The sequence below is a fragment of the Cupressus sempervirens genome, chromosome 7 (genome assembly GCF_028749045.1).
Source record: "Cupressus sempervirens isolate cs-2001-9-10 chromosome 7, ASM2874904v1, whole genome shotgun sequence".
In the NCBI taxonomy this organism is placed as follows: Eukaryota; Viridiplantae; Streptophyta; class Pinopsida; order Cupressales; family Cupressaceae; genus Cupressus; species Cupressus sempervirens.
Window position 1 is genome coordinate 745,753,347 of NC_143124.1, and position 144,179 is coordinate 745,897,525.

Here is a 144,179-nt window from a genome sequence, read left to right on the forward strand (position 1 = left end):
CAGGGTTGATATTTTATCAACTTCAACAATTACAAAATAAAATAAAGACGTGTCTCTTTGTCAAAAGGCATGATCATTTGGACTATATAAATATATATTAGAATTTGAAATGAAAAATGAGGTGTAGATAAGAGCAGAGCAGATGAGAAGTGAGGTGTGGTGATTAAGAAAGAAAAATAGGAAGATCATTGAAAATATAGAATATTAATAAAAGAAGCACATATAAAATAATATATATGGAAGATGTAAGAGTGAAGAAAGATAATGTGTAGAGGATGTGCAAGTGATAGATGATAATAAATATCAAATTTGTCAATTTGATCATTGTAAATTGCAGAACTATAAGAATGTGTATTTCAATTATAGGAAAATATAGTGTAATTATTCTATGACAGATTTTGTCACTACAATGAGAAACGATTAAATAAGGGAATATATTTAAATTTGAGGAGCAAAACAAAAACATCCATCATCAGTTGAGTAAGCAACATTGTTAAGGTGGAAAAGAAGTTTGTGTGCAATGGGTGGGTACTCACAAGTATAGCAGCGGGGAGTTGGTGCTTCTAGTAGTTTTGAACCTGTGAAGTGTGGGAGTTGGAGCTTCCACTAACTCAGTGCTCATAAACATAGGATTTGGAGTCTCTAATAGGTTGTAGCTTACAAATCTTTGTAAAAGAACAAGTTTGCATATAAATCAATTTTTTCTCTTAGTTTTCTCCCATATTGTGTTTCCATATAAATCTTGTGTTAGTGTTCATGTGCATAATTGTTAATTTCAACATTAAAAGTTACAAAAATAATTGTTTGGATAAAAAGTTATAAATTGGTCACTATAATCGTGTGCTCTTTAAGTGGTATCAGATTCAATTCCTTCTATAAAGCCTAACCACTTGAAGGTAGATCCTCTAAGTACACATGGGGAAAAAGAAAGGAAATGCAAAGAAGACTATTAACAATGCACCAACTCCTAGAGATGAAGTAATGCATAATGAAATCCTTAAAGAGGAAATCAACTCTTTATTCAATGATGATTGCATCAACATCATAGAATCAAATACATTTGGGAATATGGAAGCTAACATATGTGATGAGATGGCACTTGGAATACACATGGAAATAAGAAAATGATAATGAATCAAATACAAAGGAAGTCTCGGATGATGGAAAATTCAATGAAGGAACCACAACATATACAAAAGTTGAAGAAGAGGTTTTTAACGAAGAGGGGGAGGTTGATTTCATGGAAGAACTCGACTATGCTTACAAGAAAAATGTAAAACAAAAATCACAAATCCAAGAATTATATGAAGCCCAAACAAAATCAAACAAGGTAATTTAAATTTTGAAAGAACAATTAGAAGAAGCCAAGCGAGTTCCAAATGAGATGATGAGAAAGTTAAATGCTAAAGAAGCAGACTGTACCAAATTAGAGGAAGCCACAATAGTGAAAAATGATTTAGAGAAAACCACTATCAAATTGAATACCAATCTTAAATTTGAAAAGAGCTCTGAAATTATGAAAATATAATTGAAAATCAAAGACCATTCACAAGAAAGAAGGGAGTAGGATATGAATGAGAGGAAAACAAACAAGATCATCCAAAGGCTTTGTTAAGGAAGGTGATCATGCCAAAGATTCATCCTCAAAATTCAAAGAAATTGAACTTTAAAAGGGTTATGGAAAGGAAGGATATAACCCTGGCTTGTATGGATATTGTTACTCATGCAATTATTTTGGTCATAGAGCAAGATAAGGCAAAAAATGTGATGAACACTTTCATGGATCGAGAAGCAGAAATCAATGTGGGTACTTAGCACAATATTGCAAATATTGGTACATGAAATCACTTGAAGGGTACAAGAGAAGTTATATGAAAAACAAACAAAAAGGACATATGTTTGTATGGAGGAAGAAACTTGACGAAGACAAACAAAACATTGAAAACTCATGGACTTCAAGGCAAAATAATCAAAATGGAAGAACTACTAAGGTTTGGAGAAAGAAGATAACTAATTGAGAAAAGGAAGAAACATTGCAAGTGCAACTTTCAATTTAGATACCTCCTAGTTTCAGAGGAGATGCATGAACCTAAGGGGAGATACAAAGTAGAGTATTCATTAAACCCTTAAGGAAAGTGTGAGATGTTTCAAAATCGGTTGATTATGAAGATGGATTGCATTGATGTCAAAGAAAGATAAATTAATGGCAACACTAGAGCATGATAGTTTTTATTTATATATTAATATGCATTTGATGATTGGTTTGTAGATGAAAGTTTGTTAACTATCCCTTTGTCATTGATGTCAAAGGGGTGGAGAAAGAGGACAAGGAGATTTCGAAGATTTGTTATTGCCATCAATGAAAAAGAGGAAGATTGATGGAATTATTGTCATTGATGTCAAAGGCGTGAAGAAGAATCGTCATTGATGGTTATACGAATGTTAAATATATTATGATGATATGATACAATATTTACTTCATTGTGCATTTGTAACACGAAAAGAAACATCATATATATATGAAAAGATGTATATAAAGAAATAGGGGAAATGAATATTGCCAAAGGAATGCAGATACAATAAATATTAAGATCCACTATACAATAAGAACATATTTTTATCAAAGAATAAGCACTAGAGTATGCGACAAGTGACAAGAAGTAAAACGATGTGCAGAATCTGCGGTAAAAGTTATTCAAAGAAAACTGTGAATAGATAAAGACCACTCTGGTCCACGTGATCGGAGGATGGATATAATACAATATGGAGCATTAAAAAAACAACAATAAAGATAGTATAGAGATAAAAAACTAGTTCAACATTCAAATCAATATCTCATGGAATCAAAAACTGATGTGTGTAAGTAATAACTAAACAACTAACAAGCGTTAAACCAATAAGTCAAACTCAGCACTGGAAGGCAGCTATAACAGTCGACAACGATATTTAGACATGCTACAGAGTTTGAGAAAAAGACAAGTCAAAATTTTCATTTAGATTACCAGCAAATATAAATGATGAGACATGAGTATTATTGCCTCTACACGAAGAATAAGGAATCATACCAGTCAACTTTGAGCCATGCAAAACCAAACATGACCCTAGAAGAGGGAAACGAGATATATATCTATTGCATATGTATCTGAATTAGGGAAATACATATCACAGGAGTGTTGGGAGAGACCAAAACACGTCAACCATTGAAGAGGAACCATGGTGGCATCGAATATAATAACAATGACTACTATAAAATGAAATAAAACATCGAACCAAGGCAAGAAACATTATCTACGAGCAGCGATGTTGATTTGAGCAAGCCAACATAAATCTAGACAATGATAAATGTATAGACGACCGCCAAACACAGTGTGAACCTCTCAAGCATCGTCTGTTATGAGAAATAATAGTATTTGAAGACTTGTATACCACAATAAATAAATAAACAATGGTAAGACTGAGAAAACACAGATGAATAGCGATGTGAATATCTAAAGTTAGTTTGAAGGTGGAAGATAAATAATGTTCAAGCAATGCTCAATATTCATCCACCGTGCAAGCGGATATGTTTGGAGTAAATCACACATCATATAGTTCTCAAAACGATATATTTATCAACCTTTTAAAATAATTGACTTGCATATCAACGAAGTTGAGATCTGAAGCGAAGTATAGTCTTGGATGATGGAAAAGACTTGTTTTTAGTGATTATCTTTAAAATGGAGTTTTTCGACACAAGGATAGTCATCGTATGATTATCTGGCAAACCAAAAATGAATTCCATCTACTGTTTAATTATAAATTATTACACCTGAAGAGCTATGGTTATCGACGTTGAGGATTAATTGCTTAGAAGGCCACGCTTGTTATTATTTATTACAAAATAAAACTAGTATAGATATCTTAAAGAAATCAATCTAAAGAAATGTCAATAGATATTCACTACAAGATTATTAAAATTTAATTTGCAACACCCAAAACTATTTATATTTCCTTTATCTCTTTTTTTTTTGCCCTAACTTAAGCTTCTTATTTTAATTTCAAAAAAAATGATATATATCTCTAAAGATTATAATTTTAACAAATATTTTATGTGGTGTTAATTAAATTATTTTTAAAAGTATTTCTATTTATAATAAAATTTAAAATTTTGACGTGTAGATGGTTGCCAAATTTAATCTAGAAAGATTAAAGTTAACATTAACACACTCACACCATCTCACTCTACTCTTTCTATCATCGTAGAATGCCTATGGGCACTAATAAAGACATTTCTTTGTCAAAAGTATATAAATATATATTGAAATTTGAAATGAAAAATGAGGTGTAGATAAGAGCATAGCAGATGAGAAGAGAGGTATGGTGATTTAGAAAGAAAAGTAGGAAGATCATTGAATATGTGTGTGTGCACGCACGTGTGCTAATATAAAATAAATAAAAGCATATCAATAAAAGAAGCACATATAAAATAATATATATAGATGTAAGAGTGAAGAAAGTTCATGTGTAGAGGATGTGCAACTGAAGGATGATAATAAATATCAGATTTATCAATTTGATAATTGTAAATTGCATAACTATAAGAATGTGTATTTCACATAAATGAAAATATATTGTGATTATCCTATGACAGATTTGGTGACTACAATGACAAACGATTGAAGAAGGGAATATATATAGATTTGTAGAGCAAAATAAAAAGATTTATCGTTAGTTAAGCAACATTGTTGAGATGGAAAAAAAAATTGTGTGCAGTGGGTGCATGCTCACAAGTACATCTGTGGAGAATTGATGCTTTCAATAGGTCAAGGCCTGCGAAGTGTGGGAGTTGGAGCTTCTAGAGAGTCAATGCTCATAAGCATAGGAGTTGGAGCTTCTAGTAGGTTGTAGCCTACAAATATTTGTAAGAGAACAAGTTTATATATAAAGCAATTATTTGTTCTCATTTTCTCCCACATCGGGTTTCCTCGTCAATCTTGTTTCATAATAGAAACATGGTGTTTGTAAACCTATACAAGGAGACTACTCTCCTCTGTCCTATACAACATCGATTTACCATAGCAGCTCTAACTTCAGCAGATACCAAAAACTGATCAGACAGATGCATTTTCTTAACAGACATCCACAATTGTGAGCACAGGTAATTGGAGTAGAATTCATTCCTACAGTACAGTTACCATCTCCTCTGTATGAGCATGAATATATCCTGTCACATGCATACCATCCCAAAAACTATTCAGCAGAAACTCGGCAGAAAACTGCCTCCCCATAACTAAATACTGCAAGTCCTGAACTAATTTTTTTTATATGTGAAACCAGCACTAATGCCAGTTACAGTCAAAAAATACAAAAAAGTGTTCACTGGAAGGTAATGGATGGGTAGTGGGCAAACTGTCATAAAAGAGCAGTTATATTAGTTTTTCACATGCTTTATCGGGATGATCATTGAAGCAGGCAAGACAGTTTTGCCCAACATATTAACGTTTAAGATTGGAAGTAAAAAAAGAAGTCACTTAAATTACTTGCTACATCAATACATATACTTCAGGCACTTGGTGATAACCCTTGACCAAACATTTCTATGCAATGCTGAAACAAATTGATGCTACTTTTTCTTACATACTAGAGTCCACTCTTCCTTACAAATATTATGGCTCTACTCATCAATTGAACAATTGCATCATCAGTCAAAATTTGTCCTCTTCATCCTCTCCATGTAAGACAATAAAATTGCAAAATTCTCCATGTAAGTACATACATTTCTAGAGCTTCATATACATAACAAAATTATTTCAACTCAGATTTGCTTCAAGTAAAATGTTACGAAATAATCACAACTCAGATCTATCTTCACAAGAATGAACCTCAGCACCCTCACCTAAAACCATCCTATGAATGAACCTCATTAGCTTGCAAGTCAAAGAGCAATTTTCGGTCGCCGTCTTAATGGTGCACAATGATTCAAATGTGTGCCTGAGATGTGCACCTGCAACCTTTTCCTGCATTGTTAAAACACCTCTCAGAGTGTCTCATCCTTGAAAACTTCAAAGAAAGAAAAACCAGAATAGAATCCAACTATGCATTCATGCACATACTCGCAAACACTAAGGAAAGACTTGAGTCTTACCTTGAAAACTTCAAATGGGCAAAAGTCAGTTCCATTGCAAACCTGAATTTCAATAATCAGGCATATCACAAAATGTTAAATCTCCTGAATCAATCAGCGACAAACTATCAAATGAAAAAAATTATGAAAAAGTGTTCCTTCAAAATCTCAATTCAATTTATTGATAAATTCAAATGAAAACAAACAAAATTAGTTGCAAAGTAACAAATGAATACATATGATCGTGCATGAGCACATATACAGTCTATCAATATATTTTACGAGCCCAAGCTTGCTTTTCTATATACTTTCTATACAAAGAAATATTAGCATAGTAGCATTACACTACCAGAGCTCACCGATTAACCCAAAATAAACACCACCCATCTTCTTTGCCTTGCCATTTCCTAAGTTTTTCAAAAAGTGATTCCGAAATTTTTCATATGTATTTCTTCTTTTTTGTCTTTTCTTTATATGTTTAAAAGTTAGAAAATTAAAAGCGTGAGAGGATTGAAAAGTTTTAGTTTAGGGTTAGGCAATTGAAAAACCTATTTAAATTCTTTTGTATAATCTACTTAAATTGTATACCTGAACAATCACTCAAAAAGGACATGACACCACATAGGCAAACAATATAAGTCCCCAAAGTAAGCCCAAAATAAAATGTATATTACGCAAGGGACTACATATTAGACAAACAAAGTGGACAATATACGGGAAAAAGAAAAGGCCAATTTAAAGAAAAGCTCACTGAGGCTCCAAAAGGTGAATATCAAATTCAAAACATCAGAAATCAGATTCACCCAATAAACATGTCAAGTGAAAATAAATATACTTATAATGTTATTATTTTGTTTTCTAATTTTTTAGTTAAGATTGATAATAAATGTTTGTATTTATGCAATAGTAGCATTACACTCCAAAAGGTTGCAAATAATACAAAGCATTACAAGCTTTACAATACACTATACAGATTATAAAATGGCCAATAGTGGCATTTTGTAATGGTTCTGTTGTGTTGTTCTATCTGTTGGATTTTAACCCAGAAATCATATAAACAGCAATAACCAATAACCAAAAAAGATGCAACAGACACAGAAATTTCCTGGGAAAACCCTTTAAGAATGAAGGGAAAAACCCAGCCACACACAGTCAAAAGATCTTTTTTATTGATAATGAAATTCAAATTGTACAATGCCTTTCACTAGATGCAATATCTATATAATATAAAGAGAGACTCTTCACATTCCAACTGAAGGTTTCTTTAATTTCCAAAACATAACTCTTTAATTCAAATACAACTCTTCGTATTTTCATGCCTCAATGCATGTTGAATGACACTTCTTTATATTTAATATTACAATTTAATCATAAGTGTCATCTTCAGCTGAAGGTGACCATAATGATAATAACGTCCATATTTCTAGAGATAAAGATCTCTATTGTAGCAACAATCTCCAACGCTCCCTCTTAGCCAAAGAGAGATCTTTAGTTGAACAGTCACACAAGGCTGCAACAATGTCTATGATAAAATCTAATCACATAGATCCCATAAAATTCATGGAATTACTCAACATGAAAACCTTGCAAGAAACATAACCAGCTTTCATCATGATGCTGTCATGGAATCTCTCATCATGACAATAAGAGAACCCGTTGTTAATAATCATGGACCTACTAAACATGATAGTCCCATCAATTTATCATAATCATGGAATCACTCAACATGGAAACCTGCAAAAAGAAACACATTCAACTTTCATCATGGACTTGCTCAACATGATGGTGTCATGGAATCTCTCAACATAACAAACATGCAAGAATCAAAATCAGATTTCAGAAAGGACTCTCAAACGTGATGTTGTAATGGAAACATAGTAAGGTTTACAGCCACCATTTTCTCACAGACTCTCTCAACGTGATACACTCATGGACTTTCTCAACATTACTTCCAACTCCCATCACGACATATCTCAACATGATGACATCATGGACTCACTCTACATGATGCGCACTATGAATCTCTCATAACTAAAAGAGTTATCAGGTTGTCCTTACTACTTATTATTAATTTCACATGAATAATAACTCATAAAACCATTGATGAAACTCTTTTCCACCAAAAGTCTCAAAAATCTATAATACCATAACATTAACATTATGTATAAAAATGATGGAGATTCCATAAACACTCCCTCTCAACAAGAAACAACCATAATAAGATAGTTGATGTTTCATCCCTCTGAGAATGAACATCTCCCTCTAGAAAAAATATCTCCCCATGATTAATATCAACATCAATCTTTAATTAGCTGATAACATCAACAAAAATTAATAACCATATTATATAATACAGATTCATGATCAATATTCAAAATAAATATGTATCTTCTTTGCACATGTAGAAATTCATCAATGATGCAGGAAGCAACAATAATAGGCTCCTTGATAAAGAACACCTCCAATTTCTCCATCAAACCCATTTTTATTTTTCCGAGGATCTTGAATGTGGAGCCTGGGCAAGAATAGGGTGCTCTACTTCTCTCTTGATGACATGAAAACATGATCATGCAAGAAATGAGAAATAGTCCCCCAGCTATCCCAACCGTCTATATTGTAGTCATAGTAAGAGTTGATTCGATTTCCCCAAGCCTGCAGATTTGACTTTTTCCTTCTTTGAAACCAAAAATAAATAAATAAAAAATACTCCCAAGCTCTTCCTATATCTACCATATTAAGATCAAATCACTCCAGCTTCACAAAAACGATCATTCTATCTCATGAAATCACACTCTCTCACATACAGTAAATCTGAAACTTCATGATACAAAAAAATGATACACGCTATTCTGAAAAACATCACTAGCCTCTTCTGTGTACATGAGAATTTATGTGTCGACGCTTGTGTATGCAGTTGTCAACTCGTTACACAAATCTTTCGAAAAAAAGAATGGATGTTGGCCCCACTTGATAAATGCAGCCCCGACTTTCTCCAAATTTTTGTGAATGATAAATCTGAAATAATTCCACAGAATTGAAGGTAACTCCGGTGAATATGGATTTCCATGTGTCCTTACTACTATATCATGCAAGATTCGGGTTGAGAAACCATGTCTTTCTTTCTCAATGGATCCATAAGCAAAGTACCTTGCCATAGAAAAAACTCATAGCTTGAGCCCTCTTCTCATCTTAAGATTATACAACGGATGGGTGAAAACAGATACAAGAAGAAAAATTCACCACACAAAAATGGTGAGCACGTGTATGCAACAATTAGTCTAAGATTAATGACACAAGATTGGAGTTGCTAAGACATACATCAATTCGCACATCAAGAAAAAATGTTCTCACCTCCTCAAACAGAATGCTATCACTGCAAATGCACAGGTTGTTTACCGTACAAGGTAAACAGGTACTTATCACATTAATAGATAAGAATGTAACACAAAACAAATACTTTATTCATAAAAGCACATATGCAATTCCAATTACCATGAAGATTCATAAGCCATTCAAGCGATGTACATATACTTCCCAAAGGGCTAACTCAATCGTCACATGACCTTTCGGATACCAATTCAACCCATCCACTACAATATGGTTTTAACCAACAACATCATCCCCCCCAAAAAGTAAAGTCGTCTCCAAACAACAAAATTGAGACAACTTATACATCAAAACTCAACATATGACTCAACCACTAATTACATCAAGATTCAAACAACTAAGAAGAAGAGGAATGCGTCCCTAGTGTGGTAGACGTCCCCTGTGCTCTACACTCGTTCAGTTGTGCTCGTAGCTCACACACTTGCTTGGTCTATATTCCCAAATCTGCTTAGGCTTGCATCTGAATCTCCAAGGTTGATTGCATTATCTTGGCAATCTCTCCAAGCCCTGCCTCCTTTTCTGCTAACTCCTACTGTAGCTGACTCTTCTCCTGCCTAACCTCATTTAGTTGAGCCATAAATGCTATCCTCTCAACTCCTAAGCTGCTCTTCCTGACTCTCGAGCTACTCTCTCTGCAGTTAGGTTCGCCTTCACTACTGTTAACCCGGTAGCTGACTCCTCCCGAGCCCTCTCTGCCACTACCTAGTCTACCTAGCTTCTCTGAAGAGCATAATAAGAATCACGATATATTTGGACTACCTCACAAGTCAGAGTCTCTATGTGGCTCTCCGCAATCGACTCTCTGGTGGTGGCCCAATCCTAGTGCATCTTTGAAGTCTCTACTCTAGGTCACCCACGTTCCTCAAAGTAGACCGAAAAGGCAACTGAACGCCCTACTCTCATGAAGGATATGACGTGCTCCGACCCCTGTACCACTGAATCCAAAGCACGTTTCTGCACAGAGATCACCACTTGGCAAGCCCGAGTCACCATGTCAACCAAAAATGTCTCAACATCCTCTCCCATCGATATCTCCGGCCCCACTGTAGGTTGTTGGGTACCCATAGTCATCTTCACTGCTTCTATCATTCGCTCTACAATGCTATCCGTCGAGGAGTGTGGTATCTCATCAATCTGCATTGGGCGACTCCCCTCCACCTGTATTTGTGTGCCAGGAGAGCCTCCTTTCGAGGCTACTTCTCTCGCAAGTGAAAGAATGCATGATGGTCGTAGTGTTGGTTCGCAGTTAAACCTCGTACTCAAGTATGTGCTCAATTTTTGAGATTTGTTTGCCCTGCTCTGCTCCTCTGCTACTAGCATTGCTAACAACGCTGCATCTACTGTGACCACTACGTCTGAGCCTACTACATCTAAGTGAACCCTAGGTGTCCTCAAACCCTCACCTATTTCTGCTTGTATAGGTACCTCCATCACTTCCTCATGTGTCTCTACCTCATCATCAAGTACAACTATGGTTGTATGTGTCTCAAACCCTATCTCTAGTGGACCTACGGTTGTAGCTGGCAAAGCCTCTCGATTGACTGAAGGCTTGGCAACTCCTGAAGGTGTTGTTGTTGGGACTGATGGTCGAGGTGTTGGACGTGCTACTAGTCTGGCTACTATGATGACCAGAGTCATAACCAAAGGCTGCCTAAACTGTCCAAATCCAAGAATGCAAACGCTTGCAGGAACCAAGTGCGAGTGAGATGTAGCTGCAAGGGACCTAGGAAATAATAGTGGCGGTGTTGTAATAACCTCGACGTCCTCATCATCCTCCTCATCCTCCACTTCCTCCTCTGAGTCATCAGTGTCTTCGAAGGATGTGTCCTACCTCCCGCTATCAATGTTCCTGTGCTTTGAGCTCTCTACCTCCAGCTGCAACCTCTTCTATCTGATGGCCTTTTGCCCTCCTAGAGTATTAAGGTGCTTCCACTACATGATCGGAGGCTCCCCTGGTTCTGTGGGGCCTGGCTTGATCTCCAATCTATCATTAGGTATTATTTGTGTTGTAGCATCGAGAAATAGACCGATGGCGTAGTGTGGCATGTAAAATGTTTTATGTTGCAGTGTCATGAACTCATTCGTGTGCTTAGCCAATAAAGATGCCCAGTCATATACTGTGCCATTCATGATGTCATTCATTATGGTCACTTGTAGAAATGAGATGTCTGATGCCCTACTCAATCCGATGAGTACTTTTTACTAGGTCCATCAAACAATGCCAATGTCCTTCCTACACATCGAATTTCTTCAATCCCCTTCCCTTTGAAAAATCCATTAAGGCTTCACTTTCTGCCTCAAGTCGTTTCCCACACACTAGTTTTACTAGCTACGCCTTGACTTCCCAACTCAATTTCTTTGGCTTATTATTGATTTTCCTTCCTCCCTACGCATGACCTGGTATGTCGAACATCCTGGTGAAGTCTGCGGCTCTAAAAGATATTACGAGATTCTGTCCCAAGTACGGAAATGAACTCCTTCACAAAAATCAATCATAGGCTTCTAACATGGTGCGGAGAAAACCCTCGAAGTCGCGAATGTAGAACACCAATATCCACAGTGCCCATTCCACCTATGCCCTCTGTATGCTTTCCTTCGCAAAGTGGTCATTTGGGGCTTCCTGACACCACTTCCTACACTCTAACCCGTTCAAACCCTCGAACACCACATTCTAAGGTGTGAGGTGCGTAGTTGCAGCCAGTTGTGCCCTTGCCTTCTTTTTGCCTGTACTTCTTGCAATACGCACTCCCGATGGTAAAGCCTGTACATTCTTGTTCATTGTGCTACTTGCTGAATCTTCTTCTAATTTCTTCATCCACACTCTCTTCCCGACTAAATGCATAACTGTCACCTCTTTTGTCTTTTGCTTGTTGAAACGGTTGCAATGGTGAAAACAGTTTCACAACTATTGTCTCCCAATCCTTTGCGTGAGTCCATTCGTGCAGTGATGATTCGTGATGTCACAAGTTCACTCCTCATAGTATCATTCTTGTTGAGTTTGGTGCTCATCCCTTCAGTCTTGTGGCCATATTTGATTCGATTTGGTTGCTTCATCACCTACTTTGTTTTTTGAATTTGGTTGAAGAACGTGATAGATACTTCTACTTGGCATATTGTTCTTCTCTTGCTACTGCGAGTTCTAATACTAGCTCTCAAGCTCGTTGTTGGTATGCTCAGGCATCTTTTCTATTGAGCTCGATTGTGATTGATATTGACCGTCTCCCTCCTTATCATTTCTCATTGAATTGCCCTGCTCATCTCCTCCCCTCTCGACAAGAGTTAAATGAGCATGTTAGACTTGATATCTATAGGCAGTATATTATCAAAACTTAGATTAACCCTCCTAGTGTTTTACATTCGAGGATGTTCTTCTATGCGAAGCACTTTCTGGAGATCAGTGATGGGATTATTATTTGTCCTAGTGACCTATCTCGACGGTGTTGTCATGCCCTGTGTATCTCTTTGAGGTCTTTCATAGTTGGTTCTCACCATCTTCGGGCTCAAACCGACCATCATATTGACAAAGGAGAATGGATCTGTAAGCTGTGTACTTTAGCAAAGGTCGAGACGGAGACTATTTTTTGTTGCCCTATCTTTTATGAGATCAAAGGGAGCTTTTATAGTTTGTTTCAAGATTGTTTTTCTCTTTCAGCTTTTTTCAATTATTGTGACCAGCAATGTCTCGCGCTCCATCTTCAAGACGTCACTCTACTCCATGATAGTAGTTTACAATCACTACTTCCTCACCGACATACCGCTAATCAACTTATTGCTACCTTCTTCGCACCCTTATCTCCTTTACGGGGTGTGAAAAGGTCATCCAGTTCTACTAGTCATTCCAAATCTGTCAAACCTGCAACGGTTTCTTACATCAACGACACTCCTCCACAAGTTCACAGAGACAATTCAGGGCTCCCGTCCACTCGCAGTTTTAACCTTCTGTGACTGATTTCTTTTCACCAAGGAAGGACTCCTAGTCTTTGCCTTGGTCTCTCTCTTCTTGTTTATTGTTGTTCACTTTTCTTGGACATCATTTGGTGCTCCTACTGTTGTCAGTTGTTTGGTTGTAAATTCTCAATCCCATAGACCTTTCGTGGTCTTTTGTTGGACATTCATATTTTTATCTTATCTTATTTACTCTCTCAATCAACCGTGATGTCTTTTACTTGTGTTGTGCATGGCGGTATGGCCTAGTGTTCTTTATAAGCTCCCTTTTCGTGGTCATACGGTAGTTTGTACTCTCTTCCTTTGCCTGGGCGTTATGGTGTTATGCTCTCTTCTATTTACCTTTGTTAGTCAGTACTCTCCTTTGTACTTGCTCTCCTCTAACTCTGGTTGTACGACCTCTGTGGATTAACTTGTATTGTGATGTACGGTCATACGGAATATAAGGCACCTTAATGCTACCAGTTCATAATACTACTACCGTATGATATGATTAGGCAGTACAGTAGCATTATTCCCTATAAGGTCATACTGTGGATATTTTGATCTCTCCTCCTTCCATGTTATACGGCAATAATTGTTTATGTAGAGTCTGCAAGGTGTTTTTCCATTAGGTCGTACAATAGTGAGATTCAACTATTTGACTTCCCTCTTTTGGCCGTACGATATCACGTACTTTCCTCCTCTACGGTACACTGTACGATATCCTTGTACTGCATCAGTTCAATTTCATTGGCTCAGTTTGGTTGTACAGTGCTGGATGTGCAATGTGTCATGCTCTGCTTGGCCGTATGATAGATTCATTTTTATTTTCTACTTGGTTGTACAGTATATGTATTATATTTATCTCCTAGGGTTGTACGGTATATATCTTTATCTCATTCTGTGCCAAACTTGTCTCTTCACGCCTCTTCAGTGTTTTTCTCCTTCCCATATAGTGTTCTCTTTCTTCCTGCTCTCTTTTTCATCTACTTATTATAATTATTATTCTTATATATATATATATATATATATATATATATATATATATATATATATATATATATATATATATATATATATATATATATATATATATATATATATATATATATATATATATATATATATATATATATTACTATTATTTATTATAATTTTATATTGCCTTTGAGTTATTCATTCAGAGAAGTCTTCTTTTCTCACGCAACCTTTCTTTCATCGTAGATTTTTTATTTTGACCCATGTACTACATCCGTCACCTCCTTTCTGTCGAGCGTCCATAGCTTTATTGTGTCGTTATCGCCCACTTCACGAATTTTATATGGCTCGACCCACTTCACCTTACATTCGCCTAGTTTGATCTCGTTATGTCCATTGTACTTCAATACTAGTTGACCCGGTTGAAACTTGTTTAGTTTTAAGTGTTTGTTGTGCCATACCTTGCACCTGCACTGTGAAACTTTGATAGCCCATTGCGCTTGTAATCGTCATTCATCAAGTTTATTCAGGTTGTGCAATCGTTCCCTCAAGCTTTCCATATCTCCCAACTTGTTTTCGATTGCTATTCGCAAACTTGGTACCATGAACTCTGTTGGTACTACGGCTTCTTGACCATACATCAATTGGAACGGAGTGTGTTCTATGGTGACTTTGTACAAGGTACAATATGCCCACAATGCAAATGGCAGCTTTTCCTCCCAATCCTCACCTTTAACTACGCAGGACTTGTAGATTACTGCAACCAAGATTTTGTATGCAACTTTCGCTTGTTAGTTTTCTCTAGGATAGTACAGGCTCGAGAGAGAATGGTATATTTTGAATTTTGTGGTCAATAGCCAAATGATGCGATTGACAAAATGTCCCTCATGGCCACTTGTTAACTATAGCAGGATTTCATACCTTGTGATAATTTGCTCGTAGATGAATCTCACAATGCTCACTGCAAAATTGTCTGGTAGGGCCCGTACCTCTACCCACTTGGTAAGGTACTATGTTGCTACCACAATGTACCTGCATCTTCGGGTTTTACTCACCTTGAGGGGTCCAACAAAGTCCAACCCCCAACATTCAAATAGTTCATGTGCGTGTGAAGGGTTCAGAGGCATGAAAACCCTCTTCAGTGGTTTTCGGGCACTCTGACATGTATCGCATACAACCACCCACTCCCTGGCGTCGTTGTGCACAGTTGGCCACCATAATCCTACCAGAAGTATCTTCTGCGTAGTTGTATCTAGCCCCATATGTCCCCCTACGAGTCCTTCATGTGCTTCCTTTAATACCTTTAGGATTTCTTCCTCTAGAATGCATCGCCGTAGAATCTGGTTGGGTCCCATCTTATACAGCAATCCGTTAATCAACTAGAACATCCAACTTCTCAGCACCAATTTTCGCCTTTCACTTGGCAGCATTTCCCAAGGAAATTACCCCGTTGAAAGATATTCCCTGATACTCGCGTACTAGGATCGTAGTACGACAATCTGGAATAGTTGTGCGTCGCAAAAATCGTTATTGACTCCCTCCGGTGGTTCTCCTGATTTGATCCTTAATAAATGATCTGCGCTTACATGGCTCTTCCCAAGTTGTACTACAATTTTAAATGTAAACTCGTGCAACAATAAGTACCATCTACTTATCCGTCCTTGGATGATCGGTTTGTTCATGAGATATAACAGCAATTGATGATCTACATAAAATATGAATGGAGTTGTCAGTAGATAATGTCTAAGCTTCTACACGACATACACCATTCCGAGAGCCTCCCGCTCCGTTATATTATAATTCTTCTTTGCTTTGGACAATAGTCTACTTGCAAAGTACACTAGATGGTCCAATTCATGATCGCCTGTCCGTGCCAATGTTGATCGCCTGTTCATGAACTCCTTGTCCCAATTTGGGTAAGCCAAGATAGGTGTTATGGCTAAGCATGTTTTCAATCCCTCAAAGGCTTCATTTTGATCTGTTTCCCATTTGTAGGGTTCTACCTTGCATGTTAGTTTGTCAAGCAGGTAAGATATTTTCAAAAAGTTCTTAATGAACCTTCGCTAGTATCCTATGTCCCAAAAATGATTTTACCTCGGTCACATTTGTCGAAGGTGGCATTTCCAAGATTACCCGGACTTTATCAAGATCTGTCTTTAATCTTGCTTTGCACACAATGTGTCCCAATAGCTTCCCCTGCAGTACCATAAATCTGCACTTCTTCTGGTTTAGTGCCAGTCTTGCTCGTCTACACCTTTCCATGCACTCTCTTAGTGCGATCAGATGCTTGTCTTTCGCACTGAAAATTGACAAATTGTCCAAAAATGCTTTGAAGTTTCTGACTGAAATCTTATCGAAGATGTGCAAGATAATTCTTTGAAACGTTGCCGGAACATTGCATAGGTCGAACAACATTTTGTTGTAGGCATATACCCCATCTTCTACTATGAAAGTTGTTTTAAGCCTATCTTCTTTTGTGATGGATATCTGGTTGTATCCAGAAAATCCATCCATGAATGAATAAATCTCATGCTCCGCAACTTCTTCCAAAATACTGTCAGTGAACAGTATCAGGAACGGGTCCTTAACCGTTACTGCATTCAAGCTTTGAAAGTCCACACATATCCTTATCTGAGTGGTGTCTTTCTTCAGAGATATCACAATCAGTGATACCCACTCACTCGTCTATATCCTAAAAATAATACATACTTCAAGCATTTGGTTGATCTCATCAGTGTGCAGCATAGTTTATGTTCATCCGGTACAGCCACTTCCAAACAGGTACTGCTCCTTCTATCAGTGGTATACGCATAATTCTGGTGGTACCCCTTTCAAGTCCTTATACATCCACGCAAACACATCCTTAGGGTAGCTGATGTCTAAAAAATAATCTTTAATGTATAGCTGATGTCTACAAAATTGGTTCCACTTTGTAGTATGTATACTTATATTTTTTTGTTCTTAAATTTCAAGGCAAAATGCTAAAAGTGCAAGAAGATAGGATATTTAAGTTTAAAGTTAAGACTACATTCAAAAAAAAAAATTTACTTCAAATAGATTTTTCTTTTAGTTAAAATTTTAATACTAAAGAAGATTTTCCTTTTAAGTCATATATTGACATGTTAGAGCATGGATCATACATGTTGCATGTTTTTGCATTACATAATTGTGCACATCCTCATGCATAATCTCATGCACAATGAACACCTGTCTGCACATGCATGCTTAGCTTACAATCACTTAGGGAAGCTTTACTTGAGTCTACCTAAGTCTACCTAAGCTTAGTTTCCTATTTAGATTTTCATTATTATTAGATCTATTACTTTCTAAACAAGCAATTCATCATGCATTGTAAATTTTAACTCATCTAAACTGTAATCCCAATATCTTTTTGTACAATCAATATAGAATTCTCATGTTCTGCTGAGGAAATTATATTGCTTGATTTCTCCTTGTTACACTAATGTGCTTGTAGACGATTCTTGGTTTTTGGGTTGAAATTATCAACTCCCACATCGTATCAAAGCAGATCTGATAACTTCGTGTCCATATTTTAGGAGCTACCCTTTGAGAATTTTAGGAGCACCTTGGATTTAATTTGGCTATACCATTCTGTTTAGAATGAGCAAAAACATAAATATTGACTGCATGTTTGCCAAACCCTGAGAAGTTGGAAAACATATGTTTTTCACAGAAAAGTTCTTACATCAACATCTGTGCCACTTTTTTTGAAATTACTTGACAAAATAATTCTTTAAGGGTGGGTGGGGGAGGGACCCACTCCTTCCCATGCAGCCATCTCACATGTGTACCACCTAACCAACATTTGCCTTCCCATGCAGCCACCTCACATGTGTACCACCTAACCAACATTTGCCTTCCCATGCAGGCATCACACCATACCTCATGCAGCAGCATACTATTTGGGGTGCCAAGCTAAAGCTGAAATTTGACTATGGGTTTAAGAACTCGTAATCCTAGCAGAAATTTTTCCCATTCACATGCATCTTTTTGGGAAGGTATACTCCAACAGATAAGAATATTCCAATAGGGAACTACCTTTTTCCAGTGCTTATTTTTTCCACTGACAAAAATATTCTTGGAATATTCCCTGTGATGACATCAGCAGGTACCAAGATTCCCCTTTCTTTGTTTTTTTAATTTTCAACCTATTCTGGTAAATTGGGTATAACTTTTGCATACAGCATCAAAAATGGGCAAACGAGATATCATTGGAAACCTAGTTCCAAGCACTATCTAGAAGTGGTGGCCTCATAATCAGATTCAACTCCATTGTTTAGCTACACTCAGCCTAAATCAGATCTTCAGTTTTAGCTCCCGAACTCATAACTTTTCACCATCTCCAATTTTTGTGATTTTGTGGCACTGAAAAGGTGATTTAGAGCTCTTCATATCTATACATGCACTTTTCCATATTTTTCCAGCATACATTTTATTCAGATTTCTGTGTTTTCATTATCTGATCAATTACTTGGACATTTTGGCACCTAGAATGGATATTTTCTTTTGAGAGGGCTTTATTTGATCTGATCTATATCTACTGAAATTTTTGAAATCTGAATCGTGGGTCTTTTTGTTCATCCTTTTGTTATCAACCTGGCAAAGTGCACTTACGAGCCTTCGCAACATGGCAACCTGACACATCTTAGTTGGCTTGATTTTTTGCCTTTATTTTTATAGACTCAAGGCAAATATGCTTGTAGGGTCAATAATGACCATATTGCAGGAGTGCTTGATTCTAGTCTTGATGATAAAACTGTGTTCTTTAACTGGACACTTTGGGCTCAGCTTTGGAAGATCTATGGAGACCATCACATTTCTCCATTTCCAAATGATACTGCCCCAGATTGTCTTACTCCTCTTGCAAATGCAGATTATATACCCTACGATTGGAGTACTTTAGATATGCTGGAGTATACCACAAGTCGTGCTTGTCTCTCAATCTACACTCCTAATATTGGGACATCATCTAAATACTCATCTTTTGTTGTTAGTAATGACCTTGGCATTGGCTCATGCATGGTCCCAATTAATTTAATTCAACAGGTTTGAGAGCTCCCTTCTAATTTGAACATTGTGACATAACTTCTTGTCAATTATTCGAAGGTTATTTGTTGAGTCATACGTTAAAAACATTGTGGGTGTTATTGAGAATCTTTATTTCCCCTTTTGATTACAAATTGTGCATTCATGTCATCTGATCTTTAGTGCCTTTAAGGACTGTTCAACAAGTATCTTCATAGTTGTTTGGATTTTCTTAGATTGATTTGGCATCTTTTGACTCAAACATGTGTAGAGTTGAGCAGTCCCCCATGGCAAACATCATGAGATCAATCCTTCCATCTTTCATGGAGCTGCTTCTACCTTGGAAATGGATATGTTTCTTCCCAATGGGAGGAACATTGTTCGTCGCTTTTGGATCATCTTTAGCATTCATCATTTATCATTCCCTTACAACATTGGAGCTTCCTCACTACGAGGAGGATACAATGTCTCGCATTTTCTCTCCCACAAAGGGATTCATTGTACTTATGTGTTTGATTTCATTCTTGTCACGTGATCTCTCTCACATTGCTTTTTCTCTCTTTTGGAGTGGAGTTTTCTTCCATTGGACTGTCCTCCCTTTCCTCCATATCTGAGAGTTGCACTAGTTTATACATGGGTACCTAATCAAGCCTTGTTGTTAGGACTGATTTAATGCATTGTTGGGGGGATAGTAGATCATACATAGTTCTTCCATCATGCATATTTGCATGCTATTGCAATACATAATTGTGCACATACTCGTGCTATAATATACCACCCCAAATCTGACCTAAATACAGCCCTTAATTACCAATTCAATTACAAGGCAATTTGTCAAATAATTATGATGCAATGTCAAATAAGTAATTGCTGAAGTTCCCACTGTGGACTGTAAGTTTGTACAACAACATCCAAAGTCATATTTGAGAATAAGTGACAAGGATTGAGATGTGACTAATTTCCCAAATTGATATCAGAATTGCATTCATGGCTGAAATTTCAAGGGAGAAATGCTAACAATCTAACCTCTTTATGATGTAGCAGAAATTAAGCCATCTGAATATGCTGTCTGAAAAATGAACTTCAGCACTTGTCTTCAATTGTGTTTCCATTGAAAGCAGATGAAGCGGATGCTAAAAGGCACTAGACTCTTAGCTGTCCTAGGGTCTTCCTTACTTTTGAGTCTAAACTACCAACATGCATACCTCAAATCCCAACTATCATGAATATCATTGGCAAGCAGAGATAGTTTATACCATGCATGTTCAAGAGATATGGATATCTAGGCACAAGCAAATAATATAGGAATATTCGACAGCTCCCATCAAGCCCAAAAAGCAAATCAGAAAGGTCTTTCCAAAACAATGATGTCGAAGCCCAACAACATACATGGTGACCCCCTCAGCATCACACAATCGCATCAATACAATACAAAAAGTCTATACTAGCATAAGCTACGGACACTAATATTTAGCTATCCACTAGAGAATGATAGCGACACTCTGGATTCTTGGTTGACAACAATGTTTTCCATTCACGAAAATATATTTCTTCCAATGTTTTGCTAGAGTATTATAAAGCCTTGTGTGTGTGAGAGAGAGAGAGAGAGAGAAAGAGAGAGAGTGTGTGTATATATATATTTACAATAGTCTTCGCACAAATACTAAATCGAGCCTTAGACAATTTCAAATAATTATGGGATACCAATAAAGCTTTGCTCAAGTAATCCAATGATTAAATCATTAACATTATTTTTCTTGCTTCCATAAAATAGATATTAAGCTTGTCAATGAAGCCCAAATAATTTCTTCATGCCAATAATTCCGTCCAAAGTACTAAATACATTTTCTTATATATTTCGATATATTTCTCACTACAACAAATGTATTTTCAGCAATTCTTAAACATTCGCAATATCCATCAAAGCACAACAGTAACATGGATTAAATAATATTTTATTAAGAATGGTATATATCCTTTGAATATAATATCAGAGAGACCTTGCAAATAGTATTCAGAAATATATAAAGCGTTCAGAATACATTATTTTATTTAGCTCAGATCTACAAATGACTTTCATTACTGCAAATGTGTCTCTGATGAAAACTCCACAATTTGCTCTATAGTGACCACTGCGCTTTGATCTCCTCCATGGAGAAGAAGCAAGATTTCATCCAACACTTCAATCAATATGCTAAAGGTTTGTATCCTTGGAGATTGAGTTAATGCAAATGCATTAGACAATTCATCAAATTGAAATAACATTTGAACATATGAAATCCATTGCAAACCAATCCTTTTATAACAATCACTGAGCCTTGTAGAACTTTCCACATCAAGTAGTTTCTTCAGTAAGTTGGAGGACTTTATTAATTAAAGTGACTTTATAATATAATTTTATTTTAGTCACGTTTTAATTAAGTTAATTATAAGAAACTCATGCTTTTAATTTTTATTTATTTGGATAACTTCAGAATTATTAAATTTAATTTATTTATCTCACCAAAACTTGGGAACATTGCATTCCTCCCTTCTTGGAGAGATTGCTTGCCCACAAGCAATCCACACTTGCACACAGAAACCAAAAGCCTAGGTCCCACATCAACCTCAAGAACTCTGCTCCAACTATTTATTGTGCTACTCAAACAATAACAACACTAAGCCAAAAGTTGGGAAGCAATCCATCAAAATCCAATAAAAACAATGCATCAACCATGACAACAACCAGATTCCAAACCATCCTACGTACATAATCAATCAAGTCAATCTACCATTTGCTGCTATTATAAAGAAAAACATCATCCATCCACCTCAGAACATCACTCCAACTAAAAATACAAGTGCCTCTAATGGCAAAGGATGATGGGAGCTTATCATTATTCCAACCTCTACCAAGGATAGGATGGTACAAATCCTCCAACTCCTCCAACCAGCTATTGTAAGTAAATGCCACCCAACACGAGGAACAATGATCATACATACCTCATTCCCTGAAAAGATAATAGCTCCATATGCATTTTGTGGAAGTAGCATATCAATAATTGCTCCAAGAGTTTCTTCATGCTCAAACAAATCTAAAGCAACTAGGCCACCATTCATGGGTAATCCATCAAGCTTTTCAAAAAGTAGGTTCTACCTAGTGAGCCTCTGGAAGAGAACTCGTCAAACTCATCATGTATGACCAAAGGCTCAACCAATTTTGCATTATGGTTGTCCTCATCTTCATTTAAAAACATGACATTAGTGGATGGTCCATTAAGCATGGGCTCCACTATCCCATTTTCATCTACGATATGAACCTTCAATGGGCTCTCTAAAAAATGTGCTTGTTGCCTCCCATGATTCCTATGACTTAATTGTTTCTTGATATGTTGTGGGTGTTGTTTGGCTTGGGTAGCCAACAACCTATCTTTCCTTTGCCCTCCTTAGCCAATAATCTCATCCATAATCATGCACATGCATGCTTAGCTTAAGATCACTTAAGGGAACTTTAATTGAGCCTAATTTATCATAATTTAGTCTAGTTGGGCTCTAGTTGAGCTTTAGGTCATTTTTTGGTTTTTGTCTATTATTAGGGCTATTGCTTGTTATTAAAGCAATTTGTTATGCATTATAATCAATCACAATTGTAATCCCACTATCTTCTTGTGCAATCAATAAAAATTTCTCAAGTTGTGTTCAACAAATTATCTTAATTGATTTCTCTTTGTGACGTGGTGTGCTTGCAAATAATTATTGGGTTATGGGTTGAAATCATCATCAACTCCTACATGACAAGGGCTTCAATTTCAAAAAAAAACTAGGTCATCCCTAAAATAGACAGTTGTAGTCAATGAAAATATCAGCTTCCTACTATTTTAGGACTAGCCAATTAATTTGTACAGAAGTTAGAACCTATTAGGTTAAAGTAAAATAGTTTTGTTTTCTAAATCATTTTTTTAATAAAGGGAATTTTCAATGCATTATGTTTATTAACATTATAATATTTTTTACCTCTTTCTACAATCGTTAACATAGCAAAATCATTTTTTTTATCATTTTTAGTGATACTACTTTTAGTTTCTCAAGTTTTACTTAGTTTAAACCACAATAAAAGAATTTCATTCACACTTTTGCCACACCATATAAATGGCATGTAAATGTGATGCTACGATGGTTACTAATTAACCTTTGTATAAGATATTATCCTACGTTCCACAACATTTCAAGAAGGGGGACAAGGGGGAGTAGGGGATGCGTTTTGAGACGTTTCCTAAAGGGCCAAAAATAGGTACAACAATATACAAGTTTTTAAAATATATATTCAAAAGATATTGAGATATGATAGATAAAGAGAGATATGTCAATAATTATTATTGATACTAGGACAATATGCAAATAGATTAAGGATTCACGAGTTACAATAGTAGTATAACAACATAAATGATAATAACAACATTATAATAATAGCCTCAACCATCAAAACCATGGTCTATCAATATAAATGTCTCAAATATGTATCCAAAAGTTTCAAACAAAATATAATAGGACACAACCACAAACTATGAAACTAAGCCTCGTTCTAGCTATCAATATCCAAAAGCTCAGAATCATTTGAGGCACTAATGGTAGCATTGGATCATCCTATGATAGCCAATCTTGGTTGCACCTCCTTCTCGTTAATTTGTGTAACATCTTCAAGATCAATATCCCATCATGTTGTTGGTGTCTATTGATACTTTGTAGAATGTCAGTCCCGAAGTCTCAAAACACTATGAGCTGCAACAATCTTTTCAGCTCATTTTGAAGTAGGTGTATTTCTCTTGATTTTGTCAATGAAGCCATAGGTGGACCAATTCCTCTTTGCAACAAATGAACTAGCAATCTTTGAGAGTCATCGAATAGCCAAATGTTTGCCCATGCCAAACTTCATTTGAATTTTATCATCCATGGACATGAATTCAAATCTTCTAGGCCCCCCACTTTGCCACTTCAAAAAAAGTTACTTTTAAAAAGTAATTTTTTGTCTTTCAATGTCAAAAAACATCCAAATGTGAAGGGGACACTTTTCCATTTTGAAGACAGATAGGGGATGTTTCAGGCATCCCCTCGGTATTCTAGGACAGCTAGCCATTCCCAAATGCTAAGGGTCATTTCCTGCAATGTTTTGAAATTAGGGGCAGTTGGGGGATGTTTCCTTTTTGTCCCACCATCCCCAAAACATTTCAGGGATAGGGACAAGTCCCCCTAGGGACTAGAAACACATGCCCATGTAACATAGCTATTAACCTATTGACTTTTAAACAGGTTATGACTGACTTGTCTACTTTTTGCACATAGCATAAGAACACGTGTTCTTTCTATGTGGTTTCAAAATATCCAATAAAAACCTCATGCTCCATAATAAATGACAAGTTCAAAAGCTAAATGATCTAAAAGACACTTGTCACGCAAAAAATGTCAAGAAGCAAAGGAGGCAAAGGTATCCAAATTCTAAAACCATGTTAAATTCAATAAATGAATTCACACAAAGGATTCTCTAGAGACATCAAACCCATATGAATAGAATCTTGTCGATTTGATGGGAGAGTAGTATAATGCTTCTAAATAATAAATCCAAACTCAAACTGAATTGTTTTGGTCAACTGGGAAGAATAACTTAAAGCTAACTCAATTTTACTGTGAGTTAAACTCCCTTGTTCCAAGTTGATTGAGATTTAAACCTAAAAATCTATTTCATATTAACTTATATTGAGCAGTGAACTAGGATGCTAACTAAGACTGAACTTTCCACTACATGAGGTAAATTTTGAATTTTCTATATTATGTATTGCTTATATGCATAAAATGACATAATCAGTCTTAAGCTACCTAGCTAAACTAAAGTAAACTTAAATAGTGAAAAACAAAATTATTTGTACATCAAAAAGACCTAGAATTGCAAATTTGGTATGACTTGCAAGATAACATTATTGGACATGTTTTAATGAGTTAAAGGTGATGTACTAAAGAAAAACTCTGTGAAGATCCAGTAATATAAAGATACAAGTAAAATTTATGGGAAGGGAAAAACTTCTTGGAAAAAGTTTATAATAGAGTCAGTTTCCAGTATATCAATTCCAATTAAAGCAGAGAGCCTGCAAAAAAAGTAAAGATTTAGAGAATCTCACCGGAATAGAAGCTGGTTTTTCATTATGTAAAATTTGAACAAAAAATCTGTTATCCTGTTCCCCTGTGGAGGTGACCTTTTCAAACATCACATTCTTAGCAGGGCATTTATATAGGACAAGCATGTTATTTGCTGCAAAAGGTGCCACTGTACTGCCTCTCCATCTCCGTTGTTGAGGAGGTTTAGGGGGTGGCTCTAAAGGTTGCTCAGTTTGTATCTTGTAAATATCTGATAAAGAAAAACTTTTAGGTAAGTAAGGATTACATGCTGAAAAAAGGGGGAAAAGGAGATGCAAATGAGATTATAATTTACATAATTAATAGATGAAAGCATGCAAATATTTTCTTTTAAAAGTATCAAAGACTAAACTCACCAGAGGCTTCAAGAAATAGACCAAGAAGGCAGGTAAAAGGTATGATTGTCTCAGCATGCGCAAACCGTAACCGAGCCTTCTCTACAGAACCTTTTCTATGAGGACCTGAAATATAAAGTAGGGAGACAATAGATATCTATTAACACATAACAATGGAAATTTCAATGAAAAAATATTGATATGAGGCTACTTAACTCATCATTGGAATACATTTATGTTATCCAACATGACTGAAAAGGTGGAGTTGCAGACAAGAAATGTGAAACAAAATGGTAGTATATGCCATCACTATCTAAAACTAATTGGAGTACTAATAACAAAATATGTGAAAAATGACAAGATAATATCATCCACATTTTGTTTACTTCTAAGAGAGTAAAAGAAAAGAGTTCCCTTTCTGAATAAGAACCTACTTTATGCAAAGAGCAGGGCATTATATGAGACCTTGGAATGAAGTATTGATCCTAAAATAAATATCTATTCAAAGTATCTATTTGGATTTAGAGTGCAGACTTTTTGAAGAAGAAACTGTATTTCAAAAGTGGTAATAAATTAAGACTGTATACACGGAAAATTTAAAAAGCAACATGTATCTATGATCAGTAATTGCAAATTATGTGATCAAATGAAAATAGCAAACCCCATCTAAATGACTGCACTCTTAACATCTGAATCTAGGGAGAGATAGCACAAGATTGATCATGAGAACATCCCTTTAAAATATTTTGCCTGTACCCACATACTGGGTTCTCGTTAGATACCCATGCCCCGTACACATAGCAGCAACTTAGCTTGAAAGTACTTTGCAAGGACTTACAAGAAAAGCGATCAACAGCAGCATTTTTCTTGAATTTCCAACGAATGACACACTGAAATGTATAAAATTATGAAGCAGTGGTTTTGTCTTTATGGCATCACTTTGCAACTACTGAAGTTTATTAATTTAAATTTGTTTCTGCTGAATGTTAGGTAGGAACTTAAATAACAAGATTCTAATTGTAGATTTTGCTTCTCTGGTACAAAGCAAGAGACACTGCGAGTGATTAACAGGATTGCATCTCTCTTCAGAATTACAAAATTATCATCTTCTTAACTCAACACTATGGGCAACAAGAGAAAAAGAAAATCAAATGATAAACCCTTCTTTTGGCGCACTGTTCTTGCAACCATCAATAGGCACTATGAATGATCAGAAATAAGAAAACACTTTTGTCTACAAATTTTGCCATGAAACATGTAAAACAAATTTTTTTTGTAAATATGGAATGCATTACAACATAAGGATACCTGCGTGTGCCAGTATAACTTGCTCCATGGACTTAACAACATTTTGTAGCAAAGGTACCCCCATACGGTAATTTAACGATTCTCCATATCCTTTAAGATGATGCAGCTCAGTATCATCAGCCCACTCAAGCAGTTCCACCTGTATACAATATTTGGTTTATGATCAGTAATTCACTCTAAGTGCATTACAATGTACTTTTACAAAAGGTCACAAAAGTTGGCCAAAGTTATTTTGTATATCATAACCATTTTCATCTGTACTAATCCTTTCTAAACCAAGCTCATGTAACCAGATTTATTTCATGATAAAAACCCATTCACAAATTTAGAAAAAGACCATTGGCATAAGTGTTCAGCCTGACTATGAAATCATGCATCAAGATAAATAGTTAATTCTACTCTTCATGTGTCTTTTAGGCAAAAAGGAAGCAGTATATTTATTAGACAGCAATAGCCAAGGCAGCCACTGATGGGGAAAATAGACAAAAACAAATGCAAATTAATGTTGAGGAGTGGTATAGGCAGTTAATATAAGCATAGATTTCAATATAAATGTTTATTTTTGCTTCATATCATGGGGATCTATAGGATCACACATTCAAGAAAAGAATAAGGTAAGATCAGGAAAGATTTTAGGACCTTAAAATACAAAAACAGAAATGAAATAGGCACAAATATGATTAAATTGTCATACCATTGATAGTCAATGTATAGATGAAACTCTGTACTATGCTTACTCAGGTGCAGGGAGCATGAGGAAATGTTAAGCATTAGAACCTGATCCAGAGAAATACATGGGGTTCCTAAAGGACATATACAACAGAGAAAGAAAACACAAAGATGCCATTCACATGTGACATCAATACACACTGAATTGGCCCAACAATCACTATCGTCGGGTGGGTATTGAGCTCAAAACCTGAAAAATAATCCTCATGAATGTTGCCCTTCATGCAAAATGCAGCAACCTGGGAAGATGCACGGTGGGGCTACTTCTTCAGATGTAGTGCCTGATATGGTTTGTGACTGATTCCATGAATCTCACTGCTTTGCTTTTTCCAAAGCTTTAAATCTCACTACTATCATGTCTAGATTTTCATCTCTAGGAATAAATCTTGCAAACCAACTCCTCCTTGAGCATTATTTGGCCTAACCTAAATCTAAAGTTAATCCACATGCTAAGCTTTCAGTTGCCAGTAGAAGACATGTCATTGCACAGCCTAGATGGAAGCCAGCCCCTTTCTTCCCCTAAAATAACTTTTTGAATCTTATGCTGACAAGCTAGCATGTGCACTTTCTATAGAACTGGCAAAGACCAAAATTTACAACATTTTGGATATTCCCACATTAATCACTTTTAGATCTTAAATGTACATCATTCATCATTATTCTGGTGTACATCAGTCACTTTTAAATCATTGGACTCCACCAGAAATCTCATATCCAACTCCACACTAGGCCATGCTTCATTCTTATCAAGAGTTTGTCAAAAAGCTGATTACTCGCTTTGACTGGAAAGACATAGAAGTCTATTACAATAAATTGGCACAGCTCAATCAATCTGGATTCTTACATTAATGAATTCCAAAAAAATCCATAACGGTCCCTGATATGCCACTAGAAAAGGGTAACAATGCTCTTCGTTGAAGACCTACCTGACAAATTAAAAGGTTTGGTTAAGGCTCATAGGCTTAGTTCATTAAATGATACATTAGGTTAACCATGAATTAGAAGTTACACCTTCCTACCAGTCACAAAGGAAAGATTTCACTCCTTGGAAATCTGATAAGAAAAGTTCAAATCAGCAAAGAACATAAGTTTCAATTAGCAAAGAAACATACCTTCCAAAATTGGGCGAGAGACACAAAATGAATTATGAAGAAGAAAATTATGTTTCGCTTGCAAAGAACCCAGGGAACATGGTCACTCCTGTCTTGGAAAAGGAATGGTGCATTTGAAAGAAGTTCATTTGGATGATGAGAAACAGAATGAGCAAGAAGACAGCACTGATGAGGATGTTGCACAAGAGGAAGATTTTTCCATGCTCGCGGAAATTGCAAACCCCACCCGCCCGGAATTTGGACTTTGGAAGATTTTTTCGTGCTCGCGGAAATTGCAAACCCCACCTGCCCAAAATTTGGCACTTGGGAGATTTTCCCACGCTCGCGGAAATCACAAAACCCCACCTGCCGGGAATTTGGCACTTGGGAGATTTTTTCACCCTCGCAGAAATTGCAAACCCCACCAGCCCGGAATTTGGCACTTGGGAGATTTTTCCGCCCTCGTGGAAATTGCAAACCCCACCAGCCCGAAATTTGGCACTTGGGAGATTTTTCCGCCCTCGCGGAAATTGCAAAACCCCACCACCCAAAATTTGGCACTTGGGAGATTTTTTTCGCCCTCGCGGAAATTTTATAAAACCCCACCCACCCGGAATTTGGCACTTGGGAGATTTTTCTGCCCTCGCGGAAATTGCTAACCCCACTCGCCGAGAATTCGGCACTTGGGAGATTTTTTTCACCCTCACGGAAATTTTACAAAACCCCACCCGCCCGAAATTTGGCACTTGGGAGATTTTTTTGCCCTTGCGGAAATTGCAAACCCCACCCGCCAAGAATTTGGCACTTGGGAGATTTTTTTCGCCCTCACGGAAATTTTACAAAACCCCACCTGCCCGAAATTTGGCACTTGGGAGATTTTTTATGTGCTCGTGGAAATTGCAAACCCCACCCGCCTAGAATTTGGCACTTGGGAGCGGAAATTGCAAACCCCACCCACCCGAAATTTGGCACTTGGGAGATTTTTCCGCCCTCACGGAAATGTTTACAAAACTCCACCCGCCCGGAATTTGGCACTTGGGAGATTTTTCCGCCCTGGCGGAAATTACAAACCCCACCCGCCGAGAATTTTGCACTTGGGAGATTTGTCCACCCTAGCGGAAATTACAAACCCCACCCACCGAGAATTTGGCACCTGGGAGATTTTTACGCCCTCACGGAAATTGCAAACCCCACCCGCTCGGAATTTGGCACTTGGAAGATTTTCCCGCCCTCGCGCTAATTACAAACCCCAACCGCATGGTTCAGTAAGGATAGAGAAACTCCTCACATTCCCACATTATCTGGAGTAGCTCACAGTCGTCCTTTCTAGCTGAAAACAGTCCTTAAAGGACAAAGTATGGTATATTTAATGGACAGTGGAGCTACACACAATTTTATAGATAAAGGATTGTTGAGCAAGCGTGGACTACACGCTGAGGAATTTCCTGGATTCAGTGTTATTGTTGTAGATGGATTTTCGTTAAGTTACAACTGAGTTGTGCTACAGTTGGGCATACAGATGGGTGAGTATACATTGAAAAGTTTCTATGTACTTGGGTTGAGTAATGTAGATGCTATTTTAGGAGCACAGTGGTTGGACTCACTTGAACGTGATGTATAGAACTTCAAACAAATTCATTGGAATTCATTGTTAATGGAAAGAAAACAATACTTAAGGCTACCACTGATGCTGGGCCACAAGTGATTTCCACAAAAAGGATGGAGGCTCTTTTTAGACATGATAATGTGGAATAAGCAGTTCAGTGTTTCATTACACTATCACCTATCATATGTCAACTGGCATGTCTACAATCAGGGCCTTGTATGGATACAACATTTTATCATTCATAGACTAGGCATTTGATAACATCGAGCATGCCCAAAATCAACAGAATATGTAAGAAGACAAGCATAGAGTGGAGAAAACATTTCAGGTTGAGAACTTGGTTTTCTTACACCTACAACCATACAAGTCTTCATTGAAGAGTAGTGTTGCAGAAAAATTAAAGCCATTTTTTTTTGGGCCCTACAAAATCCTTAGGAAGATGGCTGAAGTTGCTTATGAATTGGATCTTTCCTAAGGAAGTAAGATTCACAACATTTTTCATGTTTCTTGCTTGAAGAAAGCATTGGATCAACACACAGTTGCATCTCCGGAGCTACCACTGTTGAATGAAGAAGGGAAATTGGTATTGGTACCTGAGGGCATTGCCGATTGGAGGGAGAAGAAGTTAAGAAATAAAATGGTATGAGAGTATCTGATTAAATGGAAGGGTTTACCGTGGGAAGGTGAAGAGATTCTGCAACATCCTAGTTTACGACTGCTAGAGGACCAGCAATCCCATTAATTTTTGCCAATTGACTGAGCATAAAAATAAAGAGGATTTGGAATAATTAAATAAAAGGCCAAAAAGCTAAAGTCCCTAAAAATACTCTTTTAATTATTCATTGGGCCCACACCTTAAGTTCCTATTTTTCAGTCATGAGTTGTGGGGCAACTATTATGTTGCTTCCTTACCGAGGCAGATTGAGTTTTTCAGCAATTGCCATCAATTAGGTTTCAAAGTTGGAAGAAAGCATTGAGTGACTAAAGTCTTTAAGAAGATATCGCATGATATAAAGTATTCATTCTTTACATCTTTGATATTGTATTTTCTCTGCAAGAAGTCGAGCTTCTCTGCCTTTTATGATGCATCCCTTGGAAGTTCAAGCTTGGACAAAACCCCAAGACAATCTTGGACAGATAGCATCCATTTTGATCACAGTAACAGGATCATTAAATTCAGATTCAGAAGGTAGAAGCGGTTCAGTTAAATACTGGAGTAGGTTGACCTGATTTTTCACGCTAAAGGTTGAATCTTATCTCCTAGTAAAAAATGCAGCCTTCAAATGGAATCGTAGTTCCTAATTCCTGCCTTCGGAATCACATGCACAGACTCAAATCAAGCAGCTTTTTTATGGCAGATTCTCAGATTTTGGAGCTAATATTTTCGAAATTATACAGCAGCATATTATTTATTCACCTCTTCCTAATCAAGTAAAAGTGGAGGTCAGATTGTTCCTAGTTTCTTACAAGTCAATTGCATGTCTCAAATAATACGTTTATCCGTATTTCTTTATTCAAAAATCTCATAAGATAAACTATGTTCTGGTTTTAATTTCTATCTGATTCTAGAATTTAGTAGAAATAAAATAGAAAGGATGTTTCACTTTGAATTCTTTGCAAGTAGATATTGAAGTTGCAAAATCCCTAGAATAGGCAAAAATTGTAAAAAATTGCAAAAAACCTAAGTTACCAGTTTGGGTTCAAGGACGGGTGCGGTTAAGAAAATCCGGTACGTGGATGCATGAAGAAGAAACTTAAGGGTTTAGGTGCAAATGGGTATGTGTGTGTATATATGTCTATGCATTATATTTAGTATTTACAAAAAAAGTTAAAGAAATCTACAAGACTGTAAAACTAAACCATTTCAAAATATGATACTTGATCATTGCAAATGCCAAATTGTAAATACTTGAACATTGAGGTTTTGAATATTGAATTACAAATTAGAAACTAGAATACTCAATAACCTAATAGTAACAAATTTCTTAGTTCAGTGGGATAGTTGTCCCAGGTAGTCTTAGTTCAGTCATAATTTTCTAAGTCTCTAAGTCTTAGAGATGAGTTTGCACAACCTAGGCTCACTAGATAGTCAAGTCAATTAGGGATATGAGTGAGAGCTAGGCCAAGCTAGTCAAGGATGTGTTGTTGGAATCAAGAGTTTTGTAATAAAATGAATTAGAATCTTTGGAAAATCCTTGTTCCAATATCAAATTAATCTTGGAAAGTGATGAAAAGCTGTCCAAGAAAACATTGATGGAGGCGTGTTGATTCCTGAAATTTGGCTTACTCTAGAATTTTTTAGAATCTCCTAAAATATAATTCTTCCATTATAACTCCTATGAATCTAGAACCACTCGCAAACATCCTAACACTATACTAATATGTTATATTTTATATAATATTTTTGCCCTCCAAATAGTGAGTTTGTAGTTTTAAAAACTCTGACCCAGTCATCAGTGGTTGACAGGGGCACCTAGGTTGGTGTTGAGTGTGCACATGTTGCATGCCCAACAATGTGGATACACCAAGGTGCATACGTGTGCACAACTTGGAGCACCTATAGTGTTAAGCGTGCACCATGTGGGCACCTAGCACATACCCAAAGACATACTTGTGCCGACTATATACCTGAACCCACACAAGGCTTGTGGGTACAAACCAATAATGTAACAAAGAAAACCTTACCAATCTAAAAAGAAAGTTGCAGAAGCCACAAGTTTTGTTCTTACGAAATAGCTGGAAATAACAAAAGACTACAATCAATGTGAAATAAACTCATCAGCCTAAAAAAGCCCTTCATCTCCACAAAACCTTAGCCTAATCAGCCTTAACGGGTTAAAAACCCTAGCCCAACCCTTGTGCTGGGAAGAGAAGTAGCAACAACAAATACAATTTGCAAATGCAAATGAGATTGTTACTTAAAAATCCCATCGGGCTTAAAAACCCTACACAACAAAATATCACCTCAAAAACACTAGACTTTTTTCTTCAAAAAGGTATCAAAAACCTTCAGAAACATTGTGTGAGAAAAAACCTCAACACAATGAATAGGTGCCCAAAAAAAACACTCCGCCTATGATTCTTAGGAAATAAAAAACCTTAAAGTTCTTATAAAAACACTCTAATTTTGTATAAAATCTTCTACCTCTCTCAACGTTGGACGAATGCGCTTTGCATCTCCTTAGGCTCTTTCGAGGTGGGCTCTCATCGGCTTCATATTTAGACAAATCATCAGATTGGTAGAGACTGGATCTATCGACTTTGTGACATAGGGGAGGCTGAGACAGAGAGTTTTGAGTTGAGAATTTTGAGTTGACAAAGCTAATTCCTTAATTTCAAGTTGAGAATTTTGATTATTAGGGAGATCATATGGGATAAAATATTAATATAGAAAGGGTTACGCAATTTAGTAGAAAGTGACGAATACATCAAAAAAAAAATGATAAGGAAAGAAAAGCGGAAAAGGGAAGCTCAAATCATCAAATAATTAGGAATTGTAAGACATCAAAGAAAGCGAGGAGAACCTTAGAAAGCTCATATTGACGTACTAATTAGGTACAGGTTACAGAGTAAAATTCCCAAGAATGAATTTTGAGAATTTAAGAAGGTAATAAAAAGTTGAAGATCATTTATTACTCTTTACCTGCTTGTGAAAAACTTGTTTGGAATAAGGGTGTGACTCAGAATTGGGATCTAATTCTTGAGTGCAATATTGCTGCATATCTTGCCAAAAATCTCTTCGGATGAGGCAGCTTCTACATATGACATGACAAGTGAAAGTTGTATTATAACTCATTATGGTTCAAATGGAATTAAACCAATTGTGGACTATGATGCTTCTCGTGAAGAACAATATGAAGATTATTGAATATCGATTGTAATGTTCATTGTGTATTGATATTTGACAAGTCAATGAATCGTGAATTTACGAGAGTTTTTCTTTTTGCAAATTATGAAGTATTTGAATATTTTGTTTTATTGGCAATAACGAATGTCATAGTTATTATGTCACGTACCCATTATTAGGGAAAGGAAATGCACTACCAATATAACCAAACTTTGAACCCATACCAAGGCTAGCAATTTAAAATATAAGCATTGTTACAAAAATCCAAACAATAGCCCAAACACATCCTCCAAATCCAATAATACATCATAAATTTGAAAGAAAATTAACAAAGTCAATTTGCAGAAAGTAGTAAAGATGGTGACTTCGATAATTATTCATATTATTCAAATATTGAGAAAGGAAGTCAAGTTTGAAGAAGCAATTGCAAGAAAGAATGGATCAGAACAGTGGAAAAAGAGACAATATTAAAAGAAATTGAACTTGAAAGCTAGTAAAGCAACCCAAAGGCAAAGAAGTAATAGGAACAATAAGGGGTCTACTAGACAAACTACAAGAGTGATGATGCCATTGAAAATACAAAGTTCGTTTGTCACAAAAGGATATGCTGAAATTATGTTATAGATTATGAAAAAGTTAAATTGAAACAAACACCAAGAATTGTAAATATGTAAAAGAAAAAATGAGCCTAGACTATTTTATATATGTCTATATGTTGATGATTTAATCCATGCAAGAATGTTAAATAGCATGAAGAATTAATGATGAAAGAGTTGAGACTACTAATTAAGGACTTATACAATATTTTCTTAGCATGGGTGCATGCTAATCTCATGGTAGATATTTATTCATATTATAAACATTAAAGAGCCTAAAATACATATTAAGTAGAAAGTAATGTAACAATCTATGTTTGTTTGTATGTTGGTGACTTAATCTATGCGAGAAGTTCAAACGAAATGAATAAAAAATTCACTAGGCAAAGATGAAAATTTTTGAGATTGCTGACTTGAGTATACAATATCTTCTTGGTGTCAAGGTATGCTAATCTCATGGTAAGATCTTTATTTGTCAAGCTAGGTATGTGCAGGATATGTTGAGGTAAAAAATGCTACATTGTAAAGGGAGCTAATGCACCAACTGCTCTTGGAGAAAATTTGGTGAAAGGAAATGCAATATAGAAGTATTGTTCAGAGATTAATGTATTTGATAGCTACAAGACCAAAAATCATGTTTGCAATATCATCAGTTTCAAGATATATGAGTGACTAACAAAAAGACATTTACAAGCCACAAAAAGAATATCAAGGTATGTTAAAGGAACAAAAGATCATGGAATCCATTATAATTCAGCTGAAGATCCAAATTTGTTAGACATCAAGCACATAAAGCTATTCTTTAATAAAATAGAAGTAGATTGATTGACTGAAGTTTAAGGAAGTAGGATAGAGTTACAAATACAGAGTATGTTGCAAGAGCAACACCACGTACATAGTACATGCGTATGTATGTACACACATACATAGATATGTACATACGTACATACATACTGTTAGTGAACAATTTTTCCTTCTCTTAAAATCCTAATCAATCACAAACTCTATCCCCTTAATTAGGAAAAGCAAACACACTAACAATTGAGCTTCTTTCTTAGCAAGCTCTTTGCATGTACAAGGTGCAGCTTCCTTACCTAAAAGATTATTCAATTAAATTTTATTATAAAAGAATGTTTTAAATGGCACATTTAACCAGAAAGCATAAGGCATTAACATTCAGTTTATCAATATGAAAAGAATGTGCAAATCAAAGAACTATCCACTACCGCTATAATAACAAGCCACAAGACTGAATATCATAATGATTGTAAAATCAACTCACACAATGACTTCTCCCTGTCACTTTGGATAGAAATACAATGAAATAAGAATTACCTTCACATATCATTCATTCCCACATGAAAATGAATTGCATGCATTTATGATACACAAGATCCAATATTCAGATAATGTCTTAATAGATCCAAGGCAAAAAAATTCAAAATATGCCTTTTGAAACCACAGAGAGTTGACTCTCTCATAGCCTTGAAAATATCCTTAAAAATCCTCGCACGACCAAGATTCAGTTTTCATAACTGACTCATGTAGGAGTCAAAAAACTACCTAGCTGCTTTAAACATGACATAAAACAAAACTATATCAAACTAAAGCAACCTTATTAGCTATTAAGTCCTCTATTTCTTATCTAGCTGCCAGCTGGAGCAGAGGTGTTGGTTTTTTGTTCCTAATCCGCAGCAAGACCTCCACCTGACTCTTTTCATTCTTTGTTCACAGCCATAAATCCAATTAGCTCCTTTTGTTGTGGAACTCCTATGTGTTCAAGCCGTAACTTCCATATCTCTTTCACCTTACAAATATATTCCAATTTTCTCTCGTGGGCCTCGAGATAATCTCTACATATGATTAACATTGAGTCGACCCTAGAGATAGTGGTGAAATCCTTGCTAGAGATTTCCTTGATCTCTTTCATGATCTTCATTTTATCTTGAAAAGAGGCTATTATTTTTTTGGCTCCCCAATCACGCTTTTCTTCATTTTCCATCAATCTGATATCAATACATTCGATATCGTTATCCAAGATTTCTGAGGCATTCTATTTCCTTGAGTAGCTCTAATGATTCATCCAAACCTTGTTTGATGACGACATTCCTCCATTCAAGGTTAGACCTAGCTACAAACAGGAGATGATTCTCAATACCAACAGTAGTTTTTTTAGTCGAGAACTTCACCACACCATAAGCCTATACTTCACTAATTTGTATGATGTACTCATCCCATTTGACCTTTTCTACATCCCAAGCATTGAGTTCAAATTCTAATGCACCAATTACCTTATCTACTTGCAGCTTAGTCTCAGTAAAACTTGTGATATAATTTACACCGTTAACCATTACCAAATCAATCCAATCATTGAACATCCTAGCTATTGCGTTGTCTCTTTTCATTTGATCTAGGAATTTCTAGTTAGCGGGGGAGGTAAAATCCACCACTGAGGTGGCATTTGGTAGAGCTAGGGCATCTGGATTTTGTCATCAACCTCATAGACTGCTTCATCTACCATTTATCCTTCCAGCCCTTCCATATTTTAGCAATTTTCTGTTTGTTGGCATTGAAAATATTCATATCAGCTACCCTTTTGCTAATCCAAGGTCGGTCCTTCAACAACATAATCCTGAGGTGTGATTTCATCTCGGCCTTTAGGATTAGCCGGCTTGTACACATCAGCAATCTAATGCACAGTTTTTTCATCCAGTTCAAGCATGGCTTCTACCTTTGGCTTCTTATTTTTAGGTGTCTTTCCCATATATTTGCTAACCATATCTTCCACAGGGACAGTTACAAGTACAATGTTACATTTCTTATTGATAGAAAGATCAAACCACTTTGGGTATTGGGATAACCTTTGATTTGCAAGGTTTGAAAGTCTGCATATTTCAATTAACATATACGTATCCAAGTAATACATAAGCAACTTCAACGGTTCACCCTGGAACCCACCAACCCTCAAATACGTGAACTTAGAAAATTGTATGAAGAAGCTACCATAAAATTGTAATTATTGAATGGCTTCTTCAGAGAGTCTCTTGCTTTCTTTTCCCGGTAACTCAAAAACAATTCTTGCAAGGAACGTGTCTTGTAGCCTTCTAAAAATTTATGTACTCTTCTTCTTTTGCTATAGAGGGTAATAATCATAAATGCCCATGTTTTCAGACAAAATCTGATGTGGCAACCCATCCCATTCTCTAGAACAAGCTAAAATGTAGAACAAATAGGAGGACAAGTAGTGGTTCCAAAAACTTACGAAAGTTCTTCGTGAAGCATGTTTGCGATAATTTCTACCCAATCAATATACTTGTCTTCATTTAGGATGGTTTGGATGAAGAAGTACATCCAATTATCCCATAAGAATGCATGTTGGTTTCCTTTCACCCTATTCAGCAAAATAATGATATCCTTTACTTCTGGGATCATATGTTCTTTGGTTATGGGACATGGTAGGCAGGAACCTCCTTTCTTAGGTTTTAATAGCCAATTCTTTACAATGGTACTATTGAAATCCTTGGTATTGGTAGTGAATTGGGATTAAGAAAGGTTTATAGTCCAATTTTCATAGACCTCTTTCGGTGGAATTCTAAGAGCACCCGTGACAGTAATATAATTCACGTAAACAAGATTTCACCATTATGGGTTCTAATACATCTTTATGTGGTGTCATACTTGTCTCAGTACTCAAGAACTAGCTCTAGACATAATGTGGCTTCCGGAAAACCACCAACCTATATTGAACCACTCATGACCACTCTGTTTGCGATAGACTCTAGTTGAGCATTTTCAAACCTTGCGATCACTTTCTCAATATTTCATCTACTAGTGCGGTGTCCCCTAGTTCTGGAAGGAAACTCGGTAAAGGTACAGGTTTCTTCTTTTTAGGCATTTTAGGGCGGGAAAAGGCCATGAGAATATTTGCAGAGTTCAAACTTGTAATTCACATAAGGGTACAGAGAGGAAAAACCAAAAAAGTTTCTAATTGGAGAAAAGAGAAAAATGAAAACAAGAAATTCAAGAAAGAGTTTCAGACTTGCTCGTGCTTTGGCTTTCGAGAAAACCACTGAGAAGAAATGCTACTTCACCACCTTTTCTTTTTCACTCCGGGAAAGACTGCAGGCAATTTATCGCAAACAAGCAATCATGGCTATTTAAAAGAAAAGGGTTTTATTTAAAATCAGGCCTAAGTGGCATGGTACTTTGAATAATAGGGGAAAGTACTGATTTGACAGCATGTCATAATCTTTAATGAATAGTTTAATCTCTTGCTCGTAGCAAATCTGTCCCACCACCACCTTTTCTAATTGTCATTAAATGCATGTCCTTACATCTTTTGCAGGAGCTATTCCAATCTCTCACATCACCATGTGTCTATCAACGGTTTTATCTATCTTGGAAATTGTAAACCTTGAACCACGAAGTTTAGGTTTGAAGATTCAACTTCCCTCGGCATAAAAATATAGGAGGGAGTATTCCGGAGACTAATACTTGAGTATACACACTTAATGAACCATGAACTCTGAACCATGAAAATGAAGTTCAAGGTTCAAGTTCAGTGCGGAACATTACCATCCAATACGCCTTAATGAAAATAAATGAGGTGACCTGCCTATAAGATTATACACGACTCAAGATGAACTTTGAACCTTGAACTTCGCAGTTTGACAGTTCAAGTTCATAAGGCAGCTGAGGTAACTGCATGGTGCAACATGAAAAGCAATAACAAGGGAGGACTGAATAATCTTTGGTTGACCTTGAACTTTGAACTTCGAACTGATGAGGCTCAAGTTCAAGGTTCAAGGACTAAGTGGAGACTTAGCGTTTTGAAAATTTAGGCAAAATTTGACAAGACCAAACATAGGTAACACATACATACTTATGTATGTACATACGTACTTGTATAAATGCATGCATACCTACATATGTACACATGCATGCATACATCCATACATGCATCCATGCATACATATATACATAGATATATATATGCAGCAGCAAATACGTTCATACACCACTATGTTAATGGGAAAGCAAAATAGCAAAATACATTAGCAATATATTAACATTTTAGTCCAAATGACAAAAAAATCCATCCTTTCTGGTATTTTAGTGGTCTGTTTTAGGGTCGGAAGATGGAATTGACCAAATTAGACAAAACAATAACCTTAAAAAGTCAAAAAAATGTCAATTTTTTACCCAAAGTCGGTCTGGGTTCTGCCACTAGGTTTCAAATTCACTTGAAATTCTGACCAGGTTCTGCAGACAGACTTTGGAGCGAATTTGGTCCCCTGCGGCAAAGTTTGCAGTAAATTTGTCAAAACTTTGAATTTGCTGTGAATCAAACCCAAGTTTGGGCCTACCAGAGGTGAATCTGGTGACTTAGATATTTGATGTTAGTGGTGGAAAAATACAATTAAATAAGAATCTATTATTTCATGTAAGAAACAGAACACATAATTGAACCACCATTACATAAGAGTTAGTACAAGACAAGAAAGTTGAAATTCGGTTTTAGATGTCAGAAGAATAATTGGTAAACATCTTGAGGAAAGGATGCAGGTAGACATTCAAATTGAAGACAAAGTTGCAAATGCAAGGATTTATCAGCAGAACACAAGTTACAGAAAAGCAAAAAAAAAAAGACACCAAACATAGCAGTAAAGGTGATTGTTAAAAAGTATAAACGTTCCCCTGCAATGTGTCCCACCCAAGAAAACCCAGATACCCTGTATGGGGGCATTTCTGAGACTTGGGGACTTGGGGGAAACATCCCCCCGGAACCACCAGCTCTGCCACTTTCGCCACCTCTGTCAGGGATGTTGCCAGATCACTTGCCATATGGCACATACCATTACATACTAATTACAACCTTTATCTTCAAAAAATTAGTTTAACATTTATGGGGCACTTTCAGAGGTTATAATGTAGATTTTGCCTTGAAGATTTCAATTCGCCTCAATCTATATATCAGTGCTGCCACCACACCACTGCCCACCACCATCCCCTTGCCATCTCCAACTTAGGCCCTTGGTCCTCTCGTCCCTAAAACCTGGCTCCACATCCCCCCATCAGAAAACTTTGTGGAACTATGAAAATTAAGCAACAAGATAGAGTTGGAAAAACAAAACAGATATGTCCTTTTAAAAGCAAAGCAGTGTTCAAAGTAGTCATCCATTGTTAGAAGAAGGGTGATTAGATGAAGATCGTTATTAGGATATATGGTGAGAAGATTTCGTGAGAGAGTAAGACGAAGAAGAAAGTTTAGTCTTTTGAAAGCTCCATTTTATGATGAAGTGAAGTAGGAGATAAATGTTATTTTGATTTCATTTAAGAAAAATAATTGTTCCTAATTAAATTAAAAAGCTTTTAGATCTTGTGGACAAAATTTACAGTTTAAAGTTTTATTTGTTTCTTGAGGTTTTAGTGCTACTGTTCCATACGAAACTTCCCAACATGTTACACATTCGGAATAACATAACATTACTTTTATATATATCTATGTGTGTGTGTATAGCATTCCTTTGTAAACCTTCCATTTGATGCATGTGAGGATAACCAACACAAACTCATATTTGGTTCTTAATTAGAAATAGATATATTGAGCTTTAATACTCATGACCAACTAAGAAAATAAAACACTTCAACAATTTCTAAAATCCCAGCACTGAGGTATATCAGTTTCTGATGCCATAACACATACTTGTAAGCTGCAATATCCCTTCAACCAGGGCACAATACAAAAGAAGCCTAATGTCCTCCAAACAAAGAAACCCACATGCCAAAAAATCATGTTAGAATAGCCTCACCTCAGTTTGGCTGAAAAGTCCACAAGCTTGATCAGTTTTGTCCATTAAGGCAGCTTCCTACATTCAAAACGACAGTATGCATATTGAATCACTTGAAATAATGACTGATGACAAGAATCCATTTCCCTTGTTTATACGAACTAAACACAATCAAATTCTACAGTATTAAAAGAATGCTGGTCTGCACAAAATAAATAGACAAGGGGGAAACTCAAAAAATGAGATATTACTTGCTTGCAAAGAAACCAAAGGGAGGCCACATCCTCTTTTGTAAAATTCAAGTTGTAGTGCTTCACCAATGAAGTTGAAACCTCTGCATAAACATCAACTAGTAAAGCCTCTATTGCAGGCTTACGCATCTTCTTAAAGTCCTGCAATATGTTACACCACTTCTTAAGCACACAAAATAAATTAGGTTTGAGCAACCATTCCCACCAAAGAATAAAATTAATAAGCTGATGGGAAAAAAGATGATAGCAATCCAGCCTGATAGAAGAAACACCAAATACAATCTAGGAGAAAAAATAGGCTCTTGCAGGATAAAGGTCCTGGCTTTAAAAGTTGATAAAAAGGAATTGCAAAACCCATACATAATTTGAAGACAAATCTTATGCATCAATTTTTCACACAAGAATCTATGTTTGAATTTTCTCCCCTGCTTTTGACCTAACATGTTTATCTTTAGTTTACCTTTTTCCATAATTATGATATAGGTCATTTAATATTGACTACTAATGTACCCAACAAAAAGTGCAACATTAGCTGTTATCCCTAGTTCAAATTCAAAGCTTCTTAAAAAACTGTAGAGATAAAATGATTTACATTGACTGGTAATTATGATAGGGAAAATCTTTCCAAAAAAAGGCAAGGAAAAAGAGCACTTGACAGTGGACACTGCATAAATATCTTTGTTCTATCATATCCAAGGATTTACTACTTCTAACTGCAAAAGGAACATATAAAGAACAGCATGCATTTGAAATGATCGTAAACTTTATTAAAGAAAAAACCACTAAAAATGCTATGATTCTGAATGACTATATTTTACCTTGTAAGTTTGGCATGTATCATGAAAACGCAAATGTATATCATTTGCTCGACTCTCACTTGTAACTGCAAATGCTCGTTGCTGACCTGGTCCTAGAGCTCCTTTTCCAGCAAAGAGACCCATGCCAAATGCCACTGCACTAGCCGAGGCTCGGGGTACCTACAGCTTATAAAATGTGCTTATACAAAAAAATTATAACTTGAGGAAATATCACTATGCTCAAAGTGTTGTAAGCAACATGTACTCAAGAACATCATCTATGTAATAATGTAACAGCTCCTTTTTGTCAAATATGATGGTATATCAAACAATCTGAGAAATCAAAGAGTATAAAATTTAAGTTCAAATAGCAACCTTCAGATATAGTTTGTTGTTGAGAAATGTGTAGTACATTTTGGATAAGAAATTAATAATTCGTAAATAAGTGATCCATCTTTGAGCGTTGTGCCACAATATGGTTAGTGCAGTAATTTCCTAAATAGCTGTCATTTGTAACATTGCAAATGCATCTAATGTGGAAGGCACAATGAGGAAATACATTTAATTTCAAAGGTCATTTAATATGCATTTGGCATGGGGCCACATAAGACAAGCCATCTTGGGAACTTGGGAACGAATTTGAGTTTATCATGGATGTCACAATAACTCTTGGGTGTAACAAGTCAAACTCAAGCATCCACCTTGGGAAGTATCACTTGGGTTCATTGACTAGAAAATTTAGTAAGGTTTCCATAGTAAATTTTCATATTGCTCTTGCCTATAGAAAGAGAACTTGGGATGGAGCTTGTATGGTGATTGTGAGTGAAGCTTGGTGTATGGAGAAGATAGTGGCCAAATTGCTTTATCATCTTGCCCTTTCATAGTCCAAATTCTCCCATTAACCATACAGTGCCTCAAGGGGTCCTTTGGTCCATTGCTTGTAAACTACGAAAACTATTGCTTTTTTACACTAAATCTTGCCATTTTCTTTTTTCTTTTATTTCATCAAAACCCGAGTACCCAAAATCTTCTTGCTAAAACTTTGATTTAGATTTTGAATGCTTCTCTCACACTTTCAACCACATACAAATCATCAACTCTTTTGTCAACTTGAACACCCTTGACTCCACTTCGTCTCAGTCAACTGACAACTTTTCAATGCCTCAAAGGTTACTCTTGTATCGTTTTTGAGGAACCTTACTTCGTCTCCCAACTTCCCTCGTCTACATAAGGTTGTCTTAACCTTTCAACTTGACTACGTTCTTGGGAAAGGATCCAACTTTGAAATCGTATAGTTGGTTTTTCCTTGAGAGTTTCTTGTAATCTTCTCCTTCTTTCCATTTTCTCAATGATCATTAAGATCACTCGATCTCATGTTTGTGACCTTGAAGCCTCTTGCCACCTTTATTAGTATCTAAGGGTATGAATCACTCAAATCTAACCAGATTCCTAATGAGGCAATGACACCACATATTTACTCCTATTTATCACACTTTTCAAAGACAATCATTTAGATATAGTAGAAAAGTACGAGTATCTAGGGATCAACTTAAACAACAAACTTGAGAAACATGTAGATAAAATAAGATATGATAATAATATTAATGTCCAACAAAAAACCAAAGAGGTTTACGGGACTGAGGATACAAACAAAAGAGCTAGCAGCCGCAGGATCACCAAAAGGTGACAGAAAAGAAACAACAAAACAAGAAACAAGACCAAACACCAAGTAAGGACTAAGAATCCTTCCTGGGTACAAAGTAATCAGTCATAGAAGGATATAACCATGGACGATAGATCGTCACTGAGATCCGCTGGAGGAGTGCTGCTATCTAGAAAGACCGGTTCAATGTCTGACCGATCTAGAAGGAGTAATGTTGGAAGACCTTTTCATGCCCTATGACTGAGATAAGGGGGAGAAAAAGGCGGTGATGAGCTGATCTAAAGTGTGGTTTTGAGATGTGGCTGACTAAAGGGTATGCTCACGAAGCTGGGTGGCCTCCCGAAGATAAAGTGCACGACACCACTGATCCTCATAGCTGAGGAACTCGGACAGAGAGAAACAATCTCTGAAAAGACAATAGTATCTCCCCCTAATCTCATAGTAGATAGGGCAACGAAATAAGAAATGAGTCTCTGTCTCAACCTCAGCCAATGTACACAATCTCCAAACACGATCCTCTCTGTCCAAATGGTGATCAATGTGGACCTGAAGATGATGATAACCAACTTTGAAGGACCCCAAGGAGAATCAAAGAGCGTGAAACCAACGCCGATAGAGATACCTAGGACGCACAATAATACCATTCTGAATCTCAAGAAAATGCTTTGCATAAAATGCCATCTTAGGGTGTAATCCACCAGGAGGATTAGACCAAGTACTGATAATATACTACCTATAAATATCCTATCTAACATACTCATTCAACACCTGCCGAAAGGGGAGGAGATGAGTAGGAGCATCCAGTGAGAACTGGTATGGAGGAAGTCAATCAATATCAATCCAGATCGAACCCAACAAAGAGGTGGCCAGAGCATACCAACAGCGAGATCTCGTGCTAGTATTGGATCCCGTAATCTGAACCGAAGACCAATATGCCAAATGAGAGTATCTATGATGGTCAACATCAGAACCCATGAAACCACAAAGCTAATGAAGAAACCAGATCAAGTCAAAAATGGTCGCAAGTCTGAAAGGATGAGCACCAAACTCGGCTAGGGCAATACTGTGAGGGGTGAATCTATGACATCTAATGATGTGTCGTAAAAACGACGTCTGAACACGCTCAATAGAAACCCAATCCGAAGCAAGAAGAGAAGGTCCCCAAACCACTGAACCATAAAGAACAGTCGATCTAACCAAGGAGTCTAAAAGGGAAAACTTGGACAAAATGTCCTGAAAATGATGTCTAAAGCACTGTCGCTCAATCATGACTAGAGACCCCATTCCCTTACTAATTTTGGATTGAATAGTCGATCTCAAACTGAAGCGAGGTCCCAAAAACTTAACTCCGAGATACATATATGAAGAAGTGATCTCAACCTCTTGTCCCTAGAAAAAGAAATGAAGATGAGAGGTCTTTAAGCAATTAAAGATCATAACCTAAGTCTTAGCCAAATTGACCACAAGTTGATGCTGAGTCTTAGCCAAAAAGAATTCATGGAGGTTGGAAAGTGCTATATTCCTTAAAAAATAGATGCAAGAATGCAGGTTATGGGATTGGAAATCCAAGAAGGTGTTTTTTTTGTAATGCCCTCTAACCCTAACATGTAATTTGGAGTACTAAGGGATGTAATTAGAGTACTAGGTTTATCTTGAAGGTATATTTTCATCTAAGTGCTTGAGTGTAAATATTGTCTTGTAATCTAGCTGACAGTGGTATATGTAAGCTTGTAAGATACCTCTACCAAGTGGAGAGATACTAAAAGATCGTGCTTGATAAAATATTTCTAATTAGGGCATCGAATATTACTTGGCAAAAAAAATATCTATTGTGATCTGTGATAATCCCCTATCTACATGACGATCTTCTTGTAAAATCTATTTTGATGATAATATCTATTGTGTTTGGATTTGGATGAATCTTGCGATTTGATTATTATCAATGAAATGAATATCAACTAGATAATACCCTTTTATTATTTTGGAACATCTTAATCATTTAGTATGTAAGTTAATAACGATCAGTTTCTTTGATTAGTGCATATATTTGATTATGATTTTGGTCTAACCCTTCTAACCCATCATGTTATATATATATATATATATATATATATATATATATATATATATATATAAATAATTTATTTTTTATTTTTTTTAGCTTGGCATGTTTTCCGGATGAAGGCAAGCTATCGTAGTCACTCATGCGGGAGATCTACGCAATGTCACAATCCTCGCTACTTGTTTTCATATATATGTGTGAGTGTGTGTGTGTATTTTTTGATTGTCTCAGTGATGCAAATTTGCAAGTACTAGGCATCAACTCCACCTAGCTACATAGGTTTGAGCATACCTTTAAAATCTTCAAAAGTTGTTGTTGTGGAGGCAATGTCAAGGTCCCCTCAAGTAACTCCTTTTGGCATAGGTTTTCTTTTTAACTAGTTGTCTTTCTTTTCTTAGACTTGGTGACTTTACACTTTTATTATTTCCGTTGTACGATTTGATTAATCATTTGATTTATTTCTACTCCATGGGATGATTCTCAGATGATCTTTGCTATGTTATGTTTGAGGGTTTCATGTTTTGTCTAGAGTTTGGCTTGGATGACCTTGTTTGATGTTTTAGTTTCTCTATGTGTTTTATAGTTAAGTGTTATGGCTTCTTTGGATGATTAGGTATATTTTGAGGCATGTGATTTTATTCTATTTGAGTGTTATATAATATAGTAAGTATAAATACATAATAATATTCATGAGGTGATTTATTACTTCATAATCATATAGATGTATGTCAAATACATCTATCTATCTATATATATGGGTACATACACATGCATGTGTATACATATAATTTATATGTGATTATATTTGCATGATTATGGACATTGCTTATAGTGTATATTTTGGAGCTAAGGTAAAGTATACAATTGTTAATAAATAAATATTACTTAATGTGAGGTATGATATGCATAATTACTTGTTATTAATAATATGAATACGTTACATATTATTCATATCTTCCATGCTACATATTATACATATATATATATATATATATATATATATATATATATATATATAAGTATTCATTATAGTTATATTTATGTACTATATAGTTGTGAGTTTATAATTATGTTATGTTACTTAATTATGCCCTTTAGTTAAGAGTTAATTGGGGGTTGGTTACCTTTGGGAAATCTATTTATATGGATTATTTTTCTTTATTTTGCAGGGAGAGGGAGCTGAAACCTTGGGGAGAGCTTCATTGTAGTTTTCATGGATGTTTTTGGAGAAAAAAAGTAAGATTTGTGAGGAAGGGATTTAGAGCATAATTCCTGAAGGATTCATGAGTTTCTTCATTTTGGGGGTGAGAGTCAAATATGAGAGTTTGAAGTATTGAGAGGGGCATGTCTTGCTATGTAATTAGTTCTTCTTCCATGAATATCAGATTGGTCTTCCTCTCTATGTCCCATTCCTCCTTCGGTTGAATCTTCGTAGGACGTCAGGCATGGATTGGATTTCTTGATTGCATTATTTATCTTATATGGATCTATTTATATGTTCTCATTATATATGATATATTTACTTTCCATTCCTAGAGTTATTTAAAAGTTTTGAACTCTTTTTGTGAAAATTATTGTGTGTTTTCCTAGGGTTTATAGCAACTTGTTTTTGGAGATTAGTTATTTGAACAGTTTAAATTGAGACTAAGGTTCTTCTTGGTCTATTTTATGGAAGGGAAATTTAGAGATCACAAATGAGTATCTCTCAGATTTTATTTTTAGGGTCGAATTAATGCCCTAATCTGCACATTTTGTCAAACTTAATTTGTCTATTTTGGGTTTCAATTTTTCAGTCAAGTTTATCTGAATGGTACGAATTGTAAACATGTAAAGCTTTGAATTTGATATCAGAGATGGCCCTATATCTTATCTTTTTGTCACTGGTTTGATGGATTTTGTTATGTTTTGTGAAAGTTACAACCATTTTTATGAAGATGGGTTTGAACCCTAACTAGAGTTCTCTATTTTAGAACATAAGCCATAACTTTCATCCCCGCCGATGGATCTTCATATAAATTTAAAGGAAAGTATACAGAGATGTTTACTTAATTCTCATTGAATTTATTGGCTTGATTATATGTTTTGTGAAAGATATGGGTTATTGTCCGCTGATGGTTTTTCTTGGCATTTAACCATTGTTTCAAATAAACCATTTTTTAAAGTTGTCGAGTGTTAGAGAGTTATAGATTACCAGAGGCTTTTAAGGTCTTATTTTTTATTCATTTGAGCCTTCAATATACTTAATATGGTTATGATATCATATATAGATCATTTTGATTCATTCTCATGAGTTTTGAAGGCTAGATTAGGACTGGGATTGTCCAATGCACTATGGGCAACTAGAGGTTTCCTAAACCCAATCAACTGATGCTCTAATGTTATTGTGGAATGTTTTGTCATTATTATGTATTTTCAAATGATTTAATGAGTTTTTCTTAAGAGTAGGGTAAATTAGGTGCCCTAGGTGAGTGGTTCACCATAGGTGCTAGGACCTAGAAGTGGTTGCTAGAGGATCCTATGAAGTAGAAGACCAAGGCCCTAAGTAAGCTGGCTTCTACATGTGAGCTCGGTAATCAAGTGAAAACATTAATAATAAACTAGATATTGGGGGGACAAAGATAAGATGGTTAAGAGGTTGCATATGCCATGTTAGAGTATTGGGATCATATGTCATTTTGTAGAAGTTTTGGGTGTGGCAGGGAGACAATGGCTTAGGAGGTTGATCCTAACATTTGAGGGATATGCGATGACACTCACCTAGTTAGTATCCTTAGATCCCTCACTCTTGACATTGTTTCCTTTGGTAGTCCTTTTTGCTTTCTTTCTTTTTTGTTATAACCTTGTTGTGCTTTATTTTGGGAAGGCATCTACCATCTTAGGAATATCCTAGCTGTCACCTATTATGTGGACTTTGGTTTCTATCTCCTAGCTCAAGGGAGTGGGCCATTTTGCTTCCACGTGGTTGGGTGGTTAATTGTATTGAGGTACTATTCGTGGTCTCGTGGATAATCCTTAATCATGTTCATGTAAATATAATCTCCTAAATGAAGTCGTAAGAATATGGCATAATGATGTAAATTGGTGTAATTCAGTTTTACAACAATGCAATAGGGAATAGGGATAACTTCAAGAAACCTCTCCCAAGAAAAATATGTAAAATGTTGGCAAATTCAACATTAAATGTGCACGAAAAGTTTCTAATCGAGGGCAATTTTTTTGTTCGAGGCAAGGGAGAAAATTGTTTTCTATTGGTGAAATTTTCCTTTCTGTATCAAAATTTAATAATAATTGTGGCGAATTAACTTTTATTATTTGGTATGCAAATAAATGTAAGCGATTTTTTTTGTTGGTCATAAACATTTTTGTAATGTAAGAGGCGAATTAATTGTTTCATATAGCGTAAAATATTAATATACTTGGCTAATCTGTTAGTTGCTACAGAGAGATTATTTAATTTTTTGGTGAATTTATAGTGTCACAGGTGGTCCATGGCCCACATGTCCATTAAGATTCAATTAATAATGTGTCCTTTTTTATTGCCAACTTGGTCGTCATCACTTTTTATGTTATCATTTTTATGGTGAAAGGAATTGATCTAGACCGTTGATGTAAGATAGATCAATGGCCTCAACTCTATTTTGGGCCTAATTTTAAACGTCATAACATAAAGTCTAATTCTTCCCAAAATTAGGACACGTATCCCAAAGCCCAAAATATAGAATAGTTGGCTAAATGAGGGTAGTTGGAGACACACGTCGATAAAATGGTAGGTGATGCTCAACCCCAAGGAAAATATTATTTTATTCTAAGGGCGAAATACCATTGTCCAAAAAGAAAACATTAGGGAAAGGTTGGCGAAAGTTTTTAAATAACTATGTCCTAAATCTAGATTGCATTGGCAATTGGATCGAGATTTGGGATCAATCATGAGTAAACTAATGAGTGATTAGCCTAGTATTTGGACCCAAATTATTTAATATCTCGGCAACGTGGTTGACCCCATATGTAGATTTTATTCACCAAATTGTGATTTCCCAAAGAGGCAGAATAGCCAATTGGCGAAGATTCACCACTAAAACAATCATTGATAGAGAAAGGGTATCTCTAACAGAAAGGAAAGGGAAAAGTGAACATATTGTATTGTTTTAAAGCATTTAAAAGATGTTATTTCCATAATAGTATTTGTTTAAGTACCTTTTATATTGATGGATAAAGGGCAAATGAACCTAGGAATAGTTGTGCTATATTTTATGTAAGTGAATGATAGAAAGGAAAGAAAATATCATCTTTTAACTAAATTTTCAAGGTAAGTACTACAAATGATAACTTGTAGAAATAAGACTTTTAATCAACGGGTAGTTATGATGCAATGGATGGAAACACTAACTTGGTTATATTGAGCAATGAATGGTTTATGTTTACTTAATGCATTTGAAATGAATGTAGAGTAATAAGAGAATGCATTCATCTCTACCTTAATGTCTAAATAAAACTAATATTAAGTGTAGACTAGTAGAGGTTATGAATTCAGTGATTAGTTTTCAAGTTGTGGTTTGATTTGATAATTCAAATAATAATAGTCAATTTACTTAGGTTTAAATAAGACATGAACTTGAAATGATTGTAGATTAATAAGGATCAAAATTCAATGTATATCTTTACAAATGTAAATATGTTTGATGATGTTTCTTTAGTAGCGATGTTAGGGAACCTATAAGGACTTAGATTGTTAGTAATCTCACACTTGAGTTTTGTAAACAAGTGTTTGTTTCTGTCTAGAAATGATGCATATCTCATCGATAAAAAAATTACTTTCACTTTTAGTACTTTGATGGCTCATTCTCTCTGCTTCCTTGGCGGGCCGTTACATTTTAAGTGTGTTGGTTACTCTGGTGATTCTTGTACTAATGTGAGATTCGGGGCAGCAATATGTCAGATCAAAGATGGAGGCAAGTAGAGACCGTCCCAAAATATTTAATCATCAACAACCTCAAAATTAAAATTGTTGTCTCCTATGAAATCTTATTGGTGAAAACAGAAATATTTCCTTTAGAGTCTTTGGAAATGGTTTGGTTGTTAAGCTATCTAAAAAAAACTCAAGATATGGAAAAACATTGTTGGCCTAAATTGATCATGGAGGAAAGACTAGACAGAAGAAAGAACATGTGGATGAAGCAAAACATCAAATGGATACAAAAATGAAATGTTAATATGCATGAATGTCCAAATAACTGTTAAGGATTAGATCTAAGATAAAGATCTGACTTACAGACAAAACTGATTTTAATTACTATTCAAGCAATTCTGAAATTGTATAAATTCCACACTGTATATACAGTGAGAATTTCTTAATAAATTTACAGTCCTAAAAATATCTGATTATGTGTGTGTGTGTAGCCGACTACAAATACTCAAATGCTAGTTGTGATTGATTGTTTCTCTGCAGTGATCAGACATGATATAAATATATAAGAGGCCATCCTTTACGTAGAGTCATGACCCTACGTGGAAGTTGACTTAACATATTAATCATGCCTCTCCGCTAATTCCAGTAGTTTAGACTTTAACAATGCAAATGATATTATATCATGTCCGACGGTAATATACCAACCTATAATATCGAGTGGTAATGTGATGACATGCTGCTACAGACATGAAATGATTCAATGGTAATAACCAAACAAAGACACCGTTTTAGACAAGGGATCAATCGGTGATAGCAGTATAAACAACACTTAAGTCTTGATCAATTCTGATTTGTGTTTAGGAGATGAGCAGTAACTTTAATTAAGCAGATATGATTATATGCATGTGTGATTATATCAATCAGAATTATATCTGACTGATGTTACATCTTCAACACTCCCTTGGAGGATATAACCAACACAACCATATCATTATATGGCAATCAGAATTCGTAGTATCATTTAAGAGATATACATCAATCTCATTTTCTCTTGTCATGAGTATTAGAATCAACACAAAGATGCCTATCAATAAGAATATCACATTATATCATATCCTAGAAGGACATGAGTTATCTGATTTCTGGCACACTCTGGGACAATAACTGAATGTAGTCTTATTAGATAACAACCTTGCTCTTAGGAGAAATAACCTAGTCTCCATCACGACTAGTATCACAATCTTTGGCATACTTCGGGACATCAACTTAATGTAGTCTATCATGATATATTAATTGTCATGATCTCTGACACATTTTGGGACAACAATTTAATGTAGTCTATCATGACTATAGATCAAGGGCTCAGAAACAACAAATGTAGTATCATGATCTCTGGCACATATGGGACATCAACTTAATGTAGTCTATCATGGCACGTTTTGTTATCATGATCTCGGCACATTCTAGGCCAACTTAATATAGTTTATCATGGTAACTGGTCAAGCTATTGCTAAGATCGTTACCTTACAATAGCAATCTTACAAATATATCATATTAACACAGGGACACGTCCCTGCCTTTTTGGGGGCCGCACCCGAGATGGGGTGCACCCAAGACGGGGGGTGTTCACTGCCCCCACATCCCCAGCGACACCAACAAATCAGCGGCGGGAGGGGGACATCCCTGCGTCCCCTTTAGGGATGTGGGGAACAGGGATGCGTCTCTCGACCCAGCTAGGGACGACCCATTGTCCCCTACTTTTTGTCATCAAAAAGTGCAAAAAACAAAAATTTAAAAGGTTTGTAATAACATTTTTTAATGTTTGCTAACCCAAGGATATGTCGTGCCCATCTAGAAGAGGAAATCCCATTAAATCTCTTTGTTTTCTCATTTCTATTCATTCCATGGTTTTCTAATTTTTGCAATAGCAGCAAGAAGAAGAGTGAAGAGCTCATAGAAGGGTAATTATTTGAGTGAAGAGAGTGTGTAGAAGGCAAAAAGTAGTAAGATGGAGCAAGAAGAATAGGAGAAGCAATATTTTTCCGCTTGTTCAAGAGATTTGTGAAGCAAAAAGTAGGGTTTTTCATGGTTTTTTAATGTTATTTTCTGACTTTTCAAGTCAAGATCATTGTTTTTTGTTCCTAGTGTGTAGCTTTTAGTTCTTAGTTGAATTCCATTCTAGATTTTAGTAGATGTTTCTTGTTGCATTTCCAAATTTTTGTTTCTTAAATTTTACCTTAAAAAATAGTGATTTTGAAGAAGGGCATAGACTGAAAGCATGTATTTATTTTATAGTTTTTTCATTTTGTGAAATGCACTATGAAAATGAGCTCCCAAGGTCATGACTCGAGTGGGTCAAACCACAGTGATGGATTTAAAGGCCCATTCTCATAGCAACCAAGAAGATTATAACCATGAGGCTGAGCATAATGAAGAGAATGAAGAAACAGATTCAGAATCAACAAATAATTGACCACACGATCAACTAGCTACAGATTGCCCATCCACTCTTTTGGCAAAGTGGGCTAGGGGTAGTTGTGACTCTAAATCTCCTCTCAGACAGTTTGCAACAAGGATAACTGCGCAAACAGCTACAGGTGGTGGTACAAGGAAGTGGAAATGTAACATTTGTACGACAGAATGGTTTGGGAGCATCACTAGAGTAAATGCACATTTCCTCTTTTGGACAAGAAAGAGTTGGGTACATGCAATTTTTTTATGAAATCGAATATTTGCATTGCAAAATTGAGTTCACTAATCATTGAGGTGTTCCGGATGACTTGGGCATTGAGGTACCTACCACCTTGACTAGTAGGCAACAGGTTCAGAGTCTTTAGCAGGCTTATGAGGAGGGGTAGCCAGGTTTTTCTACTCCTAGTTCTAGGGGTAGACCAAAGCAAATACCTATGGCTACATCATTTGCAAGGGCACCTTCAGATCCTTCTTCTACATCTAGTGCTATGCCTGAAGGACAGTCCAGCAAGGGGAAATGAAAGGTGTCATCTAAAAGTAATCTCATTGCTGATTTATTTGATAACTGCCTGAGAGATGAGATAGAGAAGGCCATTGGTAGATTTCTTTTTTCCAAAAACAAACTTCTTCATGTGACATGGTCTTCTTATTATAAGGAGATAATGTAGTTGGTGGCAAGGGGAGGAGTACCGTCATTTGTGGCACCAGGTGAGCACAAATTGCAAAATACAATATTGGATTAAAAATATTCCAAGATTGTTTCAGAGAAGGATAACTTGAGGCCTGTTTAGAGTATGGTTGCAACATCATCGTGGATGGGTGGACGAACAGTAGGAACTCTTCACTCATCAATATCATCATTACATGCACAGAAGGGCCATTTTTACTCAGGGCTATTGATTGTTCGGGGCATCGAAAGGATGCTGATTTTCAGATTCATCTACTTCGGGATGCTATTGGGGAGGTTGGGCCACAAAATGTGGTCCAAGTAGTGACAGATGCGGCACTTGTGTGTAGAGCTATAGGGAGACTTGTTGAGACAGGTTACAGACATATTTGGTGAACTCCATGTTGTGTGCATACCATGAACAATGCACTAAAGGACATGGGAAAGATTCCCTGGATTAAGGGAGTAGTTAGCAATGCTAGAGATGTGCATATGTTTATCAGCAATCACCACACATCACATGCCCTTTTTGGGAGTTTTGCAAGGAAGGAGTTCTTGAAACCAGCTGAGACCCAATATGCATCCTACTTCATTCTTTTAGAGAGAATGATTGAGTTGCAGGAGCCATTGCAACTCATGGTTATGACGAATGAGTGGAATAGGTAGGATGAGTCGAGGACAGAGCAAGGGCTGAGAGTGAAGGAGATAGTGAAGAGCGATGTATCTTGCAGTGATGCAGAACACATTGTCTCTTTCATCACTTCAATTTTCCAGGTCATCAAATATGGGAATGCGGATGCAGCTACTCTTGGAGAGGTGTACAAGTGCATTGATGCTATGCTTGGCCAAATGAGGACAGTTGTGCGAGAAAGGGACCTGAGTTTAGCATTTTACACTGCGCACATTCGGCTTATTATTCAGCATATGGGACAGCCTAAACACTTCCTTACATATGGTTGCTTATGCATTGAATCCAAAGTGGTACATGCCTAGGCCTGGGAGAGTTACACCACTGAATGATGATGAGATAATCTATTATCAATTTCTAATTTAGTACACATGCACTTGAAAGTTAAAAGTTAGTACACTTGCATGTACCAATATTTAATTTATTAACTTACTAATTTTAAAATTTGAATTTCAGGTGAAGGAAGGATTCTTCAACTGCATTGATAGGATGTATGACATTGAGATAGCAGGGAAGGTTCGCACTGAGTGGACCAAATTTGCTACTCTTAGAGCCTATCCAGCTAGAGCAAAGGCCGACATAAAAACAATGGTAGAAGAGGATCCTATTTTGTGGTGGAATTGTCATGGACCCAAATCAACAACTACCACACTAGCCATCAATCTCCTATCTCATGTTTCATGTTCTTCAACTTTAGAACCTTTACTTTTCACTTTTAAATTTCAATTTCACTTTTACTTTAGTCTTTTATTCATGAATTTCAATTTTAGTTTTCTGATTCTCATACTAGTTATGATGTTATCTTCGGTATCTCATTCTTCAGCTTCTAAGAGGAACTAGTCTACTTATAGCTTCATCCAGTCTCTTAAGAGGAATAGACTTACCTCTGAGAAAGCAGAGAAGCTAGTGGTTGTACATTGTGCCTTATGTATCAAAGATCACAAGACACATGTACAACGAGAGCCCTGTAGCACGATGGGATGTAGAGCCAGAGGAGCCCTCACAAGTTGATGAGGATGCAGATACTTTTGATGCGAGTTTGGCTGGTATTCCTCTCACGGTTCTTACCCTTGAAGAGGTCAAGAGTTCGGAGGATGAGTTTATTGAGCCTAAGCCTCAGGTTGACATGGATGATTAGAGGCCTCAGACAACTCTCTATTACATTTTGGTGGCCCTTGGGCCTTTAGTACTTGTCGTTTTGTCTTTTGATTTTGTAGTTTGTACTTGAGACTTATATATTATCATATTTGTCATATGAAGTTTGAATCATTGAACATTGAACATTGTGATCATATCATGGTTGTTGATATTTTATGTAATTAAGTTTATGATGCCATTGAATGATTGATGAGATAATGATGCTCATACTTTGATGCCATTTGAATCTTCAATCTTTGATTATTTTAATTTAAGTTATTTGATACAAGTTAGAACTTAGAACTTAGATCTCTTTCATTGTTCATTGTACATTGGACATTGTAAAACTAAAATAGCAATAGCAGTCTTGATGAACTTATACTCCATATTTATGTCTTCTATTGTTACACATCTTTTCATAATTAGTATTTTAAGTATCATATGTATAGTATATACTATATAAACCTCGTCCCCCCCTCCCTCCCCCGTCCCAAAAACTTGTGCCCCCATCCCCCAGGCTAGTGTAACTATGAAATATATCAAATGAAAGATCGTCGCCTTTCATGACATAGTCCTCATATGCAACACTGTAAGTCTTTTAACATTTAAAATATAAATGAATATATATTAAATCTAAAAATGACTTAGACTCAATCTCAGGAATTACAATTACATTTTAGTGATTCCAAGTTCACCTCTAAAGTACTACACTTTCAACTTTGCAAGAGGTTTAGTAAATATGTCAACATTTTTCTCTTCAGTGTTGATATATACGAACTTGATGGCATTCCTATCTACCAATATCTCTGATGTAGTTGTAGGGAATTTCTATGTGTTTGGATCTGTTATGGAAAACTGGATTTTCTGACAGTTTAATGCAGCTTTGATTATCATAGTGTGTAACAATAGGATTCAAGAACTTCCCAAATAGTCCAAACAGTAACTTTCTTAACCATACTCTTCCCAAGCTTCCTATTGAACCAAGATATCTTAGCAGACCTGAAGCTTAAACAACATCCTGCAGTACTTTTATAATAAATGGAACTATCAACCCAGTCCAAATCTGAATACCCTTGAAGTTGAATTTCAACATTGTCATATTTTAGACCAAGTCCAAAGGTTCCACGTATCTTAGAATGTGTTTGGCTGCCATAAGATGAATTTTCTTAGGTTCACACATGAATTGACTCAATGCATTTGTTGCACAACAAATATCAAGAGTATTCCCCAAATACATTAAAGATCCAATTATCTATCTATAGTAAGTGAAATCTGTAGGCTCAGATTCAAATGCATCATTTTTAAGTTTATGAAGATTTGCCTCTATCGGTGTGGATAATGGTTTACAGTCCATCATCCCAAATTTGGTCAAGATGTCAATAGTATATTTTCCTTGATTTACGAAAATGTAGTTCTCCTTTTCTCATACTACTAGACCCAAAAAATGGTGCAGAAGACTAAAATTTTTCATATCAAATTCAGCCACAAGATCCTGTTTGCGTTTTATAATGAGATTATCTTCCCCTATTATCAATAAGTCATCAACATAGAGAACAAGTATTAACATGTCACCCTCTGATATTTTGAAGTACATATTAGGATATGCTTCATTTTTGGAATTTCCTAGTTTGGTAAGGTAATTGTCTATCCTTTCATACCATACTTTGGGGGCTTGCTTAAGGCCGTAGGGAGCTTTCTTTAGTTTACACACACAGGAATTTTTGTCACTAGTGGAAAATCCTTCTGCCTGTTCTAGATATACTTCTTCATCAATAACACCATTTAGAAAGGCAGCATTTACATCCAATTGATGTATCTTCCATCCTTTGGATACTACAATAGCAATAATGGTTCTCATAGAGTTATATCAAGCAACAGGAGAAAATGTCTCTTCATAGTCAATTCCATCCTTTTGAAAAAAAAAACCCTGGCAACAAATCTGACTTTGTGTTTTTCAATACTATCATCTGGTGCATGTTTGATTTTGAATAATCATTTTGAGAAGAGAACTGGTTTGTCCTTAGTTCTAGGTATGATATCCCAAACATCATTTTTTAATATAGATCGGTATTCCTCAATCATAGGTATGATATCCCAAAAATCATTTTTCTAATATAGATTGGTATTTCTCAATCATCGCATATTTCCAAGCTTGACATATTAAGGCCTCTTCAACAGTTGACAGTTTAGATTTGATGAGTTCAGTTATAAAAGCAACATAGCATGAATGACTTCTTGTTTTCTTACTTTCTCTAAAACTTTTCTCTGATATTACGTTATTTTCTTCAATCATCTTCCTTGCCCATAGAGGCCTTTTCTTGTTACTAGGGATTTCAACATTTTCAGTATTAGATGATAAGGGTTCATAATCTTCTGAACAATTCTCCTTTGAGTCTCAATTGTACGGTTTCATCTAATCTTTAGTTGGTTTCTCATTTGATTCTTCAATGCTTTTAAAAAGTTTATATGCAACTTCTTCAAATTTAACATCTTTGCTGATTTCAATAGTTCTTTGTCCTAGAATATAAACTCTATAACCTTTAGAGAGTTCACTATACCCAACAAATATGTCATTCTTCCCAAAGGAATCTAGTTTGGACCTCTTTCCTTTAGGGACGTGAATATACACAGCACAGCGAAAACTTCTCAAGTGACTTAAATCAGGTTTGTTTCATGTAAAGGCTTCTTCAAAAGTTATATTTTCTAAAATTGAATGAGGACATTTATTCTGAATGTATACTGTCGTATTTGAGGCTTCAACCCAAAATAAGATGTGAAGATTTTGATCATGCATCATGGCTTTAGCAGATTCAATGATGATTTTATTTTTAATTTCTGCGACTCCATTCTATTGTGGATTATAAGGTATTGTATACTCCCTCTTAATCCCAACAAAAGTGCAGAATACTTTAAAGTTTTCATAAATTTATTCACCCCCATTGTCAAATTTAAGAGTCTTGATTTTCTTCCCAATTTGATTTTCCACTAAGCCCTTAAATTCTTTGAATTTCGATAGTACTTCATTTGATTCTTTCTGCTTTAGAAAATAAATCCAAGTTCTCCTAGAGTAGTCATCAATCACATAATACAAAAATCCCCCTAATGAGGGTATTGACATTAGACCACACAAATCAGTGTGGATAAGTTCTAGTACAATTTTTGATTTATGTTCACTATGTGAAAAGATCATTTGGAGTTCTTTCCTAGGGTGCATCCTTTGCAGATTCAAATATGATCAGATTTTAGATGAGGTTAACCTGTCACAATTTTTTCTATGGAGGCTAGGGCACGAAAATGGAGGTGACCTAACCTTCTATGCCAAATTTCATTAGTATTGAAAACTTCATGATTTAATGTAAGATTTTGAACATTATAGAGTTTATACAAACTTCCATTTCTAAACTCTATAGAGATTGCATTTTTTATGTTGGGATTTTTAGACCGGGATAGTACTTTATCTTCCTAAAGGTGACACGATATCCTCGATCTGCTAGGCCAGAAATGGAGACAAGACTTCTTTTGATGCTAAGTACAAATAGAACATCTTTTAATTGCAACGTAACTTCGGTTTTTAATTGAATGGAGCAAGTCCCTTTTTAATTGAATGGAGCAAGTCCCAATTCCTTTCACTGGATAGGTGGAATTATCACCTATTGTGACCTCTTCAGTTAAGTGTCCAAAAAGTTTCAACCAGATCTCTGAATCTAGTTATGCGTCGAGATGCTCCGCTATCAATTATCCATGTATTCTTGTTTGAGTTCAATTCACTTGATAAGGATAAGAAGAATAGTGGATTTTTTGCTTCCTTGACTTCAACTATTAAGGCTTGTGTTTTATTCCTTTCGAGGCAATTTCTATGAGTGTGTCCAAACTTGTCACACTTGTAGCATTGAATTTCAAACAAATCTCTATTTTTTTAGTTTTGATTATTCTTCCCTCTTTTCCGTTTGAAATTTCTTTTCAGTCCTTTATTGTTTGTGTTTGCATTAAGGGCTTGAATTTGTCCCTCTTTATTCGGATTGTTCCCTCTCGTAATTAGTCTTGATTCTTCTTGAGTATAGTCATTCTTAAGACGATCAAATTTTTATAAAGTAGGACATGCACTAATACCTTGAATAAAAGATTCCCAAGTTCTTGGTAACCCTTTAATAGCTATTAGGGATAATTCTAGATTGTCTACATTATTTCCAATGGTTGAATGTTTATCTTTCAATTTTGAAATTTTCATAAAATAAAATGTAATTGATTCTCCTTTTTTCATCTTGATATATAGAAGTTGTTTTAAGGTAAGCAATATGCTTGTATTATTGATCTCATAAGTATTTTGAATAGTCATGAACATATCATAAGCAATTGTTATTTTTGATATGGTTGGAAGAATATGATCCTTAACAACATCAATTATAATTTTCATGGCCTTATTATTATGTCTTTTCCAAATTGTTTTATCTGGATCATTATCCGACATTGATTTATTTTCTTCTACATATGATTCTAGTTCAAGTTCTCGAAGAGTTATCGTAATTCAAATTCTCCATGATACAAAATTCCAAGGCTCCTTCGAGTTTGTCCTTGAGTCTGATAGTGTTCACCATGATTGCACTTTTGAATGGATGTAAGTCTGAAAATTTAATTGTAATATCACTGTCTTTAATCGATCTCTATCAGTTAGGCTCTGATACCATGTTAAGGAAATTGAATCTGAGATAGAGACCTAATGACTTACAGATAATACTGATTTTAGTTATTGTTCAAGTAATTCTGAAATTGTATAAATTCCACCTATATATATAATGAGAATTTTTTAATAAAATTATAGTCCTCAAAATATCTGATATATATATATATAAGAATGACCAACTTCAGATACTCAAATGCCAGTTGTGATTTACTGTTTCTCTGCAGCAATCAGACATTATATAGATATAGAAAAGGCTGGCCTTTACATAGAGTCATGACTCTAAGTAGCTTGGGCCACATAGGGTCATGACCCTATGTGGAAGTTGACTTAAAATATTAATCATGCCTCTCCGCTAATCCTAATTGTTAGACTTTAACAATGCAAACAATATCATATCATGCCTAACAGTAATATACCAACCTATAATATCAAGTGGCAATGTCATGACATGTCGCTACAAACATGAAATGATTTGGTGATAATAACCAAACAAAGACATTGTTTCAAACAAGGGATCAATCGGTGATAGTAAAATAAACAACACTTGGTCAATTCTGATTTGTGTTTAGGAGATGAGCAGTAAATATAATTAAGCAGATAAATATATATATAGATATACATATATGTGTGTGTATGTGTGTGAGATTATATCAATCAGAAATATATCTAAGTGATGCTACTATTACGATAATAGATAATCGTCTATTATTAGTTAATGGTAATTTATTGTATATATTTAGTTAGCTTTAGTTAGCTGTAGCTTTTTTAGCTTTCTTTCAGCTAGAATAGAATGTTTCTATTCTTTACGATCGTTTCCTAAGGAAACACTGTTCCATTCTTTTGTATATAATGACCTCTCGATCTCTGTTAGTAACAAGCATTTTACCAATTACTTTGTAATATGGTATCAGAGCCAATACTTCAATTTTTTTCAAAAATTTTATAACTTCTTTCAAAATTATTTCCGACCTTTTTCTCTACAACCTGCCTAGGGTTTCTACCTTGAGAAATTATTTTTGAATGTCATTTAAGGTTTCATTTTTTTGAGGAAATCATCTGTGCACACTCGGATCTTGGCTAGCTAGGTTTTTTGGCTCAGTGACTGCAAAATCGCGACATCAAAGGCAACGAATCACGGCAAAAAATCAAGCCCAATCTGCACACAATCTTGGTCTGCATGCAATCTAATCTCATCTCCACAAAATTGCGTTGAACACCCATGTTTTTGGTGATCTCCATGAACACATTGAGTTTGCTCATGCTCAGATCCCAAAAATCACGATATTTTGTGACAATTTTTTTTTAAAACGGGTTTGTCTCATATTTTTTACATCTGAGCCTACATGTTCATGCCATATCATGAGTTCTTCACAACTCAACAATCGTCTTTATTCACAAGTTCTCTGAAAAAACAAAAAAAAGTCGTTCTCTGTCTGCAAAATACCATTTTTCTGCAATTTCGACCATTCATGGCCGTCAGCTAGGGTTTTGCTCGAAACTCTAAATTTTGAGCTCGAAAATTTATTTCGATTACAGATTTTTGGTGGGTTTTTTGAGAACTCAAGTGGGTTGTCGTCATATTTTTTGGGTGCCTCAATTTTTGTGCCAACGGATCCAAAAAACGACAACATATTCCTTTTGGGTTTTTCGAGCTCTCTTTTGGATCACTCTCCAATTTTTTTGGGTCTTCCATTTTCTTGCCTCTAAGAAGGTGCCTTCACAAATTTTCATGTTTTTCATTGAAAAACGTGCCATGGCATCTCTAACAAACATTCTAGTCGAGCACAACTCCAAATTCAATGGTCGAAATTATGGCACTTGGAAGCAGCGGATCATTGCAATTTATGAATATTGGAACACCAATCAACTTGTTTTGGGTGTTACAAAGCATCTGACTGCTCATAGTCCTAATCAATATACATAGGATCTGAATAATCGAGAGGCAGTGATGCTTCTCAAATTATCCATAGCTAATAATCAGCTTTCTTAGATTCCATCTGGAAAGACAATTGCTAAGATCTGGACACATATCAAAGGTCTTCATGAGGCTTTTGACAAAAGCAGAACTTTCTTTTTGAAGAACACTTTGTTTTCTACTGTCACGGATGAGCGAACCTCGCTCCAGGCACAGCTAAATAGGATTCAAGAAATCCATGATCAATTGCTTGCCATTGGTCGCAAGATGGAGGAAGAGGACATTGTGGTTATCACTCTTTGGAGTTTACCAAAGTCCTATGAGCATTTTATCAAAACTCTCAACATCACGTCTTCTAGTGTTCATCTAAAGTTCATTGATCTCTACACACTTCTGCTTCAGCAAGATCGGTGGAAACAACAGTTCAATAGCAGCTCCACCTCCACCTCCACAAAGCAATCCTTTGTTGCTAAATCCTTTCAGAAGGATAAAGGCAAGTTTCAGCAGAAGTCTTCTACTCCAACATCAAATGGTTCCCAAAAGAAGAACATTCAATGCAACTATCACCACAAGTTTGGGCACACGAAAGTTGAATGTTGGAGACGCTTAGCCACACAATCTAAGCAATCAAGTTTGCAGCCCAAAGCGAACAGTGCAAAGCACTCTGAGCAAATGAAATTTGCATTTATGCCTTCATGGCCAAAAGACCTAAAGATCATGTCAAGTCATTTGCCTCGCACATTGATTCAGGTGCCTCTCGTCACTTCACCCACTGTAGAGACTGGTTCATTGATTACCAGCCTTACACAGATTCTGTTATTTTTGGTGGCGGAGAAGAGTACAGCATTGTCGGTAAAGGCAACATTCAAATTCATTCTGCTCGGAGGAATCTCATTTTGCCCGATGTGTACTATGTTCCAGGAATGGAACTAAATCTACTCTTAGTCAATCAGTTACTGTGACATTCTCCACAGTTGGATGTCACCTTTAGTTCACATCAGTGCACCATCACTAATCGAGCGACTCGGTCTACTGTTGCATGGGGTCTTGAGGAACATGGTCTTTTCAAACTTACTGAATCTAGTAATTCTCAAGACTTAGCTATGGCTGCTTGGCGGTCTTCTGTTAGCACACTTTGGCATTATCTCTCACAACTTGCTCAAGATGAACTTGTTCTTGGATTGCCAGAGATTCAAACTCAACAACTTGGAGTTTGTGATGCATGTCAAGCTGGGAAGCAACATCGCACATCTTTCACTAGTGGGGATTCATGGCGAGCTTCTCAGGTACTTCAACTTGTTCATGTCGATATATGCGGCCCTATGGCCACTCCTATTCTTGGGTCTAGCTATTTTCTATTGTTTGTTGATAATTTCAGTAGAAAAATGTGGGTGTATTTCGTTAAAAAGAAATCAGATGCATTTCCTGTATTTCAAAAGTTTAAACCTTTAGTTGAAAAAGAGTTTGGGGAGTCTATTATTACTCTTAGATCAAACAATGGCAGGGAATTTTGTTCTAATGCTTTCTCTATCTTCCCCCTATATTTTAAGGTAAGGGCCCTAAACAGATTATTCGAGAGAATAGTAGGGCCTGGGCATGCATAATTTGCCTGTAGGGCATTCTGGAAAATGATGAATATTCGCTCCGAGGTTATTTTCCTTCTGACTTGGATACTCATGACATCAAACACTAGTTAACAACACCCCACACACAACAAAAAATAGTGTAATTGAATGTTGAAATAGAACAATCACCAAAATGGCTCGATCCATGCTCCAACACAGACATGTTCCAAAGAAGTTTTGGGTAGAAGCAGTTAACACTACAGTTTATCTGTTTAATTGGTCACCCACAATGGCAGTCAAAGGTAAAACTCCGGAACAGGCCTAGTCAGGTCGTAAGCCCAGAATCAATCACCTGAAAGTTTTTGGCTCCCTCACTTTTGTTTGGATCCCTAATGCGTCATGCACCAAGTTGGATGCCAAGAGTCAAAAACTCATACTTGTTGGATACAGTAGTCTTCACAAAGCCAACCGCCTAATCAATGTTGAGACATCTCGTCTCATCTACAGTCATGATGTAGTCTTTGATGAGCAGCGAGGACCTTTCATGCCTGTTTCTCCTGATCCTAACCCAACAGACCAGCCTATGAAGGCTCATGATTTTGGAGTTAGGCTTCCATTAGGTCCACCTAATAGGAGGGCTCCAGTAGCTCCTGCGGCTCCAGTTATACCAGTAATCCCTGTACAAACACCTCCAGCTTCTCCTGCAACATCGCCTCGCTTTGTAGATGCTTCACCTGAGTTTGATCCAGATTCTTCTGATGAGGAACCTGATCATCAAGCATCTCCTAATACTAATGTTGGTCACTCTCCTATCCGGCACTCTCCTATCCGGCCTAAGTGGTGGGCTATGACACTTGCTAATCTTCGTGATGATGAGCTCATTGATGGGAGAACTGCTCGAAAAAAGAGCAAACGTACAGAGTCTGTCAACTTTGCTCTCTCATGACCAACACTCACAGTGTGTTTGAACCTCAAACATATTCCAAGGCTAAAAGAATTCCATAGTGGGAATAGTCCATGACATCTGAACACCAAAGCCTGTTGAAGAACAACCCTTGGGTCCTTTCTGATCTTGCACCAAGGAAGAAACCCATTGGCTGCAAATGGGTTTACAAAATCAAATACAAATCGGATGGTACTTTGGATAAGTACAAAGCTCGTTTAGTTGCGAAAGGCTTTTCTTAGCGTCAGGGCATTGATTAAGAGATCTTTTCTCCTACTACAAAGATGAGCACCATCCGATTAGTCCTAGCCATGGTAGCACAATTTGGTTGGAAGGTCCATCAAATGGACGTCAAGAGTGCTTTCCTAAACGGTGATCTCCATGAAGAGGTCAACATGAAGCAACATCCTGATTTCAAGGTTGTTGGTAAAGACCATCAAGTTCTCAAGTTGGTAAAAGCTCTATATGGCTTGGAGCAAGCCCCTCAGGCATGGTACATAAAAATTGATAAGTACCTCAGTTATCAAGGCTTCAAGAAAAGTTCTTCAAATTCAAATCTGTACATCAAGACTACTGATAGTGACATCATCCTTCTGGTTATTTATGTGGATTATTTGATCATCATGGGCAATTCAGCATCTTTGAATCAAGGAATCAAACAGAAATTATGCCAGTCTTTTGATATGACTGACCTTGGGCTCATGCATTATTGCCTAGGTGTTGAGGTTTGGCAACAATCTTCTGGTATATTCATCTCTCAGTCTAAATATGTCAGGGCCTTGTTAGACAAATTATGTATGCAGGATTGCAAGCCTGCATCTACACCTATGGAGAAAGATCTCAAGTTATCCGCAAAGTATGATTCTCCTTTCATTGATGATACTACATATAGGCAACTAGTAGGCCGCCTCATCTACCTTTCTACTACTAGGCATGATATCAACTTCAAAGTCAGCTATATCTCACACTTTATGACAACTCCTAAGGCTGGTCATTGGATGGCAGCAAAGCGTGTGCTTCATTATGTGAAGGGCACTTCAAATTATGGACTTTTGTACTCTTGAAGTTCTAATCCTAGACTCAGTGGGTTCACAGATTCAAATTGGGCAAGTTCTGTAGACGATAAAAAATCAACTTCTGGATATGTGTTCAATTTGGGATCCGATGCAATCACATGGACCAGTAAGACGCAACAGGCAGTTTCTCTCTCCTCTACAGAGGCCAAATATAGAGGGACTATCAAGGCAAGATGTGAAGTTGTTTGGCTTCGCCGAATGCTAGGGGATATGCAAATGTCACCAATAGGACCGACTACTCTGTTTGTTGATAACAAAGGCATTATCTAGTTAGCCCGAAATCTAATATTCCATGAACAAACCAAGCATGTGGATGTTCACTATCACTACATACGACCGTTGGTTGAAGACGAAAAAATAGATTTGCAGTATATTCCTACCACAAATTAGACTACAAACATTCTCACCAAGCCTCTTGGTCTTGATAAGTTTGTCAAATTAAGAGGACAGCTTGGTGCTATAGATAGATTAACCATTAAGGGAAAGGTATTACGATAATAGATAATCATTTATTATTACTGAATGGTAAACTAGTGTATATATTTAGTTAGCTTTAGTTAGTTGTACTTTTTTAGCTTTCTTTCAGCTAGAATAGAATGTTTCTATTCTTTGCGACCGTTTCCTAAGGAAACATCATTCCATTCTTTTGTATATAATGACCTCTCGGTCTCTGTTAATAACAAGCAAGTATTTTACCAATTACTTCATAATAGCTACATCTTCAACAATAACAATGAAGAATATGAAAGTTTGAGAGAGATACACATTGTGTCATATGGTCAAAATAGAATGGGCACAAAAAAGAATTTAACTCCACGAGAGATTGTGAGGAGAAAGCATACATAGGAGCAAATATTAAATGGAGAGTAAAAATGCTTATAGTGTAGCTTCGAACAAGTTCTCATCATTTGAGGTGTGAAACAAATAGATGGATGATACCTGAGGAAAAAAGGGAGACAAGAGTATGTTTATTTTGCAACATGGGAGTGATAGAGACAGAGTGGCATTTTATCATGGGAAGCCCAATGGACTATGACATCTGCTCCAATTATGAGGATATTTTAAAAGTGGACAAATTAGGTACTTTATTTGAAGAAACATGGCTAGACAAGACAAAAAATTCAGTTATCAAAATTCATTGTCGGAGAGAGCTTAAAATGGTCTAAAGTTTTGGCACCCTATTCTGGGATGCATGTTATTTTAGAGGGTTCCATAGGTTGCTTTGACCTCACAGACATTATTAAAATCATTTGTTCATTCATAATACAAACACATGAATTAATAATAAAGATTACAATGCATAATAGATACACGGGTAAATTATGTTTTTATTCTAACATAAAATTATTAAATAAGATCACTAGAGATAGTCAACCAAGGATCAAAATTTATGTGACTAGATTAGTTTGCTTTGATGGTACAAAGTATGTTTAGAGCACCTGAGGGTTGCCAAGAGGACCACAATCGTCAATCAACCGATGCTTATAACTACCCATTGCTTAAAACTACTCCATGCCAATGAACACTTAATATGAGCAATTAATACAGAGTCAAATACAAATACTATTAAACTTTAGACATTGTACACTGACTACAAATATCAAATATAGCATTCGCAGTGTTTTCACTAGCCTTAATTCCACTCAAATACATTAGTGGAGATGATGGAGCTGCATAACCACTCATTGTTGATGGTCAAATATCAAAGCCAAGAGCCTTAGATAGGTTTGCATTCTTATGCTCTAGAATGCATAGTTTTTCACAAAGTAGAGGAGCTCCATTTGAGGGAAAACTTTCTTGGTAAATATGTGTTCTTGAGATCATAGCAAGCAGATAGATTATTTATGAAGGAACCCACTTCGATAACAATTGACCAGCACACACCTATACATAAAAGTTGGCTAGGGGGTAAGAGTGAATTAGCATAAAGCTATCAAATTAGATCTAACAACTAGGAAATACAAGATTTACATGGAAACCCTTTAGGAGAAAAACACAAAGGACTACTTGGATCTATTGTCCAAATCTTTAAAAAATTGAAGATCTCTTACAAATCTTTGTAAAAACCAACCCATTGGAGACACTAAGCACAAACTTAGCAAGAGACGCCAACCTCTTTTATTGAGGCATAACCTGCAAATAAAATAAAAATTTGCCTTTTTGAATATTGCTTCTTCAATAGATGACTATCATTTGAATTTCCTTTGAGAAATCTGCTTGCAACTTCTTCACACATATTCTCTTCTTCAAATATTTGCTTGACTTGATATGATATCACAAAACATGTATTGTTTTCTTTTCCTTTTTCCATGCATCTTCTTTTATACCCTCCTTATAACTCTTCACCCAAGAGGGGTGATCCATCAAAAGTGGTTGGTCATATTTGCAAATAATTAAATTTATTTAATTCCCCCCAGAGGTGTGACCACACCAACATGGTTGACCCATTTCAAGCCGCCTCAACTACATTAAATCAAATATTCAAAGTCAAAGTGAGGCAATTTTATTAATTCAACAACATATTATTATTGTAAAGTCGACTAAATTTTAAGATCCTTGGTGATCTTAATGATTTCATTCGAAAGATGTGATTGGCAGCCTTTGGCCTTCACACATGTTAAGGCATACAAATTCCTTCTTTGACAACTCCAAAATGATGGCACTAATTTGCTCTCCTCTCCTTTGACATCAATGACCAGAATATTTTCAACTTCCATTTGAAAGGTTCTTGGTCCCTCCGGAAAAATGGTCTTTGACTAAATATTGGAGCATAGATTTTAATCCAATGAAAGATAACATCAATAAGTTCAAAGCCTGGGTTAGATTGCTGGGCTGTCATTGGAATATTGGGACGAAAAGATATCTACTACATAACCCAGGAATGCATCCCCGCCCGAAAAGCCCAAAAAGTTTCCAAGACAAGGGCATCCCCGAGACGAGGAGACAGGTATGGGACATCCCCCCGTCGTCCCCAGATTGGCAGAAATAGCAAGAGTCTGGGAGAAAAAAATAGGACGACAAGTCGTCCCTTGTATGGAAAGGGGACGTCCAGACATCCCCCGATTCTATCGAGGACGGCTGACCATCCCCAATTTTCGCAAAGAAAAAAGAAAAAAAAAAAACCAAAAAACATAATCTTTTATATTGTAACTTGGTTATCCAAGTCGGCCCCACCCCTCTAAATGCCCTAAAAGGTTTTAAAAGACCACATTATGGTTGTTTTGTCATTTGTTTGGTTTTGCTTGTGAAGTTGGAGCGTGTTGCATCTAGTTGGGGTTTTCATTTTGCAAGAAGAGGAGGCGATTTTTTTGCTTCCAAGCGCTTGAGCAGGGGTTTGAACTTACTCTATTGTGCACCAAGTATGAAACTTTTTGTGCTTCCATTTTCCATTTTTTAAATAGATTTGCAGCTTGAAACGTCTGACTTTTTTAATTCCTTTTCACTATTTCAATTCATATTTCCATTGCATAGTGTTGTGAGGTTTTCACACCATTGCCCCAAATTTTTTGGGGAGCCCATTTTTCAGGCAAGCCTTGGCAATTTTCGTGGGTTTTTGGAATTTTTTGGTTGCCTTGGCAAAATTTTGGAGTTGTCCAAAGGTTTTTGAATTGACGATTTTACACCTTGGATGCCTTCAAGCCAAGAAGGGATTTGGTTTGTTTTCACCCAGTGCTAAACTTGATTTTTTGGAACATGTAATTTTGTCCTTAGGCCAAACAAAATTCAACAACATTTTTTTTCAATGGTTAAAATAATATCTGACAAGACAAATTTGCAAATTTTGGACTAGATGGCTTTTTGAAAATTTGGTATTAATTGTACAAGCTTGAGCATTTTCAAAATGAATTTGTTAGATTTAGTCGTTTTGGAAAATCTTAATTTTTTGGTGAAAAGAAATGTTGACAGTGAAATTGGATTTAGAGTTCGAATTTCGATTGCCATGAAAAGTATTTATTTTGTTAAAAATTTGAAATTGCATTGCAAGATTGAAATTGGATTAAATTGCAAAATCTCACTTGGTTGAAATTTTGCCTAGAGGATTTTAGAAATATTAAAAAAATTTGGTAATTTTGAATTGAAAATCAATTTTGTCTTGCTAGATTTGATTTTAATAATATTTCAATCACCAAAGCATTGTTAAATGAAAATTTTGACATCTCCTAGGCTTACCTTGTTTCTATTTACAAATTTGGATCAAATAGGCAATTAAATGGGCCAATTTCACTATAGGGCTAAGTAATTTTAAAGTTACATTTAAATCTAGCCATTAATTAAGGAACTAACTTAATTTTGTTTCCCTCCAGGCAGGTCAGCCCACTCTGGAGGCAAAAAAATTGGTATAAGAGGGGCTTCCCCACTCTTATTTCCACATTCATTCTTTCCACCTCCTCTTGCAAGTTGGAGTGATTTTCTTCTAGGGAGCGAATTTCCAGCTAAGACAATTTTTGGGGTCTGATTTTTCCATTGATTGGCAGCGATTTTTCCCTTCAAGTTGGGCAATTTCTGCCCTAGGGCGATTTCGAGGAGCAGACCCGAATTTTGGCAAGTTGGGCGATTTCTGCCCTAGGTCGAGTTTGTGAGGGAAAGGCCTGATTTTTGTGAGATTGGCAGCGACTTTGAAGTCTGATTTTCCATTTTTGGCAGTGTTTTCTTCTTCAGCTTTGGCGATTTTATTTGGTAAAGAGGCAAGGCAATTTAAAATCTGAATTTTGACAATTTTGGGCAAATTTGGAGAACCGAAATTCTGGTTTAGAGCAGATTTTTCTACCCTAGGGTAGTGATTTCCTTCAAATTAGGTGATTTTGGCAAAAGGGTCAAAATTCAATGGCATGAGCAAATTTTGCAAACAATTCATTAGCTAGGGCATCATATTTTAGAGGAGGATTGAAATTTCCGAGATCCGATCTGCACTTGAAGAGGCCCGATTATTGGTAAAGGTAGATTTAAGGTAAAATTCTCATTCATTTTTAGAGGTCAAGATTGGTTTTAAAGGCGGATTCTATTCCTTGTTCTTGCTTGGTTTGTTTCCCTTATCTTCTTCTCGCACTTTTCATCCACCACTTCATCATTTTCATTGATAAGCTGAAGTTGGGAGATATAAGTGTAGATTTCATGATAGGACACTTGGAGAGGCAGAAATAAGCTAGACCACCCTAGGATTGAAGTTTGGAGATTGATAAGTGTAGTCCATCCTAAGGTAACGAGGAGGCAAAAATAAGTGGTAGTCCCATCCCTGAGAAAGAAGTTTGGAGATTGATAAGTGCAGTCCATATCATTTAAAACAAAGGGGCAGAAATAAGTGTTTAGGATGGTAGATGTTAGTGCACCCAAAAACCCAAAGGGAACAAATACCAAAAAAGACAAGGAAGACGTGATGCCTAAGACCACTTTCATCTCACAAGTGAGGTGAAAAAGTGATACCAATATCGACACGATGAACATAATACAGTTGAAGGATAGATTGAAAGAAGGACAATCCCCCATGTCGAAGAAGATCTACAAGAGCGGAATTGTACATGCAGCGGCTTTCCCTCCTACCTTGCCTTGTCCAGAATTAGTAGTGGAATGTGCATCCCTGTTTGATATTGTGCCCAAGTCCATCATTTTTGATAAAGGGAAGAGAGTGTTGGCTAACATCAGCGGACAAGTGGTCGAAGAAGTATTCAATATTCCCTAGCATAAAGGCATGAAAGTGGTAATGATGGATCAAACAACCAAGTTCTTTCTGAGTAACCAGGAGGCCTACTTCATTCATCTAAAGAAGAATTAGTTACACGAAGGCAAGAAGGGAGTCACAGAGTCGTCAAAGCTCACCAAGTCAGATTTCAAACCGAAGTACAATGATCTGATTATGCTTCTCGATTGAATCATGGGCATGGCTCAAGGTATGCAATTTGAGAACTGAATGTACTACTTTATTGATGAAATTGAAAATGGAAAGAGAAAAATTTATTGGGCTAGAATTATAAGTGAAAATTTAAACTTGCAACTTAGGACAGTGCAAAATCAAAAGCAATTCTACATGGGATAGAATTATATTAGAAGACCATTTGATGCAAGCCCAAGTGGCAAATTCTCCTTCTAGGGTAGGATAGGTGTCTAATTCTAATTGGCTACCATTTTGGTGTCTTTTCTCATTGGTTGCCACAATTTTCTTTGTTTATTTGTCCATTGATGAGGTGGCATCTTCTCATTGGCCGTTGGGGTGGCAACCATAATTAGGGTTTTTGGGATTCGATCTGGATCATTGATTTTGCCTCTTATATAAAGCCATTTGCTCTCATTTGTAAAGGGTTGAAGAAAATTGTCGCTTAAGATAATACCAAAATTACATCTCTTTATCATTGTTGTGACTTGTATGGTGATTAAGAACACTTAGTATTATTGCATGGTTTCTACTTCCAATAGTTAGAGTTAAATTTCATTGAAGTTGTTAAAGTAAATTTTATTTCAAGAAAGTTGTTAAGATTAAGAGTAGATGGATAGTTGTATGGTGATATTAGTAGATGATTGATAGGGATCTATAAAATAAGCCACTAGCATCCTAGCGGCTGGTTAGGAAGCCTTGCGGCATAGTAATCTAGTCTTTTTTCCCTTGAATCATTGCATCTATGGACATAGAGCCGCTAGTAAGCTTTCATCAGATTTGATCCGCGTCCATTTGCTAATCTTTCCATTCATAAGGGTAGAAGTAAATCAAACGAATAGTTCAGTAGTTGGAGTTCATTTAAGAAGAAAGTTAGAAAAGGAGAAGCATCATTGACAGACATACCCTCCAACATCATCACCATCAACACCATTTGACACTAGTATACATTGCAAAGCTAGATTCATCACCATCACAGCACAAGTCCAACATCTTCAAATGAATAGCGTAAGCCCGACTACGTGATTAACCAGCAAATCACATTAATATAACTAAGTTAGTATCCACAGGTGTAAGGTACCTTGGGGTTTTTCTCATGTTCTTCATGGGTATTTACTTTTCAAGAGAGGGATTTAGTGTTTGATATTTTGTATCAAGTATTCAATTGCTATATATTATGGAGTGGTACAAAACTGACATCAACACATATTTAAATCTCAAAAAAAAGCAAAATAAGCAGCATTGGAAGTACTAGTAGTGGTGATGAGGAGGAAAATGTGGTTCGGGATGATATTGCTATATCATGTAGCCCATTACACTTATTTTAAACAAATGGTGAAAGATATATTGAATGTGAATCCCTCATTTGTACCCTCCGATGAGCATAGGCTACGAACCACCATCCTAGATGAAGAGTACTCTAGAGTTGCTTTGTTGTTTGAAGATATGAAACGTATTTGGTTTAGGTCGAGCTACTCTATTGTGATGGATGACATCGGTCCACTCATCAATATCATTATCACATCCCCTACTGGCTCTTTTTTTTTTGAAAGCCATAGATTGCTCAAGAAATAAGAAGGATATATAATTTCAGATCAACATTTTGAGAGATGCCATAAAGGAGGTTGGGTCGACTAGTGTAGTACCGATTATCACAAATTCTGCACCTATGTGCAAATCAATCGATTTGATGATAGAAGGTGCTTATAGGCACATCTTTTACACCCCTTGTTGTTTTCATGTATTGAACAATGCATTGAAGGACATAGAGAAGATTGAATGGGTGAAACAGGCTGTGTAAGAAGCTAGAGAAGCACAAATGTTTATATGCAAACACTACACTTCACTTGCTCTATTCAAGTCCTCTAAGAAGGAGTTCCTTAAACCAGCTGAGACAAGGTATGTCAATTTTAATTATAGTTTACTTTTAGTTTTCTTTAAGTTTATTTTTATTTATAATTGTTACAAACTTACATGTGATGGATTTAACTTTTTAATCATTAATATTTAACTTTATTTTAATTTATTATTGTCTCTCTAAGTATTGCACATACTTCATCTTGATGGAGAGGATGATTGAGGTGTATGAGGCCCTCCAATTGATGGTGATGAATCCAAAGTGGGGACGATGGTCCAATTCTAAGTCCTCTAAATGAAAAGCAGTGAAGCAAAGGATCCTTGACGAGAGTTGGTGGTCCACAATGAGGTAAGTTGCTAATTTTTAAATTTATGTTAGTCTTTTGCTTGTTGATTTTCATACTAACTTAAAAAAATTTAATTTCTAATTCTGATTTTAATTTTTGTTTGCATCTTGCACATATATTAGCTCTTTCATAGCACCCATCGTAGATGTCATTAGATATGTTGATACTGAAACTCCTAGTTTGGGAGAGATATATGAGACTATTGATAGCATGTTGGGGAAGATGAAAAGAATTGTGATGCAGAGGTGGATCATAATGAATACCCCGCTTCATATGGCAACCTTTGCTCTAAATCCCAAATGGTATGCAGAGTTGCGTGAAAGGGGCCTCCGATGTGATGATCCTGAGGTATTGGATGGCTTCACAAGAGCCATTGATAAGATGTATTTAGCTCAAGAGGCCTCTACTCTTCGTGCACAATTCCTTGACTTCGCCAACCTTCATGTCCCAAACTTGGGTAAGCCACAAGCAAGGTTGGATGGAGTGGTTTCGACACAAAGAGATCCTATTGGATGGTGGATCTGGCATGGGAGAGATACATCTAAGTTAAAAGCACTTTCCACTGACCTCACTGCACTGATTGCTAGGTCCTCAACTGCAGCTGCAGAGAGGAACTGGTCCACATATTCATTTACCCACTTTGTCAAGAGGAACAGACTTACCTCTAAATGAGCAAAGAAGCTAGTGGCAGTGCGTCATGCTCTTTGACTTGCGGATCGTCAAACTCCAAAGTATAGGCAAACACCAACTTTGCAGTGGGATGTTGAGCCTGAGGTTGTGAACCGAATAGATGAGGATGAGACAACACCGAGATTGGTTGGGATTCCATTAGATGAGACTATGCTTCCTGTGGAGATTAATAGTGAGGACTCTAATTTTAATGCCATGGTGGCAAAGGCAGAATATGAGCAGTAGTCTACTTCATTTTTCTATATTTTGTTTTCTATGTTGAACTTGAACATGATGATGAAACTTTATGGCAGCCCTCTAGCCTTTGGGCATATTTAAATTTTCAGATTTTTATGATGATAAATATTTTTGTTCACATATTGATATTGATATGCATATTGACAATTGAGTACTGAAATTAGTTATTATTGATGAGCGCACGATTATACTAAGATAGGGGAGGGGGGTGAATCAGTATAATAATAACTTTGCCAATTTAAAACTTTTATCCAAACAATAACTTCAAATAGTGAAATAGACAATCATGCACATGAACACAATACACAATGACTTACATGGAAACCCAATGCAGGAGAAAACCACGGCAAATGAATGCTTTCAATATAAATTGTTCTTTTACAACGATTTGTAGGCTCCAACCCCTATGTTTATGAGCTTCGACTCACTGGAAGCTCCAACTCCCACTCTTCGCAGGCTTCGACCTACAGGAAACACCAACCCCCACTACTTGTCTTTGTGAGCACCAACCCACTACACACAAACTTCTTTCCTCCTTGATATTGTTGCTTACTTCAACTAATGATGGACAACTCAATCAGTCCTTTATATACTCCTCTTTTTACCTTTGCTTCAAATTTGTATATCCTTTTTATCTGTATGTTCTCCTATGTCTGCATATTTATTTCATAAATATATCTTTCATATCCTCTTTAAACTGTATGACATAACTTGTACTTGCAATATACTTCTTTTATTTCATAAATCCAAGATACATATCAGATTAATAAATCTGCCTGTATATGTACTCTGCCTTTTCTTTACTCATATATTTTCTATATTTGTTCTACTTTATTCTCCATACATCCTTAATTATGTTCTTTTTCAGTATAAGCTCACTTCACACTTTTTCTTTTTGAAACATTTATTATTTATATTCTATACAATATGAGACGTGACTTTTATAATTAAAGGTCATGTCTTTTCTTTCCTAAAAAATGTTTGCAAACTAAACTTACTTTATTTTAATTATATTTAATCAATGATCCTGTACACGCCTATTGCCCAATATGATATTATTTTCATCGCTCTATATGCTCCATATTCTTTGACGGCACATGGTCTGCACAAAGATATTTTGATTATTTGTGACATATTTCAAATGCTCAAAGATATCTCCTTTATTATTGGAAGTCATCATAGTTATTATTGCCATAAAGTTTTGACCTTCGCACTTATCAGACTCCAGATCGTTTCTCTTCTCATGAGTGCACATATATTTCCAGTCCTAGCACCATTGAGGACTTCCTATTGTCTTATCACTGACGCTGAACACACAGAAACAATATCCATCTACGGTATCTACAGAAGAATGCTATCGTTTCTTAAAACTGTATCAAGTAAGGATCGCAGGATTGTGTGGTTTGGATTTATCTTTGTTTGATTGTCTCAAAAAACCCATACCTTGATTATGTTTATATATGCTCTGTGTATATTTTTCATTTGAATGCTGACTGGATATTGTAATGGATATCGTCTATTCTTTTCAAAGAACCACCACTGCTCTGTAATTTTCACATGATGAGGAATTCTCTGTTGTACTGTCAATTCCCTTTGAGAATTCCCAATGGCTCCGCTGATATGATCTATTTGTCCGTTTCTATGATTGGTCTCTGACATGGAGAATTTTGACATTGTCTTCGATTCATATTGTATGTTTCATGGTATGTATAAATTGCTCAAACACAGTAAATATTTGATCTCTTCCTTTTAAGAAACATACGCTGTTGTTCTGTATGCTTATTGGTTTGCATAGATTTTGCTTTGGCAGTGTCACATAACCTTCAATCACCTTCAACTCTTCGAAGTCTCCAACATCAACATGAAGCACTTATCTTGCACACCTCTTATGAGAAAAACTGATGACATCTCAGGCATTTAGCAAATAGGCTCCCAATTGTATATTCTCCTCAATTGCTGCTTACCTATCATACTGATGTGGTTCTTAAGAAAGCATATGAATGGGTAAAAAGACAAAGTCTCAGCTTCTTGGTTTGAATAGGCAATCCGACAATCTCTTCCCCATATGTCTATGTTCATTCTTTCCAATTTAATCGCTGCTTAGTCATTAGTTGATCTTTATAATATGCAGTATACCTTTCATCTTCTTCTATTGCTCTTCAATACAACAAACTACTTTGCTTTTCAAGGAGTGACATGGCATGAATATTTCTTTTGATCTTATAAATCATTGTGTATAAAACATAAACTAGTCGCTGAAGCTGTTAGTACTATGTAGTCATCACCGCTGCCATTCTGGAAATTGTGTTTGATCTGCATAAAGAATGTTTTCAAACCTCTCTATATATTACACTACTTGCTTTTAATTCAGATCCTTTTCATACATGTCATAATGTCTTTTATATCTTTTGTTTACTCTTCTCTATAATATGTGATCATTAGTTCTCTCTTCACACAGATTGTTTTTAGCTTTTATCAGCTTTATATTACTACGTTTGACATTGAAGGTGTTTACTCTTAGAATTTGTCCATCTTTGAAATACTTTGACATAAATGACTATACTTCTTCAACAATCTCTACCTTCGACATCAATGACAATATTTCCATCAATTATTTCCTAGATGGCATTCAAATGGTGTATGTTAACATTGTTAAGGTTATATAATGTTTAAATGACATGCTTTGTGCTTAGTTTCATATGAATGACATGTATACTTGCAAATTTCAGTGTATATTATAAAATTTCCCTACATATACACATATATTTTGTAATTTCAGTGTGCCCATAAAAAATATTATTTTCCAATTGTGCCATATACTATGTAATTTGATTTTTTTTAATTTGACATAAATTTCCCCAACTTTAATTGAAAAAAAAAACTTCATTAATGCAACTTTAAAAAAAAAAAATTGTATGAACAAAAACCTACACCAAATGAGAAAGACAAATGAAATGTTTTTATTCTATTTCACTGACCTATATTTTTGGGTTGTCTTCTAATGCAACTCTAATACTTTTGCATACTGTAAAGTGTTAAATTAACTTATAATTAGTTATGTGGCATTTATGCCTCTATATTGCTTTTGAAGTAAATAAAATCTCCTCTAATAATTTGGAAAACTGTGCTAAATAAGTTTGTGTTTTTTATTAATGTCATATCCAGTTATATCCATATTGAGGGTATTAAAAATAGCCATATCCATATCTGATATTGTATCCATAAGCCTCGAATGAAATTGAGCATTCCACCAAAGAAGCTTGATGACATTCAGTAGTAGAAACTAGACTTAATCTGCAAATACACAAGAGACCACAGTTTTCTTCCAAGAAGCAGCTTTATAGAGCTTGCCTGGCACTACTCATTAATATTTGTTGAATATTCTTTCCTTCAGCATATTAAAGCACTCCAAATAATTGCAACAACTTTTGTTACTCAAAGAAATATTTTCTTTCCACACGTACACCTGCGATTCCTCTCCTAATTGGTATAAAAACCATGTATTAAACATATGTGAATAAATTCCACATTTACTTACTTGAAAGAGAAAAACCTTACCTGGGTTGCAGTTATTGGATAGACATCAGGATGATAATCTTCATTAAACAGTTCTGGAAATCTTTCTCTAATCCTCTTTCCCAACTGATACAACTCTTCTTCACCTTCGGGTGTTAATTGTCCATTTGTTTTCCTGCCTTTCCAAGGAGATTGCCACCCACTTAGCCAAGATGGTAGTTGCTTTGACTCGTAGGCATCTCCGACAGCTGTGTGCCCTGCAGATTTTAAAAGCATCTCCAGACGCTCAGAAAACAGCTCTAGCTCGTTTGCTCTCTTCTTTGTAGGTGCACGTGTTCCATGCCTCGCCTGTGGTTACAACCTCAATTTAAGTGGAATGAAAAACCACAACATAAAACATAAACGATAACTTATCTATATTTCAATAATGCACTTACAATTGGGTGTCCTTGACCTTCAACAGGAATGGAAACTAGCTAACTACATTGTACGATAAAATTTAAGATCTTAAATTGGTTTTGGTTTCTGAGGGATTTCATCAATGTTTGTATTCAGTCATCTCACGATGACCAGTTTCAATTGTTTTTTAAAAACAAACACGACTAAAAGTTGGTTTTTCCTATTCCCCTAGACAGATTGCAAGTAAAGAAATCAAAGGCAAAATTTAAACCATTATTTTCCAAGGTTGATTAGTCATTGCATGTGACCAAATGAAATCTAGCATAATTCTCATATATTATAGCTTCTTCCTGACAAAGAGAAGGATTCACTGGTGTATACTCCTGTAGTCTACTTATTAACCTACTAGGATGCCTTATTCAAAATAATTTTAAATCTCATATTATGTTGAATTAAACCACTTGTTCTTCATCAAATACATTGACCATCTTCAGACCTTAAGTATTCATCCAAACCTTTAAGAATAGTAGCCATAACATATTTTGTCAAATACTTAACAAATATATTTCTTTTCACGATGTGCTTCAAAGATAGGCTTTTTCTCCCACTAATCACACATATCTATATATCCCCTATATAGAAAATTAATAAATAAAACAAGAGAGCCACAATATTAAGGGATTCTTAACATGTTAATCTCAAATCTTACTTTTATATCAAAATTGTAATAGCTACCATAGCTATAATAACCCATATGAACTCCATAAATGCTTGTAACATGAGATCTTTCAGTTGACGAGAGGTTAACAGTCTCTGCTATACATCTCACTTTTATTTCTCAGATCTGAATAACAATTCTTTTGCAAAATAGTTATAAGTATGACCACTAGTGATAATCACTTTAAACCCAATATGCACTCAAACATTTGATCTTTAAATTTTAGTAGGCCTCGCAGTCATTAATAGTCAGCTTAGTAGAATGTAATGTTCCCATCATAAAATAAATAATTAATCAAACCTTTGTGTATGGGCCAATTGATTTAGTATATCATAGACCCATTTTTATTTAATTGTTTCCGTAGGTGTGGCCGTCAACTATCTTTGTAAACCCTCGGAAAGTTTCTCTGAAGGGTATTTAAGCACGGCATGTAAGTAGTAGTTGGTACGCGTTTTGGATTATTTCTTCTATTGCAAAATCCTGTTGGAGTTCTGGAGTATTCACCATTTTGGAAGTGAAAGATCTTCCCTACTTGATCATACGGTTTTGGTGGGATTCAACCCTCACCCTATTCCTATTTCTCCCTATTACTTCACTCAAGTCTTGCAAATCCGCACCCATTTTTATTTGCAGTAACAAATACTGTTGGTAGAACTTCTTCCATTTTGTTGGCATCTCTTGTTTTTGCAAATTTGGATTACTTGTCTAATATTGTTGGTCACTTAGAATCATATACGCATTATATCAAACTCACTAACTAGGACACCGTACCATACGGCCTCCTGCGAGTTCACGCACCCTGCACACTATCATTGCGGCGACATCCTTGCATCACTGTACATACCATACGGTCACCGTACGGCCAATCTTAACCTCATCCTAAACACCATATGGCCTGTACCAATAGCTCACAGCACTATAAAACCTGTAACACCGTACAGCTTGCAGTAACCTGCTACACCGAAACAAAATCTTTTCAGCCATTGAACACATAACCGGAAGACCAGGGAGTCGTCGGGAACATTACATAGAAATCCTTTGATCCTTAAGCTTTTAGATCCCTAATAAAGTAGATGAAGAATTTTTTTAAATCACTGAACCATTTTTGACTCTGGACATCTAACAAAACCAGTCCTAGATAAAGTGTTGCCTTGCATTTTTACCTCCACAATCAACACATCAAAAACAATTCCTTATCCATAAACTAACAAATATCAAACAAACTTTAGTTAATTGTCAATGTTTTGAATACCAATGTCCATCTTAAATGATGCACTTGATTTCCATATTGAGGCTTACAATCTATGACTCAGATAATTGGGTTTTCAAGATAACTGACAAATATTCTGCCAAGCTTCACCATTCTATTAAGTAATCATCAATTTGTTGTCCTCGGTAATGGTGTCATAATTTAGCACACTTGCATCACTTAGTTACACAAAGTGTGGAGTCCTTTTTATAAGATCGAACCCTACTATCAACATACTCGGTCTGAAATATCACTGGTAAACCCTCTCTTAAATAATTTGCTAATCTTAAGACAAATAATAATTGCTATAGAATGCACATCAGTCATCAAACCCAGAGCACCACAATAGATCAATCCATTTGTATAGATGAAAGTTTGAAAAGCCTAGAGGTATACAAATGATTGATTCATTTGAGAAGCTTATTGTTCATTTTCTCTACTACAATCTGGATTATATGAAAGTGTCTCACTTTAGAGGCACACTAGATGACGCCCAATATCTGGCAATAGATCTTTTCCTTCCTCAGATTGAGGCAGTTGTATGATGTATATCTTTCAATAGTGACATGTATATGTGAGCACCCCACTCTGGTTACTCCCTTGCACAGGTATATGTCCAACCAATTGCTCACAAGGATTGTCTAGGTCATCTTGTTTGATGAGCGAATGATGTCTCGTTTGCACCTCTAGCTAATGTGTTATTCGTAGCCGAAATCTCCTCATATACACAATGACAAATCACAATGTGAGATTCGCCCTGTCAGTTGATGACAAGTGAGTGGCAGCCTTAATGCCTCAGTAGATTGGCATCTTCGGTATATGTTGTGCCATTCTACCTTGCTAGAAAACATAGCCTACAAATCTCACTTTAGCCTACTCACGGGGATTTGTCCCTAAGCTCAACTGCTCAGTTGAAACTTCAGAAGTAATTTGAAAATCTCATTTGTTCGTGCTGAAAGGAAACGAACTAATAAGAAAATAACTTTTTCTTTTAGCCTAAAGGGAAATAATTCAAGTATGGATTTTCCAATGATCTAATCCCTTGATGGGAATGTTCAAAAGGGGACATGACAATTTTCAAGGAATCTCCTTACTTTGCTCCCTCTTCTCAAGCTTCTACCTTCTCAGAAGTAGTGCTCTCTCCAATGAAGGATGAATCCCTTTCACGTACTCCCCTCAAATTGTGGATGTTGTGTCTCTCAAAAGAAAGATTTTGGGAGATCCTCTAGTTCCTTTGATTTCGATCTAGTCCATTTGGTTGAACTACACCAAGTAGATGTCCCTGCTTGTAACTAGATGAATTTTAATCGCATTCACTTCATTTGTCTCCAAAGGGTCCTTCGGCGTGGGTCATGTTTGTGTTCTTGGAAACCTTCAGATTATGTAACAACCCCACTCTAGTTTTGGCAAACATTTCAAGAAAATTTGAAACTGCATTGATAGAACCCGAGCCAACTTTCGACCAAAAAATGAATTTTTTGACTTGTTTAAAGTTTTTGGTCTAATTTAGTCTATTGGTTCCTCCATCCCTAAAATAGGCCACTAAAAAGGACAAAAAGGATGTTTTATGTCATTTGGACTAAAATGTTAATATATATGGTGGTGTGCATTGTTATGTTACCTTACTATTAGCATAGTGGTGTATGAATTTATTTGTTGTTGCTTTACATACATACATACATATATATATAATAGATATGTTTTAGTGTGAATGAACACAAAACGAATTCAAACCCACCTCAAAAAAAATTGAACGAATATCGAACCTGAATCTCAAACCCAAATCCAAACTCGAATCCGAACCAGCAAGTTAGAATATTTCATAAACTACACTAATAAAGTGACTATTATTATTTCCTTTTAATTTTCGCTAAGTCACTTTATCAAATTAATTAAAATAGAGATACCCTAAAATGCACTTTATTGGATAGCTTATATTTATTTATTTATTTTATTACCTAATGCCCTGAAATCAGCCTACAGGTTACTCCCAGTACTTCACAGGAAGTATTACAAATTACTTGGGTAAGAATTAGCTTCCCTCCCTTGCAAGTTTGGCATTGCATCCTTGGCTTCTCATGCTCTTTTGATGTTGGCCCATCTTGCAAAGCATTGAACAATAGTTTCAAACAACAAAATCCTCTTTGACAAAGAAATATTTCAACCAGATGATTATCAAATCTCATAACAATAAGGGCTTGGTCCAGATTTCTGTAAAATCTACTAGGGATTGGTTCTCTTAAGGGACATGTTATTGTTTTCTTGTTTGGCCTTAATGATGGTGGTTTCATTGCTTTTCTTCTTTTGCGTTGCAAGGTTACAGCATAGTTTGTTCAGTCTGCCGTGGATACAGAATCTTTGTTTGTTCTCTGTTAGCTGTCTTCCTTCCCATGTTAGGACCTCAACAATTCCCTCACTACATTATCAAAAACATAGTATTACTTTCAAATCAACAAGATGTTTTTCTATAGTAAAGTTTATATACAATATAAAATAAATAAATGTATATTACACAATAAACAGGAGACAAAAAAATTCACATCCACAAGCTAAAATTCAGATTAGGAACTTCAATGCAAGAATTTTGATAAATCCCAAATTCATCTACCAAAGTGAAATCTCGGTCTGTACCCTTAACTGTCTTTTATATCCACCCAGCTTTCATTCTCAGAGGCTACAAATGATGCAAAGATTACCTTGAAATAATTGTGTGCATTGCAAAGTAGTTGAAAGTCATATCTGATCAAATTTTATTTTATAGTTTTTACCAGAATAATATCTGAAATTCCAACAATTTTTTGGCACTTCGAATTGAAATGATGGAATTTTCAATTTCAGGGAAAATTAGTAAATAACACTCACAATCTGAATCTCTAGATCCTGCCCAAGGAAATATAATAGTAAAAATATTGGCAGTACTATAAAAGAGTGTTAATATGTTACTCGAAGTGGCCGTTAGTAAATTGAAAAAGATAAAACACTCATATTTATAATTCTATGATGACATGTTTGAAGACATTTTACTAAGGGCATATGAGGTCTTACTCATTGATTATATTTATGCACATCCTCTATAAATAATGTATACCTTTAAAGCTGGTGAAAACTTTATCATTACATGTTTTGAACACGTCAGAAGAACCAGTGGGATTTCAATATGTGTTTGTGTTTAAAGCCATTACTGTTGATTCAATGTTGCATAACTTTTTTGAAGTTAATAATTTTGGATAGCCCAAGCAATTCAAAATGCAGTCATGTTGAAACCTCCAATCCAATAATGACATTCTCCATTTTAGTTTGGATTTTACTTTTCCTCTTGGTATTTGAATCAGAAGAAACTTTCTATTATACATAGTTGCCAACAAACCTCAAAATAATATGCCAGTAATATGGTGTAAGACAATGATTCTCTACTTGTGAAATGTATAGACATGCAATTTGAAATATGGTATTCCTTTCAGTACCACAGAATGCAAAATCTATAAAATTAGACTTCTAGTTTTGTATCTAACACAAATCAAAGACCATAAAGTATATGTATTAGAAATGTTTTCAATCCTCAAAAAGGCCATAAATTATAATATTGCCAATATTCTATACAAAAATCATCCCTGGAAAAACAATGAAAAAGTCATAATTTAATATAACAAAAAGCATTAAGCATGATACACATTCCAAGAAAATAAACAATGCATACCACAAGATTTAAGTGAACTGGAGTACACCCAATGGGAGGAGTATTAGGAGTTGGATAAGCATCAGTGGTTGCTTCTTTTCCATGAACATACCTGCACCAACCCTAAAATTATGATTTGCTTCTGTAAACATTCACAAATAAAAGCACAGGAATATGCATGATACAAATATTCATCATTTTCCAGTATATGTAGGAAAAATGGATTAGCCTAGGTTGAGATAAATGAAAACGAATGTCCTCAAACCAAAACACAATAATGAAACAATGGACTAAATAGAAGAACAATCCAAACCAACAATATATATATCATATCAAATGACACAAACTTTAATTGGAGTCTAGCAGTATGATTGACAAAAGAGAGTTTGGAACAAGACATACAAGAAGAGCCAATTTTCATTAGCTTAAATTAGCAAATGGTCAAGTAAAGCCCATTGGTATAGAAAAACAAAAGAATAATTGACTATTCTATAATTATGGGCAACAAAGAAAAGTAATGTATATAGAAATAACACAAGTTTCAAAGCTTAAATTTCATTTGCTTTGTAATGTATATTAAAAATTAATGTATATTGTACTGATTAAAAAAAGTTGATGTATATTGAACAAATAAGTCATTTAATGTTTGCCGAATTTCAGCCAGGAAGATAAAAATTTGGCGAACCTAAAAGTAAACCTTAAAATTTATTCAAATTCGCAGAAAAAATCATATGGAACAAGGCTTGGATTTTTCAATTAAAATGTTCTTTTTTAAAACAAATCTCAGAGTGGAAACTTTGGATGTTTATAAATTTGCACTGTTTTTTCTTTGATTTCCATTCATCGGTAGTATTTGTTTCGTAGATCACTGACAGTTTGCTTGGCTGCAGGAAATGGAGATGCACAGAGGCAGACTAGGCGTCCTTATCACCATTTGTGCAGTCAAACAAAGTGTGGCACCACCTAGAGAAATCACTATCTATCAGCTACTATCAACCCACTGCTTAATATTGAGCCCACTGCTTTTGTATTAGGTTACATTCTTCAGGTTGCAATTGCTTTTATTTAATATTTACTAACCATGGAGCTGAAATTCAAGTCAGAAGAGAGCGAAGCGATGCTTCATGGAGTTACTAATGGAGCTCCTAGATGTTTAAGCAAATAAGACAGAAAAATCTCTCAAGAAAAGGCAAGTTTCTTGGATAGTTTGTTGCCTAAATGACATCTAAAGATTATTCTACAAAACAAAGATCTTGTCATGTTGATATCCAATCTATCTTGGATAAGCATAGTTTGGTATTTAATGATTATGTAATATCTTTATTTTTAGACCCTACTAATTTGTGAGCATTGGCAAGTTTCGAGGTTTTCCAAACGATTTCAGACCAACTTATAGCACTCTTGGAGGGCTCAGCTTAGGGTTTTCTTGGCATCCGATAATGATTTGGAACCAGTCTTTATACTAAGTGCTCGTCTTGGCACCAGTCTTTCTAATTTCTTTTGAGTTTTTTGCATCACTTATTGGATACACTTCTACTAACAGTCAGTGCTCATTTCAGCACCCAGCATCATTCTTCACATCAATTATGTCTCGACATGTTTGATTTCAGTTTCCACTGCCTTGGCGAGGCTTTCTGCAATTACTGTTGCAATTATTCAAATTTGCAATTAAGGTTTTAAGTGATGTCTTAATATTCACGTTAAGGTTTACACTCTATAAACTGGTTTAATACCTCAAAAGTGGACGCCTATGTGAGATGAGGGACGTTGCACATGAAATGTGAATAATATTTCAAAGAGATCTTTTTTTAGTGGAAAACTGGTTTTTTCAAAAAAAAACCCAAAAAATGCTTTCCTGAAAAATATTGAAAAAGCAAAATAAAATGTTTATCCAATGGAGTATCAAAAAGCAAAAAACTCTTTTCCCAAAAAGTGTTTTTTCCAGGAAAAAAAACAACAAAAAAGAAACACTTCTTCCAAAACTAGCTCATTTGATTATTCAAGTTTGCACACATAACAGAATGCAGGATGCCGCTGGATTTATGTAGTTCTTCCAAAATTGATTGAGGACAAAACCCCTCATCAAAACACTAGTTTTGGTGCCAAAAGATCCTCCCTAGCTGGAAGAGTGATTTTACAAATGAATCACAAGTGTTTTCAACAAATTTGGGATCTGGTGTTTCAGAAAAAGAAGATTTTGTAGTTAACGAGTTGTAGATTTTTGGGGTTTGTTTTACAATTCGCAGTGATTAAAAATGATTTCCAATGTGATTTGAAGATACATCTTCATGGCCATTAAGTTTCTTTGGGTTTTTGACGATGCCCTAGCCTGGTTAATCCATTTTAATTTGCTGGGTTAGCTGATAAGAAGGTCTGAAATTCAGAGGAAGCTTTGAGAATGATGATTTCTATCATTGGTTGTCTCATTGGCAGAGATTCAGCAGCCCTCACTAGGTTTCCAGTGCTATAATTTCTATTTACAGTGAAAATGCACAATTTTAGGCCTTATCAGCTCCTGGCACCCTCCAAAACTACAACATGCTCAGAAAATTATGAAAGACCTGGTCACTTTCAGAATGCCGTGCTGGGTGCGTTTGGTGACCATTGTGCCAACAATTGGTAATTTTGATGTGACCCTTCAATGTTTGCTGCAGCTGGGCAGTGCCTCGTGTGGGTGGATTAATGCTCTTCTGCAAACAGGTACAGCAGACCTGCAAGTAACAGTTTGACTCCATTTTGAGGCATTCTTCACATGGTTAAGTTCAATGGTGAGCATAAGTAAAGAAATAGGAGGTGTTAGTCTAATTCCTGCTTGGCTTCTGCTAGTCTAATTAACTGCTTGGCTTCACGATGAAAGATTATCTATCAAATAGTACTGTAAAAGCTCATGTGTGAAAGCTGGTCATTTTTATCAGACATTATAACAGCCACGCACATTTGTTAAATGCATATTGGTGCCATGTTTTCATTGCAATGAGTTTTCAAAAAATAATTGAGGGTGTTTTAGGAGATTTGCATCCAATACTACCTTTATGATAGATGGTTCCAACATATAATAAAGTTGGAATCTAATTCCAAGCTTCTGATGAATACACTCTACCACTTTCCATGGAGGTACAAACGAAAACACATGAAACTTTTGGGATTGTTCATACCAGCCCCAATTCTAGACCTTTTACTTCATTAATCGTTCTCATTAAGAAAAAAGATAACAGGTATATTGTGACAGATGGCCTTATTCTCTATGAGAACAATTTTGTCAATTCCAAAGTCCAAAATAAAGGAAAAGAGTTTAACAGCTTTGCACAATACATCTCTATCAAGGCATTCAAGACATTACAAAACTTCTACATAGACTAAGGAAAGATTTTCTTGAAATGGGATTATGGAAAATGTTCAGGCATACCAAAAAATGAATTGTTTGTAAATAGAACAGAGGTGAGCACAGTTTTCGTGATAGATTATTACAAACTCTGTCTACTCCTAATAAAAACTGAGAAAGCATATCTCTTTTTGAGGATAGGCTAACAAAATACGCACATTTCCTTACTATCTTATTAAATATTAAGCCTCCCCAAGTGGCAAATTAATTTTTCAAGAAAATATTTAGGCTGCATGAATTGCGTAAAAATATTGTAAATAATAGAAACAGGAGACTCCTCGTTGATTTTTGGAAGGATTCATTTTATTTGACAAACACAAAACTCACCCCAAGCAACAATTATCATTCTCAAGCTGATGATCAAATAGAAATGGTGAACAAAAGTATGAGGTCCCACACTACGATATTGCCTCAAATCTGTCTTGGGTTATCAATTTTCCATGTTTGACAATTTGTCAAACACTTTGCATGCAAACTCTGATACCACTGTAAGAACCCTAACCAGTTCTTACACTGACAAACCCTGGATTCCTTTCTATTTCTTGTTTGATCTCTGCAAAGTTTAAACCACCTTTTTGGTTTTGGAACATATAATTTTAATGATTTTTGACCAAATTAGAATTACAAATATCAATGCCACAGAGACTAATTCAAACTTTTTTATTCACTAGCAACCCCTTTTCTTCCACCAAAGAAATGTCTGCAAGGCAATATAATTGCAGAAATTAGTTTTAAAACTTATAATGAACCTGTAGAAGCAATGTATATTCAAATTGGCATTCAAGATTGAAGTTGCAGCCTTCCTAGATAATGTCGAATCTTCAATGTTGATGCTGGAATTGAACTTGCTCGCTACTTTTGATGAAATTGGGCCCTCAACAAGTAAGCTCGGGCTCTCCAAATGATATCGCAGCACCTGTAGAGACTAACACTGCCTTCAAACTCAGATCACAGCCTACAATCAATGGCTGCAGACAACAGATGTAGTGCGGCTGCTTAATCTTCCAAACACTGACCTCTAATGGCAGCTATTTACAAAAAAAACTCCCTCTAAACTCTGTGGATTATTATTGAGATTAAGCATTGAACCTCTTCTCTCAAATCGATCACTATATAAGTGTAATGATGGCTTTGATTTAAACCATCCTCAAGCACAATTCACAGGCATTGATTTACCAATTCAAAGTGCATCTAGATAGAATTCACAATTCTATCAGATAAGGAAACTTGAAAACCCTTGGTTCTCAACAACACAAACTCGCAATTATCAAAAATGCTCAATTGAATGGTTTTCCCTTCGCATTGAATGTATTTATAACTTTCAATCTCAATCGTCCAATAGCTTCTTGAATTCTCTTTAAATGACATAAATCCAACTTAGGCATTTAAACATATTTGCTTTTGTTGCCATGATATGAATATAATAATTTTTTTTATTTCCCTCCATTTGGTGCACAACAAATAAATAATATAAAGTAGATTTTATTAATCACTTATATCTCCCTTTAAATTGATACTTTACATTATTCCACATGTACACTTTATAATTTGACTTAATGATCATTAAATAACCCCTTTAAAAATAAAGTCAAATAACATTTAATGATGTGCACTTCTAGATAATTATTAATTAAGTATTACTTTATTAATAATTAGCATGTCATAGGCAAAAGCCTACAACGCAATAGTAACTTGCAAGCCTCTCATGTGGGAGGTCTTGGGTTCGAATCTACCTCTGCTTAACATATAATAATAATTAATCTAGGCTTCGGCCGTTTACCAATAAAAAAATAATAATAATAATTAGCATGTCATAACTCCAAAGATATTTTGGGTCCATCTATATCAACTAGTGATTTACTATAATTAGTAACTACCTAATAATCCTAAGTTACCGATTCGGATGTGGATTCTGGAAGTGGATATGGGATGCGGGGATTTTTTTTGCGGATGCGGATGCGGGAGGAAATTTTCTTTTTTAAAATATATATATATATATATATATATATATATATATATATATATATATATATATATATATATATATATATATATATTTAAATATATATATATATGCAAAGAAATGCAAGAAATATACAAAAAAAAAAAATCATTTGATAGTATGACTATGACTCTATGATACTTAACCCTTTATCAAAATTCAAGATATTTCAAAATTCATATAATATATCAATATGTGCTTGTCCAACATTAGAGTTTAGTCTTAGACAATAAGTTCAAATAGGTCATGTTCAAGATTCCAACAAAATAAAAACATAGTTAATGATTGAAGATTCAATCAACTTGCATTAGAGTCTGACTCTAAATCATAGGGACTCGCAAGAAAATCCACATTCTCATCATCATCTCCAACTGCAGAAAGATCATTTGAACCAAACATAGTTCCACTTATGCTAGATGAACCACATGCCACACTATCATCATCACCATCTCCGACTATAATAAGATCATGAGGTGTTGCATCCAAATCTACACACTCAAGGGCTACATCCCAAAGCTTTGTTGCCCCTTACTTGTAATGATCATTCTTACGTGACAAAAGACACAAGTTGGTGTGGACAAAGACCAAGCCCTCAGCTTTCTTGGAGCCCAACCAGTTGTGCTTCACTAAATGGATAAAGGAGTATGTACTCCAATTCCTTTCAGCAATAGAAGAACTAGCAACCTGGATAGTTGTCACAAAACATACAAATGAAAAGCAAATTAATTTTAAAGAATGTGTGAAACACTAAATTCTAGATTGCAAGTGTAAACATAATAGTTTTAAACAAATTTACAAAATAAAATAAAAAACTTACTTGTGATAGGACCTTGATTGCAAGAGGTTGAAGATGCTTGAAAAGTTGACCATATATGTACTACCATGTGATAGCTCCCATTCTATTTTGGTCCTTTAGTGCAAATGGAGAATGCCTCAACCCCGAAGCAAACAACCCAAATTCTTCCCTCACTTTTTCATGCATTTCTTCCAGTGGGAAGAGTCTTGTAAGAGCTTTGTGGCACCCCTCAGCAACCTCCTCATCTACAAATGGTGCAACTCTACCTGGCATACCAACTACCTCCTTACTATAGTACCTAGGAGATAAGGCATATGAAAGGAGGTCCAATGGGGTAGTCATCTTATTCCAGCGATGGTGGATAATTGCTTGCACTTGTTTGCATAAGGTTTCACATTATGTGGGGTCACTCTCATGTGCTTGTATAGAATGTTTTACCTTCTCAATTATGGTGTCCATGCCATCATACACATCCCCCAAGCAAGGTGTATTTGTATCAGCAAAACGAAACATAGTCACGATGGGCTCGGTGAAATCTAATACATATGCCTCACAAGCCCAACAACTCTCATTCAAGATCAAATCCCTGATCCTTTGTGCTCTTTCTAAATTTGATATCTTCCATATGCCCCATTGATTACCGATGACCATTTGGCCCAATGTAGCTTTTACCTTGAGGAGTCGTCTCATAACAATTGTATGAGATGCAAAACGAGTCTCAGCAACCTAAGCAAGTTAACAATATGTCAATTGACAATATAATTATAATTTTTAATTTTTAACTAAAATACAAATCCACGAAACTTAGTAATTTTAAAAAATCAATTTACCTTCAGCAACTCCAATTTGGAGTATGTTCTAAAAATGGATTGTGACATGTGGTGGTTGGTCACAAACATCTATATGTCCTCCCCCTATTGATATATTTTTTTTACCCAATCTATTTGAGTGTCAATCCTCTGCATGATCAAGGTAAGGGAGTAAACAATGCATGGAGTCCAAAAAATATGCTCATACTGACTCTCAACTAAAGCACCCGCACCCCTACAATTTTTGGCATTGTCTATGACCACCTGTACTATATTCTCACTACCCACCATCTTGATGGCCTCAATGAGGATTCTAGAAATGAATTCGGAATCCTTCACTTGCCCCTTACAATCAATTACCTTCAAAAACATTGCCCCTTTGGGGGAAACTGCAATCACATTAACCAGTGGTCAGTTTCTTGTATCCTTCCAACCATCTGACACAATAGTTAGACCCGAAGTTTTCCAAGATTTTTTGATTGGTTGAAGGTCTTTCTCTATATGTGTCTTCTCTTGTTACAATGGAGTTGTACGCACCTTTTCATACCTCGGGCTTGTGTAGTCAGCTGGTGATTCTTTGATTGCTGCCACCATTTCCTTCCAATATGGCGATCTCACCAAGTTGAAAGGAAGCCCATTCACATAGAGGCAACATGCAATACTTCATCAGCGCGGTCTCTTGACTCCATTTTAAATGCGGTGTACAATGGGCCTCTTTTGCGGGTTGAAATTAGGACATCAAACATAATTCTTCATTTACCTTGTTCTTTGCCTTTAATCTTTTATTTGTACTTATAACTATTTGATTCACCGGGTGATATTCTTGCAACATATCTAGGTCTTCCTTGCTCTGTTCTGACTTTTTCTCTAAGTTCTAATATAGATTCTTCTCTTGGTTCTTCTGCTTGCAAGTCATTGTCAGTTTCATAAAATAATTCATTATGATTGTTAGGTCTTTGATTAGTATTCTCATCTAAATCATAATCAAGTATCCTTTTTGTATTTTGTACTTCTCATCAACTTTCACATTAGCACTTTCAAAAATAGTATTCAATCTCTTATTAAAACAATATAAGTCTTGCTTTTCAAAGAATATCCAAGAAATATACCTTCATCACTTCTAGCATCAAACTTCCCAATATCATCTTCTCTTTTTGATGCAACATTTACTTCCAAAGATTCTATTGTATTTCACACTGATGTATGTCCAAACCAAAGTTCATAAGGTGTTTTACTAGTTCCTTGTATGATCCGAACTCTATTCATTGTATATATTGTGGTGTTTACTGCTTCTCTCCAAAAGTTATGTGACAAGTTACCTTCAAGCATCATATCTCTAGTTGCTTCTCTGATTGATTTGTTCCTCCTTTTTGCTATACAATTATGTTATGGTGTTTTTGTTAGAAAGTAAAGTCCACCAAGATAACTAGGGGGGTGGTGAATCAATTATGTACTTAAAAAAACTCTCAACATATTTATTAATTCTGAAGCATGTAAACAATAGATGCAACAACCATAAAAAGATAACCATGCACAATAACACCAGATATGTTAATTAGGGATACACTTCATCAAAGTGAAAACCCTAGTGAGAATGATGCCCACAAGATAATGTACTTATATAAAAGGTCCTTGTGAAAGGATGGACTCTGTTGAGAGCCAATGAAACACAATCACTATATATGAGTCCCTGTTAGGAGACTTTGAATCCTTGTTAGAAGATTCCAACTCTGTTAGGTGTTGTGCCAACCCTGTTAGGAGTTGAAAAGAGAGCAACTGAACCCACTGTTCATATTGCCTCAAACTATCTTTGCCAAACAATCTTCAAGATAATCTACCCAAGTTCTGAACTAACTAAACAGCAACTTCTTTGCCAATACAATTCCTTTGAAGCTCACAATACATCCTCAACATCAATCTCTACTTTGATCAAATACTAAAATATGCATCCAAGTTCGCATTACCAAACATCACAATGCATATGATCTCACTGATCTACACTACCACAAGGAAATGATCGTTCCTTTATACCAAGTCCTAAAATGAGTATTGAGTCAGCCTTGAGGCAGGACATCATTAAGATATTACAATACATGATACATTACAATCAAGTTCTTTGCATAGTGATTTTATGAATAGTCGGCTCATAGAAACAAACAAGCTAAACAAACTTCATAAGTTGGCTCAAACTGCAAATCTGATTTCGCCATCTGGAACATAGCATCTTGAATATGTCTTTGACAATCCTCTAAACACGTTGAACACAATTCCATCTAAGTCAAAAGATGAAGTTAAACTCTCTCTGAAAGCTACCTCCAAAAAAATCACATAACTCTGTCATAGCTGCATATCTCTTTCTATGCACTTAATTGTAGAATCTATACACATCTAAATATGTCTAAGAGCATACATCCCAACTCATTGACCATGACCGTTGACCATGCCAAATGCATCTGGCTATGCAACTCTAGAAATATTCATAGAATGAGGTGTATGTTGACATCAATGACAAACATTGTCATGAATGCAACACATAAGCACTAAATTATGTCTCCAGCAATGCTAACATACTCCCTCATAGGAATACCATCAGCATTCATGCTACAAATCTCCACTTTTGGTATTGATGGCAACATAGATGAAAAATATCTAAGTACCATGAATACCAAATATATTTCTTCCTCGTCTACCTTTACTCCCTCATTCATGTTGCTCATGAATGTAAACATATAGCTCAATCTCAGATACATACATAATTAATATGCACAAGGAAGGTGTTTGTCTCCCCCATACATAAACTAACCTCATCAATGCATTACTCTCCCCATAAGGAATAATCTTTCTTCTATCAAGAATGTATCAAGATAATGTTTTTCATGTACTAATCTCTCCCCCATTGACATGAATGACAAAGGTATCATTATGTCAATTCTCTAAGTTCAATCATTTCCAAAACAATCTATTCAAGCTCAATTATCCAAAGACACTGTTTAAATACCACTACCAAGAGTCCTTGATGACTTGGCTTAAACACAAATACTCTCTCATAGGAGAAGAATCAAGCATCCAATCCAAATAGAAGAAATATAGTGCTTTGTTACAAACTAGACTGATGCAATCTCTGCATCAACTACTCTGAAGTAGGTTGGGGCGTAACCCCAAGCATAACTCTCAAATACTCAAATGTGTCCTTTGCTAAAGGTTTTGTAAATATGTTTGTTATCTACTCCTTTGTGCTAACATATTCTAATCTGATCTCGTTCTCTACAACCTTCTCTCTCAAAAAGTCATGCTTAATAGATATATGCTTTGTCTTTGAATGTAAAACTGAATTCTTTGACATAATGTACTTGTGTTATCACAATGTATGATAATAGACTTAGTAATCTCAACTCCAATGTCCTTGAGCATCTACTTCATCGAAATAATCTAATTACAATTATTAGTTGTTGCTACATACTCTATGAAATGCAATCCTATTTTTTGTTTAGCTAAGAAACCAATCTTCCTCCCAAGAAGAATGCAGCATCACTAGTGCTCTTTCTGTCATCTACACTTCCTACCCAATCAGCACCAGTGTATGCACACAATAAGAATTCATGTAATCTATCATACCACAAACCATAATCCGGATTTCCTTTCAAATATTTGAAAATTATGGTCACTGTTGCATGGTGTGTCTCTTTAGGATCTGCTTCAAATCTCGCCACAACTTTAACTGCATTTGCTATATCAAGTCTTATATGTGTCAAATACTGAAATCCACTAATCATATATCTGTACTTTGTTTGTTCTACCCTAGGAGATTCATCTTTGCTAGATAACTACATCTTCTTACCATAGGTTTCCCAACAAGTTTATAAATCTCTAATCCAAATCTCTTCAAAAAAACTATAAGATACTTAGCTTGTGATATAAAAACTCCATCTTTGTTTTGTACAATCTGCAATCCTAACAAGTATTTCATCTCTCCAATCATACTCATCTCAATTCCTTCTTCATTTCTACTGAAAATGTCTTGCTAGCTTCATCATTAGCTCCAAAAATAATGTCATCCACAAATTCTACAACAATCAGCAAACCATCTTCATTCTTTCTCAAATACAAATTACTATCAGCATTACCTTTCACATATCCCAAATTTGTCAAATTTTTATCCAATCTTGCATACCAAGCTAGATCTAGGTGCTTGTTTCACTCCATATAGTGCCTTGTTTAATCTGTAAACCATATATTTTTCATTTGTCAAGGGAAAACCATCAAGTTGTTCAATCTATACCTCTTCTTCAAGTTCTCCATTCAAAAAAACTGATTTAACATCCTTTTGATAAACTTTGAAGTACTTGTTAGTTGCATATGCCAAAAAACATTCTTATTGCTTCTAATCTAGCAATAGGTGCAAAAGTTTCTTCAAAATCAATTCCTTCTTGCTGTGAATATCCTTTATGCGCTAGTCATGCTTTGTTTCTCACAACTTCACCTTGTTCATTCATCTTGTTTCTAATACTCATTTAGTTTCAATAACATTCTTATCTTTAGGTCAAAGAACCAACTCCCAAGTCTTGTTCTTTTCAATCTGCTATAATTACTCTTCCATAGCTTTTATCTAGTAGTCATCTTTACAACCTTCATCAACATTCTTAGGCTCAACCTTCATCAGCATTTTATCCAATAGCTTCTTCTTGAATCAAAGCATTTCTGCTACTACTTCCTATCTTCTTAATAGAAAGTGTACATTCAAAGGCTCTATGTCCTTCTTGTCCACATTTAAAACAAGTAACCCTTTAACCAATATCTATCTTCCCTTTTACCAATATTGTTATTCCTAGAGTAACCAGAATAATTACCTCTCGTGTAGTTACCTCTTTCTCTGCTAGCATTATCTTCTTTCTATTCAAATTTTCCTTTGTCATTAGATACATTATCAAATCTGCTACTTTCTCCACAAGATCTTCCTCTGCTAAAATCTCAACCTCTTGTCCTCTCTCCATGTTCTTGTTTCTTTGCCAATTTTCCTTCCGCTTTCAAGGCATACAAGTATGCTTCTTCAACACTTTCCATTTTCACAAAACTAATCTCATCTTGTACTGAAGTTCTCAAACTATTCAAGTATCTAGCAATCTTTTCAACATCATCATCAACATGTCCGGATCTAATGTCCAACTTATAGAATTCCTCCATATAATCTTTCACAATCATGTCTTTTTGTCTCAAATTATGCATTCTTCTCAACAAATTAACTTGATAATCAGCAGGAAGGAATTTCTTTTTCAACTTACCAACCATTTTCACCCTTGATCTGTTCTTTTCCTCTCCTTCATCTATCAATTTGCAAGTGTTCCCACCAAAGAGAAGCATGTCCCTTCAACTTTGTAGCTGCTCTAGCCAAAGCCTTAAAAAGTCTTTCCTCATCTTGTTCTTCCTTAGATTCAAGATTCGGTACTATTGCTACTTCTTCATCACTAGCATCATCAAGATGTACTCCTCTTCTCTAAGTTGTCTCAACAGCTTCAAGTCTAGCTGCAATTTGTTTCCATGTGCCCATCATAACATTGTCTACATTTCCTCTACTGCGAACCATTTTTGACAATAGTTCTTGCAATAATTGTAACCCTCTGCAAGTTATAGGTCAAAAACCAGATCTGCCCCCTCTAACCAATCCAATCAAGGTTCTCCACAATCCCAAGACTTTGCAAGGAAAGAAACCTTCACTTTGATACCACTTGACATAAAGCAGAAGGGTGAAAAGGCACCCTCAAGCTACTACCCTCGCTGGAGTTGCACACAGAAGCCAACAATGTTGAAGAAACCACAAGAAGTATATATTAAATTCAATGCAAATAGAATGAGACAATCTTCTTATAACATGCTAGGCATAAAGTCTTCTTGGTTGCAGGCATAAACATTCAAATTACAATCGGGCTTAAATAACCAAATTTATTTATTCTTCCTTCTATCCAATAACGTCTGTGGGGGCAAAGATAGGTCCACACCTGATCCAAGAAGAGATCCCCAACATCGAGGAAAGCCTTGATATCACAAGCAACCTTGCAAAAACCAAACCCACACATTACTTGCTATGCCAGGAAAAAAGCATGCCTCAAGCAAAGATAAGGATAAATCCCGCATATGATTGAATTAATTTCCACGAACATAGGATAAGGATCCATGATAGGCCTTCATTAAGATTCCAATTGTGCGGAAGGAAAGAAGCCAAATGGCAAGGGCCATTCTACGAACAGCAAACAAGAACAATAAACAAGAAATCTTTTTGGATGATGCAAGATTGCCAAAGAACCCAAGATGCTCCTGCATCACAGTATGTGTTCGGTGTTGTCATTGATGTCAACTTGCTTCATGCATTAATGTCAACCCAATGCAATGAGGTATGAGAAGTGAAGAGTAATTGAAGTATATTATGTGAAGTTTGATATGCAAGAAAGAGTATATGAAGTCTGATATATAGGGAAGAGTATTTGAAGTCTAATACACAGGAAAGTGTACTTGAAGTGCTCTATTATATGTTTACACGGCCTTCCTTGGTAGATCTTGCATGTATGGTTGATTAAGGTTTGGAAGCATTGCTATTGCATTTAATCAAAATTTAAGAAGTAAGAGTTTGTTGATATACTAATAGAAACCTAAAAGTTATTTTTACCCAACTCATTGCTCGAAATATATCAGTAGAATAATTTTATAATTTTATACACAGATTTAACATGAAGCATCTAAAAATGATTTTCTGTCACCCATAAAACATTATTTAATTCAGGCCAGATAGATAATTACAAACTCTAGTTCTGGGCACCATCAATGATTCCTTTATTTCTTGCTAATGTTTTGCTGATGAAGACGGCCATATCATGATTTGCTTCAGCAATAGGATGTCTTTTGACAATGATCAGATTCTGAAAGCTTATCCTTTGACATCAATTACAACTCAACAGTTACAACTTGCTATAGAATTCTCTCACATATGTATTTTTCTTTGGCTTCATCAAGCCTTGCAGGCAATATTTTCTTTTCATCTTGTGCCCCTGAGGACCTTGAGATTATCACATCCCTCAATATTTCAGTTTTGGTGATTGCTCTTATTTCAAGAAGCACTAAGAATAAGAAGATGCACTATTTTATTTGTCTCTATCTACTTTGGCTCTTGTAACAATGGAAACACCAAAGCATGGATTTGACTATGGTGAATCCCCAGATATCCCCCAAACACTTTCCCTCTTCTTCAAGCCTGCACGTATTTCATGGGCATTCAATGGTATGGAGGTTTGCAAGTTCTTTATTGTTATTTGTAGATTCATTTTTATTATATATCTGAATGATACAAATCCTGTTATTTAGTTTATTTCTACATATTCTTTGTGCAGTATTTGTTGGTGCAGATTTGTTTCTGGTCTTGCAATTTAGGTAAATTGCTTAGCTAGGATTTCCCACTTTTTGGGCATCTTTCTACTCAGACTTTGTACAAGATGACAGCGCTACATATGGATGTCCACATGACATGCTGGTGTCCTTAGCCAAGAGCTATAAATTTCAACTACAGGTTCCTCAACATCTATAATTCTTATTTCTGCACTTAAAAAGTTATTTTTAGTTTATTGTCTTGGTGTATTTTGACCAGTCTTATTTTCACTGAGCATTTTAATTTATAAGTGTTTGATTGTTATCCAAGTGTAACTAGTGAGAACAAATTCAAAGGAACTTAGTTTCCTTTCATTAGAAACCATTTTCATCCATGACAGAATTTAAACAAATTAAAAACATCAGTAAAAATTGAGCACCAGCAAACCAACATGCCGTAAGAGGATGGTTTCATAAACTTAAATGATAAAATGGTAAATTAATCAGTTTCCATAAACCGGGTCATGATTGACTGAGAATAATAGCTTTACCAGAAATAAAATTTGCATAAGCAAAGCTGGCCAATCTGCTATAAAGAAATGGTTTCACATATATAAATGATAAAATGGCAATCAATCTCCTTGGATTGGGTTGTCATTCAATGAGAACAAGCTAGTCTAGTAGCTAAAAAATAAACTCTCACAAACAGATATTTTGAGAACAACAAATTAGACAGAAAATCAAGAAGATAAAGCATCTTCAAGATCAAATGCTTTAGATGTATCTAATCAAGGTATTAGAAATATGAAATCAAATATAAATCATCTATCCTTCATAACCTCTATCTTGTTGCTAGCATGCATATTATGTCACCAAATATCTGAAACTTATAGTTCTTCAATATCTAGAGCAAAACTCTAAATATAAATTACTTCCATTAAAATTTTAAGCCATGACAATAGCATAAATTAACAATTACAAATCTTTACATCGTACGAAATTTGATATTAAATGCCTAGATAATGAAGACTTGATCACCTTACCAGCTGAGCCACTTTTAAGGCAATGCCCAAATTGATGTTTCAATTAAAAATTCCTTTGTTGAATACCATCATCAAAAAGATAGCTAGATATTTCAATTAAATTGCCTCAAATTAATAAATGCATCCTGTTTTAGTAAAGATAGTTTCCACTAATGCAAAATACACGGGAAACGAGTCATGTTTTGTATTTTACAGAGCAAAATGTGTCTTGCATACAGGGCATCCAGTTTTGGCTTGTACTCATGATTTGGCAGCTGCAATGGCCTCTGCAAGGTGGACATTTAGCATATTTTTGTTACGCTGCAACTTATTTTTATGTCCAATTAGCATCATAATCATTACAAGCAGCATGCCTCATGCATATTGGACAACAATTTTTGTTGTGATTTGGCAGCTGCAATGACCTCAGCAAGGTGGACATTTTAGCATAGTTTTGTTATGCCGTAACTCAATTTTATGTCCAGTCAGCATCATGATTACTACTTATCTAGATTTAAATATTTGGTAACAAAGTAATGAAAAAACTGCTGCAAATCTGGCAACCTAATAACCTCCTGTCCCCTTCCAATAAGATTATTCCTGCAGTAGTTGTGAGGTATTTCATATGTAGACTGTAATGACCCTTTCCAATAGGCCATTAAAAAAAACCCTAAATTTAATACACTGCTGAAAGTATATTGCTGAATAAAAGAAATAATAGGGCCAATGTATTCATTCAATGAAAACCAAATGTTTTTACAAATGATATGGCAATTTTCAGCACCAAAACATTATGACATGGTACATTACAGAGAAACCCTAACTGGCGGTATACAATTGAGAACTTGTTGCAACTACAGATTGAAATGAAGAACCTGGATTGATCAAATGGTGGAGACTAAATGCTGAAGATAATATGATGAAAGTGCAACTCCACTTGAAACTCCAAACCAGCAATTAAGCACAAGTGAAAGGACTGAAATATCCTTCCCACAACTGCAATAATTCAGGTGATCTTTCACACCCTCAAAATTGCGTACCAATTGAGAGTTTTCGTTCTCAATGGCCAATTGTGACTACTTGTAGAAACCCTAGGCTCTACAACACACATAAGCAAAAATCAATAATAAATCTCAATGATAGGCAATGAGCCCTTAATGCCTATTTATTCTTTTTTTCTCGATAGGTCGGCCTCCTTTTTAATTTTTTCTCCGCTTCTTCCAGCAACCTCTAGAAGATTGTTTTATTTAATGACTTTATAAAATATATCACTTTATTAAGTTAATAATTAACTCCTCCAAAAATAGGGACATTACAGGTCCGCCCCTCCTAAAATTGCTTGGCCTCAAGCAATCTTAATGCTGGATGCTACAAAATCACTTCTCCCTCCCAAGTAGCATCTTCAACAAGTAAATTTTTCCACTTAACTAGATACTCTCTGATTACTCTCCTGCGAAGCTGCTTCTCTCTACTATCCAAAATGGATTTTGGCACTAAGATCAATTTCCCCTCAACATCCAAGGGAGGTAATACTGCAGAAGGCATCACATTCTGACCCAACACCTTTTTGAGGCGTGATACATGAAACACATTGTGCACTCTACTATCTGTGGGAAGCTCCAACTCATAAGCCACCTCACCCATTCACTAATGATCCTGAATGGTCCATAATAGCGTGGCTTAAGTTTCTCTGCACCACTCTTCTTGAGAGTGGACTGCTTATATGGCTGCAACATGAGGTAAACCATATCATTTACCTCAAAACTACGCTTAGTCCTCTTCTTGTCTGCATACTACTTTTGCTGGTCCTGAGCTCTAGCAATGTTGTCTCTTAAAGTAGCAACTATATCCTTACTTTCTTGTAATAGTTCACCTGCACGGGGTACTCGACTATCTCCCAACAACAAATCTAAGAAACTAGGTGCCTCATAACCATAAAGTGCCATGAAGGGTGTCATTTGTATAGTCATATGATATGTAGTATTGTAACAATACTCACAGAGATATATCCATCTGACCCAAGCTCGCTGTTGATCTACCACATAATTCCTCAAATACCCTTCCACCCATTTGTTTACAATCTCCATTTGACCATCGGTATGTGGGTGATAACTGGTGCTGGGTGTAAGCTCAGTGCCACACAACCAAAATATCTCTTGCCAAAAGTGACTCATGAAGCGGCTGTCCCTGTCACTCACAATGCTCCAAGGCAAACCGTGTAATCTAAAAATCTCCCTGAAGAAGACCTCTGCCACCTGAGTTGCTAAGTATGTAGTAGCAATAGGGAAGAAGTGAGCATATTTTGTCAGCCTATCCACCACCACATAGATACAATCGCACCCCTGGGCCCTGGGCAAGCCCGTAATAAAATCCATAGAGATGCACTGTCACTTTCTGTCAAGAATAGGAAGTGGCTGTAGGAGCCCTGCTGGATAAGTGTGCTCTTGTTTGTTCTGCTGGCAAACATGACACTCTCGCACATATTGCAAAACATCAGCCTTAAGTCCCTTAGTGAACCGTTCCCGTACTAACCTGTAAGTCTTGAAATACCCAGGATGGCCTGTTGTAGGTGAATTATGGAATGCTCTCAAAATCAATTGCTTCACTTTCGATCCTGGGACTAAGTAAATCCTATTCTTGTAAATGATCAAATTATCTATGAGAGTGTATCTAGTGTCGATTGTTGTTCCCTCCACTATAGCAGAGGCCCACGTGTCTTTGGCATATTCTGCTACAATCAAGTGTCGCCAATCCTCTGATATCTAAATCATAGAAGTGAGGTGTGGCCTACGGGATAAAGCATCTGCAACAATATTCTGTGTCCCCTTAACATATGTGATATCAAAATCATATGCCTATAACTTACTCACTCACTTCTGCTGACGATCATTCAGGCCCCGCTGTCCCAAAAAGTGCCTCAAACTATTATGATCAGTTTTAATACAAAATTTGCTGCCCACAAGATACTGTCTGAATTTGGCCAAGGCATGCATGATGGCCAACATCTCCTTATCATATATGCTGAATGATCTCTCAGCCCCTCTAAGTTTCCTACTCTCATAAGCTATAGGATGCTTGTCCTGCATGAGTACAGCACCAACTCCCTCTCCAGAAGCATCACATTGAAGCTCAAATGGCTTCGTGAAATCAGGCAATGCTAATACTGGGCATGTAGTCATTATTTCCTTGAACCGCATAAAACAATCCTGTGCCTCCCGAGTCCACACAAATGCCCCTTTCTTCAGCAAATCTGTCATGGGCGCTGCATGTCGTGAGTAGTCAGTAACAAAACTACAATAGAATCCACATAGACCAAGGAACCCTCTTAACTGTGTAAGGTTCTCTGGTGGTGGCCAATCAACAATATCACGAATCTTTTCAGGATCCATTCGCACTCCTTCTACACTAATGATGTGTCCAAGATACAACAATTTTGTCATCCCCAAATCACATTTGGACTCCTTGGCATACAAGGAATCGCTCTGTAAAATGCTCAATACTGTCTCCAAGTGCTCTAAATGTTCCTGCCATGTCCTGCTATAGATCAAAATATCACCAAAGAACACTAGCACAAATTTCCTCAACTGATGGTGGAAGACCTTGTTCATAGTGGACTGAAAAGTGGCAGGTGCATTAGTCAAACCAAAAGGCATGACCACAAACTCAAAGTGCCCACAATGACATCTGAAAGCAGTTTTTTCAATATCCTGCTCTCGAACTCTGATCTGGTGATAGCCTGATCTCAAATCAATTTTTGTGAAATAACAAGCCCCATGCAATTCGTCTATTAGCTCATCGATGCGTGGGATGGGATACTTGTTCTTTATAGTTCTCTTATTCAGCACCCTATAATCAATACACATTCGTAGAGTTCCATCCTTCTTTTTTACCAAAACAACAGAAGATGCAAAAGGTGACTTACTTGGTCTGATGTGTCCCATCGCTAGCAACTCCTTGATGGTCCTCTCGATCTCATCTTTGAGTCGTTTTGGGTGCCGGTATGGTGTGATCATGACAGACTTAGCACCTTCCTCCAGCTCAATAATGTGCTCAATACCTCTATCTGGTGGCCTGCCTGGTGGAATCTCACTGAATGCCTTCCCATACTTGATTCTCAATTTTTGAATATCTGGATGATATTCAGTCTTATGTTGCTCCCCCTGGGTAGGCATCAAGGCGCATAGTGCTGCCCACTCTATATTATTATGCTTGGCTAATCTCTCCAACCGCCTAAATGAGATAGTCCTGACATCACCATTACGGATAGCCTTCAGCACATGAGTCCTACCATCCACCACGAATCGTATCTCCATATCCTCCAATCTCAGGGTAACCTCCTTCAAAGAATGTAGCCATTGCATCCCAAGTACTATGTCCATGTCACCCATGTTGACCACATGATAGTCCGCCTTAAACTCATAGTTGTTCAGGCGCAAAGGTAGATCTTGCACCATCATATCACAACGAAGAGTATATCCATCGGCTACCTTAACTCTTAGTCCCTCGAACTCCTCAATAATGAGTCCACGCCTCTCCACAAATCGTGCATCAATGAAATTATGCGTGGCACCTGTATCCAATAGAGTAATAACCTTCTGTCTTGCCAAGACTCCTCGAAATCTGTAAGATCCCTCTCTTTGAATACTAGACAAACATGCCTCCTGTAAATGTATCTCTGGAGCCTTTTTTTTCTCAGCACTATCTACCTCTTGTTCACCCTCTGCCTCATCAAGATCCTCATCATGTTGCTCTGAGTTGTCTGAATTTGAACCCTCGTAATAAGCCCACATCACTCAGTTAGCCTTCCCCTTAGGCCTCATAGGACAATCATGACCAAACTCATAGGGACCTTTGCAAAAGAAGCATAGCTTTTTCCTGTGCAGGTCATTAAGTGTTTCCTTATCCCAAGGTGTAGCTAGTTTGTCTTTTGAGTCACTAACCTTCTCTTTACCCTTGCTGAATTCCCCTTTGTTATCTCTAAATGATGAAGAACCCTTTCAACTAAACCGGTTTGCTGGAGCTGCAAGTTCCATACTGCGGGCTTTCTTCATGGCTTCCTGTAATGTAGGAGGATCAAAGGCCTTTACCCACCCCTTGAGTGGTTCAGTTAATCCCTCTGTGAATAAAATGACTAGCCTCCTTTCTGAAATGTTAGGCACCATCACTGCAAACTTCTGGAAGTCGTTGATAAATTGTTCTAAGCCTCCTAACTGTCTCAACTGGGCTAACTCCCGGAAATAAACTTCAGGATTTTTTTTTATCAAACCTTTCTATCAATCTATCCACAAACTCCTGATAAGTGGTTACCTGATTGTGTTGCAATGTGATCATGCCATGTGTCCACCAATCATGTGCTGCCCCATCTAAGTGTAAAGTGGCATACTTGTGTGCTTCAAATTTTGTCATAGTCTTCAGAGATAGGAAAGTATCCACCTTATGAATCCAAGCACGAGCAGTCATTTTTCCACTGCCATCAAATGTGGGTAATACCAACTTGTTGGTGACCTGTTGCAACTCATTGTGTTTATCTACTTGCTTCTGTCTGGCAGCTCTATAGTTCAGGTACCTATCAAATGTCCATCCATCCTGTACATATTCTGGTAATGAATCCCACTCATTCCTCGCTTGTCGGAGTTCATCTACAATAACTCTAAGCCATAGCATCAGGTGTGCGTGCTGGAGTTTCTTCTCTGAATGTAGGATGTGTGGGTCTGTCAGTTGTTGCAGACCGTGTCCTATGTTGTGATCCTGCTATGCTCCTGTAATCTTGGTCATTATTATGATTATTTCTCCTATTTTCCCCAATCAAATGTTGCATCATAACCATCATTGCCTGTGTACTTGCCTCTATTGATTGTAGAAGCCTCTCCTCTTGCTATAAAGTCTCATCATCTCGCAAACTTCTAGATGGGCTTTGAGAATGTCTCTCAGCCATATTCTCAGTTATGTTGGTTCTTTTGTAAACTAAATTAAAACCAAATGTTTTTACAAATGATATGGCAATTTTCAACACCAAAACATTATGACATGGCACATTACAGAGAAACCCTAACTGGTTGTATACAATTGAGAACTTGTTGCAACTACAGATTGAAATGAAGACCCTGGATTGATCAAATGATGAAAGTTGGTATTATGCTGAAGATAATATGATGAAAGTGCAACTCCACTTGAAACTTCAAACCAGCAATTAAGCACAAGTGAAAGGACTGAAATATCCTTCCCACAGCTGCAATAATTCAGGTGATCTTTCACACCCTCAAAATTGCGTACCAATTGAGAGTTTTCGTTCTCAATGGCCAATTGTGACTACTTGCAGAAACCTTAGGCTCCACAACGCACATAAGCAAAAATCAATAATAAATCTCGATGATAGGCAATGAGCCCTCAATGCCTATTTATTCTTTTTTTCTCGATAGGTCGGCCTCCTTTTTAATTTTTTCTCCGCTTCTTCCAGCAACCTCTAGAAGATTGTTTTATTTAATGACTTTATAAAATATATCACTTTATTAAGTTAATAATTAACTCCTCCAAAAATAGGGACATTACATAGACCTGTTATTAAGTTTCTTTTTCTTTGCTGTTTTCTTCTTCTATTATAATAGTCTTCTTCCTTTTAGGTTTTTATAATTTCAAATTTTTGGCATTCACTTTCAACCATTTGGAAGTCGTTTGCAGTATACCAAAACCATCAACTTCCTCTGAACATTTTAAAATGTGGGCAATTTCTGGACCTTTTCCACAACAGTCTTCCGCTCCAGAAAACATTGAAAGTAACATTGCTTTCAAGAGTGCAATTGCCCGGTTACAAATGAAATACCAAACAATTTGACTGGGGGAACACCTCAAACCACTTCCACCAAAATCTAATTAAATCATTATCAGTAGAGGGTTTTCACTAATCTGGTAATGGCATAGTGTGATGGTTAATTCATGACATTGAGGTTCTTGCCACCAAGATTCAAACTCCTATTGGGCTGTTATTGCCAAGGCTTCATGTCAGGGATGAAGTTCCAGTCCATGGCATTACCAGTTCAGAGCTCCAATCAAAAGTGTTTACCCTTAAGAAGAAAGGAAAAAAGATTTGCACAAACTCGCCCATTTAAAACTATTTGATTGCAAATATTTTCCCCCGATGCAACATCTGACCTCTAAATTCTCGTGGGGTTATATTGCATGGTGGGAACAAATTTGCAACTGGGATGAAGCTGGAACCTGCATTGTGTATGCCAATATTAAACTTATGTGATGTCGATATGCATGAATTAACAGTTCACCCCTGAAGCATAGTAGACCAGATGGATAAAAAAGAAAAGCATCGAAAACATACTGATTTGTAATTGCAATTCATAAAGTGTTCATAAGAGACTAGATTGGGATCGACAACCTGACCAACAGTCAAAACCCTAACTATTATTTTAACAAGTCTGTTGTACTTAGTAAATAAACATAAAATCAGAACCTATAATCAGCTATAATATGCCTTCGTTCCCTTCAACATAAATAGATTCCACTATACACTTTGAGGAGGGCTCCCATGTCACGCATTACTTAATGTGCTCTTCATTTACTTCCAATCTGCCCTGTATTCTATTAACAAAGCCTATGATAGGTACTTGAAGAAAATGTTTTTCATTTCCAAAACCTGCGTTGGATGTTATGGATTTCAGAATAGAGCTACAAATATCAATGACTTAGTACTTTTTTCCTCTATTTTCCAAAACCAACCTGGTGATCCACCGTTAACGACAACTATTAGCCTTTATAAAAACTTGAGGAAATTAATTTGTGCAATCAAACCCATTAGACTGGATAAAATTTCAAACAGAAATGAAAAGAAACATTTAAACAATTGGAGGACGGAAAAAATACCTCGAACTTGTGCCGAGATGGTGGCGAACGTCGAACTCAACACCTACGGCGACTGCAAATAAAAGAGTTATGGCGAAGCCCACTGCAAGTTTCATTCCCCCGATTTCCATCTCTTAGAATACCAAAGTTGATTGAGTCTGAGCACTAAATTGAATGCCAAACTCAGGCGTTCAATGGAAGTAAGGATGAGAGCATTTAAAAAACTAAAAATTTAAAAAAGGAGGTAAAGGAATCTGAAGAGGAACGGTATTTTGAATTTAGACAACTACTGGTTTAAGAGGTGGCATTTCACGATATAAGTTTACAAGCCTTTGGTTATTTCCGTCGGATATTTTTTTGATAAAATTCCATACGCCAGAAACAATAAGGAAAAATTTGTTAGGGAAGGATGAAGAAAAGAAGTTTGCCGACTAATGCAAGGTATATTACTTTTCCTTTTCCATTTTCTTTTCCTTTTTATTATTATTATAATTATAATTTATTTGTTGTTTTTCTTACATATGATATGCTGTCCTGCGAGACATGGTCTGCGCACCAATTTGGTACTTTACACGTCCCCTCATTAATATCTAAGCCAAATATCTGATAACGAGCACTTTGGGATAGTTATAATTAGAATTTAAACATGAAAATTAAAATTATTATGTTACTATATTTAACTATATAAGAAGTTGTGTTTTTATATAAAAAATTCAATTTATTTTTCATATTTAAATTCTATTTATAACTATTACAAGAAGTGCTTGTTATGAGATATTTAGCTTAGATATTAAAAATACATTTTTTTTATAATTAAATATAGTAAAATAATAATATTAATAAATATGTGTCAAAATTATAGCCTCTTCTTATTATGATAATGGAGAATGGTAGACATTAGTAAGTAGAAAGGTCAAATGCATAGCAAAACATAGAGGCCTCACCTAGCTATCCTATTCGGAGCGTGAAGGATCTAAGAGAGTTTCATTTTGGGGTAGGAATTCTTCTATAAAACAATACATATCAAAATAGCCATATGCAAAGAAATATGGAAGGGAAGACTATTCAAGTTGGAAATTCATAATTTTTTTGAGGATGTGATTAAAAGAAAATGGAAAGAAAAATAAGGAAGTGAGTGCTACTTTGAAAAAATAAAAAACCCCTCAGAATATCATAAACAAATACTTGAGGAATTTATGGGTGATTTTGTTAACATCCTATGATCTAACATTTACTACTAGAGAAAATGGTATAAATATAGGCATACCAAAAGGGTAAATCAAAATATTTGCAATATTGACACAAGTTGAAGTCCATGAGAAGTCCTTGATCAAGAAGGAGAAAGAAAACAAGATAATTACTAGTGTAGTTGAGGTATTCAAGAAAATTATGCCAAATGAACAAATAGTTACCCATCCAATCAACTAGAGGAGTTGATGAACAACTTTGATAATCAATTTTAGAACTTAGAGAAGTGTACAAAGGATAAGGCACAAAAGGAATTTAGAGTCAAAAGGTGTGTGCATGTATATAAACTAATTTCTAAATACATACCCACATTAGATGCAAGTAGAGATCAAATTAATAAGTTTATATATGATGGTACTCATATTTTAAAAGCTTGTATCAATCCATTTGATAAGTACTAGAGCTTGATAGATTGATCAAGGAAAGTAACAATGAATTAGCAAGTAGAGAAAAGCACTTTGGTTTATAATTTGATGTATCAAAGGGATTTGACTTTGATCTCATTGATGAGATAGTAAAATTGCATGACAAGATTGAATCTTTGGATGTAGAGAAGAGGAGAGTATATGTGAGATTTTTTGACTTTAGGAATCTCATTGTTCCTAAGTTCGATGTTCTTCAAAGGAGCTTAGAGGAAGCCACTACCTTTAGTAAGTCTCCACCACCGTTGAATATTATAGATGTAGAAGAGACAACTTATGTATTGTGTGGTGTGATTCAAATTTTGGTCAACATAATGAAGACTTTGATTGTGGATATTAGCTTATTAAGGAGCACTTAATTAGATGTATTTAAGATGTTGTAAGTATCTCTTTATCAAAATTATATACATGTACATACAAACAATATAGGATTTTTGTAGGCATTTTTAATTTATTTTTCACATTTTTCATTATTCTCAAACTAGGTTCTAAGGGGGAGAAAATTGTTGAGGAATGTGCATATTTTGAATGGACACTGCCATTTTTCACTAAGTGTTTTCATCAATGCCAAAGGGGGAGATTGTTGGCAAGACTAATTAGTAGAGCATGGCATGTTGTCATCAATGGTAACTACTATTCTTTTATCTTTACCATTTTGGAGATCAAATGATTTACCAAAATTTTTACATTTGGAGAACTATTAGTTTATCAAAAGCAGTATTCAGTTAATCAGATAAACCAATTCGATATGAACATATTTTGAGGAAATAGAGCATGTGATTATAAAGCATGGAACTAGATGCATGATTATGTCTAATATGATCATCACAAGGTCTAAAGTAATTGCATCACGGTGATGTTTACTTCTAGGAGATCATTTTTTTATTGCAAAGCAGATATGTGATATATGGTTAACTATTATGATGCATACATGCAAATTATGTAGTTATAGATTGTGTTTGATGCACATATTGTGTCAGAGCTGCATTAGAACTATTCAAGAACAAAAGATTTACCAACCAGTTTGATAAAGGAGAGTAAGTCCAATCTCATTTCTTAATTTGATCAATGATCTATTATATATATGAATGGCAATCTCAAGGCAAGTGCCTAAATGAAAGTGAATTTCTAAGCTTTTATTTTAGACTTATTTCTTTAACAAGGCACTTATTACTACAATAGTGAGATAAATGTGGGTATCACCCCCAATAGAGGTTTTCTTGAAAACAAATATGGTGTAATGAGTTATTTGATGATCTTTGTGTTATGTGTTAGTTTTGTTGAAAACTACAATTGGATCAAGTGTTATGATGTCATTGATGTCAAACCTGTTGGAGAGACATTTACTAATAGTGTAGAGTGTCATATCTATTGATTGGTGAAGAGGATTTGAAAAGAGAGATAATTAGATGAACTATTGGAGTTGATGATTGATGAGGAGTAAGTGTGATGGAATTACAATGGACATTTGATTAGTTAGTCTCTAACAAGATAATGTTTTGTTTATTAATTATATAAATTAAGGAAGACAATTGAGATGAAGTATAGAAGTATACAGTTGAAACAAGTCAAGAGGCATGAGCATTGTCGAGTAATAGTTTTACAAGGTCAATGAAGGCTAATGAAGTAGAAGATTAACTTACTTAAAGTTAGTCAAGCAAACAATAATAGTCAAGTGTTAGTTATGACCAAGAAAGATGAAGAAGAAAATACATTGGCGACTGAGCGATGTGAAGACTAAGCAAGTCAATAGAAGTCAAGCTACACAGTTTTGATTGAGCAAAAGAACATAGTGATGACTGAGTGTTAGCAAATTGATATTTTGTGAAAGAGTCAAGTTTGAGGCCCACATAATTGAATTTTTAGATTAGTCAAAATGTGTGGATGATAAGAATTGATGAGCTAGCATATTTAATGCATGAATTATGTGTGTTATGTGATCAAAGGCAAATATTTAAAGAAGAAGTTTCTAGAAGTGTCAAGAAAGAAGTAGAAGGTCAAAATGTTGATTAGATTCAATGAATGTAACCAAACCCTAAGATCTATGGTGATGGTTAAGCAACAAAAGATCAAAGCTACCTATATAAGGAGGCATGAGAGATGTTTTTGAATGTTGGTTTGTTGTTGATTAGTGATTTTGTGGAGAACTTGTAAAGAATAGAGTAGCGGAGAAAAAGTGATAAGATTGGTGAAGTATGATTGCTTGAAGGGTTGCCAAGAATATCAAAGAAGGAGATGATAATGAAGTCTAGTCAATAAACCAACAAATGAACCGAATGGAGATTTTAATGTGCAAAGTGAGCTATATCTTTACAGATCAAACCTACTATTACTTTCTAACCATTGTGGTAGTTTAAATCCTTTAATCAAGGTTGACCTAACAATCATTTTGTAAATCCTTTAATCAAGGTGACATTCTAATGAGATGTTTTAAAGTCCTCTCACCATGCCACTCCTACTAGGGAGATTAAATGCTTTAATAGGGTCATACCTAAAAATGTGTTTTGTAACCTTTAACAGGGTTGGCTCTTAACTGAGCTCACTTCAAAAGAGTGAAAAGTGGTAGCATGTTACTTGGTGGATTTTCTCAAATTGGGTTTCCATGTTGAATCGTGGTGTCATATACGTGTAAATGTTGTTTATGTGATTCATGTTATTTAATGATATTTTATTTACTATTAGTCGGCATGTTATTGTTGACCCTATCACAAGACATATTATCAATTAGTGATAAACCACTTAAGTTATCCAGGAAGGTTGGTTAATACTACAACCAAAATTTCCATCATACAAAATGTCAGTATAGCCCGAGCAAATCAAGGATATTGCTATGCCCTTAATATTGGTGTATATAGGGTTATGAATAGTCAACTTGTGGCTATCTTAATCATTAATTAAGTCACGTTATCATTATTATATTATTATTTAGGTAGGTAGGTTGGCCTAGGTGTTATATAGGGTTGTGTATATTCAACCTAAGCATAATTAGGTATATATATAGGAGGTTGTGAGTCTTATTTCAAGATCATATTGTGAAGTGTGTTCTCATTGGAGATATTTAGAGGTTTTCCCCTCAAATTGGCCTATTAATCTTAGTTATTATCAATTATTTGTAGAATATTTCATATGATCTCTTCCATTGTGCAAGATATTTCTTTACAAGTGGTATCAGAGCATGATCTTGGCACGATAGAGGCAAGTTTTTTTTCTCAACATTTGAGGCAATTTTGGGAAGAGCATAAGTCTCAGATTTTAGTGAATTTTTAAAATATTTCTAAAGGGTTTTTGAAGACCATATTAAAGAAGCTATAGTCCAATTTTTAGAGGATTTGGAGCAAATTTGAGGAAATTATTGTAGAATTACTATTTCTACATAATTTATTGAGATCTACATATCTCTCACATCCTGTTGAATTGGAGTATAACTTGTATTGGATTTTTGAATACATAGTAGAGGAGCCTAAATTTTAAATCTTGGAGAAATTTAAGCAAAAATAAGCAAGTAATTGCAAAATTAGGAAAATTTGCTCTCAAGGCAACAAATTTTGCAAATTTTTTGGATTTTTTTTTAGTAAGGTTATCTTGGCCCTAGTAAGTTACAGTAAAAATAAATAAATAAATTTAGAGAATTTACATTTCATTAGTGTGATTTATTTCAAAAATATTGGTTTCCATCCTAACAGGACCTCCAACAAGAGGCAAAAAAAATGCTACCACACTGGGAAAATCCTCTGATAAGGATTGGGAAACAATAGAGGATAGTAATCCAAATGAGGAAATAAGTAAGTTCAAGGTAGAGGTTATGAGGGATATGTGTGACCTACAAGGAGATATATCAGATATACGAAGCATGTTAAGCACCTATATGAATGAACCAAGGAAGGAGTTCTCAAGCAATCAAGGTAAAACCTTCATGTTGATTAATAATGACACAAATTTTCATACTCCTATGGGATCTAGGAATTTTTTTCAAAGGTGGATATGTGCAAGTTTGATGGAAAGAATCCTCTAACATGGATAAACCAAATGGAGATTTTTTTTTGAAGTACATCAAACCCCATATGGATAAAAGGTCAGAATGGCTTCCTTATATATAGAATCAGATTACTTCATTTGGTATCATTGGCTTTGTACCCATAAGAGGAAAAAGGGTCTCACCATATCATGGTCAATTTTTATAGAAGAACTCTAAGCACAATATAGCAATAGTGTAACAGACAACTTCTTTAGCTAGCTTGCTAAGCTTCAACAAACAGGATCAATTAAGGATTATATTCAAAAAATCCAAAATCTATCCATAAGAGTGGATATAATTATAGAGGAGAACCTGAATGATTTATTCTTTGGCGGTCTCAATGATCACATTCAACATGAGGTACACATGTTTAGTCCTAGCTTAGTAAATGAGTCTTTTATATTGGCACACAGGATAGAGGAGAAGTTCTTGATTCCTAGAAAGAAAGGGGCTAATGTGACAAGAGAAAAAGGATATTCAACACCTTCTCTTCCTCAACCTACTATGTTGACTCCACAACAAATTGAGGAGAAAAGAGCAAAAGGGTTGTGTTTCAATTGTGATAGCAAATATAGTCGAGGACATAAATGTAGTGAAAATAAATTGTTCTATATTGAAGGTCCAAGTGAGGAAGAAGAGGATGAACCCATAGTAGAGGAGGATAGGGATTTAGGTAAGGAATCAAGTGATTCTTAGCCAATCATTTCTTGTCATGCACTTTCAGGTTTCAACACACCACAAACTCTCAAGGTAGTGGGTTTCTTAAAGAAGTAGAAAGTAAGGTTGTTGATTGACTCAGGTAGTACTCATAATTTCATCAACAAAAAGTTGGTAACTCTTCTAAATTGTTTTATATATCTAGCCCTAGAGTTTCAGGTTTTGATTGCAGATGGGGTAAAGTTAGTTATTTATAAGGGGAGTGTTGTAGAATCAAATTATCCATGGGAGATTATCAACTTGACACCCCGATGTATGTGATATCCATGGGTGCGACATATATTGTTTAGGGAATACAATAGCTTACTACATTGGGAATAATTGAGATGAATTTCCAAGAACTATTCATGAGATTTCAATAAAAAGGAAAGGTAGTGGAGCTAAAGGGTTTGAAGGAAAAATCCCCATAGATGGTAAGCTCTCATCAAATGTAAAAGTTGCTTAAGAAAGGAGTGGATGGATTTGTAGCCCATCTATGTTCATAAGAAGTATCTCAATCTAATGCTCTTACTAATCCAAATTTATAAGCAATAATTGATCGTGACTCAATGATTCTCGAAGATATGTCTAAAGGACTTCCTTTTAAGAGGGATCATGACCATGCTATACAACTAGTTCCAGGAAGCCAACCACCAAACATCAGGCCTTATAGGTACCCACACATAAAAAGAATGAGATAGAAAAAAATGTTGAGACAATGCTAGAGGCAAGAATTATCAGGCATAGCCAAAGTGCTTACTCCTCACCTATGGTGACAGTGCATAAGAAGGATGAAACTTGGTTCATGTGTCCAAATAATAGAGTGCTCAAAAAGTACACCATTATAGATAAGTTTCATATTCCAATCATTGATGATTTGTTAGATGAATTAAATGGAGCTATGTATTTTACCAAGTTAGATCTTAGATTAGGTTATCACCAAATTTGGATTAAGGATGAAGATATTTAGAAGAAAACATTTTGAATTCATGAGGGTCATTATGAATTTTTAGTGATGCCATTCGGTCTTACCAATGCACCATCTACATTCCAAAGTTTGATGAATTCTATTTTTAAGAAGCTCTTGAGAAAGTTCGTGTTAGTGTTCTTTGATGATAAATGGATTTATAACAAGAGTTGGGAAGAACATTTGCATCATGTAGATCAAGCATTACAATTACTTGAAGATCATCAACTCTACGTTAAGCCATCCAAGTGTTCTTTTGGTCTTAAGGAGGTGGAGTATTTGGGATACATAGTTTCACATGAAGGAGTATAGGTGGACCTTAACAAAATTAAGGCTATCATGGAATGGCCTATTCCAAACACCTTTAAGAAGTTGAGGGGTTTCTTGGGATTGACATGGTACTATAGAATATTTGTGAAGAATTATGGTTGTATTGGATCATCCCTCACCACTCTATTGAAGAAGGATTATTTTCATTGGAATGAATCTGCTAATGTAGCATTTGATCAATTAAAGGAGGATATGTGTACAACTCCAGTGCTTGCCAATTTGGACTTCACCAAGGAATTCATTGTGGAATGCAATACTTTTGGAAATAGGATAGGAGAAGTTCTCATGCAAGAAGGTCAACCAATTTCTTTTGAGAGACATCATTTAAAAGGTAAAAATCAGCTCAAACCTACTTATGAGAAGGAAATGCTAGCAATCCTTCATGTAGTTAAATAATGGAGGCCTTATTTAATGGTTCAACACTTCAAGGTTAAGACAGATCATGATAGCCTAAAATATCTTTTGGAACAAAGACTATCTTTGGAAGAGCAATAAAAATGGGTCACTAAGATGTTGGGATATGACTTTTAGATTGTATATAAGAAAGGGAAGGAAATATTGTGGCTGATGCAATTTCTAGGAAGGATGAAAAAGATGAAGCCTTATTGTGTGCCCTTTCAATATTACAAGAAAATTGGGTGGTAGAAGCCAAAGCAAAGTGGCAAAATGATGTTGCAACAAGTAATCTCATCCAACAACTAAAAAGTAATCCTAGTAGTTCAGATAAGTGTTGTTTAAAGGGGGATATTCTTTGGTATAAAGATTGCTTGTATCTCTGCAAGAATTCCACTCTTAAACTTAGGATTCTCATATAGCTACATGAGTCCCTAGTTGGTGGTCATTTAGGATTTTTGAAGACATATCATTGAGTTAACCAAGAGTTTTTTTGGGAAGGGATAAAAGGTGATGTTCACAAATTTGTGGTTGAATGCTTGGTTTGTCAAAGAAATAAGGGGGAGACAATCAAGACACTATGTATCTTGCAACCCTTATCTATTCCTAGCCAACGTTGGGAAGAGGTAGCCATAGATTTCATCATAGGGCTTCCCAAATCTAAAGGTTGTAATGTCATCAGGGTAGTAGTTGATCACCTCACTAAATATGCAAATTTAATTGCATTTTCAAATCCTTTTACATCAATTACAATGGAAAATTTTTCTTGGAGAATATCCAAAAGTTGCATGGTACACCTAAGGTTATCATCTGTAATCATGATCCTATCTTTACTAGTCACTTTTGGAAAGATTTATTCTCATGTTTGTGTACTCAATTGGCTCATAGTTCTTCATACCATCCTCAATTAGATGGGTAAACTGAGGTTGTTAATAAATGTTTGGAATGACATCTACATTATTTCACTTCAGAGAAACAATCTCAATGGGTAGATTGGCTACCTCTTGTAGAATGGTGGTAAAATACTTCTTTTCGTAGCTCATAAAAATGTCTCCATTTTTTGTACTTTATGGATATCATCCTCCTTCCACCACATCATCATCAAAAGTATCACCAAAATTTCAAGCAGTAGAGGACCACTTGCTTCATCAACAATAGGTACTTTCAGGACTCAAGGAGAATTTAGCTATGGCACAAAATTGAATGACACGACAGGTAGACCAACATCATAGTGAAAGAAATTTTGAAGTTGGAGATTCGGTCTTCTTAAGATTGCAACCTTATAAACAAATCTTAATGAAGCAAGAAAGAAAAAAAGTTGTCTCCAAGATATTATGGGCCATACCAAATCATGCAAAAGATTGGTAGTGTTGCCTACAAGCTAGAGTTGTCACCAACAACAAAGATGCATCTAGATTTTCATGTTTCTTGTTTGAAGAGGGTAGTTGGGCAGAACATTCCTACTAAAATAGTACTACTAGAGCTTAATGAACAAGGAAGAATAAATTTTGGAACCAAAATGCATTCTTAAAACACACGCGGGAATAGAATTCTCACCTAGTATCTCATCCAATGGAAGAATTTACTAGTTGAAGAGGCCACATGGGAGGATGGGGAGTTCATTCAAAAGAATCCACACTTGTTTAACATTGAGAACAATTCTTCTTTGAAGAGAGGGAGCATGCTACGCCCTTAATATTAATGTATATAGGGTTATGAATAGTCAACTTGTGGCTATCTTAATCCTTAATTAAGTCACATTATCATTATTATATTATTATTTAGGTAGGTAGGTAGGCCTAGGTGTTATATAGGGTTGTGTCTATTCAGCATAAGCATAATTAGGTACATATAGGAGGTTGTGAGTCTTATTTCAAGATCATATTGTGAAGTGTGTTCTCATTGGAGATATTTGGAGGTTGCCCCCTTGAAGTGGCCTATTTCTCTCAGTTATTATGAATTATTTGTAGAATATTTCATATTATCTCTTCCATTGTGTAAGATATTTCATTACAAATATCCAATGTAAATCGAGCTCCATAGTATAACCCAAGTTATTCAGTGTTATCAATGGAAATCAAGTTCTCAATGTGAACCAAGTTCATAGTTCCCATCGAGTTCTTAGTATGAATTGAGCTATCTAGTTCAAGTTAGTATGATCCAGTATCACCTAGGTGATAATATGCTATCCGAGCATCCAGTGCTACCCAAGTGCTAGAGTATCCCCCAACCTCACTGTATTGCTCGAGCATCAACAAAACACCAAAATGCACAATGTTGCATGAGCATTAGCATTTGGCCGACTTAAAGGTATAGTTTGGTTATTTTGAAGACATCTCTAGTGTGAACCGACTTGGCATAGAGTTATTGTTTGATGGATATATAAGGAAGGAAAATTATTTTATCTAAGAGATAAGTTTTGAAATATACGATATACACGAAGATAAGAAGAAAATATGGAGCATATTAAGTAAGCAAGCTACCAAGAAGTATAAAGGGTAGAGCAGAGACCTGTGTATCACAATCAAGTGATCAATTATTTGAAGGCTCTATTTCAACAAACAGAATTTCAAAGAAAATATCAACTTATTGATTCATCCTAACAAGTGCAATAGTCAAATCCTCTAACCAGGTGGACCTAACAATTATTTTTTGAATCTCTTGAGATGGTACATACTTCATTGTATTGTAAAATCCTTTTATAAGGTGGACCTAATAGTCCTTCATACTCCTAACATAGTAGATCACTAGAAGTGATCAATTATAAGCCGTGACAGGCTAATTTTATTATTGCAATAGTGAAGCATTGTGGGTGCCATCCCCACCCCAATTTTACCTTCTCCTTGGAGGGTTTATGGGTTACCAATCTTATGTCAAAGTGTTAATGGTGTTGATTTCTTTATTGCTTTATGTTCATGCATGAAAGTAGATTAGATAATCAAATAAAGTAAAAGCATGGTAATCTAAGTGTAAAGATTTAAGCATTTCCTGATTCAACCCCCCCTAGTCTAAGTCACTTACTTGTCATTACATTTCCAACAAGCCTCATATATGTGTAAATGTTGTTTATGTGATGCATATTATTTAATGATGTTTTATTTATTGTTAGTCGGCATATACTGAACAAAGAGTCAAGTGACGAATGAATATGTTGAGTTGGTGTTAGGTTGTTATATGGATTGAGTGGTTTTATGAGTTTGTTTAATTTGTTTGAAGTTAGTAAAAGTTGAATTGGTAAATCTAGACTTGAGGATAACTGATATGGCTATGCACCTAATGTTAGTCATTTCAAAGTGTTTAGAAGCAAGTGTTACATATTGAAACATACAAGGAAAGGAAAATTTAGTGCAAAGAGTGATGAAGGTATATTCCTAGGATATTTTACTAAGAGTAAGGCATATTAGTGTTTAAATTATAATGCTAACTAAATTGTGAAAAGTGAGAATGTTAGAGTTGATGATTTTGCATAAAATAATGAAAGATAAAACCTAAATATATAAAAAATTGTCTACACCTATAGAGAAGAACCATGTATATTACCTAAACCAAAGAAAGAGATTGTCAAGCATCAATAGCCAGGCATTGTTGAATGTCAATAGACAAGCTCTGTCAAGTTTAAACATGTTGCCAAGAAACACATTGTAAGAGTCAAGTCACGGAGAGAAGAAGAAGAACACTAGATTGAGAATGTCGAGTTATGACTAAAGAGACTTGAAGAAGATGAACACGAAGAACCAAGAAAAATACATGAAGAAGAAAGAAGATATGAACCTTTTTTAGAAAAATATGTAAGAAGACACCATACACCAGACCAAATCATTGGAAATAAATATTCAAGAGTCATGACAAGAAGTAAGTTGAATAATAATACATGTTTTTTCTATGTTTGTTATGCTTTGGAGACTAAAGATTGGATAAATGCAATGAATGAGACAATTGATCAAATAGAGAAGAAAAATAAATTGGAATTGGTACCTAGACCAGAGGATAAACATGTAATTGGAAGTAAGTGGGTATTCATAAACAAGTTGAATGAAAAAGGTGTAGTCACAAGGAACAAGACAAGAGTAGTTTGTAAGGGATATTCACAAGAGTCCAAGGAATTAGCTATCGAGAGACATTTTCCTTAGTTACAAGGTTGGAAGGAGTGATAACTTTTCTTGCATATGTTTCTGACAAGGGATCCAAGGTATATCAAATAGATGTCAAATCTGCATTTTTGAATGGAATCGTAGACAAAGAGATCTACATTCAACAACTTGAAGGATTTGTTGATCCTAGCAAGAAGAATATGGTATGTAATTGCAAAAAGCTTTATATGGTTTGAAATAATCGCCTAGAGGTTGTATTAAAGGTTACACAATTATTTGGTGAAAAATTATTTTGTAAGAACTAATGACAATAATAATCTATACCTAAAAATGAATATGGGAGTATGATAGTGTTATCTAAATTTTTTGTTGATGATATCATATTTGAGCACATGATTTGTTGTGCAACTCATTTGCTAATGAGATGAAGACATAATTTGAGATTTCAATGTTTGGAGAGATTAAGTCCTTTTTGATTTGCAAGTATATCAAAGAAATATTGAAAACTTTTTGGGATGAAAGACTCAAGACGAGTTGGAATACCTATGGTTACTAGTCACAAACTTTCAAAGAATGATGATTCTGCTAAAGTGAATCAAACATTATACATGTCAATGATTGGAAAATTGCAATATGTTGTACATAGTGTTGAGCTGTCATTTTGCACGATGCTTAATGACAGGAATCCTTTTGAATTCCTCTCTTTAAAATTTAATCTAGGATCAACTCCAAGGTTCTAGGCCATCTTACGACCTACTGGAATTTGCTCAGTTGAAGATAAATGTTTTTGTTCACAGGGAGGCCTTTGCTGGTTCTAACCAATTCCAGATAAGATGTTTAATCTTCTTGATGTCTCAAAAAGTAACCACAAAAAGAGATATGTTTTTGGTATTTTATGTTTTTACGATGAAATGCAATTTTAATAATGCAACTATATGAATTCCTAATTTAACCAAGTGTTAGCAATGCAAATAACAAGGATAAGGTAATGAGATATGAAAGAAAATAACTTGAAAGGGAAATTCCTAACAGACATAAACCATGGTAACAACATGTTTGCCAGTTAAATTGTCAAAAATATCAGGTAGGAAACTAATTAAATAGGAGAAACGCTTCCTCAAATCCATTGATGCATTCGCCGATGGGATTTTTAAAAAAATCAAAAGATGTTTCACTTCTCATTGAATTACAAGGCCACAAAAAGTGTGCTCATGCAAGACAAGAAGCTACGTAGGAAAAATAGGGTGATCTCTTCTCCAACTCAGTATGTCAGTGAATTTCATCAACACGTGACAAACACTAGAACTAAAAGATCTCACAATCAAATAAACACAACAAAACCATTGGATCCATTATTATTTATGAACAAGAATTCACAAAAATAACACACTATGACAAGAATAACTATACTCAGAATGAGAGCACCAATAGTATATATTATTGCATCAAAATAACAGCCTAGAATAAATGTCACATTCCTCAATTTATAAGAAATCATCTCCTCAATTTGTGTTGAGAGTAAGAGGTCTCTTAATGCAAACATATGCTTCTAAACTAATAAAACAATTCTAATTATATAAAAACTAACTCTCTAAATAGTGCTAAGTAGGACTCCACCCTTGTTTATATCAATTGATAGGTGCATGAGCCTTTACGTGTCTTAAAATAAAGAAAGAAGTAGATAAGAAGAAGGAAGCTGTAAGAGGATTTGAGTCACTCGAAGCTCTAAAAATGGAAGCTTGGCCTTCTTTAAGTGTTTATAGGAGTTAAACTATCGTCAAAATGCATTTCCAGCACATGGAATGCTCTAAATTAGCAACTGGCAGTTAACTATTGGTGCAGTGTCACTTCTTCAAAATTGTCGGTACACCTCTAAAATAGTGCACCTTGGTGGTAGGTTCAAAAAATCCAAAATTTTCTCCCAAGTGTTAAAATTGAAATTCTAGCTTTTGGGTTTTCTTCCCCTTTATGCCAGAGCTATGTTTGGATGCTTGCTCTTGAATTTTCTATAATCTTTGTCACTTGGGTAGCATCCAAAAAATCCAAAGCTTCATACTTATCTTTTACTACAAACTAGCAATTACTAACTTTTGTATGTGTGGTTGAAAAATCCTCAAGTTTAATGTCTAGCTCCAACAATACCTCTTCCGTTATGAATGCTTGTCCAATATCTTCTCCTGACGAAGCATCTTCAAAGGTTTTTCAGAACTGTTAGACAACTGATTACACTGAAATGAGTTTTTCCTTTGACTCATCTTTAAAAATGTCAAGGTAGGCATCACTCTAATACTTCTCAGCTTCCAAAGTCTTCTCTTGTGTTTGATCCTTTATCTTTTGTATCCCCTCATGTAATTTCTCCATTACTTTATTACCAGCCACAATTTTCTCTATCCAATCCTCCAATCTATCAAGCTCTTCTACCAAGTACACCTCCATAAGTGTACGATACCTTTGACCTTTTATTGATTAAAGGGCTTGAAGGTCTTTTCCCCAGGTATGTACCTCATCCATAAGCCCAAAATCCTGGTTCAATATAGATACTAGTTTATCTGCACTAGACTGAATATGGTGCAATAGTTTCAAATTAGCTTGTATAATTTGTACACCTTTATCCTCAAAATTGTCATGCCTTTTTTGACATGCACCCAAAAATGAATCTATCTGTACACTCCCCTTATCTCTCCTCTCCAACGTTGCAGCAAAAATAATCTCTGGGTGATCTTGGTCCAAAGTGCCTACAATTTCATGTAGATACCTCTTAGAAGCTTATTCTATTTTTGCAACATTATCAATTCAGACTCATTTTCATCTAAGTGCCTGAACACCTCCTTGACGCCTGTAGTGATCATTACTTTAGCCATCTATACTATGGGTTTTCCTAACATGACTTCTTTAATTTGATAGTTCTTAAGAGTCAAATATTTGGTATTAGCATGTGGAGGAGGGATGGCTATATGAACAAGTAAGTCTCGATCTTTATTCTTCATTATGAAGGCCAATTATTGCGATCACCCATATGTGGCTCAAGATTCTTGATCGCTTTTATTAGCTCATCCATACTCTCCTCGATAGTCATGTCCAACTGTCTCTTTTGTCAAATCATAAACTCCCTCTTCAGCCATGCTGGTGTAGTACCCATGGGAGACATGTATTTGGTTGAAGAGGAGGTTTGCACTATTGGCCCTTTCCCCTTATCACTCCTTTTTGGAGTCTCCTCCTTCTGAGAGAGATATACATTGGGAGTCCTTATATTTGTTGTAGCCAGAATCCTTGCCTTTGTATCCTAAGAAGGTTCTTCAAGTATGTATCCCTCCTATGATACTTCATTGGTGGGCATCTATTTGGGCTCTTCTTCATGCACTTCTTGCTCTTGTTCTTCAGTGACAAGAGGGAGAGGAGTGACTGAGACTTTGTCCAAGAAAGAAAAGTCCTAAAATGATGTTGGTGGTGTACCTAGAGACCCTTATGGTAGAGGTGGCATTTGGTTCCAATCCTCTCCTAAAGGTTGGTTCATAGGTGTATCTTGTATCTTATCACCCACCATTTCCATTCGCACGGGCATAAAATAAAAAAAAAAAATGTTGAAAACATTTGTTTCTTTCCCTTCCTAATCATCAATTCATTATTGTTGCTCATCTTCATAAATGGTAACCTGAATAAATGTTAGTTTCATAGTAAAGCTTCTCCTTCTTATTTCTTGAGTAGCCCTAGCCATGTGAGTCCTCTAACTTAAGGGAAGATTATCCTCTTCTTCTTCTTCATCTTTTTTTTTTTTTGGGATTGTATCTGGAACCAAAGGAACGCGAATAACTTTCTTCTGTAATTTCCCCCTTCGTGTCCTTTTTACAATAGGCCTAACCTTAGCCTTCTTAGCAACTAAATGAGTGGCTTCTTCCTCTTGACTAGTTGGTGACACCTCTTGTGCATCTTGCTCTGGTTCCTATTCCTGTTCTTGTTCTTGTGGGGGAAATTGTGCAGTGTCTTGGGCTTGAACCGCCTCTTCATCTTGAGGTTCTTCAGTTTTTGGCTTAGTTTGCTTTGTGGAAATATCTTTTCCTCTTATTCTTGCCTTTATATACCCTAAATTACTCAACATCCTTGTCATGTTGATATATCATTTTTGGCCTAACTAGAAATTGAGTAGGGAAAGTTGGTATTGTAACTTTTGCACCTTTACCCTTAATTGGGCATGTTGTGGCTTGAAAGGTGACAACGGCTTGAAAGGTGACAGCCCGTGGAACTAGGTCAAGGTTAAAAGGCTTCTTGATTCATTTCCTCATTAACTAAATTATGTGCATGTTGGGACTCAAAATTGAAGCCCTAATTTTGAGTACCATTGAGAAAATGTTTGCATGATGAAGGAGTTTCCATGTGCAGAAAATAGAGATGGACATGCAAGGAATAAAGAAATAAGCTAGGACATCAATGATGGAGCCAAATTCACAAGGGGAAATCCATGTTTTGGCAGGAAGAGATGGTAATGAAGGCTGTAGCAGTAAGGGTTCAACCGCAAGCCAAAGGAGGAGTTTCACAATGCCTCTATAGTCCATGCAGAACAAAAGGCGCCAACATTGGAAGAGCAAATGTTGTGGCAGTGACATGATCATTTTGCCATTTTATATCCCACATCCATCCAGAGTTCAAGTTTTTTGATGTTTAAAACCATGGGTACGCAAGGTTAACATGTCTAAAGCTTCTTTCTTTATGATGTCGAAGGTAAGAGCCGCATAGAGGGACCCGCCCATTTGGCCAGTTGAATCAGTGAACTTAAGGTCTATTTTGACCAATGAAGTGATTATAGTGATGCCACATAGCATGACCCAAGAGGCTCATCGTGAGATCAGGGATGTTAAAAATGTGTTGTGCGATGCTATGATCAGTCACCAGATCAGGATAAGTGGATTTGATACTTGTGATATTATGACCACGTCGTATGGTCGGGAGATCAAGTTTAAGGGCCTACAATCCTACGCTAAGGTGGTCATTGTCTAATCATAAGGTAAGGCTTAAAGCCTTAAGATGCTATGACAGGGCCATTACCATGAGATTTTAGAGTGAAATCTAGAGGCTTCCGATGTTACGAGGCTACGATGATACGACAAGGCCATTATTGTGAGATCGCCAGGTGCAAAGATGGAGGCCATGATCTTACAAAATTTCATAAGATTGTGGAAAGATAGAGGAGGACCCACGATATTACAATGTAATTGTAGGGTCGGGAGGGTTGAATTTGGGGGCAAAGATGCTACGACCAGCCTTGTTGTGAGATCGGGTGAGGAAAGATTATGGTTTCCAATGTTACGTTGAGGTCGAGGGATTAGGATCTCAAATTTAGAGGCTTACGATCCTATGAATTTTGTGGGATCATAGAAGGATTCTCAAATGTTTATGATGTTACAAAAATGAGGAAGGTCATGATCCTATGATCTGTTGGGAGATCATGAGGTAGCAAAAAAGGTGCTCCAATATTACGATAATAAGGTTGTCGTGTGATCAGGAGGTCATTTTCAGTGGTCTAAGATGCTATGACAGGAGATTTAAGGTATTAATAATATATTCATCATCGTATCATTGAAGAAGCTAATGAGGAGATGAGAGATGCTACAATTTTATCGTGATATTGGGACATGGAAAATAGGGGTCTTTGATATTATGATGGGTCCCTTACTATGTGGTCATGAGGAGAATTTTTGGGGTCTACAGTGCTATGATAAATTATGTCGTAGGATCGTAAATGGCAAATAAGAAAGGAAAGATGTTACGAAGTAAATAAGAGGTTGGAGATGCAGGGCTCGCTCATGTACAATCAACAAATTAGAGGTGGACATGTGGTGATGTGGCATTGGAGAGATAAGGAAAATTTTGAAAATGGAAGGGAATAAAATCAAAATTCAGAGTTTTCAACACATAAATTCAAATTTTGAAGATTTAAATGATTTTAAGATTTTGTATAGTTCAACTATATAAATCATTTAAATTTTTCATTTTTTATGACTGTTCACAAACTAGGAGCCAAATTTTCAATTTAGTCTCAGGGGCACCATTTTTGTCCAAAATATGCAGTATAATATACCGTTGGAATTAGCAAGGAATGAACTATCCATTTTTGCAGTCAAGTCTTGTGCAGGTATTTGCTAGAAGCAGCTACAGGCAAATTTGTGATTTTGGGGGCTTCTTAGTGGAAAGTGCACAATTATGTTTTGAAATTAAGATCATATATGTCTAGTTTTTCATCAATTTTTTTTTCATCAACAAATTCAAGGATGGCAGATATTGCTCTCGATGAACAATTGGAAGAAGTTGAAATAGATGATGATGAGGTACAAGAAGATGAAGTATAGATTGTTGATATGACAACATTGGATTATAAAGAGGATGAAGATAAAGGTCAGCAATCAATTTTAGTTATAGGCTCAGAGGCCCAAGATGTGGACATGACAGAGGAACAAACAAGAGTAAAAGTAGTTTTGTCAGTTCAAGATGAAAATAGTGAAAACTTGTTGGGCATTTGTTTTGCACGAGGTCAACGGCAGGAATCCATAGTGTAATTCCTCTCTTGAAAAGAAAATCTTTTTAAGGATCCACTCCAAGGTTCAGTATTTATCTTGCGACGTACCAAAATCCTCTAAGTAGAAGATAAATGTGAGTGTTCACAAGGAGGCCTTTGCTGGTTCTAAAAACTCTTTTATCTTGGAATCGAAGTAAAATCTGTTCGCTGTCTCCAAATATCACACCAAAAGAACAATATTTTTGTATTTTCTATTTTTTTTTTTAATGTATGCAATTCTAACAATGCAGCTAGTGTGAGGTCCTACTCTAACAGGGGGTTAGCAAAACAAATAATGAAACTGAAAGCAAATAACATGAAATCAAATAACTTGAAATTGAAATTCCTAAACAAACATAAGCTACAGAACACAACACATTGTGAGTTAAACATTCGAAGAAATCGGCAGGAAACCAATGAAAATAGGAGCAGTGCTTCTTAGAATCCACTGATGCAATCGTCGGTGAGAATATTTAACAAATCAAATGATGTTTCACTCTTTATTAAAATTGCAAGGCCACAGAAAGTGCGCTCATGCGAGACAAAAAGCTATGTAGACACAATCGGGTGATCTCTTCTCAAGCTCGTTACGTCAACGAAATTCATATATCTGTAGCAAACACCAGAACTAAAAGATCACACATCTAGAAATAATGCAATAAACCTTTGGCTCAATCACAATCTCATGAATAAAATTCACAAAACAATGACAGATTTAGGCAAGAATAACTACACTCTGAATGCGAGCACCAAAAGCATAACTTTATTGCATAATAACAACAGGCCTTCTTACATTTTACAATGGGGTATTTATAAGAAATCATCTCCTCAATTTGTGTTGAGAGTGAGAGATATATTGATGCAATAAAATGCTTTTAAAACATTTAAACAAACTAAATATATACAAACTGACAATTTAACTGGTGCTTAGAGGGACTCCATCCATATTTTATTCATTAATTGGATGCATGAGTCCTTTACATGTCAAAAATAGAGAAAGCATGAGAGAGAAAGTAGGAGGAAGCCATTAGTTGAAGTGGAAGTGCTTGGAGACGTCAAAAATGGAAACTGGCCCTTCACTAGGCATGTGTCAGAGTTAACTTGCCATCAGAATGTGCTCCCAATGCATGGAAAGTGCTATTTTTGGAACTAGCAGTCAACTGTCGGTGCACCTCTAAATTGTAGAGTTGCAGAGCTAAAAAATGTGGAGCTCAAAAATGCAGAGTTGCAGACCTATGGAGCTGCGGACCTACAGACCTCAGAAGCTCAATTCGCCAAAAAATCAAAGTTCTCAATTTTGAAAACATTTTTTGGGTTTTGCTCAAATGGGGTTTTAGATAATTTTTTGTATACACTCTTTTCCCTTTTTGATGATTTACACCCTCTTTATAGCCAATCACTTTCGTAAACTTGCACTTCTTCTGCTTCTTCAATCTAAAATCCCAAGGCACTTGCATTGAATCTCGTCATTAATAGTTGCATAAGATGAGGAGCCTATTTCGCTTCATGTGTCCAACCTTTGTATCTTCGACCTTTGTCTTCTCTCCAACTTCTCTATCCTTTTCGACGAGAAACTAAGTGATTTAGATGATCAAATGTTTGAAACTTTTTCATATTTTTTCACAAATTTTTCTAGGCATTTTTAAATGGCTTTTTCAGAGCTCTTTTGCTCAAAATTTCAAGTTGAAACTTTCATCGGTCCCTAAAATTGGGTAGCCAAAGGCTCACTATTTTAGGTACTAAAATTAGATCTTCAGTTCTTCTTTCCAATGACGTAAGCGATTCTGAATTTTGAGCTCCGAGTCAAAAGTTATGACCCTGACAAGTTCAGGATACCTTTTTAACCTACAAAAAGAAACAAACATTAGTCCGAATAGTTGAAAATGCTTAATTAAGACAAAAACCTCTGAAAGAAAAATTTTAGACCTTTTATTTTATTTATTTAGGTGCGCGAACTAGGGTGGCATGCACGTCACCTTTCATGAGGGGGCGCGACGCGACGCGCCTTCATGGGGGGCGCGCGCGTGGTCTGCCTCCATGAGGGGCACGCACGGCGCGCGACGCCTCCATGGAGCACGCAAGCGACGTGCCTCCACTGGCGGTGTGTGCGCACCTCCATGTGCGGCACAAATTTTTATTTTATTTTTTTATATTCATTTTTTTTAATGTAAATTTTTTCGAGTTTTCTAATTTTTTTGTGTTTTTCAATTTTTTGATTTTTTTGTTATTTTTTTCATTTCATTTTATTTATTTATTTATTTTTTGATTTTTTGACTCTAAAATTCTAACTTCTAACTAATTTTTCTTCTCCCAACTCCCGAACTATGAGTCTGAGAGTCGAAAAAGTAGGGGGTCCCCATTCCTAGTAAGGAATGGGGTGTGTGTTGTAGACACCACAACAAAAACCTCACGTAGAAATTGATCTATAAGTGCTACAACAAGATTCATCATTGGCCAGTATAGTAGCTACATATACCTAAGATTCAGAATAGCAGTGACAAATCAAAGAATCAACAACACAAGGAGATGTAACATAAATGGGACCTACTAAAGAATTTCTTGATGTATTAACTTTCTATTACACAAAATTTTGTCCTTTTGTGGCTATTTGCAAAGTTTAAAATATCTTTGCCAAAAGGACAACTGTTAGTCACAATTTCTCTTTTTCTTGTTGCAACTCATGTCTATATAAGTGAGTTTTCAAGGCATTAAGATGGTCTGAGAGTTGTATAATTTTTGTTTTGTTTCAAGAAAAGTACAGTTGGTCCACCTATGTGTAGTTGTTTGGAGTTTTATTTTCAAGTCTTGTATTCTCTAATGACATATATCAATGATAGAATCAACAATATATTCTAAGTTTCATTGAGTTCCTATTGGTTGTTGTATCAATCTATTCAAAGGATAATACAAAAGAATACTTACATTATGTCTGTCTTATCAATTTCTGTCTCCATTTTATGAGCTTGTTTACTTTAAGGTCAATTAAATAAGGTTTAATTGAGTGAATGCAATCTAGATAGGTTGTATGCTAAGTTTATTGTTGCTTTTGATTCAAGGAATTAAGGAAGTGCTTCAATAAGTCAGTAGGGTCTATGAGTTTATAGAGAGGATATTTCATAAGAATGGGAATTGGTGATTACATTTGATAAATTCATGTACAAGTTATTTGAATTAAGATCCCCTACTAGTAGTTGACTCTATGTAACAATGGATAAGGCACTGATTATATGAATCAAATACAAGAAAAAGTAAATCTTACTGCACGTATCCAATTTATATTCAAATTCTAAATCTATTAAGCATTATATCAAGTGTATAAGGGTGGTTATTGTTTGTGTGTGAGAATTCATGAGATATTGTTAGCTATTGTAGTTCATGTTTATTTCACATATATTAGAGAAATTGGACTGTATCTGTTGTTTTTAGGGATTAAGGGCAAGAGTTAGAAAATAAATTAAAATCCCTAAAGGTACTCCCACCTTGGTTTTATAGAGTCAGAAGTGTAGGAGGGATAGTGCTTCATGTTGTTGGCCTAGAGACATAGTGTGTTATACTAACCATGAGAATTGGCTACCTCTTAGTATAATACATTTTGTTGTCTACTGGTAGTAAATAATCATTGTTAAATTAGGAGCCAACAAAATTGGTGACCTTACTGGGGAAAATTGTACAACACATGCTTAGCTGTTGAATTACTATATTTTCCTTGGCCATGCTAGTATTTTAATTGTCAGATCTTTTGGGAATTACCTGTAGTTTTAGTGGGCTTTTCTAGTGACAAACCTTGACAATTTAAAAAGAAAAAGAGCAAACCCCCACGCCATATGTGTACACTGACATTTATGGTCCTTCCAAAGGTGTCTCACCCATCAAGAAAGAGTTGAAGTCCCAAAACCAATTCTAATTGGTTGTATTTTATTTGTCAATTTTCTTCTTGATAATTTCGTGATATTTTCATTAGGTCAAAAATTTATTGCATTACTTTTCCCCTAGGTGGGTGGCAACTCAAAAAGGTTTTAACCAGTGTGAAATTTATGAAAGGTTTTAGATCATGGGTAGTGTGAAAAATATGCAGGTAAATGTGAAGAAAAACCCAACTATTAAGTTACATATTGATCTTCCTCCTAAAGGAAATAAAAACTGGGCTGTGAAAGGAGCTCATATGCAGAAAAGAAATTATTCTTAGGAGAAAATGGCAAGGAAATATAATACTTACCTTTCTATTGTTGAAAAGGAACCCTTTTGCAAGGGTCCTAGATCTCATCTAGGTTTATTTGATGATGATTTCTATAATACTCCTGAAATGACATGTCAAGAGAATGTTGTGCAACTGCATGCACTTAGTCTGGATGATATAAATAGTAATAATCTTTTCCAGCATAGTACGAACCCTTTCATGTCAGATTATTCTCCTAAAAGAGTGAGACCTAAACATTTAAAACTTGAGAGTTTCAATGATGAGAAGACCTCTAGTTCTAAGTTTACCATTCCTGACCCTAATGAGAATGAAATCTTGAAAATACAGCTTGATGAGCAATAGGCTATTGATAGGAAATTTCAAAAGGAAAGGGAAGAAAAGATCATGAAAGCTTATTAAGAAAAGCAAGAATTACTTAGGCGAATTGTTACATTGAAGAAGAATAATGAGATAGCAGCCAATGCTTGGTAGCCTAAAATTGTGGGTCAAGTTAAACAACTTAAATTACAAGAGGAAAAGTTGATATAAAGCCAAGATACAAACCAAGAGGGTCCTATAGTATAACAGATCAAGAGTTATAAGACCTTAGAAGTTGAAAGGGATGTAGAACATGCTGTTGATGTTCAAGATAAGGGAAAACAAAAGGAAGTTGGTATTAGGATCAATGAACCAATAAAGTTCATCCAGATCCATGACTGTTTGTCACCTTCTAATATTGAGTTAGAGAAAAGGAGGAAGGAGAAGGATGCTTTGGCTAAGAAATTGGAAATTGCAGAGAATGAGGCAGCCATAATTGAGATGAATAACAAGATTAAGTTTCTAAAGAATGCTAAGAAGCAATCTGCATTTATTCCTAAAGATAATGATAGATCAAATATTGCAAATTAGAATGCTGCTAAGTTGTCTACCTCTTTCTTGTCTTCTTCATCACAGAAAACGAATCTTAATAAATCTATTGCACACGCTAGTACTAGTAATACTTTCAACAACAATGAAATTAATGTTGTTAATACCTCTAAGATAGATCTACAAAGGAGACCTATTTAGTTAGAAGGTTATAGGAAAATACACTTTGAGGGTATTCCTAGTTTCCCTAATCCTATCCCATAAGAAATGAGGAAAAGATTTCCTAAGTTTGCTAGAAATAATGTTATCACTTGAGGAATTTTCTTGACATGATGAGTGATAATGAAGTTGAGGCTAAAGATGTTATCATGAAGTTATTTGTTTAGTCATTAACTGAAGATGCTAGAGAATGGTTCAAGAGACTCCCTGAGTCATCCATTGTAGACTAGAAAGACATTGAATGTTGTTTCAAGTAACAATATGGTGATAAACAAAACCCGAGTTATATTCTAAGTGAGTTCAATAATATTAAGAAGTTGCATAATGAGTCTGTTACTAACTTCAACACTAGGTTCCATAAGAGGATGTATAAGTTGATGCAAGCCATATGAGTTGATGATAAGATATGTATGATCACTTATTTGAATGCTTTTGATGGTAAAATGGCATACCAACTTAGGGATAAGGAGCCTAGGACCTTAAGAGATGCTTTCAGAATTGCTATCAATATAGAAAATAATTTGAGGATTTCAGGGAGATTAGAAAGCAAAAGAGATAATCCTAGGTTATTTGGGAGCAAGGGAAATAGAAAGGAAGAACACAAATCTACAGGAGGAAAAAAGAAAGAGCCTAGTGAGATGAATCAAGTTCTAAATATTATAAATGGTTTGAATCTTCCTTAGGGAAAGAATGATAGAAATCCCACTGAAAATAAGGTCCCTTATTAGTCCAACTTTAATAGATAGAATAGATTGCAAAATTTCCCTTATAACACTACTTGGAAGTATGGTCAACCCAATATTTCTCCTCCTAAGAACACCAGTAACAAGGTCACCCCTAATCTCTTATCAAAAAATTCTATAAATGTGGTACATGATCCTAAGTTCATTGTTGAACCTACATGCTATTTTTTTTATCAATCACCTCATTCTCCTAAATATTGTGCAGTAGCTTTTTCATTTGCTGGAAATCAAACTAAGGTAGAAGAAAATTAGGAACATGAAGAGAACAGTGATGATGTAAGATACAATATGTTTGAGTCACATTATGATCATTCTGACAGTAATGATCATGATAGGGATGTAGAGGAGCAAAGACAGTTTCAAAATCATATGCAATAGCAGGTATTTTTTTATGAGGAGAGTGATGTCGAGGAAAATATATGTAACATGGCATCTACCAGAGAGGAGGTGATACTAAGGAAGCCTTTTAGAGAAGAGGTTGATCAGATCATTGCTAGCATGGTATCTCAAGTATAGACCAGACATATGGCTCAGAGTGTTGATGGTGGTAAGGTGGCTAGTATATTTATCAAGAAAGTTGACCCTAAGAAAAAGGAAGTTGTAAAGCCTAAGGATATCCCTGCTCTAAAGGTCAAAGCTATAAACAAGAAATGGGAGCCAAGAAAGGTAGATAATCCCAAGTTTCCTAAGCTTTTGAATGATGGTCCTAAGAAGTTGTAGCATAAGATATAAAAAATACCAGATGTAAATGACAAAAATCATCAGGGTGCTATAAGTATTTTTCATAAAAATTATGAGAAAAGGGGTGTAACTATATATGTCCCTTCTGACTCTTCTGTAGACATACTTGTTGTTTTATCACAAATTACTATCAAGGTTCCTTTGTCTAAATTATTAAGAATCCTTGAACACCAAAATAAAGCCATAGCATGGGTAGGAGGTACTGATGAAAAGATAAAATATGATTGTAATAGAGATCATGTTCCTAAGTAAAACAATGAAGAAAAGATAACAAACAAAGAAACTGAAGTAGTTATGTCTCAAATTCCCCAAATGTTATTGGATAGATTTTTAAATCAATGTTTAGGAAGTGTTGAGCCATTTTTCTTGAGTATCTTAGTAAATGGTAAAACATTGAAAAATTCCATGATTGATTCTGGTGCTTCCAATACTGTGATGCCTTTTGAGATAATGAAGGAATTGGGTTTGAAGGTTGATACTACTTAGGGAAGATGTTGTGCTATGGATAAAAGAGAAGTGATAGTCATAGGCACTATTAATGCTTTACCATATAAATTGACAACTTATCCTGACAAATAGCTTACTATGAGTGTATTAGTTGTTGACATTCCACCTCAGTATGGCATGTTGTTGTCTAGAAAGTTGAGTGTTTCCATGGGAGGGAGTTTGTAATGTGATTTATCATTTGCTACTTTCAACATTGAGAGGAAACTAGTAAAAATAAATAGAGAGCCTAAGAGTGTATATATGATAGAAGAGGAGATAGAGGATGATATGACAAACTTTGTTGATACAGATGTCAATGCATTTCGAGTTGAGGTTCTGACTTTGAAGAAAGGCAAGCATAAATCTTAGATGGAAATAGAAGTTGACACAAAGACAGACAAAGGTGATCTATGGGCTATGTTCTTTAATGGTGCTTGCTGCAAGGATGGATCAAGTGTAGGTATTCTATTGATATCTCCTAGTGGGGTAACATACAAATTTTCTTTTACATTGAGTTTCCCTTGTACTAATAATATAGAAGACCTAAAAGCTTATAGAGAAGATCTTTTTCAGCATGAAATTACTTTAAAACTAGATGCTAAACCTTTTAGGCAGAAACAAAGGCCAATAAATCCAACTTTGGCTCCCAAAATGCAAGAGGAACTAATCAAGTTAAGAGATGCAGGGATCATAAAGCCTATGAGACACTCCTCTTGGGTATCCAATTTAGTCCCTATTAGGAAGAGAAATGGAGACATAAGATTGTATGTTGACTTTAGGAATCTTAATATATCTTCATTAAAGGATAATTATGGATTGCCAAATATGGAAGCTATGTTGCAAAGGGTCACTGGTTCTGAACTTATGTCCACGATGGATGGATTTTTAGGTTATAATCAAGTGGTTGTTAAGGAATCAGAATAGTTTAAGACTGTCTTTACTACTCCATGGGGTACCTATGTGCATGTCAGGATGCCTTTTGGGCTTACTAATGCTGGGGCTACTTTTCAACGTGCTATGGATGTGGCTTTTACTGACATTATTGATAAATTCTTGGCTGTGTATCAGGATGATCTAACTGCTTATTCAAAAGATGAGAATGATTATTGCATGCATCTAGAAAAGGTATTTATTAGAGCCCTTAAGTATGGTATCTCTTTAAATCCAAGGAAATGCAATTTTGGTGTTATTGAAGGAAAGTTGTTAGGGCATCTAGTTGGTAAGCATGGGGTGAGGATTGACCCTGAAAGGGTAGAAGCAATAGAAAAAATTTAGAAGCCTAAAAGTGTTAAGGGAATTCAATTATTTTTTGGGTAGATTAACTTTCTTAAAAGATTTATGACTAATTTTGTAGAGATTAGTAGGCCTATTTTAAGGATGTTAAAGAAAGGATCTAAGATAAAATGGGATGGGGAACCTACCATTGCATTCCAAAAGATCAAGCAAGTTATTAAGAATGTTCCTGTTCTTAGAGCACCTAATTATGGTAAGCCAATGCATATGTTTTTTTTTGCTTCATTTCACACTGTTGCTGCAGTACTGTTATAGAAAAATGAGGAAGGTTATGAGCAACCCTTTGCATTTTTTAGCAAATCATTATATGCAACAAAACTCAAGTATGATATAAATGAAAAACATGCATATGCATTGGTGAAAGGGGTAAAGGCTTTTAGGTGTTACCTAATGTGAGCCACTGTTATTGCATTTGTCCCCACTACAACTGTAAAGGATATCTTTTCACAATAAGAGGTATCTATCAAAAGATGTAGCTGGATTAATAGAATACAAGAATTTAACATTGATATTCAGATCACCAAACTGGTTAGGGGTCAAGGTTTGGCCAAATTGATGATAGAAGCCAATTTAGAGGCAAACCAAATCAATCAACTTGATGATAGTTGTAGGGATAATCTTTGTGATATGGATACTTCTGACTTGTATAGAGATGTGATTAATTACTTGTAGAACATGAAATCCCCACCAGGATTAACAAATAACCAAAAAAGATCTCTGAAGTTGTAGGCTATAAGGTATGTTATAGTGTAGGGGCAATTGTGGTGGAGGAATATGGAAGGGGTCCTTTTGAAATGTGTAGATGAAATTGAGTTTGAAAGGATCTTAAGGGATATGCATGAAGGTGTATGTGGTGGTCATTATATGGTTAAAACCACTACTCATAAAGTTCTGAGGGCTAGTTTTTGGTGGCCAACACTTTTGAGAGATGCTCATGAGTTTGTGAAAACATGTGATGCTTGTCAAAGGTTTAGTGGAAAGTTAATTTTTTTTGGAAATTTACCATTAACACTTGTTGAAGTGTAGGCACCATTTCAACAATGGGGAATTGACTTCATAGGTGAGATCTCTAAAAAATCTAGTGGTGGACATTCTTGGATCCTGGTGGCTACTGATTACTTCACTAAATGGGTTGAAGCAATTCCTACTAAGAATGCAACAAGTAAAGTAGTGATTAATTTCATTCTAAATAATATTGTAATCAGGTTTGGATGCCCACAAAAGATTGTAACTGATAATGCCATGTGTTTCAGATCTAAGGAATATAATTTTTTTGGTAAGAAGTATAGCATTATAGAATACACATCATCACCTTATCATCCCTAACGAAATGGTTAGGAAAAATCAAGCAATAAAAGAATATTGAAAATCATTAAGAGGATTTTAGGAGAAAACAAGAAGTCCTGGGGCTCAAAAATGGCATTAGCTCTATGGGCTGATAGGGTTACTATGAAAAAGGCCATTGGATGTGCTCCTTTTGATTTGGTCTATGGTATACAAGCTAGACTTCCACAGAATAATCTAAAGGAAATGTCTAAATTTGTTCAACTTTATGGAGATGATATCATTGATGAGATGTAGTTCAGGATGGATGATATCTTGCAACTAGAAGAAACTAGAAGAGATTCTTCTGTTCAAAATGCCAAGTTATAGTCACAGATGAAGCATTTATATGACAAAAGGGCCATTGACAGGAAATTTGAAATAGGTGATATGGTACTAATGTGGAATGCTAGAATGGAAGATAAAGGAAAGCATGGTAAATTTGATTCCATCTGGCTGGGCCCATACAATATTTGTGATACAAATGGTGAAGACTCATATTTTCTAAGGGATCTAACTAGAGATATTCTTGAATTTCTAGTTCATGGACAATTCTTGAAGAGGTACTTTTCCTAAAGTATTTGTGTTCCATGAACAATAGTTTTAGGGTTTCTTGTGTTCTTGTACATTATGTATATTTTGTAAATCCTTATAAATTTCTTTGTATAGTTTGGTTCCCTATTTTCTATTGTTTTGTTTCTGTGCTCTTTGAAGAAGTTGTCATTACTGTATCAATTATGTGGTCTACTCTACAATAGATTCTAAATTCTTGCATAGACTCAGGCAGTCTATCATCCCTAGACAGAGCCACTGTTGGGACTCAAAATTGAAGCCCTAATTTTGAGTACCATTGAGAAAATTGCTACATGATAAAGGAGTTTCCATGTGTATAAAACAAAGATGTGCGTGCAAGGAATAAAGAAATAGGCCACAGCATCAAGGATGGAGCCAAATCACAAGGAGCAGTCCACATTTTTGCAGGAAGAGATGGCAATGAAGGTCATAGCTATAAGGGTTCAACCGCAAACCAAAGGAGGAGTTTCACAATGCCTCCATAGTCCATGCAAAATAGAGGCACCAACGTTGGAAGAGCAAATGTTGTGGCAATGACATGATCATTTTGTTGTTTTATATCCCACATCCATATGGAGTTCAAGTTTTTTGATGTTTAAAACCATGGGTACACAAGGGTAATGTGTCTAAAGCTTCTTCCTTTATGATGTCGAAGGCAAAAGTTGTGTGGAGGGACCCGCCCATTTGGCCAGTTGAATTAGTGAACTCAAGGTCTATTTTGACCAATGAAGTGATTGTAGTGATGCCACGTGGCACGACCCAAGAGGCCCGTCATGAGATCAAGGAGGTCAAAAATGTATTGTGCGATGCTATGATCAGTTGCTAGATTAGGAGAAGTGGATTCAAGGCTTGTGATATTATGACCACGTCGTATGGTTGGGAGATCAAGTTTAAGGGCCTACGATCCTACACTAAGGTGGTCATCATCTAATCATAAGGTAAGGCTTAAAGCCTTAAGATGCTATGATAGGGCCATTACCGTGAGATCATAGAGCAAAATTTGGAGGCTTACGATGTTACAAGGCTTGCGATGTTATGAGGCTCTGATGATATGACAGGGCCATTATTGTGAGATCACCAAGTGCAAAGATGGAGGCCACAATCTTACAAAATTTTGTAAGATCATGGAAAGACAGAGGATGACCCACAATATTATGATGTAATTGTAGGGTTGAAAAGGTTGAATTTGGGGGCAGAGATGCTATGACCAGCCTTGTCATGAGATTGAGTGAGGAAAGATTATGGTTTCTGATGTTATATTGAGGTCAAGGGATGGGGATATCAAATTCAGAGGCTTACGATCCTATGAATTTTGTGGGATCATAGAAGGATTCTTAAATGTTTACAATGTTATGAAAATGAGGAAGGTCGCAATCCTATGATCCGTCGAGAGATCATGAGGTAGTGAAAAAGGTGCTCTGATATTACTATAATAAGGTTGTCATGTGATTAGGAGGTCATTTTTAGCGGTCTAAGATGCTACGACGGGAGGTTTAAAGTATTAATAATTTATTAATCATCATATCACTAGAGAAGCTAATGAGGAGATGAGAGATGCTACAATTTTGTCATGATATTAGGACATGGAAAAAAAGAGGTCTTTGATATTATGATGGGCCCCTTGCTGTGTAGTTGTGAGGAGAATTTTTGGGGTCTACGATGCTATGATAAATTATGTCGTAGGATCGTAAATGACAAATAAGAAAGGAAAATGTTACAAAGTAAATAAGAGGTTGGAGATGTGGGGCCTGCTCAGGTACAATCAGCGAATAAAAGGTGGACATGTGATGATGTGCCATTGGAGAGATAAGGACAATTTTGAAAATGGAAGGGAATAATATCAAAATTTAGAGTTTTCAATGCATAAATTCAAATTTTGAAGATTTAAATGATTTTAAGATTTTGTATAGTTCAACTATATAAATCATTTAAATTTTTCATTTTTTATGACTATTCACAGCTTGGGAGCAAGATTTTCAATTCAATCTCAGGGGCACCATTTTTGTCCAAAATATGCAGTATAATATACTATTGGAATTAGCAAGGAACAAACTATCCATTTTTGCAGTTAGGTCTTGTGCAGGTATTTGCTAGAAGCAGCTACAGGTGAATTTGCGATTTTGGGGGCTTCTTAGTGAAAAGTGCACAATTATGTTTTGAAATTAAGATCATATACGGCTAGTTTTTCATCAGATTTATTTTCATTAGCAAATTAAAGGATGGCAGATATTGCTCCCGATGAACAGTTGGAAGAAGTTGAAACAGATGATGATGAGGTGTAGGAAGATGAAGTACAGATTATTGATATGACAACACTAGATCAGAAAGAGGATGAAGATAAAGTTCAACAATCAATTTTAGTTACAGGCTCAAAGGCCCAGGATGTGGACATGATAGAGGAACAAACAAGAGTAAAACTAGTTTTGTTAGTTCAGGATGAAAATAGTGAAAACCCTTAGGTAGAAATTGATCTACAAGTGCTACAACAAGATTCATCATTGGCCAATATAGTAGCTGCATATACCAAAGATTTAGAATAGTAGTGGCAAATCAAAGAATCAACAACATGAGGAGATGTAATAGAAATGGGACTTGCTAAAGAATTTCTTAACGTATTAACTTTCTGTTACACAAAATTTTGTCCTTTTGTGGTTGTTTGCAAAGTTTAAAATATCTTTGCCAAAAGGATAGCTGTCAGTCGCAATTTCCCTTTTGCTTGTTGCAACTCATATCTATATAAGTGAGTTTTCAAGGCATTGTGATGGTCCAAGAGTTGTATAATTATTTTTTTTGTTTCAGAAAAGTACAGTTGGTCCACTTGTGTGTAGTTGTTTGGAGTTTTATTTTCAAGTCTTGTATTCTCTGATGATAAATATCAATGACATAATCAACAATATATTCTAAGTTTCATTGAGTTCCTATTGGTTGTTGTATCAATCTATTCAAAGGATAATACAAAAGGGTACTTACATTATGTCTGTCTCCATTTTATGAGCTTGTTTATTTTGAGGTCAATTAAATAAGGTTTAATTGAGTGAATGCAATCTGGATAGGGTGTATGCTGAGTTTATTGTTTCTTTTGATTCAAGGAATTAAGGAAGTGCTTCAATAAGTCAGTAGGGTCTGTGAGTTTATAGAGAGGATATTTCATAAGAATGGGAATTGGTGATTACAAATGATAAATTTATCTACAAGTTATTTGAATTAAGATCCCCTGCTAGTAGTTGACTCTATGTAACAATGGATAAGGTACTAATTATATGAATCAAATACAATTGGAAGTAAATCTTGTTGCACATATCCAATTTATATTCAAATTTTAAATCTATCAAGCATTATATCAAGTGTATACCTGTGGTCATCATTTGTGTGTGATAATTCATGAGATAATATGTTAGCTGATGTAGTTTATGTTTATTTCACATATATTAGAGAAATTGGACCATATCTTCTATTTTTAGGGATTAAGGGAAAGAGTCGGAAAATAAATTAAAATCCCTAAAGGTACTCCCACCTTGGTTTTGTAGAGCTAGAAGTGTAGAAGGGATAATGCTTCGTATTGTTGGCCCAGAGACATGGTGTGTTATACTAACCATGAGAATTGGCTACCTTTCGGTATAAAACATTTTGCTGTCTACTGGTAGTAAATAATCACTGTTAAATCAAGAGCCAACAACGCCTACCCTTGTGGTTAATATCTGCATTCTCATCCCTATCAATCTTTGCATTCATAATTGGCCTATCATATATCTTTTCATGGTTATACAAGGGATCCAAGACATCTCTAGTGTCTTGTTGAACAACCTTGAGTGGGACCTTTATTTTTAAAGCACTTCCTACTAGATATAGAGTCATCCTACAATAATCCCTTATCAAAATATCATAGTCATCTGTTGCATTCATCCAATGATCTTCTATGGCATCTTTGTGCATAAATTACTTCCTTGCCAAATGCTAAACTCTACCAATATAAGGGCAAGGGGAGTTGAAATCTTCCAAGGGATATTGATCACACTCTAAATCAAAATTCATAATATATTTCTTTTGCTTTACCTCAAATGCACCTATAGTAATAGGTCATACCCATGTCTTCTTATGTTGTTTTCTCACTCTATCATATACAAATGTGAGTTGTCTTGTAGTCTCCAATAAGATGAGCCTATTTGATGGATACCTCAGGAGTTTCTTTGGATTCACCATAGTTCTATCTACCCTTAGGTAAGTGAATGTTTTGACTTAGATGTAGTGGGCTTTGATCTCAATGATCCTTGTTGCTGCCTCTACTGACATCCGTTTAGCACAATCACCCTCTATAAATTGGATGATTGCAAATATAAAATCATCATTCACTATTTAGAATTCCTTGCTCTAATATTAGAGCTTCTTTTTATCAACTAAGGATATACTGCATAGGGCCAAGCATTGGCATCTTTCATGCTTCTCTTCTTATATAGTCCTAGGTAGTTAGTTTTCCTTGCCGCCAATAAGTACACCAAATATGATGTCATGTAAAACTTGGGGTTAGATTTAACTCCTACCAGTTGCCCATCTAAGTTTTCACTCAGTATTGTAGCCCAATCAATTAGAATTTTGGTTGTTCAAATGGTCTCTATGAAATGGACCATCTAGATATGAAGATGTCCTGCTGCTGGTAGACACATGATTCTGCTCAAAAGTACAATGGAATATCCAATTTTATCCTTCATATATCCCCTATTCATGTCTACCTTTCTGACTCTATGTCCCACTGGAGTTCTATTAATAAAAAATGATTATTATATGATCTTTGTGGCCTTCTTGTCATTCTCCCTATACCATGCTTTTACTTGATGATAAGTTATCTTCACATACTAATCAGCTTTAGGGAGATGGAATACTTTCTCAGTATTTCTATATCTAAGGTCCATGACTATCTCCCCTATGATACATTTAACAACTCTTTCTTTGGACACAGTTTTCAGCGATTACCATAATGAGCTCAAAAGACTGCGTGGATGTGGGATGTGATGCGACATTCACCAACCTTGATCTGATAAGTGTTGGCTTATTGTAGAGTACAAGGATTGTATTCTAGTCTATGTGTCCCAACTTAGTATCGTTGATCTTCAAACATCCATCCTAGAAACATGATTTCTTTGGTGCACCTTGAAAATTGAAGACAACGAGTTTTGGAGCAATCTTTTTAGCAAGCGAGGATGATGAGGAAGCCATTTTATCTATACCAAATAGAAAATAATTAGTCTGAAGAAGTGAAAATTAAACCCTAAACAAACCTTAATTGCCAAAAAATCAAACCTAGTAAAACCCCTCAAAATACCCTTTAATGGCTCTAAAAAGCAATTGCACACCTTGTGAACCTTGATAGGTGTGATAGGTACACTTAATGAATCTTAAATAGTCATTTGGTGCATAGTTGCGCACCTACATAGGTGCACACCTTGATGGAGTGCGCACCCTGATGGAGAGCACACCTGTGCATGTACACTATTGCGCACATTCAATGCATGTGCACACCCTTACTTTTTCTTTATGATAAGGGTAGATAAATAGTGCACAATATGCATCATTATCTTAGGAGTATTTGTCTTAGATTTAGAGTTTGAAAGGTGTGCACATGTGTACCTTGGATAGGTGTACATGTGCGCACCTTTCACTTAAGTGTTTTAACTTTTTAGGTTTTTTAGGAGTTTAATGTGAATAAAGGTGCACACATGCACACCTTGGACATGTGCATATGTGCACACCTTTGATGACTTAGTTTAGTTGTCTTGTGTGTGTAGGCTAGATTGCACACCTTGAAGGGTGTGGATGTGCGATTCTTGAGGGAGTGTGGAGAAAAATGAGGAAGGGGGAGGGGGTCCCAAGCTTTTATAGGCCCAGGATAGTGCACACTCTTTTGAGGTGTGCATGTGCACATCTCCAAAGCGAGAAAGTGTGCCCTTGCACATTTAGTGCACTTGGGGTGCACATGTGCACTCCAGAAGGGTGCACATGTGGACTAGTGTGCCCTTTAGCACTAAACTCACTCTATCACTCACTTTTTCTTTATTCTAATATTTGGATTTTTCAATTAAAGGACTAGAACTTGACCCAGACTCTAGGTGGAGTTCCAAAAAAAATAGGGTCCCCATTTCTAGTAGAATTGGGGCATGCATTGTGAAACCATAACACAGAACAGACCTAAAATTGCATTAGTGGTTGGTATTGTTGCTATATTTTGTGTGAATCCTAGAGAAAATCACATGATGGTTGTTAAAAGGATATTGAGATATTTGAAATAAATAGAAGACTATGGATTATGGTACAAAAAAAAGTGAATTTTTTAGCTAAAAGTATGCATAGATGTTGATTGGACTGGAAATGTTGATGATAGAAATAGTACAAGTGGAGGGTCTTTCTTTCTAGGAAACAGGTTGATTTCATGTAGAAGAAAAAAGCAAAACTATATTTTCCAATCCACATTAGAGGTTGAATATGTTGCTACAACACTTAATTTTTCGAACATTGCGTGGATCAACCAATTGTTGAAAGGTATAAAGGAGGAGATTA

General features: G+C 35.7%; 1 protein-coding gene across 1 annotated transcript; it reads right to left on the bottom strand.

Annotated features, from left to right (window-relative positions):
* Positions 1-5,587: 5,587 nt before the first annotated feature.
* Positions 5,588-108,787, bottom strand: LOC149549419 (histidine acid phosphatase family protein). Its single transcript, XM_089792799.1, has 11 exons — positions 108,521-108,787; positions 85,309-85,399; positions 79,288-79,593; positions 42,979-43,137; positions 42,161-42,301; positions 41,931-41,987; positions 27,250-27,388; positions 25,963-26,067; positions 25,591-25,817; positions 6,125-6,166; positions 5,588-5,996 (listed from the first exon to the last, which is right to left on the bottom strand). Exons 1-11 carry the CDS (start codon positions 108,628-108,630, stop codon positions 5,829-5,831), a joined length of 1,545 nt encoding a protein of 514 aa, XP_089648925.1. The 5' UTR covers positions 108,631-108,787; the 3' UTR covers positions 5,588-5,828.
* Between the last annotated feature and the right edge of the window lie 35,392 nt (positions 108,788-144,179).

What these genes read in the sequence shown, in the direction of transcription:
- LOC149549419 (XM_089792799.1), bottom strand. Translation starts at nt 108,630, where the DNA reads ATGGAAATCGGGGGAATGAAACTTGCAGTGGGCTTCGCCATAACTCTT. An exon ending in CAGTTCACTTAAATCTTGTG is followed by an intron (nt 79,594 to 85,308) that starts GTATGCATTGTT and finishes TTGTAACCACAG; the next exon opens with GCGAGGCATGGAACACGTGC. An exon ending in ATCCAATAACTGCAACCCAG is followed by an intron (nt 43,138 to 79,287) that starts GTAAGGTTTTTC and finishes TATAAGCTGTAG; the next exon opens with GTACCCCGAGCCTCGGCTAG.